General features: G+C 42.0%; 5 protein-coding genes across 5 annotated transcripts; 1 reads left to right on the top strand and 4 right to left on the bottom strand.

The window, feature by feature from the left end:
- Positions 1,119–3,011, bottom strand: LOC8072195 (beta-galactosidase 6). Its single transcript, XM_002444031.2, has 3 exons — positions 2,983–3,011; positions 1,464–1,800; positions 1,119–1,379 (listed from the first exon to the last, which is right to left on the bottom strand). The coding sequence occupies exons 1-3, from the start codon at positions 3,009–3,011 to the stop codon at positions 1,272–1,274; spliced, it is 474 nt and encodes a 157-aa protein (XP_002444076.2). The 3' UTR covers positions 1,119–1,271.
- On the bottom strand, positions 13,750–15,647 carry LOC110437215 (beta-galactosidase 6-like). Its single transcript, XM_021465578.1, has 3 exons — positions 15,619–15,647; positions 14,101–14,437; positions 13,750–14,016 (listed from the first exon to the last, which is right to left on the bottom strand). Exons 1-3 carry the CDS (start codon positions 15,645–15,647, stop codon positions 13,909–13,911), a joined length of 474 nt encoding a protein of 157 aa, XP_021321253.1. The 3' UTR covers positions 13,750–13,908.
- Positions 36,718–38,617, bottom strand: LOC110437214 (beta-galactosidase 6-like). Its single transcript, XM_021465577.1, has 3 exons — positions 38,589–38,617; positions 37,069–37,405; positions 36,718–36,984 (listed from the first exon to the last, which is right to left on the bottom strand). The coding sequence occupies exons 1-3, from the start codon at positions 38,615–38,617 to the stop codon at positions 36,877–36,879; spliced, it is 474 nt and encodes a 157-aa protein (XP_021321252.1). The 3' UTR covers positions 36,718–36,876.
- Positions 46,366–139,606, bottom strand: LOC8086085 (mannosyl-oligosaccharide 1,2-alpha-mannosidase MNS1). The gene is given in 16 exon segments (XM_021465576.1): positions 46,366–46,593; positions 46,689–46,765; positions 46,768–46,834; positions 53,418–53,441; positions 59,203–59,283; positions 78,067–78,137; positions 81,374–81,391; positions 93,971–93,980; positions 133,488–133,590; positions 133,684–133,726; positions 134,265–134,308; positions 134,455–134,585; positions 138,747–138,836; positions 139,076–139,247; positions 139,394–139,454; positions 139,603–139,606. Coding segments are annotated over 16 exon segments (1,224 nt in total).
- On the top strand, positions 135,155–137,846 carry LOC8072190. Its single transcript, XM_002445211.2, has 5 exons — positions 135,155–135,229; positions 135,343–136,099; positions 136,186–136,411; positions 136,497–136,821; positions 136,910–137,846. The coding sequence occupies exons 4-5, from the start codon at positions 136,735–136,737 to the stop codon at positions 137,525–137,527; spliced, it is 705 nt and encodes a 234-aa protein (XP_002445256.2). The 5' UTR covers positions 135,155–135,229; positions 135,343–136,099; positions 136,186–136,411; positions 136,497–136,734; the 3' UTR covers positions 137,528–137,846.

Here is a 144,179-nt window from a genome sequence, read left to right as displayed (position 1 = left end):
TTGTTTGTGTGCATGAAACCTATCAAGAGGTTTAGAACCTGGCGTTGGCATGCTTATTGTTGTTCAGTTTGTCTTCTCTGTGTCATATGATTCATGGCAAAATAATAATAATTTTATACTGCTGCTGGAATTGGAGTAAAGAGAGGGTAATTTTATACTGCTGGAACTCTATACTGCTGTAGTAATTCGTGCTAAAAAAATGTTTTGCCAAACATGGGTAGAAGTACAATGTTCCATGTCCAATTTATGTCATCTTATATGAACTTTGCTGCATTCTTTTCTGGCATTTTTAGAAATACAGGCTTAATTATACAGAATGACACTCAATTCACTATTAATCTTAAAAGTGCAGACTTGGCTTTGCCTTTTTGTTTTCTGTATAAATACACCTTGTATCACCGGCTAGAAGTTGCTATCCCTTTCTGATGATATAAGAGCACCTACCTTTTTGTTACTTTTGCAGTTGTGCTTCTTCATGACTTACTCTTGAGTTGTCTTCCTTTCTCAGAGCTACCTGTCATAGTAGATAGACTCCAAAAATGCTTTCTCATGGTATTGAATTTTTTCAGTGATCTACGATAACTTCCAATTGGCTGTACGATAGACTCCATTTGGCTCAATTATTACTTTGCCATTACCATATATTAGAATGACATATCAGTGGACTGCTAAAATAAATTTTGTAATGATATATCTCACAAAAGTTTCACAAAGCTTTATGCACCCAAAGTAACTGATGGTTTACTTTCGATTTATTTACAGAGTTGTAAAGATTTTTTGTGAGGGGAAGAAGAAGAAGAAGAAGAAGAAGAAGAAGAAGAAGAAGAAGAAGAAGAAGAAGAAGAAGGAAGAACTGGCTACAATATATAGCTTCGCCTGTGAGAATTGAACCTTAACTCTTGTCACAGTTGGCCGATTAAGCATCACTATTCCACATCTGCACGGATAACTTTCAGGTATGTATACACAGTTAGTGCTGTTGACGTCCCTGTATTCCCAAATTGATTGAAATTCAATCCATTCTATTTTTTCAAGAAGGATTACAAAAGGATCACCTTCTTTGTCATGATGGATGAATTTATATCTTAACAAGAAATATGCTTTCTAATCATACCATCTAATAGCTTGGATATAGCAATGTTGGGAATATTTTTATTCCTTTTGACCAGGATGGGAACATTTATTCCTTTTTGCCTGCTTGCCTACATAGAGAAGGTTTCACATTCTCCCCACTGATTTTGCTTCCTATGAACCAATGTTAATCAGACTTGTCACGAACATGCAGCTTCAACCGCAAGGCTTTTTGTGACCCCTGTCCATGGATTTCCAAAGTAATTCGACGACACTGGCACGCTGCAGTTGCTCACTCCAATGCAAGCCTGTAGAATCCCAGTAACACTATTAGCAACCCATAAGAATCAGTTGGTTCATTGAGACATAAGAATGGAGCAGCTTATAGTTACCTCCTGAACAACTGAGATAGCCTGAGTGCTGCTGCATTCTCCATGGCTGTAGCTTCCGCACGTGCCGCTCGGTGTCCCAAAGCTTGCAAACTTGATGCTGCTGATGACCTGTCCATCTTTTGGGCATTCCAGGCGAAGTTCAGGTCTATATCTTTGCATTGTCTGTTGAGAAGAATTCCAACTATCAATTTGGGCTGGATGTTCCTCTGATACTTGTGCGCACACACTTCGTGTCTGCCTTATCACAAAGGATATCTTGCTTGGGTCACCACCAAATTGCTCAAAAAGGACTATATCATTGCTGCCTGGTTGAAGAAACAAACAGGGAACATGGTACCTGTTTAACAAGGTAAGAATCCAATTAATCAATAGTCTTCAGTTCCTGCAGTTGCTATATTGTTGGGCAATACCAGAACACACTGCTAAAGTGCTCAGCGTCACAGTTGCTATATTGTTGGGCAATATCAGAACACACTCCTGGTTTGTGATGCAGTTCAATGGTGTAGGATGAGATGGAATGGGTTCCTTTGGGTTTCAGTCCGTTATGAGAAAACAAATTTTTGGGCACGCTTTTTGATTAAATGTCGGAGGCAAGAAGTGCACTCACATGCTGTTCAATGAAATGTCTCACCTAAACAAATATCTGACTTAGTGGAGGTTTTTTTCATTCTGTATCTGTGAAGGTTTCCTATTTCCTATTGTCAGTGACAAAGGAGTTCAATTTTTATCTTCAAACAATTCGTCAACAAATGGTACAGGTTTACATAGATAGCATTTCAGTCTTAATCATTTAGAAACTCAGAAAGGCTATCATTCCTCTGTTCTCTGTTTTTAATATATGGAGTGATAACTTCAATCTACACGTGCATCTCAACCACGTTCTCTTCTTTTATTAGTTGTTGTGAAATGCTAGGATTTCTTTTTTTTTTAGACGGAGGGAGTATTTTTTATCTATAACTGTATGTTAAATCTAACAAAAGTTTGACATCTTTGTGTAGTGCTTGAGCCACTGGATGCAGTCCACTATCCTCCAACGAGATTGACAAACTTGGATCAAAAAGGTTTGGCAGGCTTATTAGAAATCACAATGGGTGAACAATGCTTGAGACCAAATAAATGCTCAAAGCTTAAATTATATTTAGGGTTGACAAAAGTTTGTACATTGATAATGTGAACGTGGTTGAGATTTGTTTATACAAATGGTTTTGTATTTTTTATTCTTTTCGTACATGGTTCTCAATATTTAAATTTAATTAAATGCACACAACTGAGATTTGTTTGATTGGCATGATAACTTGGCGTGTCCTTTACTCAGGCTACATACAATGTCTTCATCATTTTTGCTTTGATTCTTTGTAGTCGATCTTTGCCTGATGGACATAGAAAAAAATAGCAGTGCACACACTCCTTTTGGAGACCTGACTAATACTACCAATGCGGATAAGTAGAGAGACACATATGACAGATTCATGCATTCGGCGCCCTTCCCCTTCTTCCCGTCGCCGCGCGGCGGCACCACCTGGCGCACTTCCCCTCGCGCGGCGCCATAGCGGCGAGCGCTCTAACCTCCTAACAGACTCACCTAGAACTCCCGTGACACGCCGCGGGCTGCCTGCTCGTCGTCCGCGCCGCTCACCGTCAGCAACTCGGTACAGAGTCGTCGCCGGGCAGGTAATGAATGAGGCTGCTGCCTCCGTTGGTGGTTCCTTCTTGGGGGTTAGGGTTTTAGTAAGTCATGGGCTGGGCTAGGGTTTTTCAAAGCTGTGGGCTCGGTGTTTAGGACTTTTTTTAAACATGTTTAGGCCATTTGCTGCCTCTCGTAAGGCTGGCCCAAGTTGCGTTGGTCCAAATAGCTGAAGCTCTATTATTTTTCTTCTTTCTTATTATTAGAATAGAAGAATTTCCCTCGAAAAAAATAGAATAGGAGAATCGCCTCAAAATGAGTTCAGAGTTTCGGACCCTTATGCTTTTTATCAGGCATTTTATTAGAGCAATCACAGTGGAAGTTTTATGTTTCTGTTTCCAAGACTCTGAGATGTTCAAAGCAGTGTAAATAAGTTTCATACTCATGAAACTCATTTCATCCTCTAAAATTTTTATCATCTCTCTCTTCATTCTTATGTCATGCCAGCTTATTTAATGTATATGAAACTCTCATAATTTCTTTTATTTTTTAAACTGGTATTAGGAAAATACCTCTAACATGTTGGGACGTTTGAGTAATTATTAGTTTTTTCCCTCTGTGCCATTAAAAGTGTTGTTTTTTACTTTTAGGTTTTATTGTTTGACCGTTCGTCTTATTCAATTTTTTATGCAAATAGTAAAATAAATAAAACATGGTTATTGACTAAACAAGTCATAAAAAATAAATAATATTTATAACAAATTTTGAATAAGACGAATGGTCAAATAAGAAGAACAAAAAGTCAAAAATGATACTTTTAATGGGAAAGAGGCTGTGTTGAGAGGATACAATGGGGAGAGAATGAAAAAATGGAGAGAGAAGAGAATAAATTAGAAAAGAAAAAAAGAAATGAAAATAAGAGGGGTATTTTTTTTTCTAGCTCAAGCTATATTATCAGAGCAGAACGAATGGGTTGATATGATTAATATACGAAGATGATAGGTCGTTTCTATGAGAATGAGATGGTGTACCGTCATATGTGCTGGTCATATTGCTTGGGAACATTGATCTTACAAATAGACTTTATATATACAGGGTTCCAAAAAATACTATAGATACAGAAATTATGTTAGAACATGTTCGAAAGAGATTTTTTTCTACTTCATATAGCCTTATGCCCATCGAACGATGAGATGTTCCCATTCCAATTTAAAAGAAAATAGTTTCGATGAATTGATGTTAAATTTGCGTGCCAAGAAATTTTTTTAAAAAAGTACATATTGAGGAATACATATGAGAAATTGATGATTTTTCTTAGAAATTGATGATTTTTTATTTGCAAGTGGATAAGAATAGTACGTTTGTCTATATATTTTGATGGCACAGAGTTTTTATATTATTGTTACATTGAAATTTTACTTCCGTAGCAACGTACGGGCATATGCTAGTTAAGAAAGAGTATGTGAAAAAACACAAGTTCTGTACAAAACGGGAATACTGCATCAGCATTTTAGTAGGTCAGTATTTTATCATTAATTATTATTAGTTTATGCTTAAGCTCCCAAATATCCCATATGATCAGTTATCAGAACCATAGTAAGTCATTAAGTCACATTAAAGCATAATTATACATCACCATGTACTTTAAAGCCATCAGTAACCAGTTATTCTGTGAGTTTTTCGGGCCGCTTGTGACCGTGAGCACGACTGTTATAACAGTTATACACTCTGCAGAGGTTGTGCACTTTCACCGTGAGTCGTGTTGCCCATATGCCCGAGGTCCGTCGACCCCAAACACTACCATGGTGAGCGAGCAGGGTACACTATGAAGCCTTCCATAGGCCTATTCTAACCAGTTAGGGCCACGAGGTTTCCTCGGCAGACAGATGTAGAAAATCCCCCTTTTCTATGGCACATTTCCATCGTGGCTATACTCATAGAAATAGGGGCAGTACTACACCCAAAGTGGCAAGCCCCTCTTACGCCCTTTCGAGTAACCTCTAACAAGTTAGAAGAGATCCTATTACAGAACTAAAGTCAGAGCCAGATGACTCTCCCGGTTGCACTGTAAGTCCCAACTTTTGCCGACAGATAAGTCCTTACGCAGGGTCTAGGACAACATGACCAACAGTCATTTGTACCATAGCCCTATGTTCCATTTATCATAATCATGTTTAATCAATTAACCATGGTTCCATCACTAATTTCAGGTCCTATATAATTAGAGTTAGAGCACTAGCACTTCTACCCATATGCAATAAAGACCCTCGGAAACAAGGTATTTGTCATCAACAGCTAGGATGTCCTTATAGTTTGTAATATTATACACATGCATGGTGAAATGCTTAAAATGAGTAGGACAACAAGGTAGGCCCATGCTATACTTGCCTTAGTTCACGTACTCATGCTGGTCTTGCTGGTCCTGCTGGTCCCCAAACAGCTCCGGACTCCCGAAATACTCCTCACCGTCTGGGCTCGATCAACACATCACAATCATCACGCATACCAAGACAGACATGCAAGAGAACAAATTCTATAGTTAGAATAGTACACCAGCAGTAAATAAATTAAATAAAAGTTTTCCAAAATCATCTACGTGCTGCTACGATCACGTCAACGCAAAATTCACAAAAAACGGACTTACGACGCGAAAGTTACACTTTTAATGAGATTTCAACAGCAATCTATGGACTTGTAATTAACTAGGAAATCTAACAGTGGTAAACCTAAACAACAGTGGTACCAACGCGAAGCTTACGAAATTACGAAACTAACGCAACTTGAACGGATCGATTCAGAGTTCAAACGACGATTTTATAGCTAAAACAATGCGGTGGCAATTCTATAATTAAAGCAGAGTTTAAATGAAATTAAATAAATGAATGAAATCCTGGAAAAATCCTCTGGCCGAGGACTGCGCGCACGAAAACAGGATTCCTGGGAGGCTATTTAACAAAATGTCAAACGAAGGGGTATCAAGTGATTCTGGTCGTTGGATCAAGCTTGAACGCGCTGGATTAAAAAAAAGAAAGAGAGAGAGAGAGAGAGAGAGAGAGGAAGGGGGATGGCACACAGGCGCCTCGGGGAAGAATACGGTGGCCACCATGGCCGGCCACCCGAAGCTCGCTGGAGTCGAACCGATGGGGAGCTACGGTGCACGGTTTTCGATTCCAAAAGCACTCGGAGAGAGGAGAGCGATGCGAGTCCGTTCCCAACTATAAGCGCGGTCGGGGAGGCGGTTTCCGCGGAGGTTCACGGTGGCGCCATGAACGACCCGTCGGAGCTCGCGGGGAGAACTCCCGAGGCCACGGTTTCGCATGGGAAAAAGCCGGGGAGGGAGAGTGAGCGAAGGCGAGCGTGCTTCAGCCCTCAACGCAGCCGGGAGAAGTTCGCGTGGTCTGCGCCATAGCCGGCGGCCATGGTGCTCACCGGAGTTCGCGGAGAAGGCCCTAGCGGCTACCAACCGGACAGGAAAGGCAGAGAGAGAGAGGGAAGGAGTTGGCGAGCTCACCGGCACAGCGAAAGGAGGCAGAGGCGGCTTGATTCACCGGGACGTCGCGCGGCTGGTCTGCAGTGCTTCAGCGGTGGTCTTTCTTACTGTCTAGACGCTTGATTGCGGCTGCGAGTGCGGAAATAGAGGAGGGGGAGAGAGGTGCGAGGTCGGCAACAACTCTAAGTCGCGAGAGACCGAGAGACGTGGGCGTGGGTGCGTCGTCGTGGGAGCGGGGCGCCGGTTGCGGCTTCCTGTGCGTGAGAGAAGGAGGGAACGGTTGGGGGAGGGAGAAGGAGCCGACAGGTGGGCCCCACTCGTCAGTGGGAGAGAGAGAGAGGGAGTTAGGGTGCTGGCGTGCTGCTCGAATTGGGCCAAGCAGGCCGAAAGTGAGCGGGAAGGGAGAGAGATGGATTTCTTTTTTTTATTATTTTTTCCAACTTGTTTTCAAAAGCATTTACAAATTGAATTTTGAACAAAATTTCTTTTGCATAATTTCACACATCACAAAAATAAGTACTGCGGCATGAATGCATCAACATGTTTCTAAACCTATATTAAATTTTATTTTCGCAAAAAATTAATTATTTTTCCTATATTATAATGCTCACAAAAAATTATTTAATTAAATCATATTTCTCTATTTTAAAGAGTAAAATTTTGGGTGTTACAGGAAAATGTGATGCAGGAGAAAAAAACCATCAAAATTGGCGTAAAAAATGTGATGCAGGAGAAAAAAATCATCAAAATTGGCGTGAAAAATGTGATGCATAAGGATTTGGTCCTGCAAGCTCATGCTCCAAAACCTAGTTAGCTTACCACTCGAACAATCTCTAATTAAACAATATTTAGCGCTGTTACTTCTTTTTTTCACGACAGTCTGTATGCAGGGTAAAAGCATCAAAGTTTATGTTCGAATTTCAAATTGTTCAAACAAAATCAAGTAGAGAAATAACCAAAGTAAAAGTTATAGATCTGGATGAGTTGTATAACTTTTGTGTTGTTGACTTTTCCATTTGAAGTCATTTAGTGCTCAAAAGTTCTGTTTGAAATTCTTGAATTTAGAATTTCAAATTTTTGAATTTTTCAAATAAACTCATATGGAGAAAGGACCTAAATCAAAGTTGTAGATCTTGATGGGGTCTACAATTTTGCATGAGTACATTTTCAATTGAAATTCTACATTTTTGCGAGGAATAATTCATCGTTCTATTCCTAAATTAACATAAAATAATTATAATACTTTTAAATTTGGTCAAAAATTCTAATTTTTTGCATGGTTTTGTTACATAATTGTTAGATAAAAAAACACAAATGATTTTAACAAAGTGACATCACACATTGTTCATGATTTGATATATCTCTCATATAGTATATGGGAAGAGTATGAAGACGTATCCAATTGTGAACATGTGTACTACCACTTTGTTCAAATGATGTTGGATGGAGAAATGACCAAATTCAAAGTTGTAGATCTTGACGATTTCTGCAACTTTATTGTTTGTGACTTTTTCAGTTGAAATCATTTGTTATCCAAAAAATTTATTCGAAGTTCTCATATTTTAAAGTTCAAATTTTGAATTGTTCGAACAAAGTCACATGGAAAAATGAGTAAAATAAAAGTTGTAGATCTCGATGATTTGTACAACTTTGTTGGTTCTGACTTTTCCATTTGAAATCATTTTCTGTCCCAAAATTCTTTTTGAGGTTGTAATATTTTGAAATTACAAAAGTTGTCACAAAAAATACAAAACCTATTTTGGGCTACTTTCTCCTCCCTCCGCTGTCCGCTCCCTACGCTTGGGCCAGCAGTCCACTTGGCCCGATGGCTGCTCAACATGGCAGGCAGCAAGCAGTCAACGCATGCTGCATGCTGCAAGGGCCCAGCGCCTTCTCAATTTTAGTCCCAGCTCACCTGTTCGGTTAAGCGTCCCGGCCTGAAACAATTCCAGCCCAATATAATTTATCAAATGATTCCATACCCAAAATAATTTCAGGGCTGCAAAGAAATAGGCTCTTTGGAGAGACGGAGACAATGGTCTATATAATTCCATCTTATGTTGCTTGCCTCCATTTGGCTGGCCCTATTGGCCAAAGACACTTTTACAATACGTACGTATATATTTCTAAATTTTGATTTGATTTGATTATGAAACATGAAATTTAAATTCTGGATATGAAAATTAAATTCTGCATTTTGAATACGGTATATATTTTGAATTCTAAATCTGAATAAAAAGTAAAAATGGTTTCAAAACATCAAACCGTTTATGAATTTGGTACTTCGTACGCATTTGGGATTTGTATCCACCCTGTATCAGCACGCACGCAGATGGGTTCTGTCAGCCAAAGACCACAACAGTACTACGTCTTAAATCCTTTTAAATTTCTAGAAATAAATTAAAAATCTAAAAATAAAAATGATATCAATACTTGTCGTATATGAATCTAGCTTTAAAAAAGCCTTAGAAATAAAATATTAGTAGAATCTCATCAAACTATATTACTTCAGTTATTCATCTAACTATACTACTTTTACAATTGTGCATTTACCCTTTTACCCTTTATTTTAAAAAAGAACTAAAAAAGGAATTACAGCTCATCTATTTGGGGTCCTAATCCCCTCACTTTCAGAGGCGTTGAGAAGCGAGGGTTGGCGGCATGACGCATATGACACATCTATCGCCTCCCATCGTCTCTCATCGCTTCTCATATTTTGGACCCACCGATATAGACACATCAATTGTTCTCATCGCTTCTCCAACCATTGTAAAAATATTCCTATCCAACACATTCTGCCTCTAGTTTCATCCAGCAGTGTGCCCTAAGAGCAGCGACGGATCCAGCGGTGGGGCTAGGGGGGCTCTAGCCCCCCTACCGCTGCTGTACTAGTGGAGTTTCTAGTATTTTTCTTCTAATTTTAAGTACAAATATATAAGTTATAGTGGACTGAGACCTTTATTTTTTATGAGTTATTTTATGAGTTTCATCCCTGATTGATGTTTTCAATATAAAACTACTTTAAGCTATTATATTTTTTTTATGATGGGTTATAGTAGAGCTAAGTCGATGAAGCACTTTTATTTAGCCTTTTCTAACTTTTTTTCTGGCTTCGTCCCTGCCTAAGGGCATGACCAACACAGGTGAATAGTGCTGTTAGCCTCAACCAAAAGTAGTATTCCATGTAGACGAGAAAGAGATAAGACAAACAATCTCACAACGCAAGCAACGAGAAGCTACGGAGTATTTTGTTTGGTCCCATGGCAGCAGTTTGCAGCTTTCTTTTTTCAACTTGCTGCTTTTCCTCTCGTTGCCCTGGTGGTTGTTGTGTGTGTCAGAGGCTATCCTTTGCTGCAACGCTCGCTTTAACATGAGAGACAGTAAGGCTGTACGACAGGGTGTAGCGCATAGGCGGATACATAGGGTATTCCTGGTATTCTCATGAATACCCAATTTTTTTATGCACTAAATATATATAGGTATATTTATATATATGTATATCAAATATATTAACATTTCTATATTTAGAAAATAAAATTTCTCTCTCATTCTTTTTAATCTATTCTTGTATTCATTTTTCCACACAGATTCTATGTTAGCTCGATTACCGAAATTTATTTTATTTTGTTGTTGCTGCAAATGAGAACCTAATTATTTATCTTCAGACCACATACATATTGACTCATACCACCAAATATTAGCACAAAATCCTATCTTGTTTCTAAACTCTTTTCCAAGATAAATCGAAATATGTACATAACAGCATGTATAATAAAAGTATTTTTTTCATGTGAGTGAACGAGGCATGAGTGGGAGACAATTCCATAATCCACATTCATAAATCTCTAACCCTATCCGACGAGGCATGACGTGGTGGCGGTACTACTGGTTCCCAGTGTCCTAAGCTCCTGGCAGCGCGGGACATGTAGCGCGGGCGCGACCTCTATCTCTATGCTATGCCTACATGGCAACTGACGAGGGCCCACATCGGTTAGGTTAGAGGCAACAGCTAAGTGACGACTCACCAAACGGAATACCCAAGACTCAAATGGGGCTGGCCTAATGCTACGGTAGTGTGACGTTCGCCATTTCAATCCAAGCTGCCATCAAGATGGATTTCCTTTCACAGATGGCATAATCAAAAGCCCTGTACTTTGCACCGGACAACTTCTACTCAGGTTTTCCATGCTTCCTTCCATGTGGGATGTGGCTGGATTACAGAGTCAGCAATACCCTTACTTTCTGCACTGCCTGAGCCACCTTCACTGTCATGCCTTGTAACTATTTTCAGTGGGTGGGCTTCAGTGTTGAAGACCCACTCATCGAACGAGATAAACGATGTTGGGGAGAACAGCAGGTACAGATAGCTCTGCATCATGTCGTCTTTTGTACCAGTATTCACCTAAATACTCAAAAAAAATTATAAAAAAATAATAACTATTAGAACATTTCGAAGGTTGACAAGTTGGCAACTATGTTGGTATGACGAGAACTTACATCTTTCAGACCAACATATCCAGATTCTATACGGTAATTCTTCTCAAATGCTTGGAATATGTCCCAAACCCAATCTCGTATGTTTTATTACCGGTTAGGCGCTACAAATACATAAGTGATTCAATAGTCTCTGGTCTAAGGATGTTTCATGAATCATGATGTGCCCACGACCATGTCCTATGGCAGTAAAGAAATAGCATCCTATTATGTGAAGTGCAGAGGGAAAGATTAAAATGAAAGAAATATACAGGCTGTAACTGAACCTGTCCGCCACGGAAATAATTGTTCTCTCTAGCCAATTTTGTAGGAGTTGATTGGTAGAAGTTATAGCATGTCCATGCAAGCTACTTCGAAGTGATTATAAACAGAGAATAAATAAGAACACGCAATCTCTATCTCTACCCCTAAAAAGCCAATACAGGGACGTCAACAGCGCTCCAAAGTCCCTTTTCAACGTGCTCTCACTTTACTCCCAAGGCCACCTCCCGCTCTCACCCCCACGCCCTCACATCTCCTCCGATTCGTCTTTGACCAGCCAAGCCTTCTTCCCCTCCCTCTCGAAAAATCCTGCTCCGCCTCCGTGCGAGCCTCCGCCATCTCGCTCAGCGGCTGCGCTGTCGACTGCTGCTCAGCGGCTCCGTCGCCATCCCCTCCTCATCTCGGGGTCAGCAGCGCTGCCGCCGTCGTCGGGGTACGGCACGTCCTGGGCTTGGCGCCGAGCGATCGTGCCTGCGCCGCCTGTGCCGCGGCCGTGCTGGGTGGGGAGGAGCCGCGGCCGTGCTGCGGCAAACTGCGAACTGAGATCTTCGGCCTTCACCGGCTCACGCTCACCCCGTCACCCACGCGACCAGGCGCCGCCGACGCATTAGCAACCACACGCGCCCTGGCCCTGCCCTCGGGGTCAGCAGCGCTGCCGCCGCCGTCGGGGTCCGGCTCGTCCTGGGCTTGGCGGCGAGCGGTCGTGGCTGCGCCGCCTGTGCCGCAGCCGTGCTGGGCGGGGAAGAGCCGCGACCGTGTTGGGCAGGGAGGAGCCGCGGCCGTGCTGCGGCAAACTGCGAACTGAGATCTTCGGCCTTCACCCACTAGACACGCCGCCGCCTCCACGAATAGATTCGCCCTCGCCGTGCACCAGCGCCGTCATCGATGCGACCGGATGCGTCGTCGCCACCATGAACTGCTCCTTCGTCTCCACCGTGCGGCTGTCGTCCTTGCCGTGCGGCTGTCGTCCGCCAGTGCCAAACCCTAACCATCGGCACCTACGGCCACCAAACAAAGTCAGTGAAGCGTCTCGCTAGGTTTGAGCCCTCCTTGACTCTGGCCTGTTTCAATTTTTTACCCGATGCAACTGCTCGACGGATGCTCTCATACCTTATTTGATAGGAGTGCCCAGCGCATGTTTGATGTTTACTGTTCTTGTTTTTTCTCTTTGCTAGAAACAGGCGGCCAACAAATTTGTTCAAAACTTGTACACACAATAATGTTGATGCTAGGTAGAGCTCCAAATCCATGTTCTGCAATTTCTAGGCAACAATCCACAGGTCAAAACGATATATTCATCAAAACCTGCTCAGTTAAGAAAACAGATTCAGAAGTAGACCTTTGTTTGTGTGCATGAAACCTATCAAGAGGTTTAGAACCTGGCGTTGGCATGCTTATTGTTGTTCAGTTTGTCTTCTCTGTGTCATATGATTCATGGCAAAATAATAATAATTTTATACTGCTGCTGGAATTGGAGTAAAGAGAGGGTAATTTTATACTGCTGGAACTCTATACTGCTGTAGTAATTCGTGCTAAAAAAATGTTTTGCCAAACATGGGTAGAAGTACAATGTTCCATGTCCAATTTATGTCATCTTATATGAACTTTGCTGCATTCTTTTCTGGCATTTTTAGAAATACAGGCTTAATTATACAGAATGACACTCAATTCACTATTAATCTTAAAAGTGCAGACTTGGCTTTGCCTTTTTGTTTTCTGTATAAATACACCTTGTATCACCGGCTAGAAGTTGCTATCCCTTTCTGATGATATAAGAGCACCTACCTTTTTGTTACTTGTGCAGTTGTGCTTCTTCATGACTTACTCTTGAGTTGTCTTCCTTTCTCAGAGCTACCTGTCATAGTAGATAGACTCCAAAAATGCTTTCTCATGGTATTGAATTTTTTCAGTGATCTACGATAACTTCCAATTGGCTGTACGATAGACTCCATTTGGCTCAATTATTACTTTGCCATTACCATATATTAGAATGACATATCAGTGGACTGCTAAAATAAATTTTGTAATGATATATCTCACAAAAGTTTCACAAAGCTTTATGCACCCAAAGTAACTGATGGTTTACTTTCGATTTATTTACAGAGTTGTAAAGATTTTTTGTGAGGGGAAGAAGAAGAAGAAGAAGAAGAAGGAAGAACTGGCTACAATATATAGCTTCGCCTGTGAGAATTGAACCTTAACTCTTGTCACAGTTGGCCGATTAAGCATCACTATTCCACATCTGCACGGATAACTTTCAGGTATGTATACACAGTTAGTGCTGTTGACGTCCCTGTATTCCCAAATTGATTGAAATTCAATCCATTCTATTTTTTCAAGAAGGATTACAAAAGGATCACCTTCTTTGTCATGATGGATGAATTTATATCTTAACAAGAAATATGCTTTCTAATCATACCATCTAATAGCTTGGATATAGCAATGTTGGGAATATTTTTATTCCTTTTGACCAGGATGGGAACATTTATTCCTTTTTGCCTGCTTGCCTACATAGAGAAGGTTTCACATTCTCCCCACTGATTTTGCTTCCTATGAACCAATGTTAATCAGACTTGTCACGAACATGCAGCTTCAACCGCAAGGCTTTTTGTGACCCCTGTCCATGGATTTCCAAAGTAATTCGACGACACTGGCACGCTGCAGTTGCTCACTCCAATGCAAGCCTGTAGAATCCCAGTAACACTATTAGCAACCCATAAGAATCAGTTGGTTCATTGAGACATAAGAATGGAGCAGCTTATAGTTACCTCCTGAACAACTGAGATAGCCTGAGTGCTGCTGCATTCTCCATGGCTGTAGCTTCCGCACGTGCCGCTCGGTGTCCCAAAGCTTGCAAACTTGATGCTGCTGATGACCTGTCCATCTTTTGGGCATTCCAGGCGAAGTTCAGGTCTATATCTTTGCATTGTCTGTTGAGAAGAATTCCAACTATCAATTTGGGCTGGATGTTCCTCTGATACTTGTGCGCACACACTTCGTGTCTGCCTTATCACAAAGGATATCTTGCTTGGGTCACCACCAAATTGCTCAAAAAGGACTATATCATTGCTGCCTGGTTGAAGAAACAAACAGGGAACATGGTACCTGTTTAACAAGGTAAGAATCCAATTAATCAATAGTCTTCAGTTCCTGCAGTTGCTATATTGTTGGGCAATACCAGAACACACTGCTAAAGTGCTCAGCGTCACAGTTGCTATATTGTTGGGCAATATCAGAACACACTCCTGGTTTGTGATGCAGTTCAATGGTGTAGGATGAGATGGAATGGGTTCCTTTGGGTTTCAGTCCGTTATGAGAAAACAAATTTTTGGGCACGCTTTTTGATTAAATGTCGGAGGCAAGAAGTGCACTCACATGCTGTTCAATGAAATGTCTCACCTAAACAAATATCTGACTTAGTGGAGGTTTTTTTCATTCTGTATCTGTGAAGGTTTCCTATTTCCTATTGTCAGTGACAAAGGAGTTCAATTTTTATCTTCAAACAATTCGTCAACAAATGGTACAGGTTTACATAAATAGCATTTCAGTCTTAATCATTTAGAAACTCAGAAAGGCTATCATTCCTCTGTTCTCTGTTTTTAATATATGGAGTGATAACTTCAATCTACACGTGCATCTCAACCACGTTCTCTTCTTTTATTAGTTGTTGTGAAATGCTAGGATTTCTTTTTTTTTAGACGGAGGGAGTATTTTTTATCTATAACTGTATGTTAAATCTAACAAAAGTTTGACATCTTTGTGTAGTGCTTGAGCCACTGGATGCAGTCCACTATCCTCCAACGAGATTGACAAACTTGGATCAAAAAGGTTTGGCAGGCTTATTAGAAATCACAATGGGTGAACAATGCTTGAGACCAAATAAATGCTCAAAGCTTAAATTATATTTAGGGTTGACAAAAGTTTGTACATTGATAATGTGAACGTGGTTGAGATTTGTTTATACAAATGGTTTTGTATTTTTTATTCTTTTCGTACATGGTTCTCAATATTTAAATTTAATTAAATGCACACAACTGAGATTTGTTTGATTGGCATGATAACTTGGCGTGTCCTTTACTCAGGCTACATACAATGTCTTCATCATTTTTGCTTTGATTCTTTGTAGTCGATCTTTGCCTGATGGACATAGAAAAAAATAGCAGTGCACACACTGCTTTTGGAGACCTGACTAATACTACCAATGCGGATAAGTAGAGAGACACATATGACAGATTCATGCATTCGGCGCCCTTCCCCTTCTTCCCGTCGCCGCGCGGCGGCACCACCTGGCGCACTTCCCCTCGCGCGGCGCCATAGCGGCGAGCGCTCTAACCTCCTAACAGACTCACCTAGAACTCCCGTGACACGCCGCGGGCTGCCTGCTCGTCGTCCGCGCCGCTCACCGTCAGCAACTCGGTACAGAGTCGCCGCCGGGCAGGTAATGAATGAGGCTGCTGCCTCCGTTGGTGGTTCCTTCTTGGGGGTTAGGGTTTTAGTAAGTCATGGGCTGGGCTAGGGTTTTTCAAAGCTGTGGGCTCGGTGTTTAGGACTTTTTTTTAAACATGTTTAGGCCATTTGCTGCCTCTCGTAAGGCTGGCCCAAGTTGCGTTGGTCCAAATAGCTGAAGCTCTATTATTTTTCTTCTTTCTTATTATTAGAATAGAAGAATTTCCCTCGAAAAAAATAGAATAGGAGAATCGCCTCAAAATGAGTTCAGAGTTTCGGACCCTTATGCTTTTTATCAGGCATTTTATTAGAGCAATCACAGTGGAAGTTTTATGTTTCTGTTTCCAAGACTCTGAGATGTTCAAAGCAGTGTAAATAAGTTTCATACTCATGAAACTCATTTCATCCTCTAAAATTTTTATCATCTCTCTCTTCATTCTTATGTCATGCCAGCTTATTTAATGTATATGAAACTCTCATAATTTCTTTTATTTTTTAAACTGGTATTAGGAAAATACCTCTAACATGTTGGGACGTTTGAGTAATTATTAGTTTTTTCCCTCTGTGCCATTAAAAGTGTTGTTTTTTACTTTTAGGTTTTATTGTTTGACCTTTCGTCTTATTCAATTTTTTATGCAAATAGTAAAATAAATAAAACATGGTTATTGACTAAACAAGTCATAAAAAATAAATAATATTTATAACAAATTTTGAATAAGACGAATGGTCAAATAAGAAGAACAAAAAGTCAAAAATGATACTTTTAATGGGAAAGAGGCTGTGTTGAGAGGATACAATGGGGAGAGAATGAAAAAATGGAGAGAGAAGAGAATAAATTAGAAAAGAAAAAAAGAAATGAAAATAAGAGGGGTATTTTTTTTTCTAGCTCAAGCTATATTATCAGAGCAGAACGAATGGGTTGATATGATTAATATACGAAGATGATAGGTCGTTTCTATGAGAATGAGATGGTGTACCGTCATATGTGCTGGTCATATTGCTTGGGAACATTGATCTTACAAATAGACTTTATATATACAGGGTTCCAAAAAATACTATAGATACAGAAATTATGTTAGAACATGTTCGAAAGAGATTTTTTTCTACTTCATATAGCCTTATGCCCATCGAACGATGAGATGTTCCCATTCCAATTTAAAAGAAAATAGTTTCGATGAATTGATGTTAAATTTGCGTGCCAAGAAATTTTTTTAAAAAAGTACATATTGAGGAATACATATGAGAAATTGATGATTTTTCTTAGAAATTGATGATTTTTTATTTGCAAGTGGATAAGAATAGTACGTTTGTCTATATATTTTGATGGCACAGAGTTTTTATATTATTGTTACATTGAAATTTTACTTCCGTAGCAACGTACGGGCATATGCTAGTTAAGAAAGAGTATGTGAAAAAACACAAGTTCTGTACAAAACGGGAATACTGCATCAGCATTTTAGTAGGTCAGTATTTTATCATTAATTATTATTAGTTTATGCTTAAGCTCCCAAATATCCCATATGATCAGTTATCAGAACCATAGTAAGTCATTAAGTCACATTAAAGCATAATTATACATCACCATGTACTTTAAAGCCATCAGTAACCAGTTATTCTGTGAGTTTTTCGGGCCGCTTGTGACCGTGAGCACGACTGTTATAACAGTTATACACTCTGCAGAGGTTGTGCACTTTCACCGTGAGTCGTGTTGCCCATATGCCCGAGGTCCGTCGACCCCAAACACTACCATGGTGAGCGAGCAGGGTACACTATGAAGCCTTCCATAGGCCTATTCTAACCAGTTAGGGCCACGAGGTTTCCTCGGCAGACAGATGTAGAAAATCCCCCTTTTCTATGGCACATTTCCATCGTGGCTATACTCATAGAAATAGGGGCAGTACTACACCCAAAGTGGCAAGCCCCTCTTACGCCCTTTCGAGTAACCTCTAACAAGTTAGAAGAGATCCTATTACAGAACTAAAGTCAGAGCCAGATGACTCTCCCGGTTGCACTGTAAGTCCCAACTTTTGCCGACAGATAAGTCCTTACGCAGGGTCTAGGACAACATGACCAACAGTCATTTGTACCATAGCCCTATGTTCCATTTATCATAATCATGTTTAATCAATTAACCATGGTTCCATCACTAATTTCAGGTCCTATATAATTAGAGTTAGAGCACTAGCACTTCTACCCATATGCAATAAAGACCCTCGGAAACAAGGTATTTGTCATCAACAGCTAGGATGTCCTTATAGTTTGTAATATTATACACATGCATGGTGAAATGCTTAAAATGAGTAGGACAACAAGGTAGGCCCATGCTATACTTGCCTTAGTTCACGTACTCATGCTGGTCTTGCTGGTCCTGCTGGTCCCCAAACAGCTCCGGACTCCCGAAATACTCCTCACCGTCTGGGCTCGATCAACACATCACAATCATCACGCATACCAAGACAGACATGCAAGAGAACAAATTCTATAGTTAGAATAGTACACCAGCAGTAAATAAATTAAATAAAAGTTTTCCAAAATCATCTACGTGCTGCTACGATCACGTCAACGCAAAATTCACAAAAAACGGACTTACGACGCGAAAGTTACACTTTTAATGAGATTTCAACAGCAATCTACGGACTTGTAATTAACTAGGAAATCTAACAGTGGTAAACCTAAACAACAGTGGTACCAACGCGAAGCTTACGAAATTACGAAACTAACGCAACTTGAACGGATCGATTCAGAGTTCAAACGACGATTTTATAGCTAAAACAATGCGGTGGCAATTCTATAATTAAAGCAGAGTTTAAATGAAATTAAATAAATGAATGAAATCCTGGAAAAATCCTCTGGCCGAGGACTGCGCGCACGAAAACAGGATTCCTGGGAGGCTCTTTAACAAAATGTCAAACGAAGGGGTATCAAGTGATTCTGGTCGTTGGATCAAGCTTGAACGCGCTGGATTAAAAAAAAGAAAGAGAGAGAGAGAGAGAGAGAGAGAGAGAGGAAGGGGGATGGCACACAGGCGCCTCGGGGAAGAATACGGTGGCCACCATGGCCGGCCACCCGAAGCTCGCTGGAGTCGAGCCGATGGGGAGCTACGGTGCACGGTTTTCGATTCCAAAAGCACTCGGAGAGAGGAGAGCGATGCGAGTCCGTTCCCAACTATAAGCGCGGTCGGGGAGGCGGTTTCCGCGGAGGTTCACGATGGCGCCATGAACGACCCGTCGGAGCTCGCGGGGAGAACTCCCGAGGCCACGGTTTCGCATGGGAAAAAGCCGGGGAGGGAGAGTGAGCGAAGGCGAGCGTGCTTCAGCCCTCAACGCAGCCGGGAGAAGTTCGCGTGGTCTGCGCCATAGCCGGCGGCCATGGTGCTCACCGGAGTTCGCGGAGAAGGCCCTAGCGGCTACCAACCGGACAGGAAAGGCAGAGAGAGAGAGGGAAGGAGTTGGCGAGCTCACCGGCACAGCGAAAGGAGGCAGAGGCGGCTTGATTCACCGGGACGTCGCGCGGCTGGTCTGCAGTGCTTCAGCGGTGGTCTTTCTTACTGTCTAGACGCTTGGTTGCGGCTGCGAGTGCGGAAATAGAGGAGGGGGAGAGAGGTGCGAGGTCGGCAACAACTCTAAGTCGCGAGAGACCGAGAGACGTGGGCGTGGGTGCGTCGTCGTGGGAGCGGGGCGCCGGTTGCGGCTTCCTGTGCGTGAGAGAAGGAGGGAACGGTTGGGGGAGGGAGAAGGAGCCGACAGGTGGGCCCCACTCGTCAGTGGGAGAGAGAGAGAGAGGGAGTTAGGGTGCTGGCGTGCTGCTCGAATTGGGCCAAGCAGGCCGAAAGTGAGGGGGAAGGGAGAGAGATGGATTTCTTTTTTTTATTATTTTTTCCAACTTGTTTTCAAAAGCATTTACAAATTGAATTTTGAACAAAATTTCTTTTGCATAATTTCACACATCACAAAAATAAGTACTGCGGCATGAATGCATCAACATGTTTCTAAACCTATATTAAATTTTATTTTCGCAAAAAATTAATTATTTTTCCTATATTATAATGCTCACAAAAAATTATTTAATTAAATCATATTTCTCTATTTTAAAGAGTAAAATTTTGGGTGTTACAGGAAAATGTGATGCAGGAGAAAAAAACCATCAAAATTGGCGTAAAAAATGTGATGCAGGAGAAAAAAATCATCAAAATTGGCGTGAAAAATGTGATGCATAAGGATTTGGTCCTGCAAGCTCATGCTCCAAAACCTAGTTAGCTTACCACTCGAACAATCTCTAATTAAACAATATTTAGCGCTGTTACTTCTTTTTTTCACGACAGTCTGTATGCAGGGTAAAAGCATCAAAGTTTATGTTCGAATTTCAAATTGTTCAAACAAAATCAAGTAGAGAAATAACCAAAGTAAAAGTTATAGATCTGGATGAGTTGTATAACTTTTGTGTTGTTGACTTTTCCATTTGAAGTCATTTAGTGCTCAAAAGTTCTGTTTGAAATTCTTGAATTTAGAATTTCAAATTTTTGAATTTTTCAAATAAACTCATATGGAGAAAGGACCTAAATCAAAGTTGTAGATCTTGATGGGGTCTACAATTTTGCATGAGTACATTTTCAATTGAAATTCTACATTTTTGCGAGGAATAATTCATCGTTCTATTCCTAAATTAACATAAAATAATTATAATACTTTTAAATTTGGTCAAAAATTCTAATTTTTTGCATGGTTTTGTTACATAATTGTTAGATAAAAAAACACAAATGATTTTAACAAAGTGACATCACACATTGTTCATGATTTGATATATCTCTCATATAGTATATGGGAAGAGTATGAAGACGTATCCAATTGTGAACATGTGTACTACCACTTTGTTCAAATGATGTTGGATGGAGAAATGACCAAATTCAAAGTTGTAGATCTTGACGATTTCTGCAACTTTATTGTTTGTGACTTTTTCAGTTGAAATCATTTGTTATCCAAAAAATTTATTCGAAGTTCTCATATTTTAAAGTTCAAATTTTGAATTGTTCGAACAAAGTCACATGGAAAAATGAGTAAAATAAAAGTTGTAGATCTCGATGATTTGTACAACTTTGTTGGTTCTGACTTTTCCATTTGAAATCATTTTCTGTCCCAAAATTCTTTTTGAGGTTGTAATATTTTGAAATTACAAAAGTTGTCACAAAAAATACAAAACCTATTTTGGGCTACTTTCTCCTCCCTCCGCTGTCCGCTCCCTACGCTTGGGCCAGCAGTCCACTTGGCCCGATGGCTGCTCAACATGGCAGGCAGCAAGCAGTCAACGCATGCTGCATGCTGCAAGGGCCCAGCGCCTTCTCAATTTTAGTCCCAGCTCACCTGTTCGGTTAAGCGTCCCGGCCTGAAACAATTCCAGCCCAATATAATTTATCAAATGATTCCATACCCAAAATAATTTCAGGGCTGCAAAGAAATAGGCTCTTTGGAGAGACGGAGACAATGGTCTATATAATTCCATCTTATGTTGCTTGCCTCCATTTGGCTGGCCCTATTGGCCAAAGACACTTTTACAATACGTACGTATATATTTCTAAATTTTGATTTGATTTGATTATGAAACATGAAATTTAAATTCTGGATATGAAAATTAAATTCTGCATTTTGAATACGGTATATATTTTGAATTCTAAATCTGAATAAAAAGTAAAAATGGTTTCAAAACATCAAACCGTTTATGAATTTGGTACTTCGTACGCATTTGGGATTTGTATCCACCCTGTATCAGCACGCACGCAGATGGGTTCTGTCAGCCAAAGACCACAACAGTACTACGTCTTAAATCCTTTTAAATTTCTAGAAATAAATTAAAAATCTAAAAATAAAAATGATATCAATACTTGTCGTATATGAATCTAGCTTTAAAAAAGCCTTAGAAATAAAATATTAGTAGAATCTCATCAAACTATATTACTTCAGTTATTCATCTAACTATACTACTTTTACAATTGTGCATTTACCCTTTTACCCTTTATTTTAAAAAAGAACTAAAAAAGGAATTACAGCTCATCTATTTGGGGTCCTAATCCCCTCACTTTCAGAGGCGTTGAGAAGCGAGGGTTGGCGGCATGACGCATATGACACATCTATCGCCTCCCATCGTCTCTCATCGCTTCTCATATTTTGGACCCACCGATATAGACACATCAATTGTTCTCATCGCTTCTCCAACCATTGTAAAAATATTCCTATCCAACACATTCTGCCTCTAGTTTCATCCAGCAGTGTGCCCTAAGAGCAGCGACGGATCCAGCGGTGGGGCTAGGGGGGCTCTAGCCCCCCTACCGCTGCTGTACTAGTGGAGTTTCTAGTATTTTTCTTCTAATTTTAAGTACAAATATATAAGTTATAGTGGACTGAGACCTTTATTTTTTATGAGTTATTTTATGAGTTTCATCCCTGATTGATGTTTTCAATATAAAACTACTTTAAGCTATTATATTTTTTTTATGATGGGTTATAGTAGAGCTAAGTCGATGAAGCACTTTTATTTAGCCTTTTCTAACTTTTTTTTTCTGGCTTCGTCCCTGCCTAAGGGCATGACCAACACAGGTGAATAGTGCTGTTAGCCTCAACCAAAAGTAGTATTCCATGTAGACGAGAAAGAGATAAGACAAACAATCTCACAACGCAAGCAACGAGAAGCTACGGAGTATTTTGTTTGGTCCCATGGCAGCAGTTTGCAGCTTTCTTTTTTCAACTTGCTGCTTTTCCTCTCGTTGCCCTGGTGGTTGTTGTGTGTGTCAGAGGCTATCCTTTGCTGCAACGCTCGCTTTAACATGAGAGACAGTAAGGCTGTACGACAGGGTGTAGCGCATAGGCGGATACATAGGGTATTCCTGGTATTCTCATGAATACCCAATTTTTTTATGCACTAAATATATATATAGGTATATTTATATATATGTATATCAAATATATTAACATTTCTATATTTAGAAAATAAAATTTCTCTCTCATTCTTTTTAATCTATTCTTGTATTCATTTTTCCACACAGATTCTATGTTAGCTCGATTACCGAAATTTATTTTATTTTGTTGTTGCTGCAAATGAGAACCTAATTATTTATCTTCAGACCACATACATATTGACTCATACCACCAAATATTAGCACAAAATCCTATCTTGTTTCTAAACTCTTTTCCAAGATAAATCGAAATATGTACATAACAGCATGTATAATAAAAGTATTTTTTTCATGTGAGTGAACGAGGCATGAGTGGGAGACAATTCCATAATCCACATTCATAAATCTCTAACCCTATCCGACGAGGCATGACGTGGTGGCGGTACTACTGGTTCCCAGTGTCCTAAGCTCCTGGCAGCGCGGGACATGTAGCGCGGGCGCGACCTCTATCTCTATGCTATGCCTACATGGCAACTGACGAGGGCCCACATCGGTTAGGTTAGAGGCAACAGCTAAGTGACGACTCACCAAACGGAATACCCAAGACTCAAATGGGGCTGGCCTAATGCTACGGTAGTGTGACGTTCGCCATTTCAATCCAAGCTGCCATCAAGATGGATTTCCTTTCACAGATGGCATAATCAAAAGCCCTGTACTTTGCACCGGACAACTTCTACTCAGGTTTTCCATGCTTCCTTCCATGTGGGATGTGGCTGGATTACAGAGTCAGCAATACCCTTACTTTCTGCACTGCCTGAGCCACCTTCACTGTCATGCCTTGTAACTATTTTCAGTGGGTGGGCTTCAGTGTTGAAGACCCACTCATCGAACGAGATAAACGATGTTGGGGAGAACAGCAGGTACAGATAGCTCTGCATCATGTCGTCTTTTGTACCAGTATTCACCTAAATACTCAAAAAAAATTATAAAAAAATAATAACTATTAGAACATTTCGAAGGTTGACAAGTTGGCAACTATGTTGGTATGACGAGAACTTACATCTTTCAGACCAACATATCCAGATTCTATACGGGAATTCTTCTCAAATGCTTGGAATATGTCCCAAACCCAATCTCGTATGTTTTATTACCGGTTAGGCGCTACAAATACATAAGTGATTCAATAGTCTCTGGTCTAAGGATGTTTCATGAATCATGATGTGCCCACGACCATGTCCTATGGCAGTAAAGAAATAGCATCCTATTATGTGAAGTGCAGAGGGAAAGATTAAAATGAAAGAAATATACAGGCTGTAACTGAACCTGTCCGCCACGGAAATAATTGTTCTCTCTAGCCAATTTTGTAGGAGTTGATTGGTAGAAGTTATAGCATGTCCATGCAAGCTACTTCGAAGTGATTATAAACAGAGAATAAATAAGAACACGCAATCTCTATCTCTACCCCTAAAAAGCCAATACAGGGACGTCAACAGCGCTCCAAAGTCCCTTTTCAACGTGCTCTCACTTTACTCCCAAGGCCACCTCCCGCTCTCACCCCCACGCCCTCACATCTCCTCCGATTCGTCTTTGACCAGCCAAGCCTTCTTCCCCTCCCTCTCGAAAAATCCTGCTCCGCCTCCGTGCGAGCCTCCGCCATCTCGCTCAGCGGCTGCGCTGTCGACTGCTGCTCAGCGGCTCCGTCGCCATCCCCTCCTCATCTCGGGGTCAGCAGCGCTGCCGCCGTCGTCGGGGTACGGCACGTCCTGGGCTTGGCGCCGAGCGATCGTGCCTGCGCCGCCTGTGCCGCGGCCGTGCTGGGTGGGGAGGAGCCGCGGCCGTGCTGCGGCAAACTGCGAACTGAGATCTTCGGCCTTCACCGGCTCACGCTCACCCCGTCACCCACGCGACCAGGCGCCGCCGACGCATTAGCAACCACACGCGCCCTGGCCCTGCCCTCGGGGTCAGCAGCGCTGCCGCCGCCGTCGGGGTCCGGCTCGTCCTGGGCTTGGCGGCGAGCGGTCGTGGCTGCGCCGCCTGTGCCGCAGCCGTGCTGGGCGGGGAAGAGCCGCGACCGTGTTGGGCAGGGAGGAGCCGCGGCCGTGCTGCGGCAAACTGCGAACTGAGATCTTCGGCCTTCACCCACTAGACACGCCGCCGCCTCCACGAACAGATTCGCCCTCGCCGTGCACCAGCGCCGTCATCGATGCGACCGGATGCGTCGTCGCCACCATGAACTGCTCCTTCGTCTCCACCGTGCGGCTGTCGTCCTTGCCGTGCGGCTGTCGTCCGCCAGTGCCAAACCCTAACCATCGGCACCTACGGCCACCAAACAAAGTCAGTGAAGCGTCTCGCTAGGTTTGAGCCCTCCTTGACTCTGGCCTGTTTCAATTTTTTACCCGATGCAACTGCTCGACGGATGCTCTCATACCTTATTTGATAGGAGTGCCCAGCGCATGTTTGATGTTTACTGTTCTTGTTTTTTCTCTTTGCTAGAAACAGGCGGCCAACAAATTTGTTGGTACAGGTTTACATAAATAGCATTTCAGTCTTAATCATTTAGAAACTCAGAAAGGCTATCATTCCTCTGTTCTCTGTTTTTAATATATGGAGTGATAACTTCAATCTACACGTGCATCTCAACCACGTTCTCTTCTTTTATTAGTTGTTGTGAAATGCTAGGATTTCTTTTTTTTTAGACGGAGGGAGTATTTTTTATCTATAACTGTATGTTAAATCTAACAAAAGTTTGACATCTTTGTGTAGTGCTTGAGCCACTGGATGCAGTCCACTATCCTCCAACGAGATTGACAAACTTGGATCAAAAAGGTTTGGCAGGCTTATTAGAAATCACAATGGGTGAACAATGCTTGAGACCAAATAAATGCTCAAAGCTTAAATTATATTTAGGGTTGACAAAAGTTTGTACATTGATAATGTGAACGTGGTTGAGATTTGTTTATACAAATGGTTTTGTATTTTTTATTCTTTTCGTACATGGTTCTCAATATTTAAATTTAATTAAATGCACACAACTGAGATTTGTTTGATTGGCATGATAACTTGGCGTGTCCTTTACTCAGGCTACATACAATGTCTTCATCATTTTTGCTTTGATTCTTTGTAGTCGATCTTTGCCTGATGGACATAGAAAAAAATAGCAGTGCACACACTGCTTTTGGAGACCTGACTAATACTACCAATGCGGATAAGTAGAGAGACACATATGACAGATTCATGCATTCGGCGCCCTTCCCCTTCTTCCCGTCGCCGCGCGGCGGCACCACCTGGCGCACTTCCCCTCGCGCGGCGCCATAGCGGCGAGCGCTCTAACCTCCTAACAGACTCACCTAGAACTCCCGTGACACGCCGCGGGCTGCCTGCTCGTCGTCCGCGCCGCTCACCGTCAGCAACTCGGTACAGAGTCGCCGCCGGGCAGGTAATGAATGAGGCTGCTGCCTCCGTTGGTGGTTCCTTCTTGGGGGTTAGGGTTTTAGTAAGTCATGGGCTGGGCTAGGGTTTTTCAAAGCTGTGGGCTCGGTGTTTAGGACTTTTTTTTAAACATGTTTAGGCCATTTGCTGCCTCTCGTAAGGCTGGCCCAAGTTGCGTTGGTCCAAATAGCTGAAGCTCTATTATTTTTCTTCTTTCTTATTATTAGAATAGAAGAATTTCCCTCGAAAAAAATAGAATAGGAGAATCGCCTCAAAATGAGTTCAGAGTTTCGGACCCTTATGCTTTTTATCAGGCATTTTATTAGAGCAATCACAGTGGAAGTTTTATGTTTCTGTTTCCAAGACTCTGAGATGTTCAAAGCAGTGTAAATAAGTTTCATACTCATGAAACTCATTTCATCCTCTAAAATTTTTATCATCTCTCTCTTCATTCTTATGTCATGCCAGCTTATTTAATGTATATGAAACTCTCATAATTTCTTTTATTTTTTAAACTGGTATTAGGAAAATACCTCTAACATGTTGGGACGTTTGAGTAATTATTAGTTTTTTCCCTCTGTGCCATTAAAAGTGTTGTTTTTTACTTTTAGGTTTTATTGTTTGACCTTTCGTCTTATTCAATTTTTTATGCAAATAGTAAAATAAATAAAACATGGTTATTGACTAAACAAGTCATAAAAAATAAATAATATTTATAACAAATTTTGAATAAGACGAATGGTCAAATAAGAAGAACAAAAAGTCAAAAATGATACTTTTAATGGGAAAGAGGCTGTGTTGAGAGGATACAATGGGGAGAGAATGAAAAAATGGAGAGAGAAGAGAATAAATTAGAAAAGAAAAAAAGAAATGAAAATAAGAGGGGTATTTTTTTTCTAGCTCAAGCTATATTATCAGAGCAGAACGAATGGGTTGATATGATTAATATACGAAGATGATAGGTCGTTTCTATGAGAATGAGATGGTGTACCGTCATATGTGCTGGTCATATTGCTTGGGAACATTGATCTTACAAATAGACTTTATATATACAGGGTTCCAAAAAATACTATAGATACAGAAATTATGTTAGAACATGTTCGAAAGAGATTTTTTTCTACTTCATATAGCCTTATGCCCATCGAACGATGAGATGTTCCCATTCCAATTTAAAAGAAAATAGTTTCGATGAATTGATGTTAAATTTGCGTGCCAAGAAATTTTTTTAAAAAAGTACATATTGAGGAATACATATGAGAAATTGATGATTTTTCTTAGAAATTGATGATTTTTTATTTGCAAGTGGATAAGAATAGTACGTTTGTCTATATATTTTGATGGCACAGAGTTTTTATATTATTTTTACATTGAAATTTTACTTCCGTAGCAACGTACGGGCATATGCTAGTTAAGAAAGAGTATGTGAAAAAACACAAGTTCTGTACAAAACGGGAATACTGCATCAGCATTTTAGTAGGTCAGTATTTTATCATTAATTATTATTAGTTTATGCTTAAGCTCCCAAATATCCCATATGATCAGTTATCAGAACCATAGTAAGTCATTAAGTCACATTAAAGCATAATTATACATCACCATGTACTTTAAAGCCATCAGTAACCAGTTATTCTGTGAGTTTTTCGGGCCGCTTGTGACCGTGAGCACGACTGTTATAACAGTTATACACTCTGCAGAGGTTGTGCACTTTCACCGTGAGTCGTGTTGCCCATATGCCCGAGGTCCGTCGACCCCAAAACACTACCATGGTGAGCGAGCAGGGTACACTATGAAGCCTTCCATAGGCCTATTCTAACCAGTTAGGGCCACGAGGTTTCCTCGGCAGACAGATGTAGAAAATCCCCCTTTTCTATGGCACATTTCCATCGTGGCTATACTCATAGAAATAGGGGCAGTACTACACCCAAAGTGGCAAGCCCCTCTTACGCCCTTTCGAGTAACCTCTAACAAGTTAGAAGAGATCCTATTACAGAACTAAAGTCAGAGCCAGATGACTCTCCCGGTTGCACTGTAAGTCCCAACTTTTGCCGACAGATAAGTCCTTACGCAGGGTCTAGGACAACATGACCAACAGTCATTTGTACCATAGCCCTATGTTCCATTTATCATAATCATGTTTAATCAATTAACCATGGTTCCATCACTAATTTCAGGTCCTATATAATTAGAGTTAGAGCACTAGCACTTCTACCCATATGCAATAAAGACCCTCGGAAACAAGGTATTTGTCATCAACAGCTAGGATGTCCTTATAGTTTGTAATATTATACACATGCATGGTGAAATGCTTAAAATGAGTAGGACAACAAGGTAGGCCCATGCTATACTTGCCTTAGTTCACGTACTCATGCTGGTCTTGCTGGTCCTGCTGGTCCCCAAACAGCTCCGGACTCCCGAAATACTCCTCACCGTCTGGGCTCGATCAACACATCACAATCATCACGCATACCAAGACAGACATGCAAGAGAACAAATTCTATAGTTAGAATAGTACACCAGCAGTAAATAAATTAAATAAAAGTTTTCCAAAATCATCTACGTGCTGCTACGATCACGTCAACGCAAAATTCACAAAAAACGGACTTACGACGCGAAAGTTACACTTTTAATGAGATTTCAACAGCAATCTACGGACTTGTAATTAACTAGGAAATCTAACAGTGGTAAACCTAAACAACAGTGGTACCAACGCGAAGCTTACGAAATTACGAAACTAACGCAACTTGAACGGATCGATTCAGAGTTCAAACGACGATTTTATAGCTAAAACAATGCGGTGGCAATTCTATAATTAAAGCAGAGTTTAAATGAAATTAAATAAATGAATGAAATCCTGGAAAAATCCTCTGGCCGAGGACTGCGCGCACGAAAACAGGATTCCTGGGAGGCTCTTTAACAAAATGTCAAACGAAGGGGTATCAAGTGATTCTGGTCGTTGGATCAAGCTTGAACGCGCTGGATTAAAAAAAAGAAAGAGAGAGAGAGAGAGAGAGAGAGGAAGGGGGATGGCACACAGGCGCCTCGGGGAAGAATACGGTGGCCACCATGGCCGGCCACCCGAAGCTCGCTGGAGTCGAGCCGATGGGGAGCTACGGTGCACGGTTTTCGATTCCAAAAGCACTCGGAGAGAGGAGAGCGATGCGAGTCCGTTCCCAACTATAAGCGCGGTCGGGGAGGCGGTTTCCGCGGAGGTTCACGGTGGCGCCATGAACGACCCGTCGGAGCTCGCGGGGAGAACTCCCGAGGCCACGGTTTCGCATGGGAAAAAGCCGGGGAGGGAGAGTGAGCGAAGGCGAGCGTGCTTCAGCCCTCAACGCAGCCGGGAGAAGTTCGCGTGGTCTGCGCCATAGCCGGCGGCCATGGTGCTCACCGGAGTTCGCGGAGAAGGCCCTAGCGGCTACCAACCGGACAGGAAAGGCAGAGAGAGAGAGGGAAGGAGTTGGCGAGCTCACCGGCACAGCGAAAGGAGGCAGAGGCGGCTTGATTCACCGGGACGTCGCGCGGCTGGTCTGCAGTGCTTCAGCGGTGGTCTTTCTTACTGTCTAGACACTTGGTTGCGGCTGCGAGTGCGGAAATAGAGGAGGGGGAGAGAGGTGCGAGGTCGGCAACAACTCTAAGTCGCGAGAGACCGAGAGACGTGGGCGTGGGTGCGTCGTCGTGGGAGCGGGGCGCCGGTTGCGGCTTCCTGTGCGTGAGAGAAGGAGGGAACGGTTGGGGGAGGGAGAAGGAGCCGACAGGTGGGCCCCACTCGTCAGTGGGAGAGAGAGAGAGAGGGAGTTAGGGTGCTGGCGTGCTGCTCGAATTGGGCCAAGCAGGCCGAAAGTGAGGGGGAAGGGAGAGAGATGGATTTCTTTTTTTTATTATTTTTTCCAACTTGTTTTCAAAAGCATTTACAAATTGAATTTTGAACAAAATTTCTTTTGCATAATTTCACACATCACAAAAATAAGTACTGCGGCATGAATGCATCAACATGTTTCTAAACCTATATTAAATTTTATTTTCGCAAAAAATTAATTATTTTTCCTATATTATAATGCTCACAAAAAATTATTTAATTAAATCATATTTCTCTATTTTAAAGAGTAAAATTTTGGGTGTTACAGGAAAATGTGATGCAGGAGAAAAAAACCATCAAAATTGGCGTAAAAAATGTGATGCAGGAGAAAAAAATCATCAAAATTGGCGTGAAAAATGTGATGCATAAGGATTTGGTCCTGCAAGCTCATGCTCCAAAACCTAGTTAGCTTACCACTCGAACAATCTCTAATTAAACAATATTTAGCGCTGTTACTTCTTTTTTTCACGACAGTCTGTATGCAGGGTAAAAGCATCAAAGTTTATGTTCGAATTTCAAATTGTTCAAACAAAATCAAGTAGAGAAATAACCAAAGTAAAAGTTATAGATCTGGATGAGTTGTATAACTTTTGTGTTGTTGACTTTTCCATTTGAAGTCATTTAGTGCTCAAAAGTTCTGTTTGAAATTCTTGAATTTAGAATTTCAAATTTTTGAATTTTTCAAATAAACTCATATGGAGAAAGGACCTAAATCAAAGTTGTAGATCTTGATGGGGTCTACAATTTTGCATGAGTACATTTTCAATTGAAATTCTACATTTTTGCGAGGAATAATTCATCGTTCTATTCCTAAATTAACATAAAATAATTATAATACTTTTAAATTTGGTCAAAAATTCTAATTTTTTGCATGGTTTTGTTACATAATTGTTAGATAAAAAAACACAAATGATTTTAACAAAGTGACATCACACATTGTTCATGATTTGATATATCTCTCATATAGTATATGGGAAGAGTATGAAGACGTATCCAATTGTGAACATGTGTACTACCACTTTGTTCAAATGATGTTGGATGGAGAAATGACCAAATTCAAAGTTGTAGATCTTGACGATTTCTGCAACTTTATTGTTTGTGACTTTTTCAGTTGAAATCATTTGTTATCCAAAAAATTTATTCGAAGTTCTCATATTTTAAAGTTCAAATTTTGAATTGTTCGAACAAAGTCACATGGAAAAATGAGTAAAATAAAAGTTGTAGATCTCGATGATTTGTACAACTTTGTTGGTTCTGACTTTTCCATTTGAAATCATTTTCTGTCCCAAAATTCTTTTTGAGGTTGTAATATTTTGAAATTACAAAAGTTGTCACAAAAAATACAAAACCTATTTTGGGCTACTTTCTCCTCCCTCCGCTGTCCGCTCCCTACGCTTGGGCCAGCAGTCCACTTGGCCCGATGGCTGCTCAACATGGCAGGCAGCAAGCAGTCAACGCATGCTGCATGCTGCAAGGGCCCAGCGCCTTCTCAATTTTAGTCCCAGCTCACCTGTTCGGTTAAGCGTCCCGGCCTGAAACAATTCCAGCCCAATATAATTTATCAAATGATTCCATACCCAAAATAATTTCAGGGCTGCAAAGAAATAGGCTCTTTGGAGAGACGGAGACAATGGTCTATATAATTCCATCTTATGTTGCTTGCCTCCATTTGGCTGGCCCTATTGGCCAAAGACACTTTTACAATACGTACGTATATATTTCTAAATTTTGATTTGATTTGATTATGAAACATGAAATTTAAATTCTGGATATGAAAATTAAATTCTGCATTTTGAATACGGTATATATTTTGAATTCTAAATCTGAATAAAAAGTAAAAATGGTTTCAAAACATCAAACCGTTTATGAATTTGGTACTTCGTACGCATTTGGGATTTGTATCCACCCTGTATCAGCACGCACGCAGATGGGTTCTGTCAGCCAAAGACCACAACAGTACTACGTCTTAAATCCTTTTAAATTTCTAGAAATAAATTAAAAATCTAAAAATAAAAATGATATCAATACTTGTCGTATATGAATCTAGCTTTAAAAAAGCCTTAGAAATAAAATATTAGTAGAATCTCATCAAACTATATTACTTCAGTTATTCATCTAACTATACTACTTTTACAATTGTGCATTTACCCTTTTACCCTTTATTTTAAAAAAGAACTAAAAAAGGAATTACAGCTCATCTATTTGGGGTCCTAATCCCCTCACTTTCAGAGGCGTTGAGAAGCGAGGGTTGGCGGCATGACGCATATGACACATCTATCGCCTCCCATCGTCTCTCATCGCTTCTCATATTTTGGACCCACCGATATAGACACATCAATTGTTCTCATCGCTTCTCCAACCATTGTAAAAATATTCCTATCCAACACATTCTGCCTCTAGTTTCATCCAGCAGTGTGCCCTAAGAGCAGCGACGGATCCAGCGGTGGGGCTAGGGGGGCTCTAGCCCCCCTACCGCTGCTGTACTAGTGGAGTTTCTAGTATTTTTCTTCTAATTTTAAGTACAAATATATAAGTTATAGTGGACTGAGACCTTTATTTTTTATGAGTTATTTTATGAGTTTCATCCCTGATTGATGTTTTCAATATAAAACTACTTTAAGCTATTATATTTTTTTTATGATGGGTTATAGTAGAGCTAAGTCGATGAAGCACTTTTATTTAGCCTTTTCTAACTTTTTTTTTCTGGCTTCGTCCCTGCCTAAGGGCATGACCAACACAGGTGAATAGTGCTGTTAGCCTCAACCAAAAGTAGTATTCCATGTAGACGAGAAAGAGATAAGACAAACAATCTCACAACGCAAGCAACGAGAAGCTACGGAGTATTTTGTTTGGTCCCATGGCAGCAGTTTGCAGCTTTCTTTTTTCAACTTGCTGCTTTTCCTCTCGTTGCCCTGGTGGTTGTTGTGTGTGTCAGAGGCTATCCTTTGCTGCAACGCTCGCTTTAACATGAGAGACAGTAAGGCTGTACGACAGGGTGTAGCGCATAGGCGGATACATAGGGTATTCCTGGTATTCTCATGAATACCCAATTTTTTTATGCACTAAATATATATATAGGTATATTTATATATATGTATATCAAATATATTAACATTTCTATATTTAGAAAATAAAATTTCTCTCTCATTCTTTTTAATCTATTCTTGTATTCATTTTTCCACACAGATTCTATGTTAGCTCGATTACCGAAATTTATTTTATTTTGTTGTTGCTGCAAATGAGAACCTAATTATTTATCTTCAGACCACATACATATTGACTCATACCACCAAATATTAGCACAAAATCCTATCTTGTTTCTAAACTCTTTTCCAAGATAAATCGAAATATGTACATAACAGCATGTATAATAAAAGTATTTTTTTCATGTGAGTGAACGAGGCATGAGTGGGAGACAATTCCATAATCCACATTCATAAATCTCTAACCCTATCCGACGAGGCATGACGTGGTGGCGGTACTACTAGTTCCCAGTGTCCTAAGCTCCTGGCAGCGCGGGACATGTAGCGCGGGCGCGACCTCTATCTCTATGCTATGCCTACATGGCAACTGACGAGGGCCCACATCGGTTAGGTTAGAGGCAACAGCTAAGTGACGACTCACCAAACGGAATACCCAAGACTCAAATGGGGCTGGCCTAATGCTACGGTAGTGTGACGTTCGCCATTTCAATCCAAGCTGCCATCAAGATGGATTTCCTTTCACAGATGGCATAATCAAAAGCCCTGTACTTTGCACCGGACAACTTCTACTCAGGTTTTCCATGCTTCCTTCCATGTGGGATGTGGCTGGATTACAGAGTCAGCAATACCCTTACTTTCTGCACTGCCTGAGCCACCTTCACTGTCATGCCTTGTAACTATTTTCAGTGGGTGGGCTTCAGTGTTGAAGACCCACTCATCGAACGAGATAAACGATGTTGGGGAGAACAGCAGGTACAGATAGCTCTGCATCATGTCGTCTTTTGTACCAGTATTCACCTAAATACTCAAAAAAAATTATAAAAAAATAATAACTATTAGAACATTTCGAAGGTTGACAAGTTGGCAACTATGTTGGTATGACGAGAACTTACATCTTTCAGACCAACATATCCAGATTCTATACGGGAATTCTTCTCAAATGCTTGGAATATGTCCCAAACCCAATCTCGTATGTTTTATTACCGGTTAGGCGCTACAAATACATAAGTGATTCAATAGTCTCTGGTCTAAGGATGTTTCATGAATCATGATGTGCCCACGACCATGTCCTATGGCAGTAAAGAAATAGCATCCTATTATGTGAAGTGCAGAGGGAAAGATTAAAATGAAAGAAATATACAGGCTGTAACTGAACCTGTCCGCCACGGAAATAATTGTTCTCTCTAGCCAATTTTGTAGGAGTTGATTGGTAGAAGTTATAGCATGTCCATGCAAGCTACTTCGAAGTGATTATAAACAGAGAATAAATAAGAACACGCAATCTCTATCTCTACCCCTAAAAAGCCAATACAGGGACGTCAACAGCGCTCCAAAGTCCCTTTTCAACGTGCTCTCACTTTACTCCCAAGGCCACCTCCCGCTCTCACCCCCACGCCCTCACATCTCCTCCGATTCGTCTTTGACCAGCCAAGCCTTCTTCCCCTCCCTCTCGAAAAATCCTGCTCCGCCTCCGTGCGAGCCTCCGCCATCTCGCTCAGCGGCTGCGCTGTCGACTGCTGCTCAGCGGCTCCGTCGCCATCCCCTCCTCATCTCGGGGTCAGCAGCGCTGCCGCCGTCGTCGGGGTACGGCACGTCCTGGGCTTGGCGCCGAGCGATCGTGCCTGCGCCGCCTGTGCCGCGGCCGTGCTGGGTGGGGAGGAGCCGCGGCCGTGCTGCGGCAAACTGCGAACTGAGATCTTCGGCCTTCACCGGCTCACGCTCACCCCGTCACCCACGCGACCAGGCGCCGCCGACGCATTAGCAACCACACGCGCCCTGGCCCTGCCCTCGGGGTCAGCAGCGCTGCCGCCGCCGTCGGGGTCCGGCTCGTCCTGGGCTTGGCGGCGAGCGGTCGTGGCTGCGCCGCCTGTGCCGCAGCCGTGCTGGGCGGGGAAGAGCCGCGACCGTGTTGGGCAGGGAGGAGCCGCGGCCGTGCTGCGGCAAACTGCGAACTGAGATCTTCGGCCTTCACCCACTAGACACGCCGCCGCCTCCACGAACAGATTCGCCCTCGCCGTGCACCAGCGCCGTCATCGATGCGACCGGATGCGTCGTCGCCACCATGAACTGCTCCTTCGTCTCCACCGTGCGGCTGTCGTCCTTGCCGTGCGGCTGTCGTCCGCCAGTGCCAAACCCTAACCATCGGCACCTACGGCCACCAAACAAAGTCAGTGAAGCGTCTCGCTAGGTTTGAGCCCTCCTTGACTCTGGCCTGTTTCAATTTTTTACCCGATGCAACTGCTCGACGGATGCTCTCATACCTTATTTGATAGGAGTGCCCAGCGCATGTTTGATGTTTACTGTTCTTGTTTTTTCTCTTTGCTAGAAACAGGCGGCCAACAAATTTGTTCAAAACTTGTACACACAATAATGTTGATGCTAGGTAGAGCTCCAAATCCATGTTCTGCAATTTCTAGGCAACAATCCACAGGTCAAAACGATATATTCATCAAAACCTGCTCAGTTAAGAAAACAGATTCAGAAGTAGACCTTTGTTTGTGTGCATGAAACCTATCAAGAGGTTTAGAACCTGGCGTTGGCATGCTTATTGTTGTTCAGTTTGTCTTCTCTGTGTCATATGATTCATGGCAAAATAATAATAATTTTATACTGCTGCTGGAATTGGAGTAAAGAGAGGGTAATTTTATACTGCTGGAACTCTATACTGCTGTAGTAATTCGTGCTAAAAAAATGTTTTGCCAAACATGGGTAGAAGTACAATGTTCCATGTCCAATTTATGTCATCTTATATGAACTTTGCTGCATTCTTTTCTGGCATTTTTAGAAATACAGGCTTAATTATACAGAATGACACTCAATTCACTATTAATCTTAAAAGTGCAGACTTGGCTTTGCCTTTTTGTTTTCTGTATAAATACACCTTGTATCACCGGCTAGAAGTTGCTATCCCTTTCTGATGATATAAGAGCACCTACCTTTTTGTTACTTGTGCAGTTGTGCTTCTTCATGACTTACTCTTGAGTTGTCTTCCTTTCTCAGAGCTACCTGTCATAGTAGATAGACTCCAAAAATGCTTTCTCATGGTATTGAATTTTTTCAGTGATCTACGATAACTTCCAATTGGCTGTACGATAGACTCCATTTGGCTCAATTATTACTTTGCCATTACCATATATTAGAATGACATATCAGTGGACTGCTAAAATAAATTTTGTAATGATATATCTCACAAAAGTTTCACAAAGCTTTATGCACCCAAAGTAACTGATGGTTTACTTTCGATTTATTTACAGAGTTGTAAAGATTTTTTGTGAGGGGAAGAAGAAGAAGAAGAAGAAGAAGGAAGAACTGGCTACAATATATAGCTTCGCCTGTGAGAATTGAACCTTAACTCTTGTCACAGTTGGCCGATTAAGCATCACTATTCCACATCTGCACGGATAACTTTCAGGTATGTATACACAATTAGTGCTGTTGACGTCCCTGTATTCCCAAATTGATTGAAATTCAATCCATTCTATTTTTTCAAGAAGGATTACAAAAGGATCACCTTCTTTGTCATGATGGATGAATTTATATCTTAACAAGAAATATGCTTTCTAATCATACCATCTAATAGCTTGGATATAGCAATGTTGGGAATATTTTTATTCCTTTTGACCAGGATGGGAACATTTATTCCTTTTTGCCTGCTTGCCTACATAGAGAAGGTTTCACATTCTCCCCACTGATTTTGCTTCCTATGAACCAATGTTAATCAGACTTGTCACGAACATGCAGCTTCAACCGCAAGGCTTTTTGTGACCCCTGTCCATGGATTTCCAAAGTAATTCGACGACACTGGCACGCTGCAGTTGCTCACTCCAATGCAAGCCTGTAGAATCCCAGTAACACTATTAGCAACCCATAAGAATCAGTTGGTTCATTGAGACATAAGAATGGAGCAGCTTATAGTTACCTCCTGAACAACTGAGATAGCCTGAGTGCTGCTGCATTCTCCATGGCTGTAGCTTCCGCACGTGCCGCTCGGTGTCCCAAAGCTTGCAAACTTGATGCTGCTGATGACCTGTCCATCTTTTGGGCATTCCAGGCGAAGTTCAGGTCTATATCTTTGCATTGTCTGTTGAGAAGAATTCCAACTATCAATTTGGGCTGGATGTTCCTCTGATACTTGTGCGCACACACTTCGTGTCTGCCTTATCACAAAGGATATCTTGCTTGGGTCACCACCAAATTGCTCAAAAAGGACTATATCATTGCTGCCTGGTTGAAGAAACAAACAGGGAACATGGTACCTGTTTAACAAGGTAAGAATCCAATTAATCAATAGTCTTCAGTTCCTGCAGTTGCTATATTGTTGGGCAATACCAGAACACACTGCTAAAGTGCTCAGCGTCACAGTTGCTATATTGTTGGGCAATATCAGAACACACTCCTGGTTTGTGATGCAGTTCAATGGTGTAGGATGAGATGGAATGGGTTCCTTTGGGTTTCAGTCGGTTATGAGAAAACAAATTTTTGGGCACGCTTTTTGATTAAATGTCGGAGGCAAGAAGTGCACTCACATGCTGTTCAATGAAATGTCTCACCTAAACAAATATCTGACTTAGTGGAGGTTTTTTTCATTCTGTATCTGTGAAGGTTTCCTATTTCCTATTGTCAGTGACAAAGGAGTTCAATTTTTATCTTCAAACAATTCGTCAACAAATGGTACAGGTTTACATAAATAGCATTTCAGTCTTAATCATTTAGAAACTCAGAAAGGCTATCATTCCTCTGTTCTCTGTTTTTAATATATGGAGTGATAACTTCAATCTACACGTGCATCTCAACCACGTTCTCTTCTTTTATTAGTTGTTGTGAAATGCTAGGATTTCTTATATTTTTTAGACGGAGGGAGTATTTTTTATCTATAACTGTATGTTAAATCTAACAAAAGTTTGACATCTTTGTGTAGTGCTTGAGCCACTGGATGCAGTCCACTATCCTCCAACGAGATTGACAAACTTGGATCAAAAAGGTTTGGCAGGCTTATTAGAAATCACAATGGGTGAACAATGCTTGAGACCAAATAAATGCTCAAAGCTTAAATTATATTTAGGGTTGACAAAAGTTTGTACATTGATAATGTGAACGTGGTTGAGATTTGTTTATACAAATGGTTTTGTATTTTTTATTCTTTTCGTACATGGTTCTCAATATTTAAATTTAATTAAATGCACACAACTGAGATTTGTTTGATTGGCATGATAACTTGGCGTGTCCTTTACTCAGGCTACATACAATGTCTTCATCATTTTTGCTTTGATTCTTTGTAGTCGATCTTTGCCTGATGGACATAGAAAAAAATAGCAGTGCACACACTGCTTTTGGAGACCTGACTAATACTACCAATGCGGATAAGTAGAGAGACACATATGACAGATTCATGCATTCGGCGCCCTTCCCCTTCTTCCCGTCGCCGCGCGGCGGCACCACCTGGCGCACTTCCCCTCGCGCGGCGCCATAGCGGCGAGCGCTCTAACCTCCTAACAGACTCACCTAGAACTCCCGTGACACGCCGCGGGCTGCCTGCTCGTCGTCCGCGCCGCTCACCGTCAGCAACTCGGTACAGAGTCGCCGCCGGGCAGGTAATGAATGAGGCTGCTGCCTCCGTTGGTGGTTCCTTCTTGGGGGTTAGGGTTTTAGTAAGTCATGGGCTGGGCTAGGGTTTTTCAAAGCTGTGGGCTCGGTGTTTAGGACTTTTTTTTAAACATGTTTAGGCCATTTGCTGCCTCTCGTAAGGCTGGCCCAAGTTGCGTTGGTCCAAATAGCTGAAGCTCTATTATTTTTCTTCTTTCTTATTATTAGAATAGAAGAATTTCCCTCGAAAAAAATAGAATAGGAGAATCGCCTCAAAATGAGTTCAGAGTTTCGGACCCTTATGCTTTTTATCAGGCATTTTATTAGAGCAATCACAGTGGAAGTTTTATGTTTCTGTTTCCAAGACTCTGAGATGTTCAAAGCAGTGTAAATAAGTTTCATACTCATGAAACTCATTTCATCCTCTAAAATTTTTATCATCTCTCTCTTCATTCTTATGTCATGCCAGCTTATTTAATGTATATGAAACTCTCATAATTTCTTTTATTTTTTAAACTGGTATTAGGAAAATACCTCTAACATGTTGGGACGTTTGAGTAATTATTAGTTTTTTCCCTCTGTGCCATTAAAAGTGTTGTTTTTTACTTTTAGGTTTTATTGTTTGACCTTTCGTCTTATTCAATTTTTTATGCAAATAGTAAAATAAATAAAACATGGTTATTGACTAAACAAGTCATAAAAAATAAATAATATTTATAACAAATTTTGAATAAGACGAATGGTCAAATAAGAAGAACAAAAAGTCAAAAATGATACTTTTAATGGGAAAGAGGCTGTGTTGAGAGGATACAATGGGGAGAGAATGAAAAAATGGAGAGAGAAGAGAATAAATTAGAAAAGAAAAAAAGAAATGAAAATAAGAGGGGTATTTTTTTTTCTAGCTCAAGCTATATTATCAGAGCAGAACGAATGGGTTGATATGATTAATATACGAAGATGATAGGTCGTTTCTATGAGAATGAGATGGTGTACCGTCATATGTGCTGGTCATATTGCTTGGGAACATTGATCTTACAAATAGACTTTATATATACAGGGTTCCAAAAAATACTATAGATACAGAAATTATGTTAGAACATGTTCGAAAGAGATTTTTTTCTACTTCATATAGCCTTATGCCCATCGAACGATGAGATGTTCCCATTCCAATTTAAAAGAAAATAGTTTCGATGAATTGATGTTAAATTTGCGTGCCAAGAAATTTTTTTAAAAAAGTACATATTGAGGAATACATATGAGAAATTGATGATTTTTCTTAGAAATTGATGATTTTTTATTTGCAAGTGGATAAGAATAGTACGTTTGTCTATATATTTTGATGGCACAGAGTTTTTATATTATTTTTACATTGAAATTTTACTTCCGTAGCAACGTACGGGCATATGCTAGTTAAGAAAGAGTATGTGAAAAAACACAAGTTCTGTACAAAACGGGAATACTGCATCAGCATTTTAGTAGGTCAGTATTTTATCATTAATTATTATTAGTTTATGCTTAAGCTCCCAAATATCCCATATGATCAGTTATCAGAACCATAGTAAGTCATTAAGTCACATTAAAGCATAATTATACATCACCATGTACTTTAAAGCCATCAGTAACCAGTTATTCTGTGAGTTTTTCGGGCCGCTTGTGACCGTGAGCACGACTGTTATAACAGTTATACACTCTGCAGAGGTTGTGCACTTTCACCGTGAGTCGTGTTGCCCATATGCCCGAGGTCCGTCGACCCCAAACACTACCATGGTGAGCGAGCAGGGTACACTATGAAGCCTTCCATAGGCCTATTCTAACCAGTTAGGGCCACGAGGTTTCCTCGGCAGACAGATGTAGAAAATCCCCCTTTTCTATGGCACATTTCCATCGTGGCTATACTCATAGAAATAGGGGCAGTACTACACCCAAAGTGGCAAGCCCCTCTTACGCCCTTTCGAGTAACCTCTAACAAGTTAGAAGAGATCCTATTACAGAACTAAAGTCAGAGCCAGATGACTCTCCCGGTTGCACTGTAAGTCCCAACTTTTGCCGACAGATAAGTCCTTACGCAGGGTCTAGGACAACATGACCAACAGTCATTTGTACCATAGCCCTATGTTCCATTTATCATAATCATGTTTAATCAATTAACCATGGTTCCATCACTAATTTCAGGTCCTATATAATTAGAGTTAGAGCACTAGCACTTCTACCCATATGCAATAAAGACCCTCGGAAACAAGGTATTTGTCATCAACAGCTAGGATGTCCTTATAGTTTGTAATATTATACACATGCATGGTGAAATGCTTAAAATGAGTAGGACAACAAGGTAGGCCCATGCTATACTTGCCTTAGTTCACGTACTCATGCTGGTCTTGCTGGTCCTGCTGGTCCCCAAACAGCTCCGGACTCCCGAAATACTCCTCACCGTCTGGGCTCGATCAACACATCACAATCATCACGCATACCAAGACAGACATGCAAGAGAACAAATTCTATAGTTAGAATAGTACACCAGCAGTAAATAAATTAAATAAAAGTTTTCCAAAATCATCTACGTGCTGCTACGATCACGTCAACGCAAAATTCACAAAAAACGGACTTACGACGCGAAAGTTACACTTTTAATGAGATTTCAACAGCAATCTACGGACTTGTAATTAACTAGGAAATCTAACAGTGGTAAACCTAAACAACAGTGGTACCAACGCGAAGCTTACGAAATTACGAAACTAACGCAACTTGAACGGATCGATTCAGAGTTCAAACGACGATTTTATAGCTAAAACAATGCGGTGGCAATTCTATAATTAAAGCAGAGTTTAAATGAAATTAAATAAATGAATGAAATCCTGGAAAAATCCTCTGGCCGAGGACTGCGCGCACGAAAACAGGATTCCTGGGAGGCTCTTTAACAAAATGTCAAACGAAGGGGTATCAAGTGATTCTGGTCGTTGGATCAAGCTTGAACGCGCTGGATTAAAAAAAAGAAAGAGAGAGAGAGAGAGAGAGAGAGAGAGAGAGAGGAAGGGGGATGGCACACAGGCGCCTCGGGGAAGAATACGGTGGCCACCATGGCCGGCCACCCGAAGCTCGCTGGAGTCGAGCCGATGGGGAGCTACGGTGCACGGTTTTCGATTCCAAAAGCACTCGGAGAGAGGAGAGCGATGCGAGTCCGTTCCCAACTATAAGCGCGGTCGGGGAGGCGGTTTCCGCGGAGGTTCACGGTGGCGCCATGAACGACCCGTCGGAGCTCGCGGGGAGAACTCCCGAGGCCACGGTTTCGCATGGGAAAAAGCCGGGGAGGGAGAGTGAGCGAAGGCGAGCGTGCTTCAGCCCTCAACGCAGCCGGGAGAAGTTCGCGTGGTCTGCGCCATAGCCGGCGGCCATGGTGCTCACCGGAGTTCGCGGAGAAGGCCCTAGCGGCTACCAACCGGACAGGAAAGGCAGAGAGAGAGGGAAGGAGTTGGCGAGCTCACCGGCACAGCGAAAGGAGGCAGAGGCGGCTTGATTCACCGGGACGTCGCGCGGCTGGTCTGCAGTGCTTCAGCGGTGGTCTTTCTTACTGTCTAGACGCTTGGTTGCGGCTGCGAGTGCGGAAATAGAGGAGGGGGAGAGAGGTGCGAGGTCGGCAACAACTCTAAGTCGCGAGAGACCGAGAGACGTGGGCGTGGGTGCGTCGTCGTGGGAGCGGGGCGCCGGTTGCGGCTTCCTGTGCGTGAGAGAAGGAGGGAACGGTTGGGGGAGGGAGAAGGAGCCGACAGGTGGGCCCCACTCGTCAGTGGGAGAGAGAGAGAGGGAGTTAGGGTGCTGGCGTGCTGCTCGAATTGGGCCAAGCAGGCCGAAAGTGAGGGGGAAGGGAGAGAGATGGATTTCTTTTTTTTATTATTTTTTCCAACTTGTTTTCAAAAGCATTTACAAATTGAATTTTGAACAAAATTTCTTTTGCATAATTTCACACATCACAAAAATAAGTACTGCGGCATGAATGCATCAACATGTTTCTAAACCTATATTAAATTTTATTTTCGCAAAAAATTAATTATTTTTCCTATATTATAATGCTCACAAAAAATTATTTAATTAAATCATATTTCTCTATTTTAAAGAGTAAAATTTTGGGTGTTACAGGAAAATGTGATGCAGGAGAAAAAAACCATCAAAATTGGCGTAAAAAATGTGATGCAGGAGAAAAAAATCATCAAAATTGGCGTGAAAAATGTGATGCATAAGGATTTGGTCCTGCAAGCTCATGCTCCAAAACCTAGTTAGCTTACCACTCGAACAATCTCTAATTAAACAATATTTAGCGCTGTTACTTCTTTTTTTCACGACAGTCTGTATGCAGGGTAAAAGCATCAAAGTTTATGTTCGAATTTCAAATTGTTCAAACAAAATCAAGTAGAGAAATAACCAAAGTAAAAGTTATAGATCTGGATGAGTTGTATAACTTTTGTGTTGTTGACTTTTCCATTTGAAGTCATTTAGTGCTCAAAAGTTCTGTTTGAAATTCTTGAATTTAGAATTTCAAATTTTTGAATTTTTCAAATAAACTCATATGGAGAAAGGACCTAAATCAAAGTTGTAGATCTTGATGGGGTCTACAATTTTGCATGAGTACATTTTCAATTGAAATTCTACATTTTTGCGAGGAATAATTCATCGTTCTATTCCTAAATTAACATAAAATAATTATAATACTTTTAAATTTGGTCAAAAATTCTAATTTTTTGCATGGTTTTGTTACATAATTGTTGGATAAAAAAACACAAATGATTTTAACAAAGTGACATCACACATTGTTCATGATTTGATATATCTCTCATATAGTATATGGGAAGAGTATGAAGACGTATCCAATTGTGAACATGTGTACTACCACTTTGTTCAAATGATGTTGGATGGAGAAATGACCAAATTCAAAGTTGTAGATCTTGACGATTTCTGCAACTTTATTGTTTGTGACTTTTTCAGTTGAAATCATTTGTTATCCAAAAAATTTATTCGAAGTTCTCATATTTTAAAGTTCAAATTTTGAATTGTTCGAACAAAGTCACATGGAAAAATGAGTAAAATAAAAGTTGTAGATCTCGATGATTTGTACAACTTTGTTGGTTCTGACTTTTCCATTTGAAATCATTTTCTGTCCCAAAATTCTTTTTGAGGTTGTAATATTTTGAAATTACAAAAGTTGTCACAAAAAATACAAAACCTATTTTGGGCTACTTTCTCCTCCCTCCGCTGTCCGCTCCCTACGCTTGGGCCAGCAGTCCACTTGGCCCGATGGCTGCTCAACATGGCAGGCAGCAAGCAGTCAACGCATGCTGCATGCTGCAAGGGCCCAGCGCCTTCTCAATTTTAGTCCCAGCTCACCTGTTCGGTTAAGCGTCCCGGCCTGAAACAATTCCAGCCCAATATAATTTATCAAATGATTCCATACCCAAAATAATTTCAGGGCTGCAAAGAAATAGGCTCTTTGGAGAGACGGAGACAATGGTCTATATAATTCCATCTTATGTTGCTTGCCTCCATTTGGCTGGCCCTATTGGCCAAAGACACTTTTACAATACGTACGTATATATTTCTAAATTTTGATTTGATTTGATTATGAAACATGAAATTTAAATTCTGGATATGAAAATTAAATTCTGCATTTTGAATACGGTATATATTTTGAATTCTAAATCTGAATAAAAAGTAAAAATGGTTTCAAAACATCAAACCGTTTATGAATTTGGTACTTCGTACGCATTTGGGATTTGTATCCACCCTGTATCAGCACGCACGCAGATGGGTTCTGTCAGCCAAAGACCACAACAGTACTACGTCTTAAATCCTTTTAAATTTCTAGAAATAAATTAAAAATCTAAAAATAAAAATGATATCAATACTTGTCGTATATGAATCTAGCTTTAAAAAAGCCTTAGAAATAAAATATTAGTAGAATCTCATCAAACTATATTACTTCAGTTATTCATCTAACTATACTACTTTTACAATTGTGCATTTACCCTTTTACCCTTTATTTTAAAAAAGAACTAAAAAAGGAATTACAGCTCATCTATTTGGGGTCCTAATCCCCTCACTTTCAGAGGCGTTGAGAAGCGAGGGTTGGCGGCATGACGCATATGACACATCTATCGCCTCTCATCGTCTCTCATCGCTTCTCATATTTTGGACCCACCGATATAGACACATCAATTGTTCTCATCGCTTCTCCAACCATTGTAAAAATATTCCTATCCAACACATTCTGCCTCTAGTTTCATCCAGCCGTGTGCCCTAAGAGCAGCGACGGATCCAGCGGTGGGGCTAGGGGGGCTCTAGCCCCCCTACCGCTGCTGGACCAGTGGAGTTTCTAGTATTTTTCTTCTAATTTTAAGTACAAATATATAAGTTATAGTGGACTGAGACCTTTATTTTTTATGAGTTATTTTATGAGTTTCATCCCTGATTGATGTTTTCAATATAAAACTACTTTAAGCTATTATATTTTTTTTTATGATGGGTTATAGTAGAGCTAAGTCGATGAAGCACTTTTATTTAGCCTTTTCTAACTTTTTTTCTGGCTTCGTCCCTGCCTAAGGGCATGACCAACACAGGTGAATAGTGCTGTTAGCCTCAACCAAAAGTAGTATTCCATGTAGACGAGAAAGAGATAAGACAAACAATCTCACAACGCAAGCAACGAGAAGCTACGGAGTATTTTGTTTGGTCCCATGGCAGCAGTTTGCAGCTTTCTTTTTTCAACTTGCTGCTTTTCCTCTCGTTGCCCTGATGGTTGTTGTGTGTGTCAGAGGCTATCCTTTGCTGCAACGCTCGCTCTAACATGAGAGACAGTAAGGCTGTACGACAGGATGTAGCGCATAGGCGGATACATAGGGTATTCCTGGTATTCTCATGAATACCCAATTTTTTTATGCACTAAGTATATATAGGTATATTTATATATATGTATATCAAATATATTAACATTTCTATATTTAGAAAATAAAATTTCTCTCTCATTCTTTTTAATCTATTCTTGTATTCATTTTTCCACACAGATTCTATGTTAGCTCGATTACCGAAATTTATTTTATTTTGTTGTTGCTGCAAATGAGAACCTAATTATTTATCTTCAGACCACATACATATTGACTCATACCACCAAATATTAGCACAAAATCCTATCTTGTTTCTAAACTCTTTTCCAAGATAAATCGAAATATGTACATAACAGCATGTATAATAAAAGTATTTTTTTCATGTGAGTGAACGAGGCATGAGTGGGAGACAATTCCATAATCCACATTCATAAATCTCTAACCCTATCCGACGAGGCATGACGTGGTGGCGGTACTACTGGTTCCCAGTGTCCTAAGCTCCTGGCAGCGCGGGACATGTAGCGCGGGCGCGACCTCTATCTCTATGCTATGCCTACATGGCAACTGACGAGGGCCCACATCGGTTAGGTTAGAGGCAACAGCTAAGTGACGACTCACCAAACGGAATACCCAAGACTCAAATGGGGCTGGCCTAATGCTACGGTAGTGTGACGTTCGCCATTTCAATCCAAGCTGCCATCAAGATGGATTTCCTTTCACAGATGGCATAATCAAAAGCCCTGTACTTTGCACCGGACAACTTCTACTCAGGTTTTCCATGCTTCCTTCCATGTGGGATGTGGCTGGATTACAGAGTCAGCAATACCCTTACTTTCTGCACTGCCTGAGCCACCTTCACTGTCATGCCTTGTAACTATTTTCAGTGGGTGGGCTTCAGTGTTGAAGACCCACTCATCGAACGAGATAAACGATGTTGGGGAGAACAGCAGGTACAGATAGCTCTGCATCATGTCGTCTTTTGTACCAGTATTCACCTAAATACTCAAAAAAAATTATAAAAAAATAATAACTATTAGAACATTTCGAAGGTTGACAAGTTGGCAACTATGTTGGTATGACGAGAACTTACATCTTTCAGACCAACATATCCAGATTCTATACGGGAATTCTTCTCAAATGCTTGGAATATGTCCCAAACCCAATCTCGTATGTTTTATTACCGGTTAGGCGCTACAAATACATAAGTGATTCAATAGTCTCTGGTCTAAGGATGTTTCATGAATCATGATGTGCCCACGACCATGTCCTATGGCAGTAAAGAAATAGCATCCTATTATGTGAAGTGCAGAGGGAAAGATTAAAATGAAAGAAATATACAGGCTGTAACTGAACCTGTCCGCCACGGAAATAATTGTTCTCTCTAGCCAATTTTGTAGGAGTTGATTGGTAGAAGTTATAGCATGTCCATGCAAGCTACTTCGAAGTGATTATAAACAGAGAATAAATAAGAACACGCAATCTCTATCTCTACCCCTAAAAAGCCAATACAGGGACGTCAACAGCGCTCCAAAGTCCCTCTTCAACGTGCTCTCACTTTACTCCCAAGGCCACCTCCCGCTCTCACCCCCACGCCCTCACATCTCCTCCGATTCGTCTTTGACCAGCCAAGCCTTCTTCCCCTCCCTCTCGAAAAATCCTGCTCCGCCTCCGTGCGAGCCTCCGCCATCTCGCTCAGCGGCTGCGCTGTCGACTGCTGCTCAGCGGCTCCGTCGCCATCCCCTCCTCATCTCGGGGTCAGCAGCGCTGCCGCCGTCGTCGGGGTACGGCTCGTCCTGGGCTTGGCGCCGAGCGATCGTGCCTGCGCCGCCTGTGCCGCGGCCGTGCTGGGCGGGGAGGAGCCGCGGCCGTGCTGCGGCAAACTGCGAACTGAGATCTTCGGCCTTCACCGGCTCACGCTCACCCCGTCACCCACGCGACCAGGCGCCGCCGACGCATTAGCAACCACACGCGCCCTGGCCCTGCCCTCGGGGTCAGCAGCGCTGCCGCCGCCGTCGGGGTCCGGCTCGTCCTGGGCTTGGCGGCGAGCGGTCGTGGCTGCGCCGCCTGTGCCGCAGCCGTGCTGGGCGGGGAAGAGCCGCGACCGTGTTGGGCAGGGAGGAGCCGCGGCCGTGCTGCGGCAAACTGCGAACTGAGATCTTCGGCCTTCACCCACTAGACACGCCGCCGCCTCCACGAACAGATTCGCCCTCGCCGTGCACCAGCGCCGTCATCGATGCGACCGGATGCGTCGTCGCCACCATGAACTGCTCCTTCGTCTCCACCGTGCGGCTGTCGTCCTTGCCGTGCGGCTGTCGTCCGCCAGTGCCAAACCCTAACCATCGGCACCTACGGCCACCAAACAAAGTCAGTGAAGCGTCTCGCTAGGTTTGAGCCCTCCTTGACTCTGGCCTGTTTCAATTTTTTACCCGATGCAACTGCTCGACGGATGCTCTCATACCTTATTTGATAGGAGTGCCCAGCGCATGTTTGATGTTTACTGTTCTTGTTTTTTCTCTTTGCTAGAAACAGGCGGCCAACAAATTTGTTCAAAACTTGTACACACAATAATGTTGATGCTAGGTAGAGCTCCAAATCCATGTTCTGCAATTTCTAGGCAACAATCCACAGGTCAAAACGATATATTCATCAAAACCTGCTCAGTTAAGAAAACAGATTCAGAAGTAGACCTTTGTTTGTGTGCATGAAACCTATCAAGAGGTTTAGAACCTGGCGTTGGCATGCTTATTGTTGTTCAGTTTGTCTTCTCTGTGTCATATGATTCATGGCAAAATAATAATAATTTTATACTGCTGCTGGAATTGGAGTAAAGAGAGGGTAATTTTATACTGCTGGAACTCTATACTGCTGTAGTAATTCGTGCTAAAAAAATGTTTTGCCAAACATGGGTAGAAGTACAATGTTCCATGTCCAATTTATGTCATCTTATATGAACTTTGCTGCATTCTTTTCTGGCATTTTTAGAAATACAGGCTTAATTATACAGAATGACACTCAATTCACTATTAATCTTAAAAGTGCAGACTTGGCTTTGCCTTTTTGTTTTCTGTATAAATACACCTTGTATCACCGGCTAGAAGTTGCTATCCCTTTCTGATGATATAAGAGCACCTACCTTTTTGTTACTTGTGCAGTTGTGCTTCTTCATGACTTACTCTTGAGTTGTCTTCCTTTCTCAGAGCTACCTGTCATAGTAGATAGACTCCAAAAATGCTTTCTCATGGTATTGAATTTTTTCAGTGATCTACGATAACTTCCAATTGGCTGTACGATAGACTCCATTTGGCTCAATTATTACTTTGCCATTACCATATATTAGAATGACATATCAGTGGACTGCTAAAATAAATTTTGTAATGATATATCTCACAAAAGTTTCACAAAGCTTTATGCACCCAAAGTAACTGATGGTTTACTTTCGATTTATTTACAGAGTTGTAAAGATTTTTTGTGAGGGGAAGAAGAAGAAGAAGAAGAAGAAGAAGAAGGAAGAACTGGCTACAATATATAGCTTCGCCTGTGAGAATTGAACCTTAACTCTTGTCACAGTTGGCCGATTAAGCATCACTATTCCACATCTGCACGGATAACTTTCAGGTATGTATACACAGTTAGTGCTGTTGACGTCCCTGTATTCCCAAATTGATTGAAATTCAATCCATTCTATTTTTTCAAGAAGGATTACAAAAGGATCACCTTCTTTGTCATGATGGATGAATTTATATCTTAACAAGAAATATGCTTTCTAATCATACCATCTAATAGCTTGGATATAGCAATGTTGGGAATATTTTTATTCCTTTTGACCAGGATGGGAACATTTATTCCTTTTTGCCTGCTTGCCTACATAGAGAAGGTTTCACATTCTCCCCACTGATTTTGCTTCCTATGAACCAATGTTAATCAGACTTGTCACGAACATGCAGCTTCAACCGCAAGGCTTTTTGTGACCCCTGTCCATGGATTTCCAAAGTAATTCGACGACACTGGCACGCTGCAGTTGCTCACTCCAATGCAAGCCTGTAGAATCCCAGTAACACTATTAGCAACCCATAAGAATCAGTTGGTTCATTGAGACATAAGAATGGAGCAGCTTATAGTTACCTCCTGAACAACTGAGATAGCCTGAGTGCTGCTGCATTCTCCATGGCTGTAGCTTCCGCACGTGCCGCTCGGTGTCCCAAAGCTTGCAAACTTGATGCTGCTGATGACCTGTCCATCTTTTGGGCATTCCAGGCGAAGTTCAGGTCTATATCTTTGCATTGTCTGTTGAGAAGAATTCCAACTATCAATTTGGGCTGGATGTTCCTCTGATACTTGTGCGCACACACTTCGTGTCTGCCTTATCACAAAGGATATCTTGCTTGGGTCACCACCAAATTGCTCAAAAAGGACTATATCATTGCTGCCTGGTTGAAGAAACAAACAGGGAACATGGTACCTGTTTAACAAGGTAAGAATCCAATTAATCAATAGTCTTCAGTTCCTGCAGTTGCTATATTGTTGGGCAATACCAGAACACACTGCTAAAGTGCTCAGCGTCACAGTTGCTATATTGTTGGGCAATATCAGAACACACTCCTGGTTTGTGATGCAGTTCAATGGTGTAGGATGAGATGGAATGGGTTCCTTTGGGTTTCAGTCGGTTATGAGAAAACAAATTTTTGGGCACGCTTTTTGATTAAATGTCGGAGGCAAGAAGTGCACTCACATGCTGTTCAATGAAATGTCTCACCTAAACAAATATCTGACTTAGTGGAGGTTTTTTTCATTCTGTATCTGTGAAGGTTTCCTATTTCCTATTGTCAGTGACAAAGGAGTTCAATTTTTATCTTCAAACAATTCGTCAACAAATGGTACAGGTTTACATAGATAGCATTTCAGTCTTAATCATTTAGAAACTCAGAAAGGCTATCATTCCTCTGTTCTCTGTTTTTAATATATGGAGTGATAACTTCAATCTACACGTGCATCTCAACCACGTTCTCTTCTTTTATTAGTTGTTGTGAAATGCTAGGATTTCTTTTTTTTTAGACGGAGGGAGTATTTTTTATCTATAACTGTATGTTAAATCTAACAAAAGTTTGACATCTTTGTGTAGTGCTTGAGCCACTGGATGCAGTCCACTATCCTCCAACGAGATTGACAAACTTGGATCAAAAAGGTTTGGCAGGCTTATTAGAAATCACAATGGGTGAACAATGCTTGAGACCAAATAAATGCTCAAAGCTTAAATTATATTTAGGGTTGACAAAATTTTGTACATTGATAATGTGAACGTGGTTGAGATTTGTTTATACAAATGGTTTTGTATTTTTTATTCTTTTCGTACATGGTTCTCAATATTTAAATTTAATTAAATGCACACAACTGAGATTTGTTTGATTGGCATGATAACTTGGCGTGTCCTTTACTCAGGCTACATACAATGTCTTCATCATTTTTGCTTTGATTCTTTGTAGTCGATCTTTGCCTGATGGACATAGAAAAAAATAGCAGTGCACACACTCCTTTTGGAGACCTGACTAATACTACCAATGCGGATAAGTAGAGAGACACATATGACAGATTCATGCATTCGGCGCCCTTCCCCTTCTTCCCGTCGCCGCGCGGCGGCACCACCTGGCGCACTTCCCCTCGCGCAGCGCCATAGCGGCGAGCGCTCTAACCTCCTAACAGACTCACCTAGAACTCCCGTGACACGCCGCGGGCTGCCTGCTCGTCGTCCGCGCCGCTCACCGTCAGCAACTCGGTACAGAGTCGTCGCCGGGCAGGTAATGAATGAGGCTGCTGCCTCCGTTGGTGGTTCCTTCTTGGGGGTTAGGGTTTTAGTAAGTCATGGGCTGGGCTAGGGTTTTTCAAAGCTGTGGGCTCGGTGTTTAGGACTTTTTTTTAAACATGTTTAGGCCATTTGCTGCCTCTCGTAAGGCTGGCCCAAGTTGCGTTGGTCCAAATAGCTTAAGCTCTATTATTTTTCTTCTTTCTTATTATTAGAATAGAAGAATTTCCCTCGAAAAAAATAGAATAGGAGAATCGCCTCAAAATGAGTTCAGAGTTTCGGACCCTTATGCTTTTTATCAGGCATTTTATTAGAGCAATCACAGTGGAAGTTTTATGTTTCTGTTTCCAAGACTCTGAGATGTTCAAAGCAGTGTAAATAAGTTTCATACTCATGAAACTCATTTCATCCTCTAAAATTTTTATCATCTCTCTCTTCATTCTTATGTCATGCCAGCTTATTTAATGTATATGAAACTCTCATAATTTCTTTTATTTTTTAAACTGGTATTAGGAAAATACCTCTAACATGTTGGGACGTTTGAGTAATTATTAGTTTTTTCCCTCTGTGCCATTAAAAGTGTTGTTTTTTACTTTTAGGTTTTATTGTTTGATCGTTCGTCTTATTCAATTTTTTATGCAAATAGTAAAATAAATAAAACATGGTTATTGACTAAACAAGTCATAAAAAATAAATAATATTTATAACAAATTTTGAATAAGACGAATGGTCAAATAAGAAGAACAAAAAGTCAAAAATGATACTTTTAATGGGAAAGAGGCTGTGTTGAGAGGATACAATGGGGAGAGAATGAAAAAATGGAGAGAGAAGAGAATAAATTAGAAAAGAAAAAAAGAAATGAAAATAAGAGGGGTATTTTTTTTCTAGCTCAAGCTATATTATCAGAGCAGAACGAATGGGTTGATATGATTAATATACGAAGATGATAGGTCGTTTCTATGAGAATGAGATGGTGTACCATCATATGTGCTGGTCATATTGCTTGGGAACATTGATCTTACAAATAGACTTTATATATACAGGGTTCCAAAAAATACTATAGATACAGAAATTATGTTAGAACATGTTCGAAAGAGATTTTTTTCTACTTCATATAGCCTTATGCCCATCGAACGATGAGATGTTCCCATTCCAATTTAAAAGAAAATAGTTTCGATGAATTGATGTTAAATTTGCGTGCCAAGAAATTTTTTTAAAAAAGTACATATTGAGGAATACATATGAGAAATTGATGATTTTTCTTAGAAATTGATGATTTTTTATTTGCAAGTGGATAAGAATAGTACGTTTGTCTATATATTTTGATGGCACAGAGTTTTTATATTATTGTTACATTGAAATTTTACTTCCGTAGCAACGTACGGGCATATGCTAGTTAAGAAAGAGTATGTGAAAAAACACAAGTTCTGTACAAAACGGGAATACTGCATCAGCATTTTAGTAGGTCAGTATTTTATCATTAATTATTATTAGTTTATGCTTAAGCTCCCAAATATCCCATATGATCAGTTATCAGAACCATAGTAAGTCATTAAGTCACATTAAAGCATAATTATACATCACCATGTACTTTAAAGCCATCAGTAACCAGTTATTCTGTGAGTTTTCCGGGCCGCTTGTGACCGTGAGCACGACTGTTATAACAGTTATACACTCTGCAGAGGTTGTGCACTTTCACCGTGAGTCGTGTTGCCCATATGCCCGAGGTCCGTCGACCCCAAACACTACCATGGTGAGCGAGCAGGGTACACTATGAAGCCTTCCATAGGCCTATTCTAACCAGTTAGGGCCACGAGGTTTCCTCGGCAGACAGATGTAGAAAATCCCCCTTTTCTATGGCACATTTCCATCGTGGCTATACTCATAGAAATAGGGGCAGTACTACACCCAAAGTGGCAAGCCCCTCTTACGCCCTTTCGAGTAACCTCTAACAAGTTAGAAGAGATCCTATTACAGAACTAAAGTCAGAGCCAGATGACTCTCCCGGTTGCACTGTAAGTCCCAACTTTTGCCGACAGATAAGTCCTTACGCAGGGTCTAGGACAACATGACCAACAGTCATTTGTACCATAGCCCTATGTTCCATTTATCATAATCATGTTTAATCAATTAACCATGGTTCCATCACTAATTTCAGGTCCTATATAATTAGAGTTAGAGCACTAGCACTTCTACCCATATGCAATAAAGACCCTCGGAAACAAGGTATTTGTCATCAACAGCTAGGATGTCCTTATAGTTTGTAATATTATACACATGCATGGTGAAATGCTTAAAATGAGTAGGACAACAAGGTAGGCCCATGCTATACTTGCCTTAGTTCACGTACTCATGCTGGTCTTGCTGGTCCTGCTGGTCCCCAAACAGCTCCGGACTCCCGAAATACTCCTCACCGTCTGGGCTCGATCAACACATCACAATCATCACGCATACCAAGACAGACATGCAAGAGAACAAATTCTATAGTTAGAATAGTACACCAGCAGTAAATAAATTAAATAAAAGTTTTCCAAAATCATCTACGTGCTGCTACGATCACGTCAACGCAAAATTCACAAAAAACGGACTTACGACGCGAAAGTTACACTTTTAATGAGATTTCAACAGCAATCTACGGACTTGTAATTAACTAGGAAATCTAACAGTGGTAAACCTAAACAACAGTGGTACCAACGCGAAGCTTACGAAATTACGAAACTAACGCAACTTGAACGGATCGATTCAGAGTTCAAACGACGATTTTATAGCTAAAACAATGCGGTGGCAATTCTATAATTAAAGCAGAGTTTAAATGAAATTAAATAAATGAATGAAATCCTGGAAAAATCCTCTGGCCGAGGACTGCGCGCACGAAAACAGGATTCCTGGGAGGCTCTTTAACAAAATGTCAAACGAAGGGGTATCAAGTGATTCTGGTCGTTGGATCAAGCTTGAACGCGCTGGATTACATGGTGCTCACCGGAGTTCGCGGAGAAGGCCCTAGCGGCTACCAACTGGACAGGAAAGGCAGAGAGAGAGAGGGAAGGAGTTGGCGAGCTCACCGGCACAGCGAAAGGAGGCAGAGGCGGCTTGATTCACCGGGACGTCGCGCGGCTGGTCTGCAGTGCTTCAGCGGTGGTCTTTCTTACTGTCTAGACGCTTGGTTGCGGCTGCGAGTGCGGAAATAGAGGAGGGGGAGAGAGGTGCGAGGTCGGCAACAACTCTAAGTCGCGAGAGACCGAGAGACGTGGGCGTGGGTGCGTCGTCGTGGGAGCGGGGCGCCGGTTGCGGCTTCCTGTGCGTGAGAGAAGGAGGGAACGGTTGGGGGAGGGAGAAGGAGCCGACAGGTGGGCCCCACTCGTCAGTGGGAGAGAGAGAGAGAGGGAGTTAGGGTGCTGGCGTGCTGCTCGAATTGGGCCAAGCAGGCCGAAAGTGAGGGGGAAGGGAGAGAGATGGATTTCTTTTTTTTATTATTTTTTCCAACTTGTTTTCAAAAGCATTTACAAATTGAATTTTGAACAAAATTTCTTTTGCATAATTTCACACATCACAAAAATAAGTACTGCGGCATGAATGCATCAACATGTTTCTAAACCTATATTAAATTTTATTTTCGCAAAAAATTAATTATTTTTCCTATATTATAATGCTCACAAAAAATTATTTAATTAAATCATATTTCTCTATTTTAAAGAGTAAAATTTTGGGTGTTACAGGAAAATGTGATGCAGGAGAAAAAAACCATCAAAATTGGCGTAAAAAATGTGATGCAGGAGAAAAAAATCATCAAAATTGGCGTGAAAAATGTGATGCATAAGGATTTGGTCCTGCAAGCTCATGCTCCAAAACCTAGTTAGCTTACCACTCGAACAATCTCTAATTAAACAATATTTAGCGCTGTTACTTCTTTTTTTCACGACAGTCTGTATGCAGGGTAAAAGCATCAAAGTTTATGTTCGAATTTCAAATTGTTCAAACAAAATCAAGTAGAGAAATAACCAAAGTAAAAGTTATAGATCTGGATGAGTTGTATAACTTTTGTGTTGTTGACTTTTCCATTTGAAGTCATTTAGTGCTCAAAAGTTCTGTTTGAAATTCTTGAATTTAGAATTTCAAATTTTTGAATTTTTCAAATAAACTCATATGGAGAAAGGACCTAAATCAAAGTTGTAGATCTTGATGGGGTCTACAATTTTGCATGAGTACATTTTCAATTGAAATTCTACATTTTTGCGAGGAATAATTCATCGTTCTATTCCTAAATTAACATAAAATAATTATAATACTTTTAAATTTGGTCAAAAATTCTAATTTTTTGCATGGTTTTGTTACATAATTGTTAGATAAAAAAACACAAATGATTTTAACAAAGTGACATCACACATTGTTCATGATTTGATATATCTCTCATATAGTATATGGGAAGAGTATGAAGACGTATCCAATTGTGAACATGTGTACTACCACTTTGTTCAAATGATGTTGGATGGAGAAATGACCAAATTCAAAGTTGTAGATCTTGACGATTTCTGCAACTTTATTGTTTGTGACTTTTTCAGTTGAAATCATTTGTTATCCAAAAAATTTATTCGAAGTTCTCATATTTTAAAGTTCAAATTTTGAATTGTTCGAACAAAGTCACATGGAAAAATGAGTAAAATAAAAGTTGTAGATCTCGATGATTTGTACAACTTTGTTGGTTCTGACTTTTCCATTTGAAATCATTTTCTGTCCCAAAATTCTTTTTGAGGTTGTAATATTTTGAAATTACAAAAGTTGTCACAAAAAATACAAAACCTATTTTGGGCTACTTTCTCCTCCCTCCGCTGTCCGCTCCCTACGCTTGGGCCAGCAGTCCACTTGGCCCGATGGCTGCTCAACATGGCAGGCAGCAAGCAGTCAACGCATGCTGCATGCTGCAAGGGCCCAGCGCCTTCTCAATTTTAGTCCCAGCTCACCTGTTCGGTTAAGCGTCCCGGCCTGAAACAATTCCAGCCCAATATAATTTATCAAATGATTCCATACCCAAAATAATTTCAGGGCTGCAAAGAAATAGGCTCTTTGGAGAGACGGAGACAATGGTCTATATAATTCCATCTTATGTTGCTTGCCTCCATTTGGCTGGCCCTATTGGCCAAAGACACTTTTACAATACGTACGTATATATTTCTAAATTTTGATTTGATTTGATTATGAAACATGAAATTTAAATTCTGGATATGAAAATTAAATTCTGCATTTTGAATACGGTATATATTTTGAATTCTAAATCTGAATAAAAAGTAAAAATGGTTTCAAAACATCAAACCGTTTATGAATTTGGTACTTCGTACGCATTTGGGATTTGTATCCACCCTGTATCAGCACGCACGCAGATGGGTTCTGTCAGCCAAAGACCACAACAGTACTACGTCTTAAATCCTTTTAAATTTCTAGAAATAAATTAAAAATCTAAAAATAAAAATGATATCAATACTTGTCGTATATGAATCTAGCTTTAAAAAAGCCTTAGAAATAAAATATTAGTAGAATCTCATCAAACTATATTACTTCAGTTATTCATCTAACTATACTACTTTTACAATTGTGCATTTACCCTTTTACCCTTTATTTTAAAAAAGAACTAAAAAAGGAATTACAGCTCATCTATTTGGGGTCCTAATCCCCTCACTTTCAGAGGCGTTGAGAAGCGAGGGTTGGCGGCATGACGCATATGACACATCTATCGCCTCCCATCGTCTCTCATCGCTTCTCATATTTTGGACCCACCGATATAGACACATCAATTGTTCTCATCGCTTCTCCAACCATTGTAAAAATATTCCTATCCAACACATTCTGCCTCTAGTTTCATCCAGCAGTGTGCCCTAAGAGCAGCGACGGATCCAGCGGTGGGGCTAGGGGGGCTCTAGCCCCCCTACCGCTGCTGTACTAGTGGAGTTTCTAGTATTTTTCTTCTAATTTTAAGTACAAATATATAAGTTATAGTGGACTGAGACCTTTATTTTTTATGAGTTATTTTATGAGTTTCATCCCTGATTGATGTTTTCAATATAAAACTACTTTAAGCTATTATATTTTTTTTATGATGGGTTATAGTAGAGCTAAGTCGATGAAGCACTTTTATTTAGCCTTTTCTAACTTTTTTTTTCTGGCTTCGTCCCTGCCTAAGGGCATGACCAACACAGGTGAATAGTGCTGTTAGCCTCAACCAAAAGTAGTATTCCATGTAGACGAGAAAGAGATAAGACAAACAATCTCACAACGCAAGCAACGAGAAGCTACGGAGTATTTTGTTTGGTCCCATGGCAGCAGTTTGCAGCTTTCTTTTTTCAACTTGCTGCTTTTCCTCTCGTTGCCCTGGTGGTTGTTGTGTGTGTCAGAGGCTATCCTTTGCTGCAACGCTCGCTTTAACATGAGAGACAGTAAGGCTGTACGACAGGGTGTAGCGCATAGGCGGATACATAGGGTATTCCTGGTATTCTCATGAATACCCAATTTTTTTATGCACTAAATATATATATAGGTATATTTATATATATGTATATCAAATATATTAACATTTCTATATTTAGAAAATAAAATTTCTCTCTCATTCTTTTTAATCTATTCTTGTATTCATTTTTCCACACAGATTCTATGTTAGCTCGATTACCGAAATTTATTTTATTTTGTTGTTGCTGCAAATGAGAACCTAATTATTTATCTTCAGACCACATACATATTGACTCATACCACCAAATATTAGCACAAAATCCTATCTTGTTTCTAAACTCTTTTCCAAGATAAATCGAAATATGTACATAACAGCATGTATAATAAAAGTATTTTTTTCATGTGAGTGAACGAGGCATGAGTGGGAGACAATTCCATAATCCACATTCATAAATCTCTAACCCTATCCGACGAGGCATGACGTGGTGGCGGTACTACTGGTTCCCAGTGTCCTAAGCTCCTGGCAGCGCGGGACATGTAGCGCGGGCGCGACCTCTATCTCTATGCTATGCCTACATGGCAACTGACGAGGGCCCACATCGGTTAGGTTAGAGGCAACAGCTAAGTGACGACTCACCAAACGGAATACCCAAGACTCAAATGGGGCTGGCCTAATGCTACGGTAGTGTGACGTTCGCCATTTCAATCCAAGCTGCCATCAAGATGGATTTCCTTTCACAGATGGCATAATCAAAAGCCCTGTACTTTGCACCGGACAACTTCTACTCAGGTTTTCCATGCTTCCTTCCATGTGGGATGTGGCTGGATTACAGAGTCAGCAATACCCTTACTTTCTGCACTGCCTGAGCCACCTTCACTGTCATGCCTTGTAACTATTTTCAGTGGGTGGGCTTCAGTGTTGAAGACCCACTCATCGAACGAGATAAACGATGTTGGGGAGAACAGCAGGTACAGATAGCTCTGCATCATGTCGTCTTTTGTACCAGTATTCACCTAAATACTCAAAAAAAATTATAAAAAAATAATAACTATTAGAACATTTCGAAGGTTGACAAGTTCGCAACTATGTTGGTATGACGAGAACTTACATCTTTCAGACCAACATATCCAGATTCTATACGGGAATTCTTCTCAAATGCTTGGAATATGTCCCAAACCCAATCTCGTATGTTTTATTACCGGTTAGGCGCTACAAATACATAAGTGATTCAATAGTCTCTGGTCTAAGGATGTTTCATGAATCATGATGTGCCCACGACCATGTCCTATGGCAGTAAAGAAATAGCATCCTATTATGTGAAGTGCAGAGGGAAAGATTAAAATGAAAGAAATATACAGGCTGTAACTGAACCTGTCCGCCACGGAAATAATTGTTCTCTCTAGCCAATTTTGTAGGAGTTGATTGGTAGAAGTTATAGCATGTCCATGCAAGCTACTTCGAAGTGATTATAAACAGAGAATAAATAAGAACACGCAATCTCTATCTCTACCCCTAAAAAGCCAATACAGGGACGTCAACAGCGCTCCAAAGTCCCTCTTCAACGTGCTCTCACTTTACTCCCAAGGCCACCTCCCGCTCTCACCCCCACGCCCTCACATCTCCTCCGATTCGTCTTTGACCAGCCAAGCCTTCTTCCCCTCCCTCTCGAAAAATCCTGCTCCGCCTCCGTGCGAGCCTCCGCCATCTCGCTCAGCGGCTGCGCTGTCGACTGCTGCTCAGCGGCTCCGTCGCCATCCCCTCCTCATCTCGGGGTCAGCAGCGCTGCCGCCGTCGTCGGGGTACGGCTCGTCCTGGGCTTGGCGCCGAGCGATCGTGCCTGCGCCGCCTGTGCCGCGGCCGTGCTGGGCGGGGAGGAGCCGCGGCCGTGCTGCGGCAAACTGCGAACTGAGATCTTCGGCCTTCACCGGCTCACGCTCACCCCGTCACCCACGCGACCAGGCGCCGCCGACGCATTAGCAACCACACGCGCCCTGGCCCTGCCCTCGGGGTCAGCAGCGCTGCCGCCGCCGTCGGGGTCCGGCTCGTCCTGGGCTTGGCGGCGAGCGGTCGTGGCTGCGCCGCCTGTGCCGCAGCCGTGCTGGGCGGGGAAGAGCCGCGACCGTGTTGGGCAGGGAGGAGCCGCGGCCGTGCTGCGGCAAACTGCGAACTGAGATCTTCGGCCTTCACCCACTAGACACGCCGCCGCCTCCACGAACAGATTCGCCCTCGCCGTGCACCAGCGCCGTCATCGATGCGACCGGATGCGTCGTCGCCACCATGAACTGCTCCTTCGTCTCCACCGTGCGGCTGTCGTCCTTGCCGTGCGGCTGTCGTCCGCCAGTGCCAAACCCTAACCATCGGCACCTACGGCCACCAAACAAAGTCAGTGAAGCGTCTCGCTAGGTTTGAGCCCTCCTTGACTCTGGCCTGTTTCAATTTTTTACCCGATGCAACTGCTCGACGGATGCTCTCATACCTTATTTGATAGGAGTGCCCAGCGCATGTTTGATGTTTACTGTTCTTGTTTTTTCTCTTTGCTAGAAACAGGCGGCCAACAAATTTGTTCAAAACTTGTACACACAATAATGTTGATGCTAGGTAGAGCTCCAAATCCATGTTCTGCAATTTCTAGGCAACAATCCACAGGTCAAAACGATATATTCATCAAAACCTGCTCAGTTAAGAAAACAGATTCAGAAGTAGACCTTTGTTTGTGTGCATGAAACCTATCAAGAGGTTTAGAACCTGGCGTTGGCATGCTTATTGTTGTTCAGTTTGTCTTCTCTGTGTCATATGATTCATGGCAAAATAATAATAATTTTATACTGCTGCTGGAATTGGAGTAAAGAGAGGGTAATTTTATACTGCTGGAACTCTATACTGCTGTAGTAATTCGTGCTAAAAAAATGTTTTGCCAAACATGGGTAGAAGTACAATGTTCCATGTCCAATTTATGTCATCTTATATGAACTTTGCTGCATTCTTTTCTGGCATTTTTAGAAATACAGGCTTAATTATACAGAATGACACTCAATTCACTATTAATCTTAAAAGTGCAGACTTGGCTTTGCCTTTTTGTTTTCTGTATAAATACACCTTGTATCACCGGCTAGAAGTTGCTATCCCTTTCTGATGATATAAGAGCACCTACCTTTTTGTTACTTGTGCAGTTGTGCTTCTTCATGACTTACTCTTGAGTTGTCTTCCTTTCTCAGAGCTACCTGTCATAGTAGATAGACTCCAAAAATGCTTTCTCATGGTATTGAATTTTTTCAGTGATCTACGATAACTTCCAATTGGCTGTACGATAGACTCCATTTGGCTCAATTATTACTTTGCCATTACCATATATTAGAATGACATATCAGTGGACTGCTAAAATAAATTTTGTAATGATATATCTCACAAAAGTTTCACAAAGCTTTATGCACCCAAAGTAACTGATGGTTTACTTTCGATTTATTTACAGAGTTGTAAAGATTTTTTGTGAGGGGAAGAAGAAGAAGAAGAAGAAGAAGGAAGAACTGGCTACAATATATAGCTTCGCCTGTGAGAATTGAACCTTAACTCTTGTCACAGTTGGCCGATTAAGCATCACTATTCCACATCTGCACGGATAACTTTCAGGTATGTATACACAGTTAGTGCTGTTGACGTCCCTGTATTCCCAAATTGATTGAAATTCAATCCATTCTATTTTTTCAAGAAGGATTACAAAAGGATCACCTTCTTTGTCATGATGGATGAATTTATATCTTAACAAGAAATATGCTTTCTAATCATACCATCTAATAGCTTGGATATAGCAATGTTGGGAATATTTTTATTCCTTTTGACCAGGATGGGAACATTTATTCCTTTTTGCCTGCTTGCCTACATAGAGAAGGTTTCACATTCTCCCCACTGATTTTGCTTCCTATGAACCAATGTTAATCAGACTTGTCACGAACATGCAGCTTCAACCGCAAGGCTTTTTGTGACCCCTGTCCATGGATTTCCAAAGTAATTCGACGACACTGGCACGCTGCAGTTGCTCACTCCAATGCAAGCCTGTAGAATCCCAGTAACACTATTAGCAACCCATAAGAATCAGTTGGTTCATTGAGACATAAGAATGGAGCAGCTTATAGTTACCTCCTGAACAACTGAGATAGCCTGAGTGCTGCTGCATTCTCCATGGCTGTAGCTTCCGCACGTGCCGCTCGGTGTCCCAAAGCTTGCAAACTTGATGCTGCTGATGACCTGTCCATCTTTTGGGCATTCCAGGCGAAGTTCAGGTCTATATCTTTGCATTGTCTGTTGAGAAGAATTCCAACTATCAATTTGGGCTGGATGTTCCTCTGATACTTGTGCGCACACACTTCGTGTCTGCCTTATCACAAAGGATATCTTGCTTGGGTCACCACCAAATTGCTCAAAAAGGACTATATCATTGCTGCCTGGTTGAAGAAACAAACAGGGAACATGGTACCTGTTTAACAAGGTAAGAATCCAATTAATCAATAGTCTTCAGTTCCTGCAGTTGCTATATTGTTGGGCAATACCAGAACACACTGCTAAAGTGCTCAGCGTCACAGTTGCTATATTGTTGGGCAATATCAGAACACACTCCTGGTTTGTGATGCAGTTCAATGGTGTAGGATGAGATGGAATGGGTTCCTTTGGGTTTCAGTCGGTTATGAGAAAACAAATTTTTGGGCACGCTTTTTGATTAAATGTCGGAGGCAAGAAGTGCACTCACATGCTGTTCAATGAAATGTCTCACCTAAACAAATATCTGACTTAGTGGAGGTTTTTTTCATTCTGTATCTGTGAAGGTTTCCTATTTCCTATTGTCAGTGACAAAGGAGTTCAATTTTTATCTTCAAACAATTCGTCAACAAATGGTACAGGTTTACATAGATAGCATTTCAGTCTTAATCATTTAGAAACTCAGAAAGGCTATCATTCCTCTGTTCTCTGTTTTTAATATATGGAGTGATAACTTCAATCTACACGTGCATCTCAACCACGTTCTCTTCTTTTATTAGTTGTTGTGAAATGCTAGGATTTCTTTTTTTTTAGACGGAGGGAGTATTTTTTATCTATAACTGTATGTTAAATCTAACAAAAGTTTGACATCTTTGTGTAGTGCTTGAGCCACTGGATGCAGTCCACTATCCTCCAACGAGATTGACAAACTTGGATCAAAAAGGTTTGGCAGGCTTATTAGAAATCACAATGGGTGAACAATGCTTGAGACCAAATAAATGCTCAAAGCTTAAATTATATTTAGGGTTGACAAAATTTTGTACATTGATAATGTGAACGTGGTTGAGATTTGTTTATACAAATGGTTTTGTATTTTTTATTCTTTTCGTACATGGTTCTCAATATTTAAATTTAATTAAATGCACACAACTGAGATTTGTTTGATTGGCATGATAACTTGGCGTGTCCTTTACTCAGGCTACATACAATGTCTTCATCATTTTTGCTTTGATTCTTTGTAGTCGATCTTTGCCTGATGGACATAGAAAAAAATAGCAGTGCACACACTCCTTTTGGAGACCTGACTAATACTACCAATGCGGATAAGTAGAGAGACACATATGACAGATTCATGCATTCGGCGCCCTTCCCCTTCTTCCCGTCGCCGCGCGGCGGCACCACCTGGCGCACTTCCCCTCGCGCAGCGCCATAGCGGCGAGCGCTCTAACCTCCTAACAGACTCACCTAGAACTCCCGTGACACGCCGCGGGCTGCCTGCTCGTCGTCCGCGCCGCTCACCGTCAGCAACTCGGTACAGAGTCGTCGCCGGGCAGGTAATGAATGAGGCTGCTGCCTCCGTTGGTGGTTCCTTCTTGGGGGTTAGGGTTTTAGTAAGTCATGGGCTGGGCTAGGGTTTTTCAAAGCTGTGGGCTCGGTGTTTAGGACTTTTTTTTAAACATGTTTAGGCCATTTGCTGCCTCTCGTAAGGCTGGCCCAAGTTGCGTTGGTCCAAATAGCTTAAGCTCTATTATTTTTCTTCTTTCTTATTATTAGAATAGAAGAATTTCCCTCGAAAAAAATAGAATAGGAGAATCGCCTCAAAATGAGTTCAGAGTTTCGGACCCTTATGCTTTTTATCAGGCATTTTATTAGAGCAATCACAGTGGAAGTTTTATGTTTCTGTTTCCAAGACTCTGAGATGTTCAAAGCAGTGTAAATAAGTTTCATACTCATGAAACTCATTTCATCCTCTAAAATTTTTATCATCTCTCTCTTCATTCTTATGTCATGCCAGCTTATTTAATGTATATGAAACTCTCATAATTTCTTTTATTTTTTAAACTGGTATTAGGAAAATACCTCTAACATGTTGGGACGTTTGAGTAATTATTAGTTTTTTCCCTCTGTGCCATTAAAAGTGTTGTTTTTTACTTTTAGGTTTTATTGTTTGATCGTTCGTCTTATTCAATTTTTTATGCAAATAGTAAAATAAATAAAACATGGTTATTGACTAAACAAGTCATAAAAAATAAATAATATTTATAACAAATTTTGAATAAGACGAATGGTCAAATAAGAAGAACAAAAAGTCAAAAATGATACTTTTAATGGGAAAGAGGCTGTGTTGAGAGGATACAATGGGGAGAGAATGAAAAAATGGAGAGAGAAGAGAATAAATTAGAAAAGAAAAAAAGAAATGAAAATAAGAGGGGTATTTTTTTTCTAGCTCAAGCTATATTATCAGAGCAGAACGAATGGGTTGATATGATTAATATACGAAGATGATAGGTCGTTTCTATGAGAATGAGATGGTGTACCATCATATGTGCTGGTCATATTGCTTGGGAACATTGATCTTACAAATAGACTTTATATATACAGGGTTCCAAAAAATACTATAGATACAGAAATTATGTTAGAACATGTTCGAAAGAGATTTTTTTCTACTTCATATAGCCTTATGCCCATCGAACGATGAGATGTTCCCATTCCAATTTAAAAGAAAATAGTTTCGATGAATTGATGTTAAATTTGCGTGCCAAGAAATTTTTTTAAAAAAGTACATATTGAGGAATACATATGAGAAATTGATGATTTTTCTTAGAAATTGATGATTTTTTATTTGCAAGTGGATAAGAATAGTATGTTTGTCTATATATTTTGATGGCACAGAGTTTTTATATTATTGTTACATTGAAATTTTACTTCCGTAGCAACGTACGGGCATATGCTAGTTAAGAAAGAGTATGTGAAAAAACACAAGTTCTGTACAAAACGGGAATACTGCATCAGCATTTTAGTAGGTCAGTATTTTATCATTAATTATTATTAGTTTATGCTTAAGCTCCCAAATATCCCATATGATCAGTTATCAGAACCATAGTAAGTCATTAAGTCACATTAAAGCATAATTATACATCACCATGTACTTTAAAGCCATCAGTAACCAGTTATTTTGTGAGTTTTCCGGGCCGCTTGTGACCGTGAGCACGACTGTTATAACAGTTATACACTCTGCAGAGGTTGTGCACTTTCACCGTGAGTCGTGTTGCCCATATGCCCGAGGTCCGTCGACCCCAAACACTACCATGGTGAGCGAGCAGGGTACACTATGAAGCCTTCCATAGGCCTATTCTAACCAGTTAGGGCCACGAGGTTTCCTCGGCAGACAGATGTAGAAAATCCCCCTTTTCTATGGCACATTTCCATCGTGGCTATACTCATAGAAATAGGGGCAGTACTACACCCAAAGTGGCAAGCCCCTCTTACGCCCTTTCGAGTAACCTCTAACAAGTTAGAAGAGATCCTATTACAGAACTAAAGTCAGAGCCAGATGACTCTCCCGGTTGCACTGTAAGTCCCAACTTTTGCCGACAGATAAGTCCTTACGCAGGGTCTAGGACAACATGACCAACAGTCATTTGTACCATAGCCCTATGTTCCATTTATCATAATCATGTTTAATCAATTAACCATGGTTCCATCACTAATTTCAGGTCCTATATAATTAGAGTTAGAGCACTAGCACTTCTACCCATATGCAATAAAGACCCTCGGAAACAAGGTATTTGTCATCAACAGCTAGGATGTCCTTATAGTTTGTAATATTATACACATGCATGGTGAAATGCTTAAAATGAGTAAGACAACAAGGTAGGCCCATGCTATACTTGCCTTAGTTCACATACTCATGCTGGTCTTGCTGGTCCTGCTGGTCCCCAAACAGCTCCGGACTCCCGAAATACTCCTCACCGTCTGGGCTCGATCAACACATCACAATCATCACGCATACCAAGACAGACATGCAAGAGAACAAATTCTATAGTTAGAATAGTACACCAGCAGTAAATAAATTAAATAAAAGTTTTCCAAAATCATCTACGTGCTGCTACGATCACGTCAACGCAAAATTCACAAAAAACGGACTTACGACGCGAAAGTTACACTTTTAATGAGATTTCAACAGCAATCTACGGACTTGTAATTAACTAGGAAATCTAACAGTGGTAAACCTAAACAACAGTGGTACCAACGCGAAGCTTACGAAATTACGAAACTAACGCAACTTGAACGGATCGATTCAGAGTTCAAACGACGATTTTATAGCTAAAACAATGCGGTGGCAATTCTATAATTAAAGCAGAGTTTAAATGAAATTAAATAAATGAATGAAATCCTGGAAAAATCCTCTGGCCGAGGACTGCGCGCACGAAAACAGGATTCCTGGGAGGCTCTTTAACAAAATGTCAAACGAAGGGGTATCAAGTGATTCTGGTCGTTGGATCAAGCTTGAACGCGCTGGATTAAAAAAAAGAAAGAGAGAGAGAGAGAGAGGCAGGGGGATGGCACACAGGCGCCTCGGGGAAGAATACGGTGGCCACCATGGCCGGCCACCCGAAGCTCGCTGGAGTCGAGCCGATGGGGAGCTACGGTGCACGGTTTTCGATTCCAAAAGCACTCGGAGAGAGGAGAGCGATGCGAGTCCGTTCCCAACTATAAGCGCGGTCGGGGAGGCGGTTTCCGCGGAGGTTCACGGTGGCGCCATGAACGACCCGTCGGAGCTCGCGGGGAGAACTCCCGAGGCCACGGTTTCGCATGGGAAAAAGCCGGGGAGGGAGAGTGAGCGAAGGCGAGCGTGCTTCAGCCCTCAACGCAGCCGGGAGAAGTTCGCGTGGTCTGCGCCATAGCCGGCGGCCATGGTGCTCACCGGAGTTCGCGAAGAAGGCCCTAGCGGCTACCAACCGGACAGGAAAGGCAGAGAGAGAGGGAAGGAGTTGGCGAGCTCACCGGCACAGCGAAAGGAGGCAGAGGCGGCTTGATTCACCGGGACGTCGCGTGGCTGGTCTGCAGTGCTTCAGCGGTGGTCTTTCTTACTGTCTAGACGCTTGGTTGCGGCTGCGAGTGCGGAAATAGAGGAGGGGGAGAGAGGTGCGAGGTCGGCAACAACTCTAAGTCGCGAGAGACCGAGAGACGTGGGCGTGGGTGCGTCGTCGTGGGAGCGGGGCGCCGGTTGCGGCTTCCTGTGCGTGAGAGAAGGAGGGAACGGTTGGGGGAGGGAGAAGGAGCCGACAGGTGGGCCCCACTCGTCAGTGGGAGAGAGAGAGAGGGAGTTAGGGTGCTGGCGTGCTGCTCGAATTGGGCCAAGCAGGCCGAAAGTGAGGGGGAAGGGAGAGAGATGGATTTCTTTTTTTATTATTTTTTCCAACTTGTTTTCAAAAGCATTTACAAATTGAATTTTGAACAAAATTTCTTTTGCATAATTTCACACATCACAAAAATAAGTACTGCGGCATGAATGCATCAACATGTTTCTAAACCTATATTAAATTTTATTTTCGCAAAAAATTAATTATTTTTCCTATATTATAATGCTCACAAAAAATTATTTAATTAAATCATATTTCTCTATTTTAAAGAGTAAAATTTTGGGTGTTACAGGAAAATGTGATGCAGGAGAAAAAAACCATCAAAATTGGCGTAAAAAATGTGATGCAGGAGAAAAAAATCATCAAAATTGGCGTGAAAAATGTGATGCATAAGGATTTGGTCCTGCAAGCTCATGCTCCAAAACCTAGTTAGCTTACCACTCGAACAATCTCTAATTAAACAATATTTAGCGCTGTTACTTCTTTTTTTCACGACAGTCTGTATGCAGGGTAAAAGCATCAAAGTTTATGTTCGAATTTCAAATTGTTCAAACAAAATCAAGTAGAGAAATAACCAAAGTAAAAGTTATAGATCTGGATGAGTTGTATAACTTTTGTGTTGTTGACTTTTCCATTTGAAGTCATTTAGTGCTCAAAAGTTCTGTTTGAAATTCTTGAATTTAGAATTTCAAATTTTTGAATTTTTCAAATAAACTCATATGGAGAAAGGACCTAAATCAAAGTTGTAGATCTTGATGGGGTCTACAATTTTGCATGAGTACATTTTCAATTGAAATTCTACATTTTTGCGAGGAATAATTCATCGTTCTATTCCTAAATTAACATAAAATAATTATAATACTTTTAAATTTGGTCAAAAATTCTAATTTTTTGCATGGTTTTGTTACATAATTGTTAGATAAAAAAACTCAAATGATTTTAACAAAGTGACATCACACATTGTTCATGATTTGATATATCTCTCATATAGTATATGGGAAGAGTATGAAGACGTATCCAATTGTGAACATGTGTACTACCACTTTGTTCAAATGATGTTGGATGGAGAAATGACCAAATTCAAAGTTGTAGATCTTGACGATTTCTGCAACTTTATTGTTTGTGACTTTTTCAGTTGAAATCATTTGTTATCCAAAAAATTTATTCGAAGTTCTCATATTTTAAAGTTCAAATTTTGAATTGTTCGAACAAAGTCACATGGAAAAATGAGTAAAATAAAAGTTGTAGATCTCGATGATTTGTACAACTTTGTTGGTTCTGACTTTTCCATTTGAAATCATTTTCTGTCCCAAAATTCTTTTTGTGGTTGTAATATTTTGAAATTACAAAAGTTGTCACAAAAAATACAAAACCTATTTTGGGCTACTTTCTCCTCCCTCCGCTGTCCGCTCCCTACGCTTGGGCCAGCAGTCCACTTGGCCCGATGGCTGCTCAACATGGCAGGCAGCAAGCAGTCAACGCATGCTGCATGCTGCAAGGGCCCAGCGCCTTCTCAATTTTAGTCCCAGCTCACCTGTTCGGTTAAGCGTCCCGGCCTGAAACAACCCGGAACAATTCCAACCCAATATAATTTATCAAATGATTCCATACCCAAAATAATTTCAGAAGCTGCAAAGAAATAGGCTCTTTGGAGAGACGGAGACAATGGTCTATATAATTCCATCTTATGTTGCTTGCCTCCATTTGGCTGGCCCTATTGGCCAAATACACTTTTACAATACGTACGTATATATTTCTAAATTTTGATTTGATTTGATTATGAAACATGAAATTTAAATTCTGGATATGAAAATTAAATTCTGCATTTTGAATACGGTATATATTTTGAATTCTAAATCTGAATAAAAAGTAAAAATGGTTTCAAAACATCTAAACCGTTTATGAATTTGGTACTTCGTACGCTTTTGGGATTTGTATCCACCCTGTATCAGCACGCACGCAGATGGGTTCTGTCAACGAAAGACCACAACAGTACTACGTCTTAAATCCTTTTAAATTTCTAGAAATAAATTAAAAATCAAGAAATAAAAATGATATCCATACTTGTCGTATATGAATCTAGCTTTAAAAAAGCCTTAGAAATAAAATATTAGTAGAATCTCATCAAACTATATTACTTCAGTTATTCATCTAACTATACTACTTTTACAATTGTGCATTTACCCTTTTACCCTTTATTTTAAAAAAGAACTAAAAAAGGAATTACCACTCATCTATTTGGGGTCCTAATCCCCTCACTTTCGGAGGTGTTGAGAAGCGATGGTTGGCGGCATGACGCATATGACCCACCTACCATAGACACATCTATCGCCTCCCATCGTCTCTCATCGCTTCTCATATTTTGGACCCACCGATATAGACACATCAATTGTTCTCATCGCTTCTCCAACCATTGTAAAAATATTCCTATCCAACACATTCTGCCTCTAGTTTCATCCAGCCGTGTGCCCTAAGAGCAGCGACGGATCCAGCGGTGGGGCTAGGGGGGCTCTAGCCCCCCTACCGCTGCTGGACCAGTGGAGTTTCTAGTATTTTTCTTCTAATTTTAAGTACAAATATATAAGTTATAGTGGACTGAGACCTTTATTTTTTCTGAGTTATTTTATGAGTTTCATCCCTGATTGATGTTTTCAATATAAAACTACTTTAAGCTATTATATTTTTTTTTATGATGGGTTATCGTAGAGCTAAATCGATGAAACACTTTTATTTAGCCTTTTCTAATTTTTTTTCTGGCTTCGTACCTGCCTAAGGGCATGACCAACACAGGTGAATAGTGCTGTTAGCCTCAACCAAAAGTAGTATTCCATGTAGACGAGAAAGAGATAAGACAAACAATCTCACAACGCAAGCAACGAGAAGCTACGGAGTATTTTGTTTGGTCCCATGGCAGCAGTTTGCAGCTTTCTTTTTTCAACTTGCTGCTTTTCCTCTCGTTGCCCTGATGGTTGTTGTGTGTGTCAGAGGCTATCCTTTGCTGCAACGCTCGCTCTAACATGAGAGACAGTAAGGCTGTACGACAGGGTGTAGCGTATAGGCGGATACACAGGGTATTCCTAGTATTCTCATGAATATCCAATTTTTTATGCACTAAGTATATATAGGTATATTTATATATATGTATATCAAATATATTAACATTTCTATATTTAGAAAATAAAATTTCTCTCTCATTCTTTTTAATCTATTCTTGTATTCATTTTTCCACACAGATTCTATGTTAGCTCGATTACCGAAATTTATTTTATTTTGTTGTTTCTGCAAATGAGAACCTAATTATTTATCTTCAGACCACATACATATTGACTCATGCCACCAAATATTAGTACAAAATCCTATCTTGTTTCTAAACTCTTTTCCAAGATAAATCGAAATATGCACATAACAACATGTATAATAAAAGTATTTTTGTCATGTGAGTGAACGAGGCATGAGTGGGAGACAATTCCATAATCCTCATTCTTAAATCTCTAACCCTATCCGACGAGGCATGACGTGGTGGCGGTACTACTGGTTCCCAGTGTCCTAAGCTCCTGGCAGCGCGGGACATGTAGCGCGGGCGCGACCTCTATCTCTATGCTATGCCTACATGGCAACTGACGAGGGCCCACATTGGTTAGGTTAGAGGCAACAGCTAAGTGACGACTCACCAAACGGAATACCCAAGACTCAAATGGGGCTGGCCTAATGCTACGGTAGTGTGACGTTCGCCATTTCAATCCAAGCTGCCATCAAGATGGATTTCCTTTCACAGATGGCATAATCAAAAGCCCTGTACTTTGCACCGGACAACTTCTACTCAGGTTTTCCATGCTTCCTTCCATGTGGGATGTGGCTGGATTACAGAGTCAGCAATACCCTTACTTTCTGCACTGCCTGAGCCACCTTCACTGTCATGCCTTGTAACTATTTTCAGTGGGTGGGCTTCAGTGTTGAAGACCCACTCATCGAACGAGATAAACGATGTTGGGGAGAACAGCAGGTACAGATAGCTCTGCATCATGTCGTCTTTTGTACCAGTATTCACCTAAATACTCAAAAAAAATTATAAAAAAATAATAACTATTAGAACATTTCGAAGGTTGACAAGTTGGCAACTATGTTGGTATGACGAGAACTTACATCTTTCAGACCAACATATCCAGATTCTATACGGGAATTCTTCTCAAATGCTTGGAATATGTCCCAAACCCAATCTCGTATGTTTTATTACCGGTTAGGCGCTACAAATACATAAGTGATTCAATAGTCTCTGGTCTAAGGATGTTTCATGAATCATGATGTGCCCACGACCATGTCCTATGGCAGTAAAGAAATAGCATCCTATTATGTGAAGGCAACCACACGCGCCCTGGCCCTTCCCTCAGGGTCAGCAGCGCCGCCGCCGTCGTCGGGGTCCGGCTCGTCCTGGGCTTGGCGGCGAGCGGTCGTGGCTGCGCCACCTGTGCCGCGGCCGTGCTGGGCGGGGAGGAGCCGCGACCGTGTTGGGCGGGGAGGAGCCGCGGCCGTGCTGCGGCAAACTGCGAACTGAGATCTTCGGCCTTCACCCACTAGACACGCCGCCGCCTCCACGAACAGATTCGCCCTCGCCGTGCACTAGCGCCGTCATCGACGCCACCGGATGCGTCGTCGCCACCATGAACTGCTCCTTCGTCTCCACCGTGCGGCTGTCGTCCTTGCCGTGCGGCTGTCGTCCGCCAGTGCCAAACCCTAACCATCGGCACCTACGGCCACCAAACAAAGTCAGTGAAGCGACTCACCAGGTTTGAACCCTCCTTGACTCTGGCCTGTTTCAATTTTTTACCTGATGCAACTGCTTGACGGATGCTCTCATACCTTATTTCATAGGAGTGCCCAGCGCATGTTTGATGTTTACTGTTCTTGTTTTTTCTCTTTGCTAGAAACAGGCGGCCAACAGCTTTGTTGAAAACTTGTACACACAATAATGTTGATGCTAGGTAGAGCTCCAAATCCATGTTCTGCAATTTCTAGGCAACAATCCACAGGTCAAAACGATATATTCATCAAAACCTGCTCAGTTAAGAAAACAGATTCAGAAGTAGACCTTTGTTTGTCTGCATGAAACCTATCAAGAGGTTTAGAACCTGGCGTTGGCATGCTTATTGTTGTTCAGTTTGTCTTCTCTGTGTCATATAATTCATGGCAAAATAATAATAATTTTATACTGCTGCTGGAATTGGAGTAAAGAGAGGGTAATTTTATACTGCTGGAACTTTATACTGCTGTAGTAATTCGTGCTAAAAAAATGTTTTGCCAAACATGGGTAGAAGTACAATGTTCCATGTCCAATTTATGTCATCTTATATGAACTTTGTTGTATTCTTTTCTGGCATTTTTAGAAATACAGGCTTAATTATACAGAATGTCACTCAATTCACTATTAATCTTAAAAGTGCAGACTTGGCTTTGCCTTTTTGTTTTATGTATAAATACACCTTGTATCACCGGCTAGAAGTTGGTATCCCTTTCTGATGATATAAGAGCACCTACCTTTTTGTTACTTGTGCAGTTGTGCTTCTTCATGACTTACTCTTGAGTTGTCTTCCTTTCTCAGTGCTACCTGTCATAGTAGATAGACTCCAAAAATGCTTTCTCATGGTATTGAATTTTTTCAGTGATCTACGATAACTTCCAATTGGCTGTACGATAGACTCCATTTGGCTCAATTATTACTTTGCCATTACCATATATTAGAATGACATATCAGTGGACTGCTAAAATAAATTTTGTAATGATATATCTCACAAAAGTTTCACAAAGCTTTATGCACCCAAAGTAACTGATGGTTTACTTTCGATTTATTTACAGAGTTGTAAAGATTTTTTGTGAGGGGAAGAAGAAGAAGAAGGAAGAACTGGCTACAATATATAGCTTCGTCTGTGAGAGTTGAACCTTAACTCTTGTCACAGTTGGCCGATTAAGCATCACTATTCCACATCTGCACGGATAACTTTCAGGTATGTATACACAGTTAGTGCTGTTGACGTCCCTGTATTCCCAAATTGATTGAAATTCAATCCATTCTATTTTTTCAAGAAGATTTACAAAAGGATCACCTTCTTTGTCATGATGGATGAATTTATATCTTAACAAGAACAATGCTTTCTAATCATACCATCTAATAGCTTGGATATAGCAATGTTGGGAATATTTTTATTCCTTTTGACCAGGATGGGAACATTTATTCCTTTTTGCCTGCTTGCCTACACAGAGAAGGTTTCACATTCTCCACACTGATTTTGCTTCCTATGAACCAATGTTAATCAGACTTGTCACGAACATGCAGCTTCAACCGCAAGGCTTTTTGTGACCCCTGTCCATGGATTTCCAAAGTAATTCGACGACACTGGCACGCTGCAGTTGCTCACTCCAATGCAAGCCTGTAGAATCCCAGTAACACTATCAACAACCCATAAGAATCAGTTGGTACATTGAGACATGAGAATGGAGCAGCTTATAGTTACCTCCTGAACAACTGAGATAGCCTGAATGCTGCTGCATTCTCCGTGGCTGTAGCTTCTGCACGTGCCGCTCGGTGTCCCAAAGCTTGCAAACTTGATGCTGCTGATGACCTGTCCATCTTTTGGGCATTCCAGGCGAAGTTCAGGTCCATATCTTTGCATTGTCTGTTGAGAAGAATTCCAACTATCAATTTGGGCTGGATGTTCCTCTGATACTTGTGCGATCACACTTCCTGTCTGCCTTATCACAAAGGATATCTTGCTTGGGTCACCACCAAATTGCTCGAAAAGGACTATATCATTGTTGCCTGGTTGAAGAAACAAACAGGGAACATGGTACCTGTTTAACAAGGTAAGAATCCAATTAATCAATAGTCTTCAGTTCCTGCAGTTGCTATATTGTTGGGCAATACCAGAACACACTGCTAAAGTGCTCAGCGTCACAGTTGCTATATTGTTGGGCAATATCAGAACACACTCCTGGTTTGTGATGCAGTTCAATGGTGTAGGATGAGATGGAATGGGTTCCTTTGGGTTTCAGTCGATGAGAAAACAAATTTTTGGGCATGCTTTTTGATTAAATGTCAGAGGCAAGAAGTGCACTCACATGCTGTTCAATGAAATGTCTCACCTAAACAAATATCTGACTTAGTGGAGGTTTTTTTCATTCTGTATCCGCGAAGGTTTCCTATTTCCTATTGTCAGTGACAAAGGAGTTCAGTTTTTATCTTCAAACAATTCGTCAACAAATGGTACAGGTTTACATAGATAGCATTTCAGTCTTAATCATTTAGAAACTCAGAAAGGATATCATTCCTCTGTTCTCTGTTTTTAATATATGGAGTGATAACTTCAATCTACACATGCATTTCTTTTGAGTCTAGAGAGTTATAACAAAACTCAAAATACGCTTTTATAATAGTTTTATACCATTAGATGATGCCAATTTCAGCAATGCCTATTTCTAGCATGCTTCTCTTCTTTTATTAGTTGTTGTGAAATGCTAGGATTTCTTTTTTTTTTGAGACGGAGGGAGTATTTTTTGTCTATAACTGTATGTTAAATCTAACAAAAGTTTGACATCTTTGTGTAGTGCTTGAGCCACTGGATGCAGTCCACTATCCTCCAACGAGATTGACAAACTTGGATCAAAAAGGTTTGGCAGGCTTATTAGAAATCACAATGGGTGAACAATGCTTGAGACCAAATAAATGCTCAAAGCTTAAATTATATTTAGGGTTCACAAAAGTTTGTACATTGATAATGTGAACGTGGTTGAGATTTGTTTATACAAATGGTTTTGTATTTTTTATTTTTTTCGTACATGGTTCTCAATATTTAAATTTAATTAAATGCACACAACTGAGATTTGTTTGATTGGCCTGATAACTTGGCGTGTCCTTTACTCAGGCTACATACAATGTCTTCATCATTTTTGCTTTGATTCTTTGTAGTCGAACTTTGCCTGATGGACATAGAAAAAAATAGCAATGCACACACTCCTTTTGGAGACCTGACTAATACTACCAATGCGGGTAAGTAGAGAGACACATATGACAAATTCATGCATTCGACGCCCTTCCCCTTCTTCCTGTCGCCGCGCGGCGGCACCACCTGGCGCCCTTCCCCTCGCGCGGCGCCATAGCGGCGAGCGCTCTAACCTCCTAACAGACTCGCCTAGCACTCTCGTGACACGCCGCGGGCTGCCTGCTCGTCCTCCGCGCCGCTCACCGTCAGCAACTCGGTACAGAGTCGCCGCCGGGCAGGTAATGAATGAGGCCGCACTCGGTACAGAGTCGCCGCCGGGCAGGTAATGAATGAGGCTGCTGCCTCCGTTGGTGGTTCCTTCTTGGGGGTTAGGGTTTTAGTAAGTCGTGGGCTGAGCTAGGGTTTTTCAAAGCTGTGGGCTCGGTGTTTAGGACTTTTTTTTAAACATGTTTAGGCCATTTGCTGCCTCTCGTAAGGCCGGCCCAAGTTGCGTTGGTCCAAATAGCTGAAGCTCTATTATTTTTCTTCTTTCTTATTATTAGAATAGAAGAATTTCCCTCGAAAAAAATAGAATAGAAGAATCGCCTCAAAATGAGTTCAGAGTTTCAGACCCTTATGCTTTTTATCAGGCATTTTATTAGAGCAATTACAGTGGAAGTTTTATGTTTCTGTTTCCAAGACTCTGAGATGTTCAAAACAGTGTAAATAAGTTTCATACTCATGAAACTCATTTCATCCTCTAAAATTTTTATCATCTCTCTCTTCATTCTTATGTCATGCCAGCTTATTTAATGTATATGAAACTCTCATAATTTCTTTTATTTTTTAAACTGGTATTAGGAAAATACCTCTAACATGTTGGGACGTTTGAGTTATTATTAGTTTTTTTCCCTCTGTGCCATTAAAAGTGTCATTTTTTACTTTTAGATTTTATTGTTTGACCGTTCGTCTTATTTAATTTTTTGTGCAAATAGTAAAATAAATAAAACATGGTTATTGACTAAACAAGTCATAAAAAATAAATAATATTTATAACAAATTTTGAATAAGACGAATGGTCAAATAAGAAGAACAAAAAGTCAAAAATGATACTTTTAATGGGAAAGAGGCTGTGTTGAGAGGATACAATGGGGAGAGAATGAAAAAATGGAGAGAGAAGAGAATAAATTAGAAAAGAAAAAAAGAAATGAAAATAAGAGGGGTATTTTTTTCTAGCTCAAGCTATATTATCAGAGCAGAACGAATAGGTTGATATGATTAACATACAAAGATGATAGGTCGTTTCCATGAGAATGAGATGGTGTACCGTCATATGTGCTGGTCATATTGCTTGGGAACATTGATCTTACAAATAGACTTTATATATACAGGGTTCCAAAAAATACTATAGATACAGAAATTATGTTAGAACATGCTCGAAAGAGATTTTTTTCTACTTCATATAGCCTTATGCCCATCGAACGATGAGATGTTCCCATTCCAATTTAAAAGAAAATAGTTTCGATGAATTGATGTTAAATTTGCGTACCAAGAAAAGATTTTAAAAAAAGTACATATTGATGAATACATATGAGGAATTGATGATTTTTCTTAGAAATTGATGATTTTTTATTTGCAAGTGGATAAGAATAGTATGTTTGTCTATATATTTTGATGGCACAGAGTTTTTATATTATTGTTACATTGAAATTTTACTTCCGTAGCAACGCACGGGCATATGCTAGTTAAGAAAGAGTATGTGAAAAAACACAAGTTTCTGTACAAAACGGGAATATTAGTAGTCACTTCAGATTATATTTCTAACATGGCTTCACAGCTACAATAGGAATATTATTTGTCATTTCAGATTATATTTCTAACATGGCTTCACAGCTACAATAGAAAACTAAGAGTATGTAACCACAGCTGGTTTGTGGTTACTGTTTTCTGATACATGATTTGTCCAGTCTAAACATTGTGAAATTATCATGGTAGCATAATTTGGGCAGTACATATTATACTAGTTATATTATTAACATCCGCTAACTCAGCATAAAGCTGACACCCACAGTTTCATTGCATTTTATATTCATTAAAAAGAAAAAAACATATTTTTCGGTGAACCAACATGCAACATGACACCATCTATTTCTAAGGTCATGCTCCAGTGCATAGTGTTATGTGATTCTGAGGCCTTGTTTAGTTCACCCAAAACCAAATTTGTTTCAAAATTTCCCGTCACATCGAATCTTACGGCACATACATAGAGCATCAAATATAAATGAAAACAAAAACTAATTGCACAGTTTATCTGTAAATCGCGAGACGAATCTTTTAAGCCTATTTACTTCATAATTGGACAATGTTTATCAAATAAAAACGAAAGTGCTACGGTGTTAAAATTCAAAAAAATTGGATCTAAACAAGGCCTCAGTTAATTTTAGGATCTTGGTTTATAGGTATACAAACATCAGTTGCAGTAACAAAATGATTAGGAATAGTGATGATAATAGGCAGAAGCCTCCAAAGTGGAAAAAATTAGAGAAATATGTCGCACTGTATGGAAAATTTTTGTAGTATAATATGCAAAGTTACAACTACAACTGGTTTAAACACACACACACATATGGTGATGAAAGAAAAACCACCTCTTTTGCAAGATTCATAATTTGCTCTGCTTTTTCCGGGTAATAGCCAGACGCTCCCAATGCCAGCATACCTTCCTTACATAATCTCTTAGCTTTAATTCCCTAGCTAGATGTGCCAGTTTAATGCCCAGCTGGCCCCTTGGGACTCGGCTGGCCCTTTGGGCTATCCTCCTCTCTATTTATATGTAAACTCTCATGTGATCTCATCTCAAAGAATGTGATCTCATCTCAAAGAATACAAAGCCTGTTTGGCTATTGTCTATCATGGTATCAGACTAAACTATGATCTATCTCCTTCCGCTCCCACTCCACCCAATCGAGGCCATGCGCGCGGCGCCCTCTGCTGCTGCTGCGCGCGCGCCCATGGCCACCTCCAGCTCCTCTGCCATGGCTACCGTGGCCAAGCTCCGTGACGAAGCCCTCTCTGCTGCCAAGCGCCTGGAGGATGAGGCCTCCTCTCCGCGCTCCACCAACACCGAGCGCTGCCAGCAGCTCAAGGAAGAAGCTACCCTTCTCAAGTCTGCTGCTACCGCCCCGGAGCGTGTCCGCGCCGTTGCTGCTGCTCTTGACAAAGAGCGTGCAGAGACGGATACCCTAGAGCAGCAGGCCGCAGCCCTCCGGGATCGCCTCCGCACCGAGCATCCGGATGACGACGCTGCTCCAGAGGATGACGACGCCCACTACGCTTCCTCTGAAGCCGCGGCCATCGCCCACCTCCAAAGTCAAGCTACTGCCATCCAGAACATCAAGAACTTAATCCCCATAGTTCTTGATCTTCAATCCTCTAACTACTCTAAGTGGCGCGGCTACGTCCTCTTCATCCTCGGACGCTTCGCCTTGAAGGATCACGTCCTCACCAACAACTCCCGCCCCTACGATCCGGCGTGGTCATGCATGGACTGCGTCGTCCTCTCTTGGCTCTTCAACACCATCTCCGCAGACCTCCTGGACGTCATCCATGAGCACGCCGGCCTCACCGCTTGTGCAGCATGGCTCAGGATTAAACAACAATTCCTCAACAATCACGAGTCTCATGCCATGCTCCTCAACGTCGAGTTTCGCACTCTCAGCAAAGGTGCCCTCTCCATCGATGATTACTGCCGCAAAATGAAAAGAATAGCGGATGCCCTTGCCGACCTCGGTGAACCCATCCAGGACCGAACTCTGGTGCTAAACATTCTGCAGGATCTCAATGAACGCTTCCAGTTCAGGTTCTAGCTCGTCACCCGCCAGAGGTCGTTCCTGTCCTTCGCTGATGCTCGTGCTGACCTTCGTTTGGCCGAGCTCAACATGGGGACACCCTCTGCGTCTCCTTCAACTCTCATCGCTACGGCCTCCTTCAGGCCGCCTACTTCGCCCGCACCTGCGTCGGTGCCTCCACGCCACCATCAGGCCACTGCTGGTCAACAGGCTACTGCTGGACATCATGCTGCTATTGGACAGCAATCCAGTGGCAACTGCGGCTGACGCCGCCACGGCAGGCGTGGTTCTGTTGCCCCCAAAACAATAACTAGGGAAGTACTGCACCAGCCACACCACAATGGTCGTCGCTGCTCAACCCCTGAACTGGCTCTAACCACATGTGGCTAGGGTCCACCACCGGTGGTGCCCGTGGCCCTCCACCACATGTAGCCTAGCCTGCACCTTTGCAACAGATTCTAATGGTCGGTGTGCTACCTGTAGCCCCCTTAGGCACCCTTGGGCGCCCTGGACGCTCGAGGGTCTCGCCAATGCTTTCAACATCGTCTACCTCATCCCACCACCGAGTTCCTTGGATTGAGTGATCGACTCGGGTGCCTCCTCCCACATCACCACCAACCCTGGTATGGTCACCACTACACCATCCTCTTCTTTCCCTTCCTCCATTGTCGTAGGCAACGGTGCCACCCTTCATATAATTGGCATTGGCTACTCCATCCTTCCTAGACCCTTTCGCCTCGACAATGTCCTTGTAGCTTCTGATATTATCAAAAATCTTCTTTTAGTTTGAAAATCACTACAGACAATTCTATTTTTGTCGAGTTTGACCCTCTTGGTGTTTCTATGAAGGATCTCAGTACCCGGAACACCCTCCTCAGATGTAACAACAAGGGGCCTCTCTACACCCTTTAGCTCCCTTCATCCACCACTGACTCTGGCGCCCTTGTCGCCACTCCTTCACCGACTACCTAGCATAGGCACCTTGGTCACCTCAGCAAAGCCACTCTTCAGTCCCTCGCGCAGTCCTCCATTGTCTATAGCAAGCCTCAAGATGACTCCCTTTGCCACGCCTGTCAGCTTGGGCGTCATATTCGTCTCCTTTTTTCTATCTAGAGCATCCAAGAATTTTGATTTAATCCATTGTGACCTGTGGACATCTCTTATTGTTAGTGTCTCCGGTTTCAAATATTATTTAATCATTCTTGATGGTTGCTCTCATTTCCTTTGGACTTTTCCTCTCCGTACTAAGTCTGATACATTCCCTATGATTTCTAATTTCTTTGCTCATGTATCTACCCAATTTGGCTGCACCATTAAATCGGTCCAATTTGACAATGGTCGCGAGTTTGACAACTCTGCCTCTCGTGCTTTGTTTCTTGTTCATGGCACCACTCTCCGCATGTCATGCCCCTAAACTTCCCAGCAAAATGGGAAAGCCGAGCGCATGATCCGCACCGTCAATCGTGTCACAGAACCGACCAAATTATAAGAGTTCAAGTGTAGAAACGATCGACTAGCAATCAAGTTTCCAAACTTGAGCCCATATAATCCCAGTAGTCAACTGAAATCACGAAGGACTTCAAACCAACTTGCAACAAACCAAGATCGTAATAGTTCAACATAACACAGCGAATGTTACAAAGTCATTCATTGCCGTCGAAGCGGCACCACATCGGAGTTACTTAGTTATTACAACACATGTTTGTAGTAGCGGAAGCAAAATAGTTTACACACTCATTCCAAAGTTCATTTCACCAGTTCTTGTTACTCCTAGAGTCTCATACCATCCATCCAAAAGCAACAAATATGAAGTCGTTAGAGAACCGCGCCCAACGGTTTAGTCCTCATCCCTAGCGAGATGAAGACAGGTCTTGCAGAAGCCATCATAAAAGATATCATCTGCAACAGGTGGGAATAAACCCTGAGTACGAGGATGTACTCAGCTAGACTTACCCGTCTAGTAAAACATAAAAGACACCAAGGATCATGCAAGGCTAAGTATTAAGTGGAGCTGGCTTGACTCAAGCGTTGCCAAAAGCTTAGCTGATTGCTACATTCTTGTAACAGCATCATATTAATCATCATTAGCCTACCACTAGATTAGCACCTGTACTAAAACACATCACTTGATTATTACAAGCAATAATAACCATATCAAGTTTATCATATGCTCTTCCTTGCTATCATTATCATCACTGTTGACGGTCCTTAATGCTCACATTTAACCATCAACTAATCATGGAAAAGGATCCAAATGCAACTAACACCTAGTCTTAGGGTTTTATCTCACAGAATTCCACGAGTTTTGGTGTTTGTCTATTTCTGCAGGTGGTTATCAGGAAATACGGAAGAAAGGCCCACACGTCGGGTTTACATAGAGATATTAACGTGCCGCACAATTTTCTATCATCTAGAAGACTCCAAAAGCCACGGAACCGAAGCGAAGGCCGAGAGGACTCAGGGACAGGGCGCCCGCCCTCCTCTCCTGGGCGCCCGCCCTCACATAGAGTCCAATCAGGACTCTCTTTCGGGATATTGCTCCACCGACCTAAAGGATCAAGGATAACCATTCAATCAATGTCGGTTTGATCCAACAACCCATATTCACTTGAAGGGACTATAAAACCAGACCCCCTGGCCCCTGGAGATCATACCTCTTCTACAGAATCAAAGCTAGGGTTTCAATTCTTCATCCAAGTAGAGAGGATCCCTCTAGTTCTTCTAGTTCTACCTCTAGTTCATCTAGATCTAGTTCTAGTTCATCTAGTTCTAGTTCTAGTTCTTCTAGTTCTACTTCTAGTTAGTTCTAGTTGTAATCTAGAAAATAGGGAGAGAGAAGAGGAGAGCGGAGGAGGAGCCGGATCTGTCGGATCTTCCTCAACATTATACTTTTGCAGCATCTGGTTCGTTCTTCAATTCATAGTTCCTGAGTTCTTTAATTACTTTTATTTACATTGAAGTTATTTATTGGATTCCCGCTTGCATCAAGTGCTCTAGTCTTTATAATGCTAGAGTAGTAATTAATAGATTAGACGTGGTGTTTAGTCTTGCACTTACCTGGAATTGCACCCAATTCTGCGGATTGTTGTGGTAGCCTTAGGGTAGTGACAGCCCTAACGGTCGACGTATTCCACCATGTTCGGATCAATGTTTGTAGGACCGTAGTCAGATCTTCCTAGCCCCCTTCTCATCTCTTTCTGTGGTTAGTGCTCTGATGTCCCGATATAAATAATCTTGGAAGTAATTCTTGATTCTTAGATCAACTAGAGAACTCTCAGGAAACTTCCTCTCTTCCCATCAAAAATAATTATATAGTTATCCTTGGGCGATCTTAGATCTTAATTAGTACACTCACGTTCCCTGTGGAAAATCGATACTTTGGAATTAGAAAGCTTGTTGGGTATTTTAAACGCAAACAGAAAAAATCTTTAGAAAGCTTGTTGGGTATTTTAAACGCAAACAGAAAAATCCGCAAGCGCACGGATACCGATGTAGCCTTCCCCGGGGGTATTCCAGAGTATCGATTTTCCACAGGAAACGTGAGTGCACTAATTAAGATCCAAGATCGCCCAAGGATAACTATATAATTATTTTTGGTGGGAAGAGAGGAAGTTTCCTGAGAGTTCTCTAGTTGATCTAAGAATCAAGAATTACTTCAAAGATTATTTATATCGGGACATCAGAGCACTAACCATAGAAAGAGATGAGAAGGGGGCTAGGAAGGTCTGACTACGGTCCTACAAACACCGATCCGAATGTGGTTGAATACATCGACCGTTAGGGCTGTCACTACCCTAAGGCTACCACAACAATCCGCAGGATTGGGTGCAATTCTAGGTAATTGCAAGACTAAACACCACGTCTAATCTATTAATTACTACTCTAGCGTTATAAAGACTAGAGCACTTGATGCAAGCGGGAATCCAATAAATAACTTGAATGTGAATAAAAGTAATTAAAGAACTCAGAAATTATGAATTGAAGAACCTAGAGAACGATGAAGAACGAACCAGATGCTGCAAAAGTATAATGTTGAGGAAGATCCGACAGATCCGGCTCCTCCTCCGCTCTCCTCTTCTCTCTCCCTATTTTCTAGATTACAACTAGAACTAACTAGAACTAGAACTAGAGGAACTAGAACTAGATCTAGATGAACTAGAGGTAGAACTAGAAGAACTAGAGGGATCCTCTCTACTTGGATGAAGAATTGAAACCCTAACTTTGATTCTGTAGAAGAGGTATGATCTCTAGGGGCCAGGGGGTCTGGTTTTGTAGTCCCTTCAAGTGAATCTGGGTCGTTGGATCAAACCGACATTAATTGAACGGTTATCCTTGATCCTTTAGGTCGGTGGAGCAATATCCCAAAAGAGAGTCCTGATTGGACTCTATATGAGGGCGGGCGCCCAGGAGAGTAGGGCGGGCGCCCTGTCCCTGAGTCCTCTTGGCCTCCGCTTTGGTCCCGTGGCTTCTGGAGTCTTCTAGATGATAGAAAATTGTGCGGCACGTTAATATCTCTATGTAAACCCGACGTGTGGGCCTTTCCTCCGTATTTCCTGATAACCCCCTGCAGAAATAGACAAACACCAAAACTCGTGGAATTCTGTCAGATAAAACCCTAAGTCTAGGTGTTGGTTGCATATAAGTCATTTTCTATGATTAGTTGATGGTTAAATGTGAGCATTAAGGACCGTCAACAAGCTCTGCCAAGCTTATCCTTTGCTCGTCCCTGAGCAAAGATGGACTCAAGAGTTTCTACAGTGGTTTCATGCCTTAAAGATATACATGCGTTCAAACAAGATCTCATCTCTGGGTTAGGGTAAACTGTTAAGATTTAAACTTACCCATTGTACCTTCCGCCATGGGGCTTGCAACCGTCACTTGTGTCTTGAGCAGTTAAAAGATAGAACGGTCTAGTCAAGCGCCATGTCTCTTGTTCTTCGATTAACTATAGCTCTGGAATTTCTGCAGATTTTCAAATAAAACTCAGAGATTCCTTGTATGAGTCTCTCTAGTCTCTCTTTTGTGGTATTTCTGGATCCTTACCAAGGCAATAATGGTGTATGCCTTCTCTCAAAGTATGTGGTATTTTTGGTATGAGGCATAGTGACATTGCCTTCTCTCTCACCCTACTCTAATAAGGTTTTTGATATCTGGAGCTCATAGGTGGGAGACAGCTAATACATACTTACAAGACATTTATTGCATAGTCAAACCATGGATCCAGAAGACCAAGTCAATAAGTCAAATCAAGATGTGCATGTGTGGCGAATGAATGGTGCATGGTAATGATGGTGATAACAATGGTGAAAGTCTAATTCTACTTGTGCTCTTTTGAGGGGATACATAACTTTCTTGCTCTTTTGGAACTTTTTGAGGAGAATGAGATGCTCTATATTTTCCTTTTTTTTCTCTCAGGTGGGTATCTTGTACCCCTAATTCTACTGTCAGACACTTGTCCATTTTTACCTCTCTTCTCACTTTTTCTTTTCTTTCGAGGTTCCGGGCACTTGCCCCTTTTTATTTCCTCATATTCTTTCTTGTTTTTTCTTTTTTTAGAGCACTCATCTCCTGAAATAATATAGCAAGTGGTAGTAACCAAGATAACTTGAGCATTTATTTCACAGGGAAAAACAGAAATGTTTTTGGCTATTCTCTCCTAGATTAGGTGTAGAATATTTTTAGGTGATTCTGGAGATGGAAATGAGTGGATATATGTGGATGTGTGCTTCCAGAGTAGAAGTAGCATGAATGAGTGAACGTGCAAGTGACTCTTGATTTTAACCACATGACAAGCTCCTAAGGGTCTACACAGCTTGACCACACTCAATGCTCATAAGCAGTAAAAAGTAATTGTATGGTTCATAGTCTAATAAGCATGTATATATGGCTATGGTAGGATTTTAAACTCTCATCATACAGGAACTCATCATGTGATATTTTAAAGATTTTCAAAGATAAAATTCTCCAGAATTCTAGCATCTCTAGGAACAGATAAACAGTAGCTCAACCTTTCCATATCATATCCGTTAACAACTTAGACTTTAGATCAAGTACTCTTCCCACAAGTTCAGGTTTAGAGCAAATCTTAATTCATAACAGTCATGCCTAAACTTGAGAGAGATTTCAATTTTGAGAACTAGTCATGGCAGAGCAACTATTCATCATTTCCATATGAGAGCTTATCATGAGGGTTCATAGCAAACTTTATTTATTCATTTATTTAGCAAACTAAGCAAAGATATATATAAGTACAAAATCTTTATTTGGGTTTTTATGATTATGCATCTTTTTATTATTTAAGTAAAATATAAACGTGAGTAGAACACTTAGCTGGATAAATGGGGGTGCTCTCCCCCAAGCTGGATTTTGACGTAATTTCTTCTGATGTAGCTAGCAGGTGGCGGAGGTGTATTTGAATGTCGGCAGCACTCTGACAGCGATTAGGATGTCCTCCGTCTGCTAGTCTTCTTTGATCCTTGAATTCTATGGAGCTCAAATAGACAACAAAGCTTTGTGGAACTGGTTAAGTGTTAGCATAAGTATCTAGCCTTTATCATGTTGAGCCTCCTCAATAAATGTTACTCTTTTAGTAGGATCATTTATTTTTATAATTTTATTTTTATAGGACAGGAATATATTTATTTCATTTTTACGCCACCACAGTGAATGTACTTATGGGTTTTATGCCATGAGCATACTCACATGGGGCTTACTATTTTTAACATTTTTATTTTCTTTTTAAGATAGCATGAACCTGATTAACTAAGCAAACTATTTTAAATAATTGAAAGGGAAAAGATAGCTACCAAGTTTACCTCTTGGCAAGGCGTTCGGTGTTTTTAAGTCCTCCGAACGGGACTCTCCGTTTCCTTAGTCGTCCTGGGAATCGCTGGATGGCGTAGTCGGTGGTTCCGGCAACGCCTCCTCTTCGTGTATACCTATCTTCTCTCTCCACACCTGACTTGGTGCTACGGTCTCCTCAGGACAGTTCTGTTCAAGTTGTATGTCTTCAGACCTTACTACTTCTCCTTCGTAGTCTGCCCATCTGTCCTTGATAATTTGCCTCCTCTGGTTGCGGTTGCGTTGTCTTCTTCTTGTCCTGACCTGCTTAGAGTCTTCAACTATATAGTTAGGGTCAGTAAAATAGTGGCGTACCTTCTCAGAGGGGAAATGCATGTGGACTTCTCTGGTTCCAATGTATATGATTGCTTTAACGGTGCCAAAGAACGGTCTTCCAAGGATGACGGGTGGATCGAATTCGTCTTCTCCCATGTCAATAACCTTCAACCTTTCGGAATGTCTGATCTGCCATCTGGAGCTGAATGTATGTCGGTTTTAGGGGCATGGTTCCAAACAGGAGCTGATAGGTGACTGCGGCCATTATGCTGACGCCTGACCCGGTGTCGCAAAGCATCTTGTAGAAGTTCTACCCATTGATGGAGCAATGAATGCTTGGCATTCCTGGGTCGTCCTTGTTGGTCAGAAACGGTGACTTAAGTCAACGATCTTGACCTCCTTGAACTACAGTGATCATCTTAGCTGACTCAGTCCACATTTGCTTGTTTCTGTTCCTCCTATTGGTCCTCTTCCTTGGTTCATGTCTTGATTGCTCTGAGATTTGTGTAATCTTGTTCTTGAAGGAAAACGTCTCCTTCCTCCCCTTGATGTAGAAACTGATCTTGGCAGCACTAGCGTAGATGACAGCTCCTGTGGTGTTCAGAAATGGCCTCCCTATGATGATGGGTGCCCTCTCAGCAGTACCAGTTTCTATCACCACGAAGTCTGCTAGGGCGTACAAGGTACCAACTCGAACGCAGAGGTTCTTCACTATTCCCTTTGGGAAACTTAGCGTACGATCTGCAAGCCTGGGCATAATGTCGACGCTGGAGCCAAAGTCATAGAGTGCTTCTAGGAAGTCCACCATGCCGAGGGAGATCGGGATGACGGGGCGTCCTCGATTGTCTCTCTTGACCGGCAGAAGGTCAGTAATTACTTCCACAACGGGGTTACTCCAGTAGTTACGTCCTCAAGCATCTCAGGGCAGTGATTGCCTGAGTGTCCAGTATCTCTAGTGTGTTTGTGTGTTGACACTTCTTAACGCAACCACCGGATATCGGCGACGGCGCCAGGAGTGCCCTGGTAGGGTAACTCTATTTACTATTGGATAATTCCGCAAGCGCACAGAATGTACCGCTGTAGCACTTCACCAAGGAGTATTCCAAGGTATCGTAATTTATATTTTCCCAAGGGAAAGCGGCTAAGTGTGTTTAACAAAAAGGGGAATGAGATTCCTTGAGTTATCTAGTATCAACTAGTGAATAAGGGTGGTAAATAACGAATAGGAAGGGTAGTGGTGAATCCAAGGTCCTATGCTAAAGGTAAATGGTAGAGTTAGCTAGGTGGGAGGACAACGAGTGAGTAAAGGACTCCTATGTATCTAACTTGACTTCTGTGACTTACTTTAATAGATAATTGCCTTAACTACGCTAGAGCCTTACTAACTGTGTGCGAGGGATAGCCGAGCTGGTAAGACGCTTAGAAGGTTTTTCACCTAACCCCTTACCGAAAGCGACTATTGGGCTTATGGACGCCTTACCTTTTAAGAACTAGCCTGTACGTGAGGAGAACCTAATGCCGCCCACGATCTGTCACCTACTAGGGAGTGCGCTCCTACTTTCCGTTCAAGCCAGCGGTAATCAAAGGTAATCTTAAGTATGAGCACCACGCTCACACTTAATCCTACAACGCTAACTAGTTGCAGCTAGCTAGAGCTCCTATACAAGATAGGACGATGATGCACACACAGGAGTGGTTACAGGTCACTAACTTCACTAAGACAACTATATTACTAAAGTAAATGCACAACAAGACTAAAAGACTTGCACTAAGTAAGAACTCAGTAAAGTAAAGTAAGAATAATATATTAATAAAAGGAAAGTCTTACAAAAGTAGAAAGGTACAAGAGCTATACCAGACTCTCCAGAAGACGACTCCGGAGACCCCGAGCTTCGCTCGACTCGACTCTAACTCCCACTCTAGACTAACTACTACTCTACTTGTATGCTTGGAACTTGTAATGCACTTGGCCTTGGAATTGCCCACTTGAAATGAAGGATGGAGGCTGCCTTTTATAGAGGGAGATGGAGTAGGGGTTACTCCATCGCCACGTCATCGATCCGCGTGACATCTTCTCTCCACCCTTGGATCAAACCGACCTCACAACCGCCATTTGATCAACGGCAGGGGCAAATCAACATGTGGGACATGTGGGGAAGGTCGGTGGGAGGCCACCGACCCTGGAACCGCCTTTGATGTGGGGTCGGGCGACCCCACTTCTGGGCCTCTGGGCCCACCAGCAGTGTCCACAGGGGTCCCTTATGTCGGTGGACTAGGTGGCACACCTGGGTCCCACCAAAGAGGGGTCGGGCGACCCCCTCCCTGTGGGCCCAGGGTGTCACCTGTTGTCCCCTCGATCTCCTCTTGATGATTCTGATGTTGGCTTTGTCAAATAATGTCTTGAATTTGTTGTTCCTGCATAAACAAGCTAAGAGTACAAGTGGAACTAGTTAAGGATAAAATATGTTCATGTCATGTCGTTTCCTCTTGCAACCGAGGCATGTTGACGGTGTTTTGTATGTGGATTTCTATGGTATATGCACCGTCAACAAGATCCCCCAAGCTTAACCTTTGCTCGTCCCGAGCAAACAATCAAACTTAGCCTCGGTGGATCAGGTATTGTTACTATGTTCACATTTCAAGAGTACCATGTGTACAACAAAGTTCTTCTCTTTGCATGAAAAATTTAGCTATGTAAACTTACCCCTATTACCTTAGTCCCTTATGGGGCTTATGGCTTTTCCTTTGTCTTAGGTGGTTGAGAGACAGAACAGTTTGACTTGAGCACTAACTTTCTCATTCTTAGCAAGTTTCATATCAGAGGTTTTGTGATATTTTCAAAAGAAAGCTTAAATGTTCCTCTTATGGTTCTCTCATATCACTCAAATGGTGTATGATTCCTCACCAAGGCATATGGTAGGAGTTGCCTTCTCTATTTCATCCTATTTCTAAAAGGCTTATGTGGAGTTCAAGGTAGGGATGAAAGGAGATAGCATACTTACTTTGCATGTATTGCGAAGTCAAAGCTCGGATCCTTGAAGAGAAGTGTCATACTCCCAGATCAAGATGTGCAAGTGTGATATATGGTGGACTAGGTTGCTCCTTTATTTGATAGACTCTCTATGTATTGAGACATGGCTAGCATTTTTTTCTTCTTTTTTTTTATATATATGAGCTTTCATGTGCTCAATTTTCTTTTTCTGTGGACTTGCACATGTCCATCTTTTTATTTCATTTTGCCTAGCCCTTTTGATGTCTCATTTACCAAATAATGCTTAGAGAGATGTTCTAACATTTAGAGTATGGAGCAACCTATTTAGTGGATGCGAAATACATGTGGTTGCGTACTTCCAGTGTAGAAGCAGCATATATATATGTGGTGTGTACGTGATCTTGATCTTAGGAGCATGAAAAGTCTCTTAACAAGGGTCAACAAGACTTGACGACACTCAACACAAAGCAAATAGCTTATGTGGAAAGGTTGCAATTATGTAAAGTAGATATGGCTGTGGTAGGAATTCATCACCATTGAGGAACAATTAAGGTTTTGATCATTTTAAGAATAAATCTCTGATAATCATGCATGCTTAGAAAAATATTATAGTAGCTCTTGTCTTACTATCTCATGTCCCACAACAACTTAGACTTAGTTCTAGCACTTGCAACCCACAAAGTTTTTAGGTTCATGGCAGTTTAAGTGAGCTAAGTGATCCATACTTAGAGAAATACTAAGTTGTATACTAGGCACTAGAGAAACATTAACAAGCAACTAGTCATAATTTCCATGAGGGATATAAACATACATGAAGCATATATGCTAAAGGGAAATGCTAATAAATATTTATTTATTTTTATTTTTTTTTAAGTAAGAATGATAAAATGCATGAAAATAAATAGGATAGAATACTTACCTTAGTGGGGGAGAGGATCTCCCCCAAGCTAGATCTTCGCTCACTGTGGTGGCGGGAAATTCTGGTACCATCCGGCCCAGCGTTGTGCGTCTTCCTCTCGCACACGTCGGATATGTTGGCCGTTTTGTAACGCCAGTTGCAATGTTGCTTCTTGCCCAATCTGCAATTCGCCCATGTCATTAATGAGACTGTCCATACCTGTGGGCTGGTGACGCCTAGCCCTGTCCCTTGGGCGTGGAGTGCGTTGTGGAGGTAGACCCATGGAGTCTGAAGCATCCACTGACATCGCTTCATCGCCCTCTTCAACGTCATGGTGCGAGGATCCTCCTTGCTCCATCTAGGCGGCTTGCATCATCCTTCTTGTCACCCTGCGTGTCCCTGCAACATCTGGATTTGCCACTCGGGCTAGTCTAATGGTAAGTGTGCGGACCCCATACAACCGGCGCCTCGCACATGGGAGAGGAATTTCGGTTGTATAGCCCGGATAAATCATTTTAAGTTCACCATTTGGATCTCTTATGAGCATGTTAGCATTGATAAAGAAGTTCTCATCTACCACTCCTCTAACATAGCCAATGTCTTCAAAATAATGTGATTCAAGTAATCCAAAAGTATCGGCTATTCGAGTAATAAAGGATGTGAAATAGATGGGCTTCCCATACTCAATAGAGTTAAGCCAATAGTTCACTAGCAGTTTCACAGGGGAGACCTTGATTTTACTAACCATGGCATAGAGAATTTTAAGTTCATCATCAATTAAAGTATCAGTTCCCATGCCAGGATATAGAGTGCACATGATCCAGAAGTGAAGAAAGCGCAAGGTTGGATTATGGATTTCAATGGGAGTAGGATTTGAACAATCATTAGAGCCAGAAATTGCTTTCCAGAATCTAATTTTATCGAACATTCTAGTGGCATGATCTAGATCAAGTTCACATTCATGTTCACACCCTAAAGCAGTGTTTAGCAAACTCCAATTTAATTGATGTTCTTGCTCACACATGCGAAAAGATATTCCATTATTTGTGAGTTTTAGGGTGCATAGAAATTCCTTAGCAAGCAATTCTTTTCCAAATTCAGGCACTTGCCAAAAACTACTCCAACCAATTGCTCTAAACACCTTATCGAATTCAACATCCATACCTGTGCGGGCCAAAAGGTCCGGATCGATGATGCTAGTGTGTAGGAAGAGACCCTCTCGGATGATGTAGTACCTTTGCAACTCTTCTTGGCTTAACATGAGGCCGCTCTCGGGCTCTCTCATCCTTGATGGAGGCTCGTAGGGTACCATCCCATGGTAACCTTCTTCTTCCTCCCTTCCATGAGCATGGTGAGAGCCTTGAGAAGAGCTCTCACCCTTTGCTTTCTTGAACTTGCCGAAGATATGCTTCTTCATCCTCCTACACAAGTGAGGCAAACCAAGCTCCTACTACTACTACTATGCAAGGGGAATCTTTTTGGGTTTTTGTTTTGATGACTATTTCTAAACTAAACTTGAGAAATGGCTTGTAACAAAGAGAGAAGAGAAAGGATTGTGAGCTCGAAATGGTTCTGGTGGTTTTAGGTGTGGAGTTGAGCTCACAATGCTGTGGTATTTATAGGGGGAGAAGGGCAAGTAGTGGACCCACAATATAGGGGTCGGCCGACCCCCCCTAGAAGCACTTTGAATTTGAGTTTAGCTTTATACAGGGAACCATTCTGCATGCTTTCAAGATTTTGCAGAGATGGTCCAAAATGGGGGTCGGCCGACCCCCATCCTAGCCCCTCCTCCACTTTAAACATTGTGTCATTGATTGTCCGGAAAAGTAAAGGCTAGGTGTGGACCAAAAGTTTTCAAATTGTTTCTGAGATTCCCTGTTTTAGTGCTTTGTGAAAGGTAAAAGATGAATGGCAAAAGTGGAGACATGTCTAAAGTGATTTCTATGGACCATGGGAGCACTCAAGCATGCCTAGGTGACCACTTTGCAGAATTTAAGCTAGTGGAGTGGTCCCAAATGAATCAAAGATGAAAGGAGCATCTTATGACTAAAGTAAAGGATCAAGAGACCACTCTTTTTCAAACTTTAGCTAGTGTTACAAGCATAGGACTCCATTGTGATTCAAATGGTGGCCAGCAGGAGGCAAGTGAGGCCAATATGGGGGTCGGCCGACCCCCACATTGGAGCTCCCAGAGCATCCAAGTGCTGGGTTGGAACCTCTATGACTAGCAAGGTTGAAATGTGGTGAAGTGGGCCCCAAGGTGGGGTCGGGCGACCCCCCTTTGGGAGCTCCAGCAGCTCAAATTTTTATGACAAGTTATTCTCAAGATTTTATTTATTATGGCTAAACATTTTGTCGAAATAAGATATGCAAAATTCAAAGTAAGAATGCAATTGAAAAGTGAATAGTAGAAATTGAAATGCAGAAAATAAATATGGAATAACTACTGATTTACCTTATCAGCAAGGTCTCCATGTTTTAGGTCCGTAGAGCAGGACCTCTCCGTCTTGTTCATCCTTCGGGTGCATCAGATGGTCCCGGAGACGTGGACCTTGATTGCACCTCTTTCTCCCGCCATACTTGCTTGGTATTGATTTTTGGTTCAGCGGGTTCCTCTTCTTTCTTTTCGGCCCTTTTGGCCGACTTACCTCTCTTGTCCCTTCGGCGTCGGATGTGGCGAGGCTTAGTCGGAGGTTCTTTGTCCTTCACCTGCATGTTAGCTTTATAACCATTGAATGGACATTTTACCTTCCATCCTGGGAATTGGAGGTGAATCTGGCCGGACCCCACATAGATGACTGCATTGACCGTGTTGAGGAATGGCCTTCCCAAGATGATCGAGACATCATTATTGGATCCCATATCCAAAATGATGAAGTCGGCAGGGACGTAGTCGTCTTGGACCTTTACCAGTATGTCCCTTGCCAACCCCTCAGGGAACCTGATCGTCTGATCTGCCATCTGCAAACGAACAAATGTGGGGTGCAAAGGCCCCCCTAGCAAATTATCATAAGTTACCTTGGCCATGATGTTGACACCCGATCCAAGGTCGCAGAAGGCGTTGTGGAAGATTTGCGGTCCGATCTCACAGGTGATGGTCGGCAGGCCTGGGTCGTCCTTCTTGGTGATGAAGGGCGAATCCAGAAGATAGCTCCAGTTGGATTGTACCGGAGGCTTACCGAACCTCGTAGTAACTAGTTTAACTCCTTCAATTGGGTCCTCAGGTTTCCCTGGGATCTTACCTTGCTCGAAGGATGGGACAGCTGCTGCTAATTGAGCTAATTGTGTTTCTAGCATTTTGTTAAAGCTCAACTGATTTTTCATAGCAGAGTTAAAGCTATCCAACTTTTCACTTAAGTTTTCAAGGATCTTATCATTAGCCATCATTTTCTTGTTAATGCTATCATTGATTTTAGATTGGCCTAAGACAAGATCTCTAAGAGAAGGTTGGTTACCAAAAGAATTATTGAAATTTTGATTGTAACCATTACCTTGATTACCTTGGTAGAAGGGGCGCGAGTTCCATTGCTGTTGTTGGGGCCGGTACCCATTGTTGTTGTTGTTGATGAAGCTCACTTCCTCCTTTGTTTCGGGACAATTGTTTCCCGAATGATCATCTCCTCCGCACACTTCGCACCATGAATCAGATTCAATGGCCCGTGCAGTGGCGTAAGGTTGAATGGTCTCTTGCTTGGAACTTTCTTCCATCTTCTTCATTAAGAGGTCCATCTTAGCAGAGAGCATGTCCACCTCATTCAAGGCATGGACACCTCTTCTCTTGGGTTGGAGGCGTTCCTCATTCCATCCTTGGTTTATAACCATCTTTTCAATGAGGTCCTTGGCATCCTTGACATTGTGTTGCAAGAATGCTCCTCCAGCGGCAGCATCAAGGTGACTACGGGCCAAACCGGTCAGGCCATGGTAGAAACCTTGGATTAGGAGCCACTCCTCTATCCCATGATGAGGACAGGCGCGAATGTACTCCTGCAGACGTTCCCATGCTTCGGGAATCGTCTCATCCGCTTGCTGTTGGAAGCTGGAAATCTTTCCACGAAGGGCGCTGGTCTTGCCCATCGGAAAGAACTTCTTGAGAAATGCATTGGCGCACCTCTCCCACGTGGTCACTTCACCCTTGTTGGCGTAGAACCATTGCTTCGCCTTCCCCAATAATGAGAATGGGAAGAGGCGAAGACGGATGGCGTCTGCGGCGACATTCTTGATGGTGAAGGTGCCGCACACCTCCAAGAAGTGTTGGAGATGGGCATTGGCATCCTCGTGTGGCTTTCCACAGAAGGGATTAGCTTGCACCATATTGATAAGCGCAGGCTTCAACTCAAAAGTCGCATCCCCCAAGTTAAGCTGCGGACCCGTGGCGACATTGTCAGCCGACGGCGCAGAGTACTCAGAGATGGTCTTCTGGGCCATAGCTTCTTTGATAACCGATGCAGATACTCCTTCCTCTAACGGATTCAGGTTCGAGATGAACCTTTGAGGTGGAACTTGACGACGTCTAGTTCTCCTCAACAGTTGCTCAGGATCTTCAACGAAGTTTGACGGCAACTGGAAACCGCTCATACACTGTCAGGCTTCACAATAAAGGAAGACAAGACAAGTGATGGGTTATCCCTATCACTACTTGATAACTAGCAAACTCTGGATTCTCTTTTTGTTAAAACTCTTAGACAGACGCTCTCCCCGGCAACGGCGCCAGAAATGCTTGTTGACACTTCTTAACGCAACCACCGGATATCGGCGACGGCGCCAGGAGTGCCCTGGTAGGGTAACTCTATTTACTATTGGATAATTCCGCAAGCGCACAGAATGTACCGCTGTAGCACTTCACCAAGGAGTATTCCAAGGTATCGTAATTTATATTTTCCCAAGGGAAAGCGGCTAAGTGTGTTTAACAAAAAGGGGAATGAGATTCCTTGAGTTATCTAGTATCAACTAGTGAATAAGGGTGGTAAATAACGAATAGGAAGGGTAGTGGTGAATCCAAGGTCCTATGCTAAAGGTAAATGGTAGAGTTAGCTAGGTGGGAGGACAACGAGTGAGTAAAGGACTCCTATGTATCTAACTTGACTTCTGTGACTTACTTTAATAGATAATTGCCTTAACTACGCTAGAGCCTTACTAACTGTGTGCGAGGGATAGCCGAGCTGGTAAGACGCTTAGAAGGTTTTTCACCTAACCCCTTACCGAAAGCGACTATTGGGCTTATGGACGCCTTACCTTTTAAGAACTAGCCTGTACGTGAGGAGAACCTAATGCCGCCCACGATCTGTCACCTACTAGGGAGTGCGCTCCTACTTTCCGTTCAAGCCAGCGGTAATCAAAGGTAATCTTAAGTATGAGCACCACGCTCACACTTAATCCTACAACGCTAACTAGTTGCAGCTAGCTAGAGCTCCTATACAAGATAGGACGATGATGCACACACAGGAGTGGTTACAGGTCACTAACTTCACTAAGACAACTATATTACTAAAGTAAATGCACAACAAGACTAAAAGACTTGCACTAAGTAAGAACTCAGTAAAGTAAAGTAAGAATAATATATTAATAAAAGGAAAGTCTTACAAAAGTAGAAAGGTACAAGAGCTATACCAGACTCTCCAGAAGACGACTCCGGAGACCCCGAGCTTCGCTCGACTCGACTCTAACTCCCACTCTAGACTAACTACTACTCTACTTGTATGCTTGGAACTTGTAATGCACTTGGCCTTGGAATTGCCCACTTGAAATGAAGGATGGAGGCTGCCTTTTATAGAGGGAGATGGAGTAGGGGTTACTCCATCGCCACGTCATCGATCCGCGTGACATCTTCTCTCCACCCTTGGATCAAACCGACCTCACAACCGCCATTTGATCAACGGCAGGGGCAAATCAACATGTGGGACATGTGGGGAAGGTCGGTGGGAGGCCACCGACCCTGGAACCGCCTTTGATGTGGGGTCGGGCGACCCCACTTCTGGGCCTCTGGGCCCACCAGCAGTGTCCACAGGGGTCCCTTATGTCGGTGGACTAGGTGGCACACCTGGGTCCCACCAAAGAGGGGTCGGGCGACCCCCTCCCTGTGGGCCCAGGGTGTCACCTGTTGTCCCCTCGATCTCCTCTTGATGATTCTGATGTTGGCTTTGTCAAATAATGTCTTGAATTTGTTGTTCCTGCATAAACAAGCTAAGAGTACAAGTGGAACTAGTTATGGATAAAATATGTTCATGTCATGTCGTTTCCTCTTGCAACCGAGGCATGTTGACGGTGTTTTGTATGTGGATTTCTATGGTATATCCACCGTCAACATTGTCCTCGTAGATCTAGGTTCTTCACTTGGTGGAGTCTGGGAGTTGTAAAAGTCCTTCATATTTTGCTCGAAGTGTACCTGCTCATAGAGACAAGGCAGAGATCAGGTGCATGGGCCCTGTTGGTGGAAAACACCAACAGAACCAAAAGTGTATTTGTTCTTCTCTGACCTCAAGCATAGTGAGCAAGACAAAGTTGATGGATAATAAGATCATGAGTATAACATTTAAAACATTTATCAGATCAGATCGCTCAACCTAATGGAAAGATAATCTATCTATATTTATGTTGTTTTTTATGAAATATATCTTCTAAAGATTGGGTGTGCAACATTTTAGTTCATATGATTAGGAGTGTGGGATCACAAAGATGAAAGGACTAAACATATTGAATCGATTGGGTTGGTTAATCTAGAGTTGTAAATCATATATGTTTGTCTCTTTTATTCATGTGAATGCTAGAACCAAGGAGAAGCTTTATAAAAGTGATAGTCAAGTACATTAAGATGTTACCTTACTTGAAGAGTGATGGTACAGTATCACCTTGTGGAAGCTTTCCTTTCTTAGTGGTTGTGCATCGTGTTTGTGGCACCCTCCATGGATCATCTCTTGTGAGCTATGCCTTCCTTGTGTAAATTGTTAAACTTCATGTGCCTCTCTCTTTGTCTCGAATGTGAGTTTGTCTCAGGACTTCCCAGGTCGATATTGAAAGTTTTCCTGCAGGGGTTAGTCCAACAAAATATCCAATATCTACTATAGCATACTATCGGCTCAAAGATCAACCTAGACACCATGTCTAATTTGATTTAGGAGGGAATTTTAACCTAAGCATCATGCTTAAATTAAAATCCCTTGGAAGTAAGATCATCATTCCTAAACTAAGCACCATGCTTAATTAAGAGATAAATGAAACTACTCCAAGCCTAGACATATACTAAAGCAAATAAAGGTAGTATGAGTGCATTTATAGAGATCTACTCAAGTGGAGATGAAGTAGTGTGATTAGTATTTAACAAATTGAGCATGTCTCAAAGGTAGGGACAACCAACATAGCAACATAGCAAAGGATGTTTTTATGTAAAGTACTCCCCCAAGCTTGAATTTTACAAAATTCAAGTTTGGATGAGTTTAATTCAATGTTGTATAATGATTGGTTGGACATACCTTGTGCTTGTCATTCATCCGATCTGCTTGCTCCAATCCTAAAAAGGTTAGTGACAAGAATACCCGAAGGAATATTTTTACAATTATCCTTATATGCTCAACACACAAGGTAATATTGCAAATAATTAAAAGCTCATGTTACAATCTGATCAGTGCTTGTTTTAGGACACTAAGCTTGTCCTTGGGAAACCATCAATTTATGTCAGCGAAGTGGTTTCCCCTCCAACGCTAACCTATATCAAGATCAACTCAACGAGATCTGCAATATTTAATATAGACATATGCATCGACAACCGCCCTTTTAAAGTTTTTATAAATAGAAAGGAAGAGGGGGTTGGAGATCTCGAATGTGGTGATGTTGGAGAGACCAATGGATTGGAAAGATGTTGCATATGAGCATGGAGTAAATGAAGTGGCTATGAAATAAATTCCATGCTCATTAATGCTTAGTGAAATCCATGTGGTGTGGTGAAAATGGTAAGGTGAGTGTGGTCAAAAAGGAAAAGAAAAAGGATACATGGACGACTTGGTTCGAAACTAGCACAGCTACCGTTCCCCGGCAACGGCGCCACAAAGCTTGTTGGGTATTTTAAACGCAAATAAAAAAATCCGCAAGTGCACGGATACCGATGTAGCCTTCACTCGGGAGTATTCTAGAGTATCGATTTTCTACAGGGAACGTGAGTGCACTAATTAAGATCTAAGATCGCCCAAGGATAACTATATAATTATTTTTGGTGGGAACAGAGGAAGTTTCCTGAGAGTTCTCTAGTTGATCTAAGAATCAAGAATTACTTCAAAGATTATTTATATCGTGACATCAGAGCACTAACCACAGAAAGAGATGAGAAGGGGGCTAGGAAGGTCTGACTACGGTCCTACAAACACCGATCCGAACGTGGTGGAATACGTCGACCGTTAGGGCTGTCACTACCCTAAGGCTACCACAACAATCCGCAGGATTGGGTGCAATTCCAGGTAATTGCAAGACTAAACACCACGTCTAATCTATTAATTACTACTCTAGCGTTATAAAGACTAGAGCACTTGATGCAAGCGGGAATCCAATAAATAACTTGAATGTAAATAAAAGTAATTAAAGAACTCAGGAATTATGAATTGAAGAACCTGGAGAACGATGAAGAATGAACCAGATACTGCAAAAGTATAATGTTGAGGAAGATCCGACACATCCGGCTCCTCCTCCGCTCTCCTCTTCTCTCTCCCTATTTTCTAGATTACAACTAGAACTAACTAGAACTAGAACTAGAGGAACTAGAACTAGAACTAGATGAACTAGAACTAGATCTAGATGAACTAGAGGTAGAACTAGAAGAACTACAGGGATCCTCTCTACTTGGATGAAGAATTGAAACCCTAACTTTGATTCTGTAGAAGAGGTATGATCTCCAGGGGCCAGGGGGTCTGGTTTTATAGTCCCTTCAAGTGAATCTGGGCCGTTGGGTCAAACCGACATTGATTGAACGGTTATCCTTGATCCTTTAGGTCGGTGGAGCAATATCCCGAAAGAGAGTCCTGATTGGACTCTGTATGAGGGCGGGCGCCCAGGAGAGTAGGGTGGGCGCCCTGTCCCTAAGTCCTCTCGGCCTCCGCTTCGGTCCACTCATAAACCAAAGAACAATAAAACAAGAACTTACTAGAATTAGAAGTCGAATTACTGAAGAATCTTAGGAGCAAGCCTCGGGTTAGAAGACTTGATCCCGCAGGTACAACCTCGGAGTAGACACCGACAGGCCGGCCTTCATCCGATCTACACCTCCACTCTATCTCTCTCAATCTAGTAGAAACTAGAAGATCTAATTCTACTCACATTGGATGTTAAGCCTAAAATAAATTTTATTTAGAGGAGAGGTATTCCTTCAAGGGCTCCTCTCAACTCTAAATAAAATTTATTTTAGGCTTAGCATCCAATGTGAGTAGAATTAGATCTTCTAGTTTCTACTAGATTGAGAGAGATAGAGTGGAGGTGTAGATCGGAGGAAGGCCGGCCTGTCGGTGTCTACTCCGAGGTTGTACCTGCGGGATCAAGTCTTCTAACCCGAGGCTTGCTCCTAAGATTCTTCAGTAATTCGACTTCTAATTCTAGTAAGTTCTTGTTTTATTGTTCTTTGGTTTATGAGTTTACTTTAATCCTCTTCCGGTTGAGTATTAGAGTAATCATTGCTAGTGTAAACGTGGTGTTTAGGCTAGGGTACTCATAGATATCCCCTTTAGAGCAGGTTTAAATTATAATAGTTATGCCTAAACTTGAGATAGAGCTCAAACTTGAAAACTAGGTACATGGCAAAGCAACTATTTATCATTTCCATGTGAGAGCTTATCATGAGGGTTGATAGCAAACTTTATTTATTTATTTATTTAGCAAACTAAGCAAAGATATAAGCATAAAATTTTTATTTGGGTTTCAATGATTATGCATCTTTTTATTATTTGAGTAAAGTATAAACGTGAGTAGAAACACTTAGCTGGATAAATGGGGATGCTCTCTCCCAAGCTGGATTTTGACATAATTTCTTCTGATGTAGCTAGCAGGTGACGGAGGTGTATTTGAATGTCAGCAGCACCCTGACCGCGATTAGGATGTCCTCCGTCTGCTAGTCTTCTTTGATCTTTGAATTCTGTGGAGCTCAAATAGACAACAAAGCTTTGTGGAACTGGTTAAGTGTTAGCATAAATATCTAGCCTTTATCATGTTGAGCCTCCTCAATAAATGTTACTCTCTTTGGTAGGATCACAATCTTATTATTTTTATATTTTTATTGTAAGATAGAAACATATTTATTTTATGCCACCACAGTGAATGTACCTATGGGTTTTATGCCATGAGCATACTCACATGGGGCTTACTATTTTTAACATTTTTATTTTCTTTTCGAGATGATATGAATCTGATTAACTAAACAAAATAATTGAAGGGAAAAGGATAACTACCAAGTTTACCTCTTGGCAAGACGTTCGGTGTTTTTAAGTCCTCCGAACGGGACTCTCTGTTTTCTTAGTCGTCCTGGGATTTGCTGGATGACGTAGTCGGTGATTCCGGTGGCGCCTCCTCTTTGTGTATAACTATGTTCTCCCTCCACACCTGCCTCGGTGCTATGGTCTCCTCAGGACAGTTCTATTCAAGCTGTATTTCTTCAAACCTTATCACTTCTCCTTCGTAGTCTACCCATCCGTCCTTGATGATTTGCCTCCTCTGGTTTCAGTTGCGTCGTCTTCTTCAGAGGAAAGTGTATGTGGACTTCTCCGGTTCCAATATAGATGATGGCTTTGATAGTGTTGAGGAACGGTCTCCCAAGGATGATGGGTGGATCGTACTCATCTTCTCCCATGTCAATGACCTAAAAATCATCTGGATCTGAATATATTTTGGTTGTAGGGGCATGGTTCCATGCAGGAGCTGATAAGTGACTACGGTCATTATGTTGTCATCAGATCCGGTGTCGTAGAGTGTCTTCTGAAAAGAGTATCCATTGATTGTGCACTTGATGCTTGGAACACTAGGGTCGTCCTTCTTGATCAGGAAAGGCGACTTGAGTCGACGATCTTGACTTTCTCCGACAAGGATCCAATGTTTTAAGTCTTCTGGGCAAGACTTCTCAGCGTGTTCATCCTTTAGGTGCATCATTTGATTAGGTGTGGGTCTTGACATCTGTACCTCTTGATACAGTGTCACCCACATTCTTCGTTTGCCCAGCAGTTCAAAGTGCGGTGTTGGCAATATCATGCTCAGTGTGTTTGTGCTCGTAGATCCAGGTCCTTCACTTGGTGGAGTCTGGGAGTTGTAAAACTCCTCCATGTTTTGCTAGAAGTGTGCCTTAATTGAAGAGTGATGGTACAGTATCACCTTGTGGAAGCTTTCCTTTCTTAGCGGTTGTGCATCGTGTTTGTGGCACCCTCCATGGATCATCTCTTTATGATGAATGAGCTATGTCTTCCTTGTGCAAGTCGTTAAATTTCATGTGTCTCCTTTATCTCCAATGTGAGTTTGTATCCCAGGACTTCCCAAATTGATATTGAAAGTTTTTCTGCAGGGGTTAGTCCGACAAAATGTACCAATGTCTACACAAGCAGTTTTTAGTTCAATAACCGAACTAGACTCCATGTCTAATCAGATTAGGGAAGGCTGTTTAACCTAAGCACCATGCTTAATTTAAAAGCCAATAGAAGTATGTGCAGTACTTCCAAACTAACACTTACTAGGATAAACAAAGGTAGCGTGATGGCATTTATGAGATCTACTCAAGTGGAGATGAAGTAGTGTGATTAGTATTTAACAAATTGAGAATGTCTCAAAGGTAAGGACAACCAACATAGCAACATGGCAAATGATGTTTTTATGTAAAGTACTCCCCCAAGCTTGAATTTTGCAAAATTCAAGATTGGATGAATTTAATGTAATGTTGCATGATGATTGGTTGGGCATACCTTGCGCTTGTCATTCCTCGGATCTTCTTGCTCCAATCCTAGAAAGGTTAGTGACACGAATACCCGAAGGAATATTTCTACAATTATCTTTATATGCTCAATACACAAGGCAATGTTGCAAATAATTAGAAGTTCATGTTACGATCTGATAAGTGTTTGTTTTAGGACGCTAAGCTTATCCTTGGGAAACCATCAATTTATATCGGCGAAGTGGTTTCCCCTCCAACGCTGACCTATATCAAGATCAACGAGATCTGCAATATTTATTATAGACATATACATCGACAACTGCCCTTTTAAAGTTTTTATAAATAGAAAGGAAGAGGGGGTTGGAGATCGCAAATGTAGTAAGGTTGGAGAGACCAATTGATTGAGGAAATGTCTTATATGAACAAGGATTTGGTGAGGTATTTATGAAATAACTTCCATGCTCACTGTTGTTTCTCTCATTCTCAAACTCCAAGGATGATTCTTCATGAATGCTTAAAATTCCTCTAGCATTGTCTCTCAAGTTTGTTTTATCCATCCATTCAATGGTGATAGCACATGGATTTTTAATGCCCTCTAGCCATTGATGTTGCTCTTCTCCATCCTCCTTGTGGTCTTGGTGACTCTTATGCATGGGATGTCTAGAGAGATTCATAGGATTATCGGGAGGTTCAAGAGCAAGAGCGTAGTAGAAATTATTAAGCTCAAGGATGGGTTGGATAGCCGAATCATGGGATTGGAATATTTGGAAATTGGCTATTGAAACTTCCTTTCCTTGTCTGGGAGATGATTCCTTCTCTATCTCTAAGATTTTTCTATGAAGACTAGTACAAGAAGGATGTCCACAAATGAAGACATACCTTCCTTTACTAATAGATAAAGAAAGAAAGACTCTACCAAAGGTTATATGATTAAGACCAATGTGAAAATATCGAGAAAAAACATGGTCTTGTAGGGCTAGGTCTAAACCAGAATTTATAGAAAGATTAAAAGATTCCCTAGGTGTAGCTAAAAGTGCATTATCTTCTTGATTAAAAGATAGGACCTCGGCTATAGAAAAGAGTTGGTTTTGACCTATTGCAATCAACTCCGGACACAGATCATAATTAGGGGCACGACTTGTTGACTCCCATGGTCTATGGCTGGTCTCCGAAGGTGCAAAGAATTCAATAATAGGTATGGAATTTAAGTTATCCATAAAGATAAAAATAAAAAGATAAAAGAATAAAAGTATAAAAGTATAATACAAGATAATAGCAAGACTTAAAGTTATCTCAGCAAACCGTCTTTCTCCCCGGCAACGGCGCCAGAAGGCTTGTTGGGTATTTTAAACGCAAATAGAAAAATCCGCAAGCGCACGGATACCGATGTAGCCTTCACCCAGGAGTATTCCAGAGTATCGATTTTCCACAGAGAACGTGAGTGTACTAATTAAGATCCAAGATCGCCCAAGGATAACTATATAATTATTTTTGGTGGGAAGAGAGGAAGTTTCCTGAGAGTTCTCTAATTGATCTAAGAATCAAGAATTACTTCAAGATTATCTATATCGGAACATTAGAGCACTAACCACAGAAAGAGATGAGAAGGGGGCTAGGAAGGTTTGACTACGGTCCTACAAACACCGATCCGAACAAGGTGGAATACGTCGACCGTTAGGGCTGTCACTACCCTAAGGCTACCACAACAATCCGCAGGATTGGGTGCAATTCCAGGTAATCGCAAGACTAAACACCACGTCTAATCTATTAATTACTACTCTAGCGTTATAAAGACTAGAGCACTTGATGCAAGCGAGAATCCAATAAATAACTTGAATGTAAATAAAAGTAATTAAAGAACTCAGGAATTATGAATTGAAGAACCTAGAGAACGATGAAGAACGAACCAGATGCTGCAAAAGCATAATGTTGAGGAAGATCTGACAGATCCGGCTCCTCCTCCGCTCTCCTCTTCTCTCTCCCTATTTTCTAGATTACAACTAGAACTAATTAGAACTAGAACTAGAGGAACTAGAACTAGAACTAGATGAACTAGAACTAGATCTAGATGAACTAGAGGTAGAACTAGAAGAACTAGAGGGATCCTCTCTACTTGGATGAAGAATTGAAACCCTAACTTTGATTCTGTAGAAGAGGTATGATCTCCAGGGGCCAGGGGGGTCTGGTTTTATAGTCCCTTCAAGTGAATATGGACCGTTGGATCAAACCGACATTGATTGAATGGTTATCCTTGATCCTTTAGGTCGGTGGAGCACGATCCGCGAGTTTGGACGTGATTGGGCAGAACTCCAGGGCGGGCGCCCTCAGGACTTGGGCGGGTGCCCTGTCCCTGAGCCCTCTCAGCCTCCGCTTCCTTCCCGTGGCTTCTGGAGTCTTCTAGATGATAGAAAACTGCGCGGCACGTTAATATCTCTATGTAAACCCGACGTGTGGGCCTTTCTTCCGTATTTCCTCATAACCCCCTGCAGAAATAGACAAACACCAAAACTTGTGGAATTCTGTCGGATAAAATCCTAAGTCTAGGTGTTGGTTGCATTTGGATCCTTTTCCATGATTAGTTGATGGTTAAATGTAAGCATTAAGGACCGTCAAAAAGCTCCCCCAAGCTTAACCTTTGCTCGTCCCTGAGCAAAGATAGACTCAAGAGTTTCTGCAGTGGTTTCATTCTTTAAAGGTACACATATGTTCAAACAAGATCTCATCTCTAGGTTAGGGTAAACTGTTAAGATTTAAACTTACTCATTGTACCTTCCACCATGGGGATTGCAACCGTCACTTGTGTCTTGAGTAGTTAAAAGATAGAACGGTCTAATCAAGCGCCATGTCTCATGTTCTTCGATTAACTATAGCTCTGGAGTTTTTGTAGATTTTCAAATAAAACTCAAAGATTCCTTGTATGACTCTCTCTAGTCTCTCTTTTGTGGTATTTCTGGATCCTTACCAAAGATGAGATCTTGTTTAAACGCATGTGTACCTTTAAGGCATAAAACCACTGTAGAAACTCTTGAGTCCATCCTTGCTCAGGGATGAGCAAGTGGTAAGCTTGGGGGAGTTGTTGACGGTCCTTAAGTACCAAATATAATCAGCAAATAAACAAAGAAAAGGATCCAAATACAACCAACATCTAAACTTAGGGTTTTATCTGACAGAATTCCACGAGTTTTGGTGTTTGTCTATTTCTGTAGGGGGTTATCAGGAAATATGGAGAGAAGGCCCACACGTCGGGTTTACATAGAGATATTAACGTGCCGCGCAATTTTCTATCATCTAGAAGACTCCAGAAGCCACAGGAACGAACGGGAGGCCGAGCGGGCTCGGGGGCAGGGCGCCCGCCCACCCCCCTTGGGCGCCCGCCCAGCTACAGAGTCCAATCAGGACTCTCTTCGGGGATTACACTGCACCGACCTAAAGGATCAAGAATAACCGTTCAATCAATGTCGGTTTGATCCGACGGCCCAGGTTCACTTGAGGGGACTATATAACCAGACCCCCTGGCCCCTGGAGGAGGCACCCCTTGATCATTATTCATTATTCATAGACAGAGCAAAAGCTAGGGTTTAGAGATGAGAGCTCTCCTCTCTTCTCTAAACTAGAGTAGATCTAGATAGTAGCGAGATGGAGGGCGAAGGAGGATTAGAGGAGAGGCCGGCCTGTCGGTTCTTCCTCCGGTTGTACTTCGTCATGATCAAGCTCTAATCAAGTTTGCTCATGGGATGACTCTGGTAATCTACTTCTAATTCAATATGCAATTACTAATCATGTATGTTCTGGTTCACAACTCTTTTGAGTACTTCTAATCTATAGGACCCTATAGGTTAGAGTTGTAGTATAGGTGTAAGCGTGGTGCTTAGACCTAGATTACTTGTGGATATCCCTTGTCTAGCTGGATCGTGTGGTAGGCCGCGTAGGTGACAGTTACGTTGGTCCTCTGTAGTCCACCTCTCGTTAGCAGGACGGGTAGGGTTTATCAGCCTATGGATAAGCATCCTTTGTGGTGTCTTCTTATCACATGGTTCGTCCCAGACATAGACATACCCCTTTGAAGTAGAGAAACCATAGTTATTCTCTCTATTCTGCTACCATGGCCCATATACTAGAATTGCTCTATTCTATATTCCCATATTATCACTCACTGTTATCTTACCTTTAATATTGTTCTTATTCGATTCTACCATCTTTCCTATTTACACCTATTGACTTATCTTGGTTAAGTTAGAGCGTAGATTAGTTCTCCCGTTTCCCTGTGGATACGATAAAACCTTTAACCGGGTAAAAGCTATAACGGTATCCGTGCGCTTGCGGATTATCTGTGTGCGTATAAATACCATAGTACACTCTAGTGCCATGCTGGGATGACAACCTAGTATTCAAGTGGTGTTAGCCTGTGTCAACAAGAAATCTTATTGGGTATTTTAAACGCAAACAGAAAAAATCCGCAAGCGCACGGATACCGATGTAGCTTTCACCCGGGAGTATTCCAGAGTATCGATTTTCCACAGGGAACGTGAGTGTACTAATTAAGATCCAAGATCGCCCAAGATAACTATATAATTATTTTTGGTGGGAAGAGAGGAAGTTTCCTGAGAGTTCTCTAGTTGATCTAAGAATCAAGAATTACTTCCAAGATTATTTATATCGGGACATCAGAGCACTAACCACAAAAAGAGATGAGAAGGGGGCTAGGAAGGTCTGACTACGGTCCTACAAACACCGATCCGAACGTGGTGGAATACGTCGACCGTTAGGGCTGTCACTACCCTAAGGCTACCACAACAATCCGCAGGATTGGGTGCAATTCCAGGTAATTGCAAGACTAAACACCATGTCTAATCTATTAATTACTACTCTAGCGTTATAAAGACTAGAGCACTTGATGCAAGCGGGAATCCAATAAATAACTTGAATGTAAATAAAAGTAATTAAAGAACTTAGGAATTATGAATTGAAGAACCTGGAGAACGATGAAGAACGAACCAGATGCTGCAAAAGTATAATGTTGAGGAAGATCCGACAGATCCGGCTCCTCCTCCACTCTCCTCTTCTCTCTCCCTATTTTCTAGATTACAACTAGAACTAACTAGAACTAGAACTAGAGGAACTAGAACTAGAACTAGATGAACTAGAACTAGATCTAGATGAACTAGAGGTAGAACTAGAAGAACTAGAGGGATCCTATCTACTTGGATGAAGAATTGAAACCCTAGCTTTGATTCTGTAGAAGAGGTATGATCTCCAGTGGCCAGGGGGTCTGGTTTTATAGTCCCTTCAAGTGAATATGGGTCGTTGGATCAAACCGACATTGATTGAACGGTTATCCTTGATCCTTTAGGTCGGTGGAGCAATATCCCGAAAGAGAGTCCTGATTGGACTCTATGTGAGGGCGGGCGCCCAGGAGAGGAGGGCGGGCGCCCTGTCCCTGAGTCCTCTCGGCCTCCACTTCGGTCCCGTGGCTTCTGGAGTCTTCTAGATGATAGAAAATTGTGCGGCACGTTAATATCTCTATGTAAACCGACATGTGGGCCTTTCTTTCGTATTTCCTGATAACCCCCTACAGAAATAGACAAACACCAAAACTCGTGGAATTCTGTCAGATAAAACCCTAAGTCTAGGTGTTAGTTGCATTTGGATCCTTTTCCATTATTAGTTGATGGTTAAATGTGAGCATTAAGGACCGTCAACAAGCTCCCCCAAGCTTAACCTTTGCTCGTCCCTGAGCAAAGATGGACTCAAGAGTTTCTGCAGTGGTTTCATGCCTTAAAGGTACACATGCGCTCAAACAAGATCTCATCTGGGTTGAGGTAAACTGTTAAGATTTAAACTTACTCATTTTACCTTCCACCATGGGGCTTGTAACCGTCACTTCTGTCTTGAGTAGTTAAAAGATAGAACGGTCTAGTCAAGCGCCATGTCTCTTGTTCTTCGATTAACTATAGCTCTGGAGTTTTTGCAGATTTTCAAATAAAACTCAGAGATTCCTTGTATGACTCTCTCTAGTCTCTCATTTGTGGTATTTCTGGATCCTTACCAAGGCAGTAATGATGTATGTCTTCTCTCAAGGTATGTGGTATTTTTGGTATAAGGCATAGTGGCATTGCCTTCTCTCTCACCCTACTCTAATAAGGCTTTTGATATCTGGAGCTCATAGGTGGGAGACAGCTAATACATACTTACAAGACATTTATTGCATAGTCAAACCATGGATCCAGAAGACCAAGTCAATAAGTCAAATCAAGATGTGCATGTGTGGCGAATGAATGGTGCATGGTAATGATGGTGATAACAATGGTGAAAGTCTAATTCTACTTTTGCTCTTTTGAGGGGATACATACCTTCCTTGCTCTTTTGAAATTTTTGGGGAGAATGAGATGCTCTGTATTTTCTTTTTCTTTCCTCTCAGGTGGGTATCTTGTACCCCTAATTCTACTGTCGGACACTTGTCCATTTTTACCTCTCGTCTCACTTTTTTCTTTTCTTTCGAGGTTTCGGGCACTTGCCCCTTTTTATTTCCTCGTATTCTTTCTTTTTTTTCTCTTTTTTTCAGAGCACTCATCTCTTGAAATGATGTAGCAAGTGGTAGTAACCAAGATAACTTGAGCATTTATTTCACAGGGAAAACAGAAATGTTTTTGGCTATTCTCTCCAGGATTAGGAGTAGAATATTTTTGGATGGTTCTAGAGATGGAAATGAGTGGATGTATGTGGATGCGTACTTCCGAAGTAGAAGTAGCATGTATGAGTGAACGTGCAAGTGAATCTTGATTTAACCACATGACAAGCTCCTAAGGGTCTACACAGCTTGACCACACTCAATGCTCATAAGCAGTAAAAAGTAAATGTGTGGCTCAAAGTCTAGCAAGCATGTATGTATGGCTGTGGTAGGAATTTAAACTCTCATCATACAGGAACTCATCATGTGATATTTTAAATATTTTCAAAGATAAAATTCTCCAGAATTCTAGCATCTCTAGGAACAGGTAAACAGCAGCTCAACCTTCCTATATCATATCCGTTAACAACTTAGACTTTAGATCAAGTACTCTTCCCACAAGTTCAGGTTTAGAGCAAATCTTAATTAATAACAGTCATGCCTAAACTTGAGAGAGATTTCAATTTTGAGAACTAGTCATGGTAGAGCAACTATTCATCATTTCCATTTGAGAGCTTATCATGAGGGTTCATAGCAAATTTTATTTATTTATTTATTTAGCAAACTAAGCAAAGATATATATATATAAGCACAAAATCTTTATTTGGGTTTATATGATTATGCATCTTTTTATTATTAGAGTAAAGTATAAATGTGCGTAGAATACTTAGCTGGATAAATGGGGGTGCTCTCCCCCAAGCTGGATTTTGACATAATTTCTTCGGATGTACCTAGCATGTGGCAGAGGTGTATTTGAATGTCGGCAGCACTCTGACAGCGATTAGGATGTCCTCCGTCTACTAATCTTCTTTGATCCTTAAATTCTGTGGAGCTCAAATAGACAACAAAGCTTTGTGGAACTGGTTAAGTGTTAGCATAAATATCTAGCCTTTATCATGTTGAGCCTCCTTAATAAATGTTACTCTCTTTAGTAGGATCATAATTTTATTTTTATAATTTTATTTTTATAGGATAGGAATATATTTATTTCATTTTTACGCCACCACAGTGATTGTACTTATGGGTTTTATGCCATGAGCATACTCACATGGGGCTTACTATTTTTTAACATTTTTATTTTCTTTTCAAGATGATATGAACCAGATTAACTAAGCAAACTATTTTAAAATAATTGAAAGGAAAAGGATAACTACCAAGTTTACCTCTTGGCAAGGCATTCGGTGTTTTTTCTAAGTCCTCTGAGCGGGACTCTCCATTTTCTCAGGCGTCCTGGGATTCGCTGGATGGCGTAGTTGGTGATTCCGGCGGTGCGTACTCTTCATGTATAACTATCTTCTTTCTCCACACCTGACTCGGTGCACTTCTCCTTCGTAGTCCGCCCATCCGTCCTTGATGATTTTCCTCCTCTGGTTGCGGTTGCATCGTCTTCTTCTTGTCCTGACCTGCTTAGAGTCTTCAACTATATATTTAGGGTCAGTAAAATAGCGACGTACCATGTTAGAGGGGAAGTGCATGTGGACTTCTCCAGTTCCAATGTAAATGATTGCTTAAACAGTGCTGAGGAACGGTCTTCCAAGGATGATAGGTGGATTGTACTCGTCTTCTCCCATGTCAATAACCTTCAACCTTTCGGAATGTTTGATCTGCCATCTGGAGCTGAATGTATGTCGGTTTTAGGGGCATGGTTCCAAACAGGAGCTGATAGGTGACTGGGTCGTCCTTTTTGGTTAGGAACAGTGACTTAAGTCGACGTTCTTGACCTCCTTGAACTGCAGTGACCATCTTAGCTGACTTGGTCCACATTTGCTTGTTCCTGTCCCTCCTATTGGTCCTCTTTCTTGGTTCATGTCGGGATTGCTCTAAGATTTGTGTAGTCTTGTTCTTGAAGGAAAACGTCTCCTTCCTCCCCTTGATGTAGAAACTGATCTTGGCAGCACTAGCATAGATGACAGCTCCTGAGGTGTTCAGAAATGGCCTCCCTAGGATGGGTGCCCTCTCATCAGTACCAGTCTCTATCACCACGAAGTCTGCTGCGGCGTACAAGGTACCAACTCGGACGCAGAGGTTCTTCAATATTCCCTTTGGGAAACTTAGCGTACGATCTGCAAGCTGCAAACACATGGCTATTTCTAATAAAGGATGTGTAAAGAATTTTTCATAGAGTACCCTGGGCATAATGTTGACGCTGGAGCCAAAGTCGCAGAGTGCTTCTAGAAAGTCCACCATGCCGATGGGGATTGGGATGACGGGGCGTCCTGGATTGTCTCTCTTGACCGGCAGAAGGTCAATAATTGCTTCCACAACGAGGTTACTCCAGTAGTTACGTCCTTAAGCATCTCAGGGCAGTGATTGCCTGAGTGTCCAGTATCTCTAGTGTATTTGTGCTCGTAGATCTAGGTTCTTCACTTGGTGGAGTCTGGGAGTTGTAAAACTCCTTCATATTTTGCTTGAAGTGTACCTGCTCATAGAGACAAGGCAGAGATCAAGTGCTTGGGCCCTATTGGTGGAAAACACCAACATAACCAAAAGTGTACTTGTTCTTCTCTAACCTTAAGCATAGTGAGCAAGACAAAGTTGAGGATAATATGATCTTGAGTGTAGCATTTAAAGCATTTGTCATATCAGATCGCTCAACATAATGGAAAGATAATCTATCTATATTTATGTTTTGTTTATATCTTCCAAAGATTGAATGTGCAACATTTTAGCTTATATGATTAGGAGTGTGGAATCACAAAGGTGGAAGGACTAAACATGTTGAATCGATTGGGTTGGTTAATCTAGAGTTATAAATCATACATGTTTGTCTCTTTTATTCATGTGAACGCCAGAACCAAAGAGAAGCTTTATAAAAGTGATAGTCAAGTACTAAGATGTTACCTTACTTGAAGAGTGATGGTACAGTATCACCTTGTGGAAGCTTTCCTTTCTTAGTGGTTGTGCATCGGTGTGGCACCCTCCATGGATCATCTCTTGTGAGCTATGCCTTCCTTGTGTAAATTGTTAAACTTCATGTGTCTCTCTCTTTGTCTCCAATGTGAGTTTATCTCAGGACTTCCCAGGTCGATATTGAAAGTTTTCCTGCAGGGGTTAGTCCAACAAAATATCCAATATCTACTATAGCATACTATCGGCTCAAAGATCACCCTAGACACCATGTCTAATTTGATTTAGGAGGGCATTTTAACCTAAGTATCATTCTTAATTTAAACTCTCTTGGAAGTAAGATCATCAGCCTTAAACTAAGCACCATGCTTAATTAAGAGATAAATGAAACTACTCCAAACCTAGACATATACTAAAGCAAATAAAGGTAGCATGAGAGCATTTATAGAGATCTACTCAAGTGGAGATGAAGTAGTGTGATTAGTATTTAACAGATTGAGCATGTCTCAAAGGTAGGGACAACCAACATAGCAACATGGCAAATGATGTTTTTATGTAAAATACTCCCCCAAGCTTGAATTTTGCAAAATTCAAGTTTGGATGAATTTAATTCAATGTTGCATGATGATTGGTTGGACATACCTTGTGCTTGTCATTCATCCGATCTTCTTGCTCCAATCCTAGAAAGGTTAGTGACAAGAATACTCGAAGGAATATCCTTATATGCTCAACACACAAGGTAATGTTGCAAATAATTAAAAGCTCATGTTACAATCTGATCAGTGCTTGTTTTAGGACACTAAGCTTGTCCTTGGGAAACCATCAATTTATGTCGGCGAAGTGGTTTCCCCTCCAACGCTGACCTATATCAAGATCAACTCAACGAGATCTGCAAAATTTATTATAGACATATGCATCGACAACCGCCCTTTTAAAGTTTTTATAAATAGAAAGGAAGAGGGGGTTGGAGATCTCGAATGTGGTGATGTTGGAGAGACCAATGGATTGTGAAGATGTTGCATATGAGCATGGAGTAAATGAAGTGGCTATGAAATAAATTCCATGCTCATTAATGCTTAGAGTGAAATCCATGTGGTATGGTGAAAATGATAAGGTGAGTGTGGTAAAAAAAAGAAAAGAAAAAGGATACACGGACGACTTGGTTCGAAACTAGCATAGCTACCGTTCTCCGGCAACGGCGCCAGAAAGCTTGTTGGGTATTTTAAACGCAAATAGAAAAAATCCGCAAGCGCACGGATACCGATGTAGCTTTCACCCGGGAGTATTCTAGAGTATCGATTTTCCATAGGGAACGTGAGTGTACTAATTAAGATCCAAGATCGCCCAAGGATAACTATATAATTATTTTTGGTAGGAAGTTTCCTGAGAGTTCTCTAGTTGATCTAAGAATCAAGAATTACTTCAAAGATTATTTATATCGGGACATCAGAGCACTAACCACAGAAAGAGATGAGAAGGGGGCTAGGAAGGTCTGACTACGATCCTACAAACACCGATCCAAACGTGGTGGAATACGTCGACCGTTAGGGCTGTCACTACCCTAAGGCTACCACAACAATCCGCAGGATTGGGTGCAATTCTAGGTAATTGCAAGACTAAACACCACGTCTAATCTATTAATTACTACTCTAGCGTTATAAAGACTAGAGCACTTGATGCAAGTGGGAATCCAATAAATAACTTGAATGTAAATAAAAGTAATTAATGAACTTAGGAATTATGAATTGAAGAACCTGGAGAACGATGAAGAACGAACCAGATGCTGCAAAAGTATAATGTTGAGGAAGATCCGACAGATCCGGCTCCTCCTCCGCTCTCCTCTTCTCTCTCCCTATTTTCTAGATTACAACTAGAACTAACTAGAACTAGAACTAGAGGAACTAGAACTAGAGGAACTAGAACTAGAACTAGATGAACTAGAACTAGATCTAGATGAACTAGAGGTAGAACTAGAAGAACTATAGGGATCCTCTCTACTTGGATGAAGAATTGAAACCCTAGTTTTGATTCTGTAGAAGAGGTATGATCTCCAGGGGCCAGGGGGTCTGGTTTTATAGTCCCTTCAAGTGAATATGGGCCATTGGATCAAACCAACATTGATTGAACGGTTATCCTTGATCCTTTAGGTCGGTGGAGCAATATCCCGAAAGAGAGTCCTGATTGGACTCTATGTGAGGGTGGGCGCCCAGGAGAGGAGGGCGGGCGCCCTGTCCCTGAGTCCTCTCGGCCTCCGCTTCGGTCCCGTGGCTTCTGGAGTCTTCTAGATGATAGAAAATTGTGTGGCACGTTAATATCTCTATGTAAACCCAACGTGTGGGCCTTTCTTCCGTATTTCCTGATAACCCCCTGCAGAAATAGACAAACACCAAAACTCGTGGAATTCTGTCAGATAAAACCCTAAGTCTAGGTGTTAGTTGCATTTGGATCCTTTTCCATGATTAGTTGATGGTTAAATGTGAGCATTAAGGACCGTCAACAATCACGAACCATTGTTCATTAGTGGATGCTATGTTTGCCGCTGCTCTGTCAAGTTCTCACTCTCCGGGAGAGACGGCGATTCGAATCGATTCCTATCCAGCTGGAGGGTTATTCCTAGAACTCACCCAAGCATCCTCCGTCGGAGAGCCAGCGGGTCACCTTTGGTACGACTCAGGAATCGCGGCTCCGATCAGCGCCGCACTCCCAGGGCTACCACTCTGCCAGGGAGGTCAGGAATTTTAACACACCTGCCTTTGGTCTTACGCCAATGGTCCCCCACACACCGCACTTCCTCCGGTAGTGCGCACATTATACTTGCCGGTCTTCCGGCCTGAGTCATACTACTAGGCTTCGCGGTCGGAACGAGTTATCCGGCCAACTAAGTGTCAGGTATGCGTTAAACATGACAAGAGGACGTACAACGGTCGGTCCTTAGCTGCCACAGACGGAGTCACTACAACCTTGCAAAACTCCGCCCGGCTTAAATCATTTTAATCAGGTTCCTTCCACGATAGCACATATAGACAATCGTGATCCGACACAACCCTATCTCGCGCAGGCGACAGAATATCACCCGACTTCTACCGATTAAAGCATGACTAAGCTGCTACTCGATCCTAACTCTATAACCAGGTAGTGGTAAGATATCTAGACAAGGATTGAGTAACATGCAGCAAGGGGTTTCATCACAACTCATATACGTAATGCATCAATAGATATAACAAAATCAAGTAAGCTTTCAAAATTAAAGTGGGAGACTTAAAATGCTCCGGGGCTTGCCTTTCACGAACGATTCCGGCTCGTGATTCGGGCACTCAACCTCCTCTTCGGGCTCCTCGAGTCCAGCTTGCTGGACCTCCACTTCCGGGTTGATCTCTTGGCCCTCGGGGTTCACTTGGAGCTCGAATGAAGCTGTCGCGTCCGGTGCACCTACTGCATGCATGATAAGTAAGAATGGGTGCATATTAGATGAGGATGAATGCTTGACAATGTAATTAGAATTTCAATGGACACTCATTTACTGAGTAAACTCCCAAGATAAACTCACAAGGATAGCTAATTAACTTAGCAAGACTTAGCAAGTCAAACCATAAACAGAAGTCCTTTTCTAACAGAGCAGTTCAAGAGTAACTCATAACTGGAGCTATACAGATCCAACAAATATGAATGAGGACATTCTGAAAATCTTATGAAATTTTCTACATTTCATCTTTAAACATCACAGCAAGATTCAAAATTTAAACAAGTCATTTAAACAAAGTTCCAGGTTCTGTTCCAGAAAAACAGAGAACACCTATTTCTGGAACCCAACTTGGAAGAGCTATAACTTTTAAACTATTAGACCAAATGATCCCAAAATTAAACCACAGCTAGTTCATAAAGTTTACAACAACTTTGATTTAGACAAGTCTTCCAGAAAACCAAGTTATGAATAAGCAAAGGTTGAATTATTTCCTTGCTGTCCAGAGCAGCTATAAACCTTCAATTAATTATTTAATGACATAGCCAAAATATACTCAGTGTCAACCACACAACTTATAAGCACAAACATACTATGAGATTACCAGAACAACATATGTTAACCCCAAAACACTTAATAACAAGACATTTATTAATTTATTTCTATAAAGGGACATAATTACAAGATACTAGCAAAAGTGCTCAGAAAAATCTACAAAATTTATACAAGCACAAGCATGGTATCTAGACATCACAGTAAAATTTTTAGGGCAAATGCACATGCCAAATTTAAGATAAGCATTTAACATGTGACAAGGTGCTTATTTCACAAATTAAGAAACATGGCTTATATAGTGTCAAACAACAGATTTCAGATTATTTGCATATTACTATTACCATAAGCAATTTTACACAAGAGTAGAGCACTAGCATAAGCACCAAATATTTATTATGATTTAAATAAGAAAACAAGCCATATTACAACCATAAATTACATATCCCAGATATAGTACTCCAAAAATCGTAAAATATTTATCATAGCATTCCAATGACACTCAGAGACTACCATAAACATTTCATAGTAAGATGAGCAATATACCAAAAGTTACGAATTTATACATAAATAACAAGATTAAATTCTAATAACTATTTTTCTCAGAAAACATGGTACATTTTATATTTTATTAAAAACTAGCCATCTCAAAGAACATAACAAAATTTGTTTCACAATTTTTGGATCTCAGAAACAGAAGATATGATTTTTGCAAGAAAGCCAAAAACCTGGATTTGAATAAAAGAAAAGGAGGGAAACTAAGTGTCACTGACAGCGGGTCCCGCATGTCAGGGTCGTCTTCCTCACGGCCGAGGCGACTCTCACCGGCGATTTCTCCGCGACGGTGAGGTCTCCGGCCAACCCACGGGCATCAACGTGATCCCCAGACCCTTGCGAACCGATTGACTCCCTTTTTCCCGCGGCGGAGCCACCGGAAATGGCTTGCCGTCGACCATTCCGGAGCTCTCAGGCCGGTAGAGCGCGACCTAGGGTTTCCTACAGCACCAGCGGACTACGGCGAAGCTTCCTAGGTAGGCGACTTGGCTTGAAACGGTGTGGAATGAGCTGGCCACGAGAGAGCCCAACTCCAGCGGAAACACGGCGGCAGTGCGCGTCGTGTCCGGCGACGGTGAGCGTGGTAGAGCGTCCACCAAGTGGCGCAAACGTTCGCTACGGACCTGAGCTACCTCTAGGACCTAACCAGAGAAGACGAGAGGCTCCGAGGAGCTCGGCATTGAGTTCGCCGGAGAAGAAGGTCACGGCGACCCGATTTGGGAGAAGTTGGAAATGTCGGCTCACCGGAGGATTTCACGGCGAGTTTACGGTTGGAGGATGAAGAGCGGGTTACGGCGGAGCTGTGGACGAGTTTTGGTGAGCAGCAACACAGCGACGAGCGCGATTGAGCTCGCCGGAGTGAGCTCGCGACGGTGAGCTCACTACGGCCGCTTTTCTGGCGAGAGAGCGAGAGGAAGGAGAGAGTGGACGCGTCCACTGCGTCCGGGGCGTCGCCGTGGAGGTCATGCGCGCGCTGGGAGCTGACGAGCAAGGCCAGGAGTGATGTACGGGCGCCAAATGTCGCCGATGTCCTGTCGCCGGTCGGCCACGTCGACGAGCTCGACTCTGAATCAGGCAACGCGATCACCGACTGGCAGATCAACTTCGACGATGATTAACTTCCAAACCAAAGCGAGTTAGGAGATGGTGTAGTTGACAAAGTTGAAGCACTAGCTGAGTTCTACAACACTATCAACTAGATAAAAAGCCAGATCAGCCTGGATTGAGAGATATGAGGGTTCCAAAATCGATCACGCAAACTGTTAACGCCAGGACTTAGCCAAATTTGGTTAAGTGCCAAAACAGCACCCAAATCTGCCTTGAAAGCACTTTTTGAGCATGATGTGGTCATTTTCATGGGATGGCCATAAAACAACTTTTGTTCCTTATAAAATTTGCTACAACTTTGCTGTAGAAAGTTTTGACATACAAACAATTTATGAAACACTTTTTAAAAGCCTAAGCAAAAGAGGTTTCTAGGGCCTATACATGTAAGTATGACTTAAGTGATTATTTTGGACAAGTGATCAACATGAACATTGTTCCTAAGGTTGAGTTAAGTATAGATAAACTAATTACCAAGGCTTAACACACAAGCATGAGCATGGTTCACAAAAACACAAGCATAGGAAGCATAATTAATCAAGTTAAAGCACACTCAAGCATAAAATGACATGGCTCAAGGTAGATGATGATCATGATATGCTTGAGTAGAAGATGATGCTCATGTTATGCATGTGTTTTATGAAACCATAACACTGGGGTGTTACAGCCCTCCCCCCTTACAAAAATCTCGTCCCGAGATTTGGAAGCTTACTGATTTTCAAGGTTTTATAAACTTCTTTTAAATAGTCCTCCGTTTCCCAAGTGGCATCTTCCTCCCTGTGGTTACTCCACAACACCTTGTAGAACTTAACCACACGATTACGAGTCACCCGTTCCTTGCGGTCAAGAACCGCTACAGGTTTCTCCTCGTACACCAAGTCAGATTTCAACTTGATATCCCGAACTTCCACTCGTTCTTCCGGAACACGAAGGCATTTCTTCAATTGTGATACGTGGAAGACAGGAAAAATAGCTCGAAGCTCAACTGGTAGTTGAACTTTGTACGCTACGTTCCCTTTCCTTTTGAGAATCCGATAAGGTCCCACATAACGAGGTGCAAGCTTTCGCTTGACTCCGAACCTTTGTACGCCCTTCATCGGAGACACCTTGATATACACATGGTCACTGACCGCAAACTCAATCGGCTTCCTTCTCTTATCAGCATAACTTTTCTGATGAGCTTGAGCAGCTTCCAGATGTTGCTGGATGGTACGGACTTGCTGCTCCGCTTCGTTCACAAAATCGATGCCATAATACCTTCGTTCCCCGGATTCCACCCAATTCAACGGGGTTCGACATTTTCGACCATACAGCGCTTCAAATGGAGCTATCTTGATACACTCTTGATAACTATTGTTATAAGAGAACTCAGCTATGGCAACCACTTAACCCAAGAACCCTTGGAGGAGAGAGCACATGCCCTCAACATGTCTTCTAGGATTTGGTTGACCCGTTCAGTTTGGCCGGCCGTTTGGGGATGATATGCCGAACTACGGACCAAGTGAGTACCAATCTGCTCATGAAGACACTCCCAAAAACGGGCAGTGAACTGTGGTCCACGATCTGATATGATAGTTCGAGGCACACCATACTGACGGACAATGTGCTCGAAGTACAATTCCGCATATTGATGTGGACGATAGTCAGTTCGAACTGGAATAAAACAAGCAACCTTGGTCAAACGGTCTACAATTACCCAGATAGAGTCGTAACCCTTGACAGAAGTTGGGAGTCCAACAATGAAATCCATGCCGACTTCTTCCCATTTCCAACCAGGAATTGATAAGGGTTGTAGTAAGCCTTGTTTCATGTGAACGGCCTTCACACGACAACAATTGTCACAACGAGTGACAAAAGCAGCAATCTCCTTTTTCATCTTTGTCCACCAAAACAGAGGTTTTAGATCCTGATACATCTTGCTACTACCAGGATGGATAGACAACTTGGATGAATGAGCTTCGGACAAGATCTGATTTCACAGCTCATGGTCTTTTGGGACCACAAGTCAATCTTTGAACCAAAGAATTCCGTTTTCATCGACCCGAAAGTGCTTGGTTTCTTCTTCCTTTATTTTCCTCTTTATATGGTGGATGCCCACATCGGTTTGCTGCAATTCGATGACTCGGTTGCGAAGAGTACTCTCCAGAGAAATCTGGTTGAGCACAAGTGGGTGCATAAGATGTGACAATAATGGATCTTCCACCTGAACTGAGTGACAGTGCGCTTTCTGACTCAAGGCATCCGCAACCACGTTTGCCTTGCCCGGATGGTAGTGCACTTGTAGATTATAATCTTTAATCAACTCAAGCCACCTTCGCTGCCGCATGTTCAATTCAGGTTGAGTGAAGATGTACTTGAGACTCTTATGATCAGTGTAGATATTACACAGATTACCCAGCAAATAGTGCCTCCAGATTTTCAAAGCATGGACAACCGCCGCCAATTCTAAGTCATGAGTAGGGTAATTGACCTCATGCTTTCGAAGTTGGCGCGAGGCATAAGCGATAGCACGACCTTCTTGCATCAGTACACAGCCTAGACCAATACCCGACGCATCACAGAAAACATCGAAGGGCTTCTTGATATCAGGTTGAGCTAGGACAGGAGCCGATGTTAGCAATGTCCTCAACTTGTGGAATGCCTCTTCACATTTAGGCGTCCACACAAACTTCTCATCCTTCTAAAGTAGGCGAGTCATAGGCTTGGATATTTTTGAGAATTTCGGAATGAATCGACGATAATACCCAGCCAGACCGAGAAAACTCCGAACCTCGTGCACCGAAGTTGGAACTTTCCAATCCAGCACTTCTTGCACTTTAGCCGGATCCACGAGATACCTTCTTCAGATAAGACATGGCCCAAGAAAGGTACTTTCTTCAGCCAAAACTCGCATTTGCTGAACTTAGCATAAAGCTGATGCTCACGCAAGCGCAACAACACTATACGCAGATGCTCTGCATGCTCTTCTTCATTACGAGAATATACCAAGATATCATCGATGAAGACCACCACAAACTTGTCCAATTCGGGCATAAACAACGAATTCATGAGATACATGAAGTGATCAGGTGCATTTGTGAGACCGAAAGACATGACGAGATACTCATACAACCCATACCTCGTCGAGAAAGCTGTCTTAGGTACATCTTCCGGACGGATCTTGATCTGATGATACCTAGATCGCAAATCAATCTTGGAGAATACCTTAGCTTTAGACAACTGATCAAACAAGATATCAATGCGAGGAAGAGGGTATTTATTCTTGATGGTCACCGCATTCAGGGGACGACAGTCCACACACATGCACAAGGACTGATCCTTCTTCTTCACAAAGATAGCCGGACAACCCCAAGGAGAAGAACTAGGACGGATAAGACCCTTCTTCAACAACTCATTCAACTGGGTCTTAAGCTCAGCTAGCTCATTTGGTGGCATTCTATAAGGTCTTCTAGAGATAGGAGCGGTACCTGGGATTAATTCAATTTTGAACTCCACATCCCGATGTGGAGGAAGCCCGGGCAAATCATCAGGGAATACATCCGGGAACTCACACACAACCGGAATGTCCTTGATGGCCCCAGATGTAACTGCATTCATCGTGCTACGGATATGAATATCTCGAGGAAGTTGCACTAAGAACGCCTCTTTGGTATTCGGGTCTCTCAACATCACTACGCGAGTGGTACGATAAGAACTCTGTTGCCGCTCATCCACTTCATACCCAGAATTACATTTATACCCACACCGGGTAAAACAACCAGATCAGCAAGAAACTGATGGTCTCCTATTTCCAGAGTTGCCCCCAAAACCACTTGATTGGTAGAAATATCATTTCCAGCAGCACTAATGCAATAACTGCCCTTATCAAGTGTAATTGCCTTGAGATTATGTTTAGACACAAAGTTTGAACTCACAAAAGAATGCGATGCTCCTGAATCAAAAAGCATAAGTGCTTCACATTGGTTAACCAGAAACTTACTAGCTGTAACAACCTCACCAGTAGGGATTGCCTCCACCGTTGTGTAGTGGACACGCCCCTGGCAGACGTTCCCTTGGTTGCCCTTCTTTGGCGGGTAAGGACAATTGCTCTGCCAGTGCCCGGTCTGATTGCAGTTCCAGCACGGACGGTTGGCAGGTGGAGTCTTGGCATAACTGGGACCCGTGTTGCCCCTAGGAAGAGCAATAGAGTACCCCTTGCGAAAACCTGTCTTCACCTGATTCTTCTTCACTGGAGGGCGATACCGCTGGTTAGTTGTTGGAGCACGGTACTGGGGCCTAGCTGCCACTGGAGCCTTGGACTGAGATGCCCCTGCCCCGGCCTCAAAAGCCCTCTTGCGAGTCTTGGTCACAGTGTACACAGTGTTATAGTTCTCTTGAGTGAGAGCATCGCTGACAAACTCATTGAAAGTTGCACACTTAGAGCGGCCCATAGTTTTCAGCAACTTGGGGCCAAGACCCCGCTTGAAGCTAGCAATCTTCTTCGTCTCAGTGTTCACAAACTCAAGAGCATACCTTGACAGGTGATTGAAAGCATGCAAGTACTCCTTTAGAGTTTTGTTGCCCTGAGTCAACTGCATAAACTCAGTATGCTTCATCTCCATAACACTAGGAGGGATGAAATCCCCTTGAAGGCTTCACGGAAGAGATTCCAGTCAATCATAGTATTATCATGGAGAGCCTCCCGATACTGATTCCACCATATGCCTGCCGGGCCCTGCAGTTGGTGAGCTTCATACTCGGCCTTCAAACCCTCGGTCAGCCGAAGCAAGCAGAACTTTTGTTCCACCGTGTTCAGCCACTCCTCAGCTTGAAGGGGTTCTTCATCCTCTCTGAAAGATGGGGGCTTTGTATCCATGAAATCCTTGAAGCTACTGTACTGGTTAGGTGCTGGCCCTTCTTGTGCATTATGACCACCCTGATTTGCCATCCGGTTGATGGTCTCAGTGAGCATCCTCTGATTTTTCACCATCATTTGCATCAGCTCAGCTGGATTTGGTGGTGGAGGAGGAGGGGGTGGGTTCATGTTCGCACGCTGTTCCGCACCTCGAGTGCCACGAGACATCTATAAAAATACAGTTAGTGAGTATTGATGATGACAAGATTTGCCATAGAAGAACTTATATTTATGCCTGAAAGTATTCGAGAGAATAGCTTTACAGAAAAGGCACAATAATTCAATTCCACAAAACAACATCACCAATCCAACACATGACAGAGATATCCTTAATATGCACAACGCAGAAAAACATCATCATAACCGGTCGAACATGATAAAGTTAACACATTGGGTCCATAAATTTATTACACCATCACAGTACATGACATGAGTCAAAGATCAAGGTTCCGGATTACAACATGATTACAAAAGCACCACTGCTGACTGCCATACTACAAAAGATCCTCACATAACAACTATCCACTACCCACTACACTCCAGGCTCGTCGTCCGAATCAGCGTCAAAGATCGCCTCTCCATCCTCGTCGCTAACTGGCTCAAGCTCCTCATCCTCCACGTCCTCGTGCAAAGGTGGTGCAGCCACGGCTGGTCCATCTACCTCCATGCCGTCATCATCGGCCACAATCACCTAGGGTCCCACCTCTAGATACACTGGGGCGGGGCAAGGAATAGGGTGTAGTAGGTTGTTGAGATGGTGAATCTCCACAAGACCAGCCTCAATCTGATCCTGCAGATAGTTCTCCCGCTCAAGCGACTGGATCCTGTGCATCTCCCAAGCCCGGCGCCTGTTCTCTAACACGCGGAGCGCAGTATCCCTCTCACGAGTGATCTGCACCAAACGCTCCTGCACTGTCTCCCTCTCCCTAGCTAACTGACTCGTCTGATCCTGCTTGTGATATCTCTCTCTAATGGCCTTCACCCACTGCTGCCTACGGTACTCCGCAATGTCTTCCCAGTCATTGCGGTCCTTCAGAGCTAGCTCCAGGAGTCTAGCTTGCTTGCGAAACTTGTGAGCACGCTTTTCAGCCTTTTGTTGCATCTCGTGAGCCTGGCGAACAGCCACCATCACCTAGGCATAGGTGTCCTCTCGCTGACTGAACAGCTTGAGCACAGCCATCATAGCACTCATAGCAGGACTAGAACTCTCAACTCGCTCTCCTCTACCTCGAACCAACGCACAACCATCAACCTGCTTCCACTCCACTGCTGCTGGGTCAGTGTGGGGAATGGAGGCCGCTGGTCCTCCTGTCAGCTCATCACCAAACCTCTGACATATGTTGAGCAGCATCGCATGGGCTGCAACCTGAGCTGCTTCCCATGGAGTCTGCCCATCCGAGTTACAGGTCCACCCAGTCCATGCAGGCCTGCCCCCATGTGGAGGGACAACTCCCTGCGCAGCAAACCACTGCAACTCTCCTGTCATATCCACCTCCCACTAAGAATACTGAGGTGGCTCAGTATATCCCACAGACTGCAGCACCCTCCAGAGCAAGGTAGGAGTGCCAAACTCGCTCAAGAAGGTGTCACTGGGGCGAGGTGAAGCGGGCACGTCCATCTGTGGAAAGGAATAACCGTGGGTAAGAGAGGATTACTTTAAGCAACATTTATTTAATTAAAAGGGACGACATTGTAAGGGAAGGAGTAGACAGAATGTATGTATGAATGCGACATGTGCATGCACGAACCGTACGTCCTCGCAAACTTAGAAAATTAATATTCTAACGGATATACGCTGGCATACATTCGTCTCTCGGTACGATAACTAGCGATTTACATGTGCGCTGTTAGAGTACCTGCAAAAAACATCATTGCAGCCCAACAGTTCCTAATATATCACTCAAGAAAGCAGTAAACTAAGTGCACATTGCTTATACATGCCCAACATGCACAAACAATGACACCACAGCTACCCAAGAAGTTAAATGCTCCCCAATTAAGTTTCTTTCGTGGTTCCATGGTTAGACATGTAACCACTCCAGAAAACCACCGCGAACACTCTCCTAGACCGTCGTTTGGACGATCATGCTCTCACAGCTCACACTTACCAGAGCGTAGGTGCGACGTTGCTAATTTAAATCTAGCGACATATGTGGCTAATTCACATATGAAGGCTACCTCTACCATTAGACCACAGGGTAGCATAGTGCGGTCATCACACATCCATACCTAAGTACTACCGGAGATGCATAAATAAAACCCCCCAAGTCAGTACTTAAATAGCCACCTATAGTCCTTATATGGGCAAGGAGGATTTGACCACTGGCATAACTTAAGTACTGATTTGCACAATTTTATTTAAAAAATCTTTTGTTTTTAAATACATAAACGCTGCATTTATAATGCTGAACTTGCTCTGATGCCAGCTGTCACAGAACCGACCAAATTATAAGAGTTCAAGTGTAGAAACGATCGACTAGCAATCAAGTTTTCAAACTTGAGCCCATATAATCTCGGTAGTCAACTGAAATCACGAAGGACTTCAAACCAACTTGCAACAAACCAAGATCGTAATAGTTCAACATAACACAGCGAATGTTACAAAGTCATTCATTGTCGTCGAAGCGGCACCACATCGGAGTTAGTTAGTTATTACAACACATGTTTGTAGTAGCGGAAGCAAAATAGTTTACACACTCATTCCAAAGTTCATTTCACTAGTTCTTGTTACTGCTAGAGTCTCATACCATCCATCCAAAAGCAATAGGTATGAAGTCGTTAGAGAACCGCGCCACCCGGTTTAGTCCTCATCCCCAGCGGGATGAAGATAGGTCCTGCAGAAGCCATCATAAAAGATATCTTCTGCAACAGGTGGGAATAAATCCTGAGTACGAGGATGTACTCAGCTAGACTTACCCGTCTAGTAAAACATAAAAGACACCAAGGATCATGCAAGGCTAAGTATTAAGTGGAGCTGGCTTGACTCAAACGTTGCCAAAAGCTTAGCTGATTGCTACATTCTTGTAACAGCATCATATTAATCATCATTAGCCTACCACTAGATTAGCACCTGTACTAAAACACATCACTTGATTATTACAAGCAATAATAACCATATCAAGTTTATCATATGCTCTTCCTTGCTATCATTATCATCACGAACCATTGTTCATTATTGGATGCTACGTTTGCCGCTGCTCTGTCAAGTTCTCACTATTCGGGAGAGACGATGATTCGAATCGATTCCTATCCAGCTGGAGGGTTATTCCTAGCACTCACCCAAGCATCCCCCGTCGGAGAGCCAGCGGGTCACCTTTGGTACGACTCAGGAATCGCGGCTCCGATTAGTGCCGCACTCCCAGGGCTACCACTCTGCCAGGGAGGTCAGGAATTTTAAATAACCTGCCTTTGGTCTTACGCCAATGGTCCCCCGCACACCGCACTTCCTCCGGTAGTGCGCACTTTATACTTGCCGGTCTTCCGGCCTGATTCATACTACTAGGCTTCACGGTCGGAACGAGTTATCCGGCCTTCTAAGTGTCAGGCATGCGTTCAACATGACAAGAGGACGTACAACGGTCGGTCCTTAGCTGCCACAGACCGAGTCACTATAACCTTGCAAAACTCCGCCCTGCTTAAGTCATTTTAATCAGGTTCCTTCCACGATAGCACATATAGACAATCGTGATCCGACACAACCCTATCTCGCGCAGGTGACAGAATATCACCCCAATTCTACCGATTAAAGCATGACTAAGCTGCTACTTGATCCTAACTCTATAACCAGGTAGTGGTAAGATATCTGGACAAGGATTGAGTAACATGCAGCAAGGGGTTTCATCACAACTCCTATACGTAATGCATCAATAGATATAACATAATCAAGTAAGCTTTCGAAATTAAAGTGGGAGACTTAAAATGCTCCAGGCTTGCCTTTCACGAATGATGCCGGCTTGTGATTCGGGCACTCAACCTCCTCTTCGGGCTCCTCGAGTCCGGCTTGCTGGACCTCCACTTCCGGGTTGATCTCTTGGCCCTCAGGGTTCACTTGGAGCTCGAATGAAGCTGTCGCGTCCGGTGCACCTATTGCATGCATGATAAGTAAGAATGGGTGCATACTAGATGAGGATGAATGCTTGACAATGTAATTAGAATTTCACTGGACACTCATTTACTGAGTAAACTCCCAAGATAAACTCACAAGGATAGCTAATTAACTTAGCAAGACTTAGCAAGTCAAACCATAAACAGAAGTCCTTTTCCCAAGAACAACTTTGATTTAGACAAGTCTTCCAGAAAACCAAGTTATGAATAAGCAAAGGTTGAATTATTTCCTTGCTGTCCAGTGCAGCTATAAACCTTCAATTAATTATTTAATGACATAGCCAAAATATACTCAGTGTCAACCACACAACTTATAAGCACAAACATACTAAAGGGACATAATTACAAGATACTAGCAAAAGTGCTCAGAAAAATCTACAAAATTTATACAAGCACAAGCATGGTATCTAGACATCACAGTAAAATTTTTAGGGCAAATGCACATGCCAAATTTAAGATAAGCATTTAACATGTGACAAGGTGCTTATTTCAAAAATTAAGAAACATGGCTTATATAGTGCTTATTTCAGATTATTTACATATTACTATTACCATAAAAAAATTTTACACAAGAGTAGAGCACTAGCATAAGCACCAAATATTTATTATGATTTAAATAAGAAAACAAGCCATATTACAACCACAAATTACATATCACAGATATATTACTCCAAAAATCATGAAATATTTATCATACCATTCCAATGACACTCAGAGACTACAATAAAAATTTCATAGCAAGATGAGCAATATACCAAAAGATATTAATTTATACATAAATAACAAGATTAAATTCTAATAACTACTTTTCCCAGAAAACATGGTACATTTTATATTTTATTAAAAACTAGCCATCTCAAAGAATGTCACAAAATTTGTTTCACAATTTTTGGATCTCAAAAACAGAAGATATGATTTTTGCAAAAAAGCCAAAAACCTAGATTTGAATAAAAGAAAAGGAGGGAAACTAAGTGTCACTGCAGCGGGTCCCGCATGTCAGGGTCGTCTTCCTCACGGCCGAGGCGACTCTCACCGGCGATTTCTTCGTGACGGTGAGGTCTCCGGCCAACCCACGGACATCAACGTGATCCCTAGACCCTTGCGAACCGATTGACCCCCTTTTCCCCGCGGCGGAGCCACCGGAAATGGCTTGCCGACGACCATGGCGGCTCGGCGGAGGTGCTCGGCGTTACGCCGAAGCTCTCAGGCTGGTAGAGCGCGACCTAGGGTTTCCTACAGCACCAGCGGACTACGGTGAAGCTTCCTAGGTAGGCGACTTGGCTTGAAACGGTGTGGAATGAGCTGGCCACGAGAGAGCCCAACTCCGGCGGAAACACGGCGGCGCTGCGCGTCGTGTCCGGCGACGGTGAGCGCGGTAGAGCGTCCACCAAGTGGCGCAAACGTTCGCTACGGACTTGAGCTACCTCTAGGACCTAACCAGAGAAGACGAGAGGCTCCGAGGAGCTCGGCATTGAGTTCGTCGGAGAAGAAGGTCACGGCGACCCGATTTGGGGGAAGTTGGAAATGTCGGCTCACCGGAGGATTTCACGGCGAGTTCGCAGTTGGAGGATGAAGAGCGGGTTACGGCGGAGCTGTGGACGAGTTTTGGTGAGCAGCAACGCAGCGACGAGCGCGATTGAGCTCGCCGGAGTGAGCTCGCGACGGTGAGCTCACTGCGGCCGCTTTTCTGGCGAGAGAGCGAGAGAAAGGAGAGAGTGGACGCGTCCACTGCGTCCGGGGCGTCGCCGTGGAGGTCATGCACGCGCTGGGAGCTGACGAGTGGGGCCAGGAGCGACGTACGGGCGCCAAATGTCGTTGATGTCCTATCGCCGGTCGGCCACGTCGACGAGCTCGACTCTGAATCAGGCAACGCAATCACCGACTGACAGAGCAACTTCGACGATGATTAACTTCCAAACCAAAGCGAGTTAGGAGATGGTGTAGTTGACAAAGTTGAAGTACTAGCTGAGTTCTACAACATTGTCAACTAGAGCAAAAGCCAGATCGGCCTGGATTGAGAGATATGAGGGTTCCAAAATTGATCACGCAAACTGTTAATGCCAGGACTGAGCCAAATTTGGTTAAGTGCCAAAACAGCACCCAAATCTGCCTTGAAAGCACTTTTTGAGCATGATGTGGTCATTTTCATGAGATGGCCATAAAACAACTTTTGTTCCTCATAAAATTGGCTACAACTTTTCTGTAGAAAGTTTGGACATGCAAACATTTTATGAAACACTTTTTAAAAGCCTAAGCAAAAGAGGTTTCTAGGGCCTATACATGTAAGTATGACTTAAGTGATTATTTTAGAGAAGTGATCGACATGAACATTATTCCTAAGGTTGAGTTAAGTATAGATAAACTAATTACCAAGGCTTAACACACAAGCATGAGCATGGTTCACACAAACACAAGCATAGGAAGCATAATTAATCAGGATAAAGGACACTCAAGCATAAAATGACATGGCTCAAGGTAGATGATGATCATGATATGCTTGAGTAGAAGATGATGCTCATGTTATGCATGTGTTTTATGCAACCATAACACTGGGGTGTTACAAATTGCCTTCCCACCATAACGTCCATGCCCCCTCTTATTGGGTTGATGCTCTAGCACTGTCACCTATCTCATCAATCGCCTTCCCACCAAAACTCTAAACATGAGCACCCCTTTCGTTGCCCTCCATGGCTCCCTTCCCTCCTAACATCATCTTCACTCTTTCGGGTGCACATGCTACCCCAACCTTTCTGCCAGTACTCCTCACAAACTTGCCCCCCACTCCACCCTCTGTGCATTCCTTGATTACTCACCGAATCACAAGGGCTATCGGTGTCTCGACCTCAACACCAACCGCGTCATCATTTCCCACCATGTTGTCTTTGATGAAACAACACTTCCTTTCTCCCTCCGCCGGTCATCCACTCCTCCATAGGACCTTGATTTTCTAACTGATGACGATACTATTCTAGTATCTCCTCTTCCTATAGGTACACTAGGCGCTGCTGCCCCCTACCAGCCAGTGCCTCTGTCGCCATCTCTAGCACGCGTAGGCACACCGACGTCCAGGGTCTGGTGCTGCTAGCACCTCCACTTCGGTGCCACTGGCTGTGTCCAGGGGGTCCCCAACATCCTCTGTCCAGCCACCCCCTGTATAGGTGCCCCCTGTACCGGTCTTCCTAGCTCCACCCGTCATCCACGTCTATAGCAGGTGTTCTCCTGCTCTTGCCTCGCCACCAGAGCACTCGATAGGAGCCCCTCCTTGATGCTCTAGCATGGTCCCCTCTCCACCTTGCTATGTTAAGAGCGACCCTCCGGTTCCTGCTGGTGTTGTTTCTATCCTGCCGATCACCAACTCCCATGTCATGGCAACCCATGGAAAAAAACAGTTTTCCGACAGCCTTGCCTCGCCTTGCATACCGAGGCCTTGTCTCCACTATCGTGGTCCTATCGTGGTGCTCTTGCTAGTCCTCATTGGTGCCAGGCCATGGAAGATGAATATGCAGCTCTTCAGGACAACCACACTTGGGACCTTGTCCCCTACCCTGCCCTGCTAAGGCCAACGTTGTTATCGAAAAATGGATTTTCAAGCACAAGCTCCATGCCAATGGCTCATTAGAGAGATACAAGGCTTGTGGGGTACTCTGAGGATTCACTCAATGCCCTGGTGTTGACTATGATGAAACCTTCAGCCTAGTTGTTAAGCCGACCACTGTTCGTACAGTCATCACGGTGCCACACTCTAGGGATTGGTCAACTCATCAACTTGATGTGAAGAACACCTTCCTCCATGGGACGCTCTCAGAAACAGTATAATGCTCTCAGCCAACTGGGATCCTATACTCCTAGATCATGTCTACAGACTCAACAAATCCCTCTATGACTTGAAGCAAGCCCTATGGGCCCGGTACAACTGTTTTGCCTCTTTTCAGATCTCTCTAGGATTCACTGAGGCCAAGTCAAACACTTCTCTCTTCATATTCAGTCGTGGCACTAGGATAGTCTACTTGCTCTTGTATGTGTATGACATTGTCCTTACAGCTTCATCTCTGCCGCTCCTGCACCATGTCATTGTTGCACTAAAAAAGGAGTTTGCCATGAAGGATCTTGAACCTTTGCATCACTTTCTTGGCATTGCAGTTTAGCGCCATAGGGATTCTATTATTCTTTCACAGCATCAATACACTCTGGACATACTTGCTCGCTATGGCATGAGTGACTGCAAGCCTTACTCCACCCTAGATGACACTTGTGCAAAGGTACAAGTTGATGTCGGCCCATCTGTTGCTGATCCCACTGCTTATCACAGCCTTGTGGGTGCCCTCCAGTACCTCACCTTCACTAGGCCTGACATTGCTTATGTCATCCAACAAGTATGTCTCCATATGCATGATCTGCGAGAAACTCACCTTGTCGCTGCCAAGCGGATCCTTCGCTACCTTCAGGGCACCCTCAGCCATGGTCTGGTCATTCCCCGAATAGCCCCAACACACCTTCGTGTATACACCAATGCTGATTGGGACAACAGTCCAGATACCCGCCACTCCACCTCCGGCTACGCCGTCTTCCTCAGGGCAGCCTGGTCTCCTGGTCATCCAAGTGGCAGCCCACTATCTGAAAGCCCAAGTTTGGTTTTGGTAATTAATGACACCAAGTTGCTAATGCCTTGTGTTTAAGTGATGTGAGTTAGGCATAGCAACACATGTGATGAAGGTGCATGGTGGCATGGAGAGGTGCCCACATGACTATAAAGAGATGAAGCTTGATGTGGAGATCATGATGATAGACGAGGAGCAAAGTTATCAAGGCAAAGGTATAAACATAGGGTTTTACTTCTGCCGGTCTAAGATGAGTAGAGAAGTGATTGACCGGGTTTAGGATAGATAGCCGACTATCAAGAGGGGAAATCACGGTCATCTCTCGAATCAAGTGCTACTAGGTCCATATCTTGAGCATATGCATTAGGATCTAGTAAAGTGCTAACTTAACTCCTTTGGATAAAAATGTTTGTGAAAAGCTAACACACTTGCACTTTGGTGGTGGACTCTTGTTGGTGCAAGCTCGGCGGGATTCGGTGCTTTTGAGAAAAATAAGTGTATATTTTCTATTACACCGGTGGGAAATTTGGAGAGGTCGCGGGAGTGTTTTCTCTCTGAGAAACACTCACCGGACGCTGAGTGCGTAGGCACCGGACGCTGGCCTCAGAGTCCGGTGAGCTTGACCTTGCTAGGGTTAAGCACCGGACGCTCTCTGAGTGCGTCCGGTGGTTAGCGTCCGGTGTGAAGGCGTTCTGCAACCCTCTCTGCGCATGGGTCCAGTGAGCACCGGTAGCGGCGTTCTGCAACCCTCTCTATGCATGGGTCCGGTGAGCACCGGACGCTACCGGTGCTTAGCGTCCGGTGACCCTGCAAGTTTGCAACCCTCTCTGCGCATGAGTCCGGTGTGCACCGGACGCGTCCGGTGTGAACCTGCAGAACGTCCGGTGGTGGGCAGGTGACCGTTAGAATCTGACACGCGAGATTCCTAAAGGACACATGGCCTTCCCCTGAGCACCGGACGCTGGGGGTCGAGCATCCGGTGACCACTTAGTAGCGTCCGGTGCCCCCATTTTCAGCCCAGTGAAAACAGCCAACGGCTAGTTTCTTTGAGTGGCTTATAAATAGAAGGTGGCCGGCTTTGGGAGGCTCTCTCTTGCACATTTGATTACTTGAGGCATACTTTGAGTTAGAGAACACTCCCTCCACTCATCTCCTTGCTTGTTTGCTCATCCTAGTGAGATTGAGTGAGATTCAAGTGCATTGCTTTGAGAGTTGCATTTAGTGGCAGTTGATTCTTGAGTTTGCTGCGGATTTCTTGTTACTCTTGGGTGTTTCCCGACGCCCTAGACGGCTTGGAGCAGCGGTGGTGTTGAGCTCGTGATTGGAGATTGTTTCGAGCCTCACCAAGTGATTTGTGAGGGGTTCTTGAGCCTTCCCCGCGGGAGATCGCAATTGGCTACTCTAGTGGATTGCTCGTGGCTTGGAGGATCCCCATCTTGTGAGTGGATGTGCGGCACCCGCTGAGGGTTTGGCTTTGGATTGCCAATTAGCTCGTGATCCATCAAGTGGGTGTATCGCCACAACGAGGAGTAGCTTGCCGGGAAGCAAGTGAACCTCGGTAAAAAATCTTGTGTCATCTCTTGCCGAGGTCTCTCTTGTGATTGTGCACGTGATTGATTGGATATATTTCTACTCTACAACGTTGGTATAACAATCACTCCCCTCTCTTTTATTTTTTTGTATACCTTGCTAGTTGTTTAGCTTGTTTAGTTTAGTCTTCTTGTTTAGGAGTGTAACTAGCCTTCTCTTGTTGTTGTGCTTTAGTGTTTAGCCTTGTTCTAGACTTGTATAGGTGGCTTGCATAGCTTAGTTGTGCTAGTGCTAGAATAGCTTCGCCTTTTGTTTTACTAATCAACTTGTCTAGTTGATATTTGTAGAAAATAAAAATAGGCTATTCACCCCCCTCTAGCCATTTGGACCTTTCACTATCTCCAAGTCTAGTGTCGAGGCTAAATACCAGGCTGTTGCCAACAGCGTCGCTGAAGCCACTTGGCTACGGTAGCTGCTCCAGGAACTTCACTATCCCCTGGACTCCACATGCCTCATCTACTGCGACAATGTCAGCGCCTGCTAACTCTCCACCAACCCCGTTCAACATCAGTGCACCAAGCACGTGGAAATCGACCTTCACTTCATCCGTGAACGTGTCACCATGGGTGCAGTCTAGGTTCTCCATGTGCCCACCACGTCATAGTTCGCCGATGTCTTCACCAAGGGTCTCCCTTCCTCTATCTTCATGGATTTTTGTTCCAGTCTAATCGTTCGCTCCACCGATGATCAGACTGCGGGGGGGGGGGGTAGAATTAATTGCTACCTCTTTAATCACCTAGTTCCTTGTGTAATGTCCTACCTTTAATTCCCTAGCTACATGTGCCGGGTTAATGCCCAGCTGCCCCGCTTGGGGCTCGGCTGGCCCTTTGGGACACCCTTCTCCTCTCTATTTATATGTAAACTCTCCTATAATCTCATCTCAAGGAATACAAAGCCTGTTTGGCTATTGTCTATCATTAACAACATCCAATGCCAATAACTAGCTCCATGGGGATTCTTTACCTTCTCAGATAATGAATCCCCATTCTTCTCACACACATAGTAGAAATTAGAAGTTTTCCTTGTCAAACTTAACAGGCCTTCCATTGACGTTTCCCACATTTTCCTAACATGGTTAAAAGGTCAAAACGGATTTTATAAAACTTTGACTAACATAACTGACAAACTGTCTGAACAAAGGATGATTATTTTATTGAACCTGTAATGTTTGAAACTTTTAGTTTTGTTACCCTGTATCCATACTCAAAATGGCAATGGGTACCCGAAACCCGAGTACCCGACGGGTTTTACCCGATAAGGACGCGGGTATGGAATGGATTTTGTACCCGCGGGTACGTTGTTGGGTGAAATTCTTTACCCATCGGGTATGGCGGGTACGGGTGTGGAATAGTAGTACCCATACCCGCGTACCCGTGGGTAAGAAATACCCGCAAAATGAGTAAGCAACCTAAGCAATTTAGCCCATATAGCCCATGAACTGATTGACTGAACGTGGGAAGTGTTGAGCGGCTGGTGTGCTACTAGTGCTACTATTAATTTGCTGCAAGTTGTTATATTTAATTTCCTATAAGTTGTGATATTTAACTTGCTGAAAGTTGTTATATTTCTATTGAACTCGGGTATATTTTCGGGTATGGAATACCCGTCGGGTAAGAATTACCCGTCGGGTGCGGGTACGGAATGAATTTCTTACCCGTCTGCTTTCGCGGGTAACCCGATGGAATAGATTTTGACCTGACGGGTGCGGGTACGGGTGGCAAGTACCCATCGGGTACGTACCCGTTGCCATTCCTAATCCATACCTTGGCAAGTATTCATAGAAACTGTGATATGAATAAGGCAGTTAAATGCAAAAACAATTTCACACTAATCTAGTTAGAAAGTGTGAAATTTCCTATCTATAAAGCAGATTTTCAATTTTTGGAAAATGTATAGCACAATGATGATGAGTTAAGAAAAATTATGATACCTATCTCCCATAGCACCAAATGTAATTTTTGAGTGCAATTTCACAGCTCCTGAATGAGGAGTTATTATATTAATAGGAAGCAAGCCATCACTAGGAAATATCTTCTGAAATTGCCTAATTACATTCTCCACCTAAAATTTAACAATGCTCCCAGTGAAATTTCCATAGTATGAATAATCAAATCAAAGGGGTGGATGATTAGAAAGCATATCAGCAGAGTAAATGGCTTACAATAAGTGAGAAAATTAGGTTTCATGAACACTAGTTGAGAAGGACCGGTAGTTTGTATTTAGGGCCTGTTTGGTTCGTGGCCACAGGTTGCCACGCCTAAACTTAAGTTGGCCACATGATTTTTGGTAGGTGTTTGGTTCAGAGCAAAAATAAGGTCGCCACAGCCACGAAACCTCCCTCGCCACAGATTTCACGAAAGTAAAGTGTGGCGGGCTTTGGCGGCCGATTTTGCCGCCACAGACCCCGTGGCGCGCCTTCACCGCGTCGAAAAAGGCATCTCGCCTAGTATTTTACCGCACCCGCTCCGACTCCTCCTCATCCTGTCCGCCTCCACCGCTCGTAGGGAAGGGGACGGAGCACAGGCGCCACCGGAGGGCCGAGCGAGGGCCGCGCGAGGGCGATGCTCGGAGGCCGCGCGAGGGCGACGCTCGGGGCCGCGCGAGGGCGCCGCTCGGAGGCCGCGCGAGGGCGGCGCCGAGGGTCGCGCGAGTGCGCCGCTCTGGGGCCGCGCGAGGACGCCGCTGTGGGGTAGGCCATTGACGAGGTAACCAGACATCCCCTGAGTTTCAGCTTCCCATCTTCTCTGTGTGTATGCATGTATCTAGACCTGGTGAAATTCAGAGATACTTTAGCTATGGTTTTCTTCCATGTGTGCAGATCTGAAACAGCTCAGTGAACGAGGTGTAGATCCATCCATCTTGTGGTCTTGGTGATGCGCAACAACCAGTCCCTTCAGATCAAGAAGGTTCAAGTTCGGAAACCCTTTGTCGACAGAGAAGGTAATTTTATTTCCCCCTTAGCCATTCATTTTCTGGTGGAGGATGATGCCTCTTTCTAGTTTATTGCTGATTTCACATTTTTTTAACATATGTTTTAGATGGGTCAAAGAAAATTATACGTGCAGTATTACTTGGACTACTGCCATTATATATGGAGGAGAAGATTAATTGTTGGTATTCTTGTGTGTCTAGCCATGCATCTGTATAGGATTAAATCAAGAAAAAGAAGAAGGGCCATAACTTATGCTCCCATGATAGATAGAGATGTTGATAGATTGGCACGTCTAAATCGTTTGTATCATGGTACAGAGGCCCATTGCATAAGTGAGTTGCGTATGAGGAAAGCTGTCTTTCATAAACTATGTGTTGAACTTAGATCACGTGCCTTGCTAGAGGACACTTTTCATGTAACAATAGAGGAACAAGTTGCCATGTTTATCCATTGTGTTGGGCACCATTGGTCAAATAGATCAATTGGTTTTGAGTTCATGAGGTCAAGTGAAACGGTTAGTAGGTACTTTCATCATGTTTTAGATGCCCTTTGTACCCTTGGTCGTGACCTCATATGCATGACATCCATTGAGACACACTCAAAGATAACAAGTTCTCCGGGCAGATTTCACCCTTATTTTGAGGTACATCTCATTTGTAAATCAATGTTTCTAGTTTACTTTAGGTGTCATGGCCATCTAATTTATATTTAAAAAAATTATTTTCGTAGGGATGCATAGGAGCCTTGGATGGTACACATATACCAGCATGTGTACCTTTCCATATGTAAGATCGGTTTAGGGGTAGGAAATCATATACCACCCAAAATGTGCTAGCAGCAGTTGATTTTGACCTAAGATTCATATATGTTCTTGCCGGATGGGAGGGCTCAGCACATGACTCTTATGTGCTTCAAGATGCTCTATCACGTCCTAATGGGCTTAACATACCAGAAGGTAGGAATACCCTATTATGTCCTAGCTTTAATATAAAAATTTGCATATATTCTTAGCTAATTAACCTGCAAAAACAATGATGTAGGCAAATATTTTCTTAGCTGATGCTGGATACGCAGCAAGGCCTGGTGTTTTACCCCCATACCGTGGTACCCGATATCACCTAAAAGAGTATAAGGGGACTAGGCAGCCTGAGAACCCGAAGGAATTATTCAATCTTCGCCATTCCTCACTTAGAACTACAGTTGAACGAGCATTTGGGACCCTGAAGAATCGTTTCAAAATCTTCGCAAGTCAGACGCCTGCATGGTGAAACTAGATGCATGGTGATTATTTCACATAGCGGCAATACATTTGATGAAACTAGATGCATGGTGATTATTTCAGAATCTGAAAAGGCGCGTTTATGTGTAAGTTGTTTGCACTGAATTTCATTATTATACATATATATATATTAGATTCTGAAATGAATTCACTTGTTCTTTCACATAAATGCAGGACAGAGCCAGACGTCTGCTTGCTAAGCCTATTAAGTTCTACAATGAAATGAAAGAACTATTCATGGGATCAAATGCTAATGGATCTTTGGCTATGGATCAGAACACATGCATGGATGTTGATGATGGCTCAGATAGTGATGACTCAAGAGAACTAATTGACCTCAATGCCTACACACTGCCTGAAGAAGTTGAAGGTGAGGATTCAGATACTTTGCCAACTCCAACTATACATGCACCGGTTGATATTCCATCTTCCAGCACTGATCAAGTTAGTAGGAAGCGTCCAAGAGCCAAGAACTCTCCAACTAAGAAACCAAAACGCAAGAGTCGTTTTGCAGACTCCACTGATGAAATATCTGCTACAATGAAGTCACTTCGAGAAACACTAGCTGCCACTGCCCCTCCTCCAATGCCACAACTTAGTGATCCTCATGCAGCATTATGGGGAAGACTAGAGGCAATTCCAATGACATCGGATCAGAGGGTTCTTGTTGGTGAACAATTATCTTCCAAGGAGAATAAAGGTAAGCGTGGCTGGTTGTGTAATGCAAGTGATGCTACTCTACATGCTTGGGTGTTCAAGTTCTTATGTGACAAGAAAGGCATTAACCTTTGAAGGCTTGTGAGGTTGGCTGCTCATATTTTGTGCCATGTCGAAGAACTTAGCTGGGTGCTTATTTTGCTTGTGATCATGACTTATGGTGGCTGATCATATTGTGTGCCCAGAAACTTATTTATGTGCTTAGTTTGATTGTCGTGAAGACTGATGGCATGTTGGATGTGTGCTCACTTTGCCTGGGCTGTAATGAGCCATGCTTGGCTAGTTGCTGATTTTGTAATTAGTATTGTAATATGAATCACCTAGGCTTAAACCTTCTACATATATGTATATATATGTTGTTCTCTGAAAAATGAGTGTGATGCTACTATGACAATGAGGTATTTTTCATTCATTTGTGGTTGCAAACCAAACACATGCCACAATATTTTGCCATGCTTTTGTGGTAACTATCCAAACAGCAGCCACATTTATTTTGCCAAACCTTAGTCACTAACCAAACACCTTGTTTTTGCCACAGTTTATGGCAATGAGGTATTTTTCATTCATTTGTGGTTGCAAACCAAACACATGCCACAATATTTTGCCATGCTTTTGTGGTAACTATCCAAACAGCAGCCACATTTATTTTGCCAAACCTTAGTCACTAACCAAACACCTTGTTTTTGCCACAGTTTATGGCTTGCCACACTTGTGGCTACTACTTAAGGTTAGGCATGGCAATGTGTGGCCATGAACCAAACATGCCCTTACACTGTACACAGTCCCTGTACTGTTCATTGTACAATTCAATGAAAGGATGGCATTGGTATGCATACCTAACCAAGTGCTACAGCATTAGGAAAAGGGTAGTGGGGTAGAGATGCTGCACTACAATTCACAGAGAATAAGGATTTTTTTTTCTGATGTGAATACTGATTCAATCTATTGCACAGCTGACACTTATATAGTACTAAATGCAAAAAAAAAGCTGAGAATTCAAAATAACTTAATTGGCCCTCAAATTTAACATGACTTAATTAAGCTCTTCTTCTTCCCCAATCTACTAGCCTCATTGTCCTGGACTCGAGCTCCATCTGAACCAACTACTGACATGACTAACAGTGTAACAGTCAGCGAAACAATGCCTAGATCATTGGACCACCAAGTCTATCATCAATTTCTTCATATAGGTATCTAGTACTTTAACTACATCCAGCAAGAACAAAATGAAGAAACCAAGCATGACTCTTATGCTTTGCCCGTAAAATCATTATGTGATGGCAGTTTGAGAAACCTTTTGCTGATACTTTAGATCTCCAGTCCTCTGTGATAAAGCTATAAATTCAAGTTGCTCTGTTCCTAAATCTGCAAGTGTACAGCCACCCTGTAAAATGGAAGTCCATATATAAAATATGACAACGTCAATTTCTAACAAGATTAGTACGAAGTTAACTTGAATATATGTATGTTTACAATGAATTTGGTCAGAAATCGTCAACCTACAACAATTATGAAAAACATATTTCCTAAAAGTGATGGTTAAAAAATAATTATGAATGCTATTACAATGAAGTTTTCTGCAAACTACCTCACCAGTTGGAAAATAGAAAAGTAGAGCCTTACACAATTCCATCCTGGATTATTAGCCTGGCCTTGAGCTAGGTTGATTCTATTGTATGGGATACCAGATGACGTATCCCATTCAGGTAACAGTGGATCAGTGATGTCTCTTGCTTTCTCCAGAAACATTTTATCAGCTGAAGAATCATATGCACTGAGAGGACCTCCAACTACTCTGAATATAAAATAATAAGAGTCCAAGCTTAGACAATTTATTAACACAACATAGTTACCCCCAAAGTAAAGGGGAAAAAAGACACTACGATCCAAAGGCAAAGTACTCTGGATAATAATATAATATAACAAGTTATTATAACAGACCTTATTGTTGTTTCAAACACACTTGCTTCGTAATCCTTGTCAAAGTTTAATGATTCTGCGACTCAGCTGTCATCATCAAGAAACACTAGTTAGAGCAGAAATATATGATATAACTGATAAATGTGAGTATTGTCTACTTTCAATAATCAAGGAGTTCACATGCTGTCAGGGGACAATGCCATATGGCCACATCTTTTTAAGAGTTATACCCATATTTTACTAGCAGAAATAGAAATCAATGTAACATTTAATGAAAATGAACCAAACTATCTAGGGTGGAGTACGTTACCCCTCGAACTATAAAACTGGATATTCTAGCCCCTGTGGTCAAATAATCCCCTCGAAAAGTTTTAGAGGGTGGTTTTATCCTTTTATTTTTGATAGCAAATATGCTCGTGCGTTGCAACAGAAAAAACATCAAATGGCCATAGAAAGTGATAACATAATGTTACATATCTATTTATATTTTTCCTTTTTATAAAATTTAAAGTACATAATTTATTTTATTGGTAACCATGACATCTATGATATTAAGATAGTTAATATTTACAATAATATATAGCTTGGAGACATATTTATCTATCCCTAATATATATTGTGATAATAAAAATAGAAATTAGTCAAACCTTATCTTACTCTAATATTACCTCTTAATATACCTTAGTATTATATTAAAACATGAGAAGTTTGTTGCTAGCTTTATTTTTTTATTTAGATTAGGATTCCTATAAAATATGATATATCGGTTAAATGTATGTAGATTATGAATACATGGACTTATGAAGTGTTCATATGATATAACAACATATCGTGCAAAGGTAGTGGAAGCATCCTCAAGCATAAATATAAGTACATTAGTAAATTAGTGAGATATATAGGAATAGTGCTAACTTTTACCATAAATCAAACATCACATTAAATAGGCTATCATAAAATTTTTATAATAATTAGAGCAAAATAACTATAATTTCAATTCTATCCCTAATATATAATTGTGAAGTAGGCAAACAAAGTTTTGACAAGCTAAGTTAGGCCTTGTTTAGTTCACCCCGAAAATCAAAAAGATTTCAAGATTCTCCGTCACATCGAATCTTTTGGCACATGCATGAACATTAAATATAGATAAAAATAAAAACTAATTACACAGTTTACCTGTAAATCGCGAGACGAATCTTTTGATCCTAGTTATTCTATAATAGAATAATATTTGTCACAAACAAATAAAAATACTAAAGTAGCGAAATCCAAAACTTTTGGCATCTAAACAAGGCCTTAGGCCTCAACCTAAATTTTTTCCCCACAAACGCACGTAGGTTCCGTCTTTTTTTTCCGTGACAAAGGACGGAAAGAAATTCTAACCCGTCCAGCTGTTGTCAAAAAAAAATTCCGGCAAAAGCGAAATATCCCATCAATTCTGATGACACCGTCGCAAAACCCCCGCAAGCACCGCCATCCACTCCACCTCCACCTCCACCTCCACCCTCGGCGCCTCACCCGCCCGCCCGTGGCGCTCTCGCTGTCAGTGCCGGGCTTCGTCGCCGACCGCGCCGAGGCCGCGGTGCACATGGAGCGCCTCCTGCGGTACTAGTTCTGCGACCGCGCCCTTCTCGAGGAGGCGCTGACCCACCAATCCTTCTCGGATGGCGCGCTCTCTTACCAGCGGCTCGAGTTCGTCGGGGATGCCGCTCTTGGCCACCAACCCCACCCTTGGGCCCGGCGCGCTTTCCACGCTCCGTGCCGCCAACATCTCTACTGAAGAAGCTCGCGCGCGTCGCCATTCGACACGACCACTATCCACTTCTCTGGCGAAAGTGCGCCCAGGCGGACAGAAATTTGAAGCTTTGTACTTAGAGCAACTCCAACAGTTTTGCTATTCTTATTATATGGGTCTTTTAGCATTTTTATAGTAAAAAAATAGACTCCAACAGATGTGCTATTTGGTTTTGTAAAATAGAAAGTTTGTTATCTCTTGATTTTCGTTGGCCATATATAGCCAACCACTGACACTAGCTATCTAATAGCAAGGCTGTTGTAAACCTCTTCTTTTTAAAAAAGTTATCTATTTTATAAAATGGCCAAACATTAGAATTTAGCTACTCATTTTAGCCAAGCTCTTGGAGATGCTCTTAGGCCTCTGTATTTTTTTTATTGTCAACGTATGGTATACTAAAATTTTTATAATTATATATTAGGGATAGATATGGACACTCTTACCCAGCAGCAGGTCTGAGTTGACAATATTTTGGTCTGCATTTGCGCGAATTCCATCTCTCTCATGGGCCGTAGTACTCTCATGGCCTACCCTAGGCATTGGGCGGAGTCTGAGTTCAGGCCTAGGTCTGGTCCTGCATAGACTAGGGCTTTGTTTAGTTTCGAAAAGATTTCGGATTTTGGAACTGTAGCACTTTCATTTTTATTTGACAAACATTGTCCAATTATAAAGTAACTAGGCTCAAAAGATTCATCTCGCGATTTACAGATAAACTGTGTAATTAGTTTTTATTTTTGTCTATATCTAGTGCTTCATGCATGTGTCACAAAATTCGATGTGACAGGGAATCTTGAAAAGTTTTTGATTTTTGGATGAACTAGGCCTTGTTTAGTTCGCAAATTTTTTGTTTTTAGCTACTGTAGCATTTTGTTTTTATTTGACAAATATTATCCAATCACGAAGTAATTAGGCTCAAAAGATTTATCTCACAAATTACAGATAAACTGTGCAGTTAGTTTTTATTTTCGTTTATATTTAGTGCTCCATGAATACGACCAAAGATTTGATATGACGGAGAATCTTGAAAATTTTTGCGAAGAACTTAACAAGGCCTAAACAAGGCCTACGCATCTCGAGAATCCTTGCTGCACCCAAAAAGACGTGAGTCTGAAACTTCGATAGGATTTGCAGCAAGTCAGACTCACTTTCGCAGAGCACTCAGCATCTAGCTTGACTAGGCTAGCAAGGGTGAAGGAGATCAATTTGGCCACGTAACCACCTTCTGTGACATCCTAACATCTGTTACAGTTCCTTTGGTTGCTTGTTGAACGTAACAATGCAAGTGGAAGAAGTCCAGAAATGCCTGGTTTCTCTGCTTTGGATGACAGATGACTGTGCGCTGCTTGCAACTCTGCATAGCAAAGATTGGTCAACTTTGTAAATAAAGTGTCTGTCATAGTATACTACCATATGGAAGGTGGTTTTTAAATTTTTTTTCTTGCATCCCTGAAACTGAACAATATTATGAGGCAAACATTGGTATAGATTTGTGTTGCTGCTGTCCTGACTAGTAATATAAACATGTTAACCTATGTATCATAAAAAAAACTTATGAAACAATGATAGGAAGGTAAAGTACCTATCTATAAGCCATGCTTAGTTACTACTCTCTCCATTCTAAATTATAAGTCACTTTGATTTTTTTTGTCTATTCATTTTGCTATGTATATAGACTAGATGCATGACAAGACTAGATGCATAACAAAATAAATATACCCAAAAAGCAAAACGACTTACAATTTGAAACGGATGATGCATCTCAGTTACTTCATGTCCCATCGCTTTCATGCAGCAGCTTTGCACTTCCCTCTCTTTACTTCTTTTTGCGAGACTTAATTACAGACGTAGATGCTCATAACACAATCAGTCATTTTGCTAAACATTTGCTTCTGCAGGTGAGGATATTGGGACCTCTGTGGATCACTATAGAACTCTAGGAAACCACTACTTTTTCTTGACATGGACTCTACGCACAGGTGGACGCCAGGGCAGCACGGTACCGTATTGCACTGAGGAAGCCCTTATTACTGCAGGAGTGAGGAGATGGTGAGTTTTGGTTGACCGCGTGCTGCTGAGTGTACTACTGGTCTTGTGATAAGAGCAAGGAGGAGGAAATGGCTTTCCCAGATGGAGATGAAAGCATCGTTATCAGAGGGGGAATCCGGACATGAACGCCGTGCCCGGTGCATGCCCCCACACACCTTGTCTAGTCTAGAACACAAGAATTCTGTCCCATCTCCATTGGCTGCTGCCACCGGAACGCGCCAAAATTCCGCCAAATTATTTCCATCCAGGCCTTGTTTAGTTCCCAAAAAAATTTTGTAAAATTTTTCAGATTCTCCGTCACATCGAATCTTTAGACGCATGCATTGAGTATTAAATATAGATGAAAATAAAAACTAATTACACAGTTTGATCGAAATTAACGAGACGAATCTTTTGAGTCTAATTAGTCCATGATTGGACAATATTTGTCAAATACAAACGAAAATGCTACGGTGTCGATTTTGTAAAAAATTTTGGAACTAAACAAGGCCCCAAACTAAAACCGTCGCCATCAGATTTCAAGCTCAAATTTAGAAGAAAATGCGCAGTTACGTACCCACACGTGACCGCAAAACTTCACTTTATTGTAGCACCGTACCACCACCAGTCCACCGCGGGGCCGGGTATGAGCTGAATCTAGAACCGGTTGGTGCGTGAAGCTCACATTTGGAATCTAAACGTGTCGGAATGAGTGGATTTCATTTCAAAGGTACGCCGTAGCATTCTACTCTCTCTGTCTCAAATTATAATTATAAGGTATTCTAAGATTGAAGAGTCAAAACATCTCAAGTTTAACCAAAATTATAAAAAAAATATAAAGTTTTGTGACACTAAATAGATATACTATGAAAATATAAGTAACGAAGAACCTAATGATACTTAGTTGATATCATAAATGTTATTATTTTATCATATAAATTTGGTCAAATTTGAGATGCTTTGAGTTTCCAAGATTCTTGGAATGACTTA

Source organism: Sorghum bicolor, chromosome 7, assembly GCF_000003195.3.
Source record: "Sorghum bicolor cultivar BTx623 chromosome 7, Sorghum_bicolor_NCBIv3, whole genome shotgun sequence".
NCBI classification, from domain to species: domain Eukaryota; kingdom Viridiplantae; phylum Streptophyta; class Magnoliopsida; order Poales; family Poaceae; genus Sorghum; species Sorghum bicolor.
Note: the sequence above shows the minus strand (reverse complement) of the source record. Positions and strands in the feature narration are given on the sequence as shown.

Coding starts and splice junctions, on each gene's coding strand:
- LOC8072195 (XM_002444031.2), bottom strand. CDS start 3,011: ATGGCGCCGCGCGAGGGGAAGTGCGCCAG. Junction 1,801..2,982: donor CGCGAGGGGAAGTGCGCCAG/GTGGTGCCGCCG, acceptor CTTGTTAAACAG/GTACCATGTTCCCTGTTTGT. Junction 1,380..1,463: donor CTATCTCAGTTGTTCAGGAG/GTAACTATAAGC, acceptor GGGATTCTACAG/GCTTGCATTGGAGTGAGCAA.
- LOC110437215 (XM_021465578.1), bottom strand. CDS start 15,647: ATGGCGCCGCGCGAGGGGAAGTGCGCCAG. Junction 14,438..15,618: donor CGCGAGGGGAAGTGCGCCAG/GTGGTGCCGCCG, acceptor CTTGTTAAACAG/GTACCATGTTCCCTGTTTGT. Junction 14,017..14,100: donor CTATCTCAGTTGTTCAGGAG/GTAACTATAAGC, acceptor GGGATTCTACAG/GCTTGCATTGGAGTGAGCAA.
- LOC110437214 (XM_021465577.1), bottom strand. CDS start 38,617: ATGGCGCCGCGCGAGGGGAAGTGCGCCAG. Junction 37,406..38,588: donor CGCGAGGGGAAGTGCGCCAG/GTGGTGCCGCCG, acceptor CTTGTTAAACAG/GTACCATGTTCCCTGTTTGT. Junction 36,985..37,068: donor CTATCTCAGTTGTTCAGGAG/GTAACTATAAGC, acceptor GGGATTCTACAG/GCTTGCATTGGAGTGAGCAA.
- LOC8072190 (XM_002445211.2), top strand. CDS start 136,735: ATGGTGATTATTTCACATAGCGGCAATACATTTGATGAAACTAGATGC. Junction 136,822..136,909: donor CTGAAAAGGCGCGTTTATGT/GTAAGTTGTTTG, acceptor ACATAAATGCAG/GACAGAGCCAGACGTCTGCT.